Source organism: Engystomops pustulosus, chromosome 9, assembly GCF_040894005.1.
Source record: "Engystomops pustulosus chromosome 9, aEngPut4.maternal, whole genome shotgun sequence".
Classification (NCBI taxonomy): Eukaryota; Metazoa; Chordata; class Amphibia; order Anura; family Leptodactylidae; genus Engystomops; species Engystomops pustulosus.
The window spans coordinates 79,775,162-79,919,340 of NC_092419.1; the positions used below are offsets into that span (position 1 = coordinate 79,775,162).

Here is a 144,179-nt window from a genome sequence, read left to right on the forward strand (position 1 = left end):
ATACTCGCTCATCTCTAATCCTAATCCTTGAGCAATGTGACATCAGACCTGAGGTCGTACAGACAGAAAGATTAAAAGATCTTTTATGATTATTGTGTATTTGTGAAAGTCTGGTTGCAACTGCAATCATGCAGGATGCACGTAACAGTCCAGTGGACCTTTGTATGGGTCCACTGTGTCATCTGTGGCTTTGAAAAAAGATATTATGGTATATTGCAGTCTCTCCACTGGATTTCACCTACCTGACTTCCCCCGGGACATTAGGGCAGCGATGGTCCTCCAGCTACATGGACCTTGGTTCATGACACAGGCTCTGTTTTTTTGCATAGTAATAATGCATGTAACTACCATCACTGCACATTACCTCACTGAGATGACATCTCACACAACACTGGCCATACTGGATGCACTGCAACCAACCTACTACAGCCAAACATAGTGGTGATCACATGATCTGTTTAGGACGAACTGCTAAAAAAACAAACCTAGTGACACTTCTCCGATTTGATCTGGTTTGGAAGGAATGAACTCTGATGACCTATGGAAAAAATGATCAATACATTAAAAACTATAGCAGCACAAACGAAAATTGTTGCTGCACAAACGTAGCACAAACGTTTGACACCAGTTTTGTTTGATTCGGTTAATGCAGGGTGTGGGAAGGGGGGGTCTGGCGGACCTTTTGACCTTTGCAATTTCATTAAGCATAGCATAGCAGAATTGATTGGCACCGGTTTTGTTTGCTTTGGGTAATGGGGGGGGGGGGCTGGTTGATCTCTGATGAGCTCTGTAAACTTTTATTAATATCTTAAAAAAACGATAGCGGCACAAATGAAAATTTCTGCTGCACAAACTAGCACAAACAAAGCATACATTTTTGACAATAATTTTCTTCAATCAGGTACATGTTAGGTAATGCCACACCCCAAAATGTCCAACCTATCAAAATATAATAACGGTTATTCCCGGTGTTTATCCCCGTAACGGAAAATACCACCCACAATCGAAAATACCACTTTTTTCCATTTTGAAAAATATAACAAATTCAATAACAAGTGATCAAAAGGACGTACAGTGCTAAAAATGGTAGCATTGAAAACATCATCAAATGTCGCAAAAAACGACATTAACAACAGCTCCATACACTGAAGTAAGAAAAAGTTATTAGCATCAGAAGGAGGAAAAATGAAGAATTTTTTTGGTTTTTTAAGAGTGCCACTACCTATAACGTTTTCACATATCTTGGATTTTGGAGTCAAGTATTTGGCAGTGTGCACTCTCATTCTAGTGACTGTCGGTTTTGGGGACTCTCATTCCAGTGACTGTAGGTCTCGGGCACTCTCATTCCAGTGACTGTCACTTTGTCTATGGAGAGATTTATCAGAAATGTCTGAGCGCAAAGCCGCTCTAGCTGGCCATGGCAACCAACCAGCACTCAAGTTTCATTTTTGCACAGCTGTTTTAAATAAAATTAAATAAAATAAAAGCTTTTAAAGTAAAATTACTGCTGATCTCTGATTGGTTTCCATGGGCAACTGGAACAGTTTTACCTGTTTACCAATTCTTATAAATATCCCCCTATTTCTGTCTCTATCCATCTTACCACTAAGATGTCTTATACTTAAAGGGGTTGTCCACTTTCGGCAAATATTTGATATGATTTGTGCAAGGAAAAGTTATCAATTGTCCAATATACTTTCTGTATCAATTCCTCACAGTTTTCTAGATCTCTGCTTGCTGTCCTGTTGTAAAAGCTTATTTTTTTTACTTCCAGTGTACATAATCTGTCAATGTGATGTGATGGACAGGCAGGTGCACGAGCCGTTATTATCACACAACTCCTATTACTCTCTGTGATAATAACGGCTTGTGCACGTGTACCTCCATCACATCACAGGGACAGATTTCTATCCACTGGAAGTAAACATAGAAGCTTTCTATAGCAGCGCAGCAAGCAGAGATCTAGAAAACTGGGAGGAATTGATACAGAAAGTATATTGGAAACTTGTACAACTTTTCCTTAAACAAACAATATCAAATATTTGCTGAAAGTGGACAACCCCTTTAATAACATGTGGTAGAGCAGCAACCAATCACGGCTCAGCTTCCAACTGCCACATCAGCAGCAGCAGCAGACAATGGCTTCTGTATACGGTGGGTAGTAAGTGGATTTTAGAAAGCGCGGGGTGAAAATTTTGGGTCAAAACTTGGTCTATGACGTTCCTTGAGTCACAGAGAGCGACTGTGTAAAATTGGGTTACTGAAAACTCTATGGCACAGATTCCTTTAGCAGACATGCATACATACATAGAGCTTTACGAGTATATTAGAGTTCCCAGTCCCCTTCTTAATAATATTGGTCAATTTGGTCTTAAATCTTATGACTGAAAAAAATATCCAGGACTCGAATATACACATGCAGTATCTCAGAAGAAAATCTTACTATATTCACCCGATTCTTTCTTCACATGTGAGGTAGCCATGTGGCCTCTTATTGTTCTCAGGAGGACATAGACCTTTTCACGTCTATGTCCTGGAGTTTGGAAACTTAAAAACTTCATGTGCCTGATAGAATTTCCAGATTGCATGAATGGCTGATGTTATGCGAGTCAACAACACCAAAAAGAGGCAACAAAGTGGCCAAGCAGCTATGAATTGGGGGGGGGGGTGTAGTTTTAGGGGAAGGGGTATACAGATATTGGGATTGTCAATTTACTAGCAGTATGGTGTCCCACAATATACATGACAGGAAATCTCCTAGCGGGTGTAGGTAGATAGTTACAAACTGTACAGCAGGTACATGTTGACCTTGACAGTCACAAAAATTGATCAGCGAAGTGAAGAGATGTAAAAATGGAAGAAATTGTTACCTGTGCCTCATATAAAGTGGGTAAGTTGTTTCATTTATGAACTTTTGTTGACATTTTTCAATTTATAAAGAGAAATAGCATGGAAGAATCTCCTAGTGGGAGTACTCATAGCTTAGGGTGTCACGGGTGCTCCTGCGACCCACTGGCTCTCAGGCGCACTCATGTGTCTTCTGGCCGTTAAAAAAAAATAAATCTTTACTTAGGTTTCAGGTCCAAAGAAAAGGCTTACATTTATTTGCACAAAAATAAAATGTACAGAACAAAAATGCAGATAATTCAGGGGATAGATTGCAGCTACCTTGGAACAAGCAGCTCCCCTGTGGTCAGATCAGACACTCTGACCTAGAGACAATCCATGTACACACAGGTGTCATTAAATACCCAACTCATTCCCTTGAGTTTTAAAGGGATACACTCCTGGGTTGTACCTTTAACAACAAACATCACACAAAGATAGATTTCACCACAATACAATATAATACACAATATAATAATAAAGGTGAGTTTACAATATACACAAAGTAACCAAAGTTAGAAATGCAAACATAAACCGCATGGCTTCAGCTCTGCATCACCTGGCAGTAATCAGGTGCAGCTATATAACCCCCGGCTCATCCTCTGCTCAGGTTTTGCGCACACACACAGGTAAGATCAGGTAATGCTGAGGGGTGACTGCTGAACTGGTTTGTCTGGTGAAACAATAGTGGACAGAGACAAAGGTTTGCTGGTCAGCAGGAGGAGAAAAAGAAGAAAAGGTACAAACACATTGAGAAGACAAACAGTTCACCATTCACCCCTCAACACCATGTGCCCCCGTATGGCAGCGCCCCAGTGCGCTAGCTGCAACAGTACTCACCTGTCCGTGCTCCAGCGACGGCTCCTGTAGAGCGTGCACATCTACACTCCCTAGGGCGCATGCATGTTGGCAATGTGAAATTTAAAGGGCCATGGCTCCCCTATGCTATTACTGCCCTGATATATAGCCTTTAAGCCCCGTTGCCTGAGGGAAAGTGCTACATTGAGACTATTGTGATCTATCCATTGTGACCTCTGCTTCGTTTCCTCGATTCTCTGCCGCCTGTCTTGACCTCCTGCTATGTCCCCGACTTCAATTCTGTGCTGCCTGTCCTGACCTCCTGCCTGACTATGACTCTGATTTTGCCTGCCGCTTCTGTACCTCACCTTGGCCACTACCGCAAGCAGGTCGCGCATGTGGTATCGCGCCACAGCAAGTCCAACCTGCTTTATGGTGGGCTCTGGTGAATACTGGGTGCCACTTAGACTCCGCTTCCAGGTGTCAGCTTACGTCCACCACCCCCGATTCTGACAGTCCACCAACAATCCTGACATGCAGTCTACTATTGGCATACAATGCTTTAGCTAAAACAACACGGTATATGAAGATTTTACAATATTTCAGAATATAAAATAGCAATATTTCACTGTATGAGTGTAGCTATAGTATAAAACAGCTGATCGGGGAAGGGGCCATTGGTCGCACCCCCATGATTAACTACTAATGAGTAATCGTGTATACATATCAGATCATAAGCAGTAAAGGTGAACAGGTGTGGAAAAATAAACTCTGTCAGCCTAAAAAAGTCTAAAAACTAGAACAGCTATAAGAAAACAAGGACAGCATGTAGTCTTAGGAATAATTTGAAGAATTCTTAGTAACTTTTCTGGGTGTCCTCTGCCCTTGGTCAGAGTTCATTGCAGGTATCCATGGGGTTCTCCTGTCCCAGCTGATGCACAGGGTCTACCCTCCATATCTAACATGCATTAATGCATCATTTATCAAATCTTTGGTTGCAATGTAATTCCCCTCAATTAGGCACCCAGAGCGGACATGGTGTCACACACCTGACCTTTAACCAGTGCAGCCTGAATAATCCGATAGTGTTTTATTTTAATAAAAGCTGCACGCTGCGTCCTGCCCTGTGCGGAATTCTGCAGTTTAATTCCAGAGTTTAATCACTTCCAGCTGCCGGCAGATGCAATGTGAAATCAGATTGGGGCCAGGACTGCACTGAATCCCACTGCCTGTCAGTGACTGGAATAAAACCAGGCGGCTTAACCCCTGGAGCGCTGGACTGTCGGGTGCCAATAATTGCGTTATTCCTCGCAGAGCTTGGATCACGGTGCGGTGAGGATGTATGGATATTACAGTGTCTCACAATGAACAAAGCTGTGAGCACATGTGTGTTTACTGATGGGGTAACCCCTTCAAGCCCGAACCGTGGACTGACAGATGTTTTGGTAAATCTAAAAGCTGCTGAACAGTGAGAGCCTATTTATGCAGCACAATTATTGTTCCATGTGAACAATATTGTGTGGTCGAAGGATAATTTCCCTGTGTAAATGAGTAAAACGATTGCAGATGACAAATGACAATGCCTTTAATCAGTGAAAACATAGACCATGCGTAAAACTTAGAACTGTTCCTAATGCTTGAATACATCGCTTGCCTATTCTTAGTATTAATAGGAATATACCAAAGGCATCACTGCTACTTGGTGGGCTCTTACAGGTACAAGGAATTTTTTAAAATTTTGGGCAGATTTGTCAGGCCTTGTTACCACTACCCTTAGGGATCTTTTTAGCTTTTTTTTATATATTTATGCTATCCATGCTCTTTGTTCATAACATACTGATCCATTGTTTTTTATGTGGCTGTTCACATGCTTGTTTAATCACCGCATATACAGTCGGTGATTAAATATTCCTAGCATGCAAGGCTAAAAAAATCCCACCTCAAGCGGCAAATGACATAGCCCTGAGTGGGGTGGCATTATTGTAAATTGCAATGTGGTCAATTCAGGCAAGCATCCGAATCTCTCACAGAAGTACAATGCAACGCATATCCATGGCATTGGTGTCTTAAGATTGGCAAAGCACAGACCTGTTTCTGTGTGCCACCCTCTTGTTCTAAAAGACCCGGGCAGTTCTGGGTGGGTGGCTTTTCAGTTTTCACCCCAGAATAGGAACTGCTACCATGCACTATTTTTCTGCACTTGTGAATTAACCCCTTCCCGCCGCAGCCCTTTTTCGATTTTGCGTTTTCATTTTTCACTCCCCACATTCAAAAATCTGTAACTTTTTTATTTTTCCATGTACAGGGCTGTGTGATGGCTTATTTTCTGCGTAACAAATTACACTTCAAAATGGTGGTATTTAATATTTCATGCCGTGTACCGGGAAGCGGGAAAAAAATTCCAAATGCAGTAAAATTGGTAAAAAAAAGCATTTGTGCCATATTCTTGTGGGCTTGGATTTTACGGATTTCACTGTGCACCCCAAATGACATGTTTACTTTATTCTTTGGCTCGGAACAATTATGGGGATACCAAATTTGTATAGGTTTTATAATTTAAAACCTCCTGTACAAAATTTTTTGGGGGGATTTTGCCATCTTCTGGGGCTAATAACTTTTTCATACTTTGGTGTATGGAGCTGTGGGTGGTGTCATTTTTTGTGGATTTTGATGACGTTTACAATGTTATCATTTTTAGGACTGTACGACCTTTTGATCACTTTTTATAGAATTAAAAAAAAATTTCTAAATGGCAAAAAAGTGCTATTTTCGACTTTGGGCGCGATTTAACGTTACGGGGTTATACGCAGTGAAAAAAACATTATCATATTTTGATAGATCGGTCATTTTCGGACGCGGCAATACCTAATGTGTTTATGATTTTTACTGTTTATTTATATTTATATCAATTCTAGGGAAAGGGGGGTGATTTTAATCTTTAGGTTTTTTTATTATAATTTTTTTATTTTAACTTTTTTTTAATTTGTATTTCTACTATTTTTCAGACTCCCTAGGGTACTTTAACCCTAGGGTGTCTGTACGATCCTATCATATACTGCCATACTACAGTATAGCAGTATATGGGGATTTTACTACTCATACATTACCATGTGCTGACAGCACATGGTAATGAATGGGTTAACCCGAAGTAGCTTCGGAGAGCCGAAGCTACCATGGCGATGATCCACGGAAAGATGGCGGTGCCTGTCTTTTTGAAGCCGCCGACACCTTTGCCGGCGGCGATCAGCGGTAAAACACCCGCGATCGGTGCCGGCACCGATCGCGGGTGTTACCGGTAAGCAGGGGTGTTGCTAGGGTCGCAGAAGATCCGGGGCACAGGCCCCAATGCATATGTACCAAATTTTCAGTAGTACATAGCTCCCGATTTTGACGGGACTTTCCCGTTTTTCTTACCTCTGCCCCGCGTCACGGGCAGCTATGAGATTGTCACGGATTCTCCCCCCAGGTCCCGCTGTGTCCGCATAGTAAATACTTTGAAAGTCTGAACTCACAGTGCAGAATGGCTTCTACAGACATCGGGAGGGAATCCTTTTCAGAGAAGTGTCGGCTTAGCGGAGAGCAGGGACCACGTCATCAGCTTCAGATCAGCATCTGTCCATATATGGTGTCTGCATCTCCTAGGGTTCCCCAGAGCAGACATCGGGCAGGGAATCCTTTTCAGAGAAGTGTCGGGCTTAGTGGAGAGAGCAGGGACCACAGGGACCGCGTGCCGCCATTTTGTCCCTCTTTCCTTTTCACAAATGTTGGGAGGTATGGTAGTATTCACTCATGTACATAACCTACTTCACATGTGGTTGTGCCAATAACAACTGTACCTAACATATACAGCTACAGAAAACACTGAAGAAATCCCTACCTATTTCATCTACCAAAAGGTGACGTGTCCTGTGGCATGAAGTTTCTCTCTATCTTCTCCATTAGGCCAGGCATCACCAGGTCTCCTCTTCAGCCACATGTCCTCCCTGTGAAGTTCACCACACAGACATCTTATGTTCTTTATTGTCCTGACATCTTTGCCCCCTAACAGTGTTATTCTGCTGCTACCCCTAACACTCTCTCTCCTTCACTATAAGGCCCCTTTCGCACACACATGTATGCTTTGCCTGGGCCAGGACTGCTGGAGCTGGACGAGTGCTCCTCACTCCTTCCCTGTCCATAAGAAGCCGTGCAGACAGGACTTTGTTACTGGAAAAATTTGTTTTCCAGCAGCGGCATGGTGACACAAAAGTGTCCTCACCATGCCGGACACTGCTATTGCCACCAGTAATGTCCCCCTCAGCCCCCTGTAAGGTCCCCCACAGACCACCCCCCCCCCAGTGTCCTCCACAGCCCCAACTAAACAGTTCCCCTCAGCCACAAGTAAAGCCCCCGGCCACAAATGAGGTCCCCCACAGCTTCCATGCCCTAATAGCCCCCTGTAATATCCCCTGAAAAGTCCCTAAAGCCCCCTATAATAACCCCCACAGCCCCCTGTAAGGTTGCCCGCAGCCACCTGAAAGGTTCTCTGCAGACTACTGTAAGGTCACCTGCAGCCCCCTGGAATGTCCCCCGCAGCCCCCTCTAAAAATTTCCCCCCAGCCATAAGTAATGTCCTCCTAAGTCCCCCATGTCCTCATAGCCCTCCTTTAATGTCCCCAGCCACAAGTAATGTCCTCCACAGCTTCCTCCCTATGTCCTCAGAGCCCCCTGTAATGCCCCCAGCTTCAAGTAATGTACCCCACAGCCCCCCCCCCCAAAAAAAAAAAATCCCTGTAATCTGCAGCCCCCATGTACTCATAGGCTCCAGTAATTCCTGTGGCTGCAAGTAATGTCCCCCACAGCCCCCCTTCCCAGGTCCTCTTAGCCCCCTGTAATGGTCGCCACAGACTCCTCAATGTGCCCTCTCCCCCTCCACTGTATCATTAAAAAAAAAACAAACATACTCACCCAAGTCTTCTCTCTCTCTTCCTGTCTTCATCTGTCTTCTCACAGGACTGAGGCGCGGTGACGTCATCACCCGGCGTCTCCTGCTCCCGGCAGCTGTAGTGAGCTGCTTGAAGCAGAAGACACTGTGAGATTGCGTCTCCTGCTCCCTGTAGTGGAGAACGGAGCCGGCGGCTCTGTTCTCCACTACAGTGCTGAGGAAATGCGCCTGGACACCGGGACATTCGGGGCATGGGCCAAAAGATCCGGGGCACGGGCCCCAGATCTTTTGACCTAGTGACGCCCCTGCCGGTAAGCCTTTGCTGCAATATGCAGCAAAGACTTACCGGCTATGAAGAGGGCTCGGCCCGCGAGCCCTCTCCATGTACCGGGACCCGACATGTGACGTACTGTTACGTCACATGTCGGTAAGGGGTTAAGGACTTCCATAGAAGTAAATGTGGCAAATGTATTATTTGTATCACAAGGTCTGGTTTTCTTTGGCGCATGCGTTGTGTGGTCTATTAGATTGAGATTTTAGATTGTGCCGCAATCGCTTAATAATTTGGAGAATGTCAGAAAGTGTCTTAATGACTCTAAACATTCAAGAAAGTGTTAAACAACCTGGTTGACTTGCTTTTTGTGGTTCTAAGTGTTCGACTCAAAGTGCGCCAAAAAAAGGTGTCAGTAAACTAGAAGTGTAGGAAAAGGGTTGGGTAGAAATAGCTGCACCCAAATTAAGAGATTAATACATTTAAAAGTTGTGAGCATCTGAAAAAATTTCTAACACATTAGATATGTCGCAGGGGGCGCACCGAAAAAAAAAATTAGCCCACAACAGGGAACAGGAACAAACACCATTGTACCCCAATGGGTAAGAAAACTAAAACAGAAAGCACACAGATTTTCCTCAAAGCTGGGAAACTAGTTTGTTTTGTCATTCAATTTTAGACAACCATCCGATCTGAAAATAAAAAAATTGATACAACACGGACAAGGTTGTCCGAAAGTGCTCTAATAATGTTTAAAATAGATTTATAGCAAATTCTGGAATTAAACCATTGGTTTCAGCCACCCAGCATATTAAAAACAAGCCTTTAGGGTACATCTACACCAGATCTGGCTGCTGCTGAATTGCTGTCATGGAGGTTCAGCTACTCTGTAGGTACAAAATAACCTTTTTACACTCTTTCACATCCATTGACCCTTCTCCTATCAATTCTGCCTCTTGTAAATGATGGGTCAGCCCTCACAAAATAATTCTACTGGTGGATCCTGAAACTAGGAGATCAGATTTTTTTATTCTCTTTTGTTGCCTCTTCTTGCTGATCACAGAATTACTTAGAAGCATTTTGCTCCGATAATGAGAAAACAAGAATTTGTCAGCATTCCTGATGAGCTACATTACCTTCCACCATTCCCTGGTTAGCACTTGTGTGCGTGACTGGCAGACATCCTTTGTTCGCTCACCAGGAGAACATTTCCTCACGCATACGCTCAGCAAGAACCCCAAAATTCCATGTGATTTTAGCCCTGGGGAGACATGAGAGTGAAGAGAACAAGGGAAGTCAGCTCTTGGCTGCTGTTAAGAAGATGAAATCTATCAGAGAGCATTAATGTTTGAGGAGAGAATTGGATGCAGGATTCCCCTGGCTGCCGCTCCTCCATTCTGTCACTGTTGGCTCATTGTCTAACATTTCTCACCTCCTCTCATTGCTTTGGAATAGATTGGTAAGGATAAACAGACAGACAGGTGTGCGGCTCCGCACCAATAAGCTGCCGCCGTTCTTCGGAGTTTGCTCTGGTTTTTTTCACAGTATATAGAGGCAGGCGAAATTTGGACCGAGCTGCCCAGTGCAATTCAGGAAGCTCATATGAAACCGATTCTGCTTCTCCAGAAATAAAGCTATAAAAATACAATAAAGAAAATTCATCAACTTTCCCATAGGGATCTGAGTCAGAGCTAGTTTATTGCACATGAGTGTGTCAGACCATATGTATGCCTCCTTACCATAATAGCAATAGAACCTGATATTAGTGGTATGAGGCCGAGGCCTGCTTCATGTAATAAAGCCTGACCTGAATTATGTAAGGAAACTGTATGAAGATCCACAAAAGACTGAGAATTCATTTTCAAAACCATTCATGATCTAAAAGGACACCGTTACCAGCTTTTGCCCCACCAAACTATCAGTACCCTCAAGTAAAATAAGAAACATCCTATCTAGAATTTCCTATTTTATGTGAAATGTCATCTGTTTACCCATAAAAAATCCCCTCTAAAGTCGCATAGGTTGAAAAGAGTCATTTATTGGATGACATGGTTGGAGATGAGTCTCTTTAAGAGGCACAAAGAGAGCATCACTGCAGAAACCCCTATCTTAGGCTCTATAGAACCATGTTTTTTCTGTAGCTCCAGTTATGTAGCTCACAGAACCACAAGACTGAAACTTTGAAAGCTGAGGTTCTTATGAATAATATGGTACCAAAAGCATTCTTCAAAGTACTATAAAAGTACTGATATTTTTTTTTCTCCAGCCTCCAAAATGACTCTTCTCATGCACAAAATTATTCTTTTACTTACTCATATGCAAATTACTCATTTGTATATGACTTTCAACGTGATGTTTTTGTAGGTGAATGCGCAACATTTCACATAAAAAAGACATTGCCAGAAAGGACTTTCGTACCTACTTGAGGATTCTAGTAGTTTGATTTGCGGCACTATTTGTTGCAAATAATGATGTTGCTGGAGGGTTTAGCATTTTCGGGTCTCTTTCAACAAAAAGGACATAAGTTAGTGGGAAAGGGGGTGCAATGCAGCCATATTTGATCAGAGTTAACCACTAAGGTGTATAATGTTAGACAAAAGTCTAGGCTCTAGGACAGTGTACAAACGTATCATACAGCGTGAACAGCTGAGATAAAACTTCTTGGGATACTCCGGCACCTTACTCCCCCAACAACAAAAGTATCCAGCAGGTGCAGTCGAAATGCCCAATCTTTATGTCTGGAGGACCATGTAAATGTTACATGGGTGGCTGATTCCACGGAAATTGAAAGGTTAAGGAGACAATGGTCTAATTTATTTGGCAAACACGAATAAATAGAACGAAAATATTTAGGAGTTGTACAGGATACTGAACATAAGTAATCTGCATTTTACCTCTTTACTTGAGATGAGCGAACACACTTGTCCGAGCTTGCTGCTCATTCGAGCATTAGCGTACTCGCAACAGCTCGGTGCTCGCACGAGTATTTCGCCCGCTCGAGAAAATGTCATTTCGTGGCGTTTATATTTTTGGTGGCCAGAAACAGAGCCAATCACAAGCCAGGAGCCTCTGCACTCCACCCAGCATGACGTGGTACCCTTACACGTCGATAGCAGTGGTTGGCTGGCCAGATCAGGTGACCCTGGAAAAGACTAGCCCCTGCCTGCGCTGCTCGGATCATTCTCTGTCTGGATGCCGTAAGGGAGAGAGCTGCTGCTGGTCAGGGAAAGCGTTAGGGTGTTATATCAGCTTACTGTTAGACAGGAGTGATTCTACAAGAACCCAACAGGCCTTGTTAGGGCTACAATAGCGTTATATATATATTTTGTTGATTTGCTTGTGGCTGGGCTTGCTGGCACTAGTAGTGCAGCTAGTACCATATTGTGACGAATTTGCAGGGAGACTTGCAAATTTAGCTCTTAGTGACACACATATCCATCTCAAACACCTAATTGGGACAATTTATTAGGGGTTTGATTGAATTAGGCACAGTCTGACGATTTTTTTTTTTTTCAAAACTGAAAGTCACAGGCACAGCACAAAATCCTGTTGTTTGCTGTCAGTGTTTGGGGTATGTCGCCATGCCACTCTCTTGCCTGCCGCTGCTGCCGCTGCCTCTGCTTGCCGTCCCCTATAGTGTCAGGGTCAATTATTGCATGTTTTAGATGCTATCTAGCCTCATTCGGTCACTCTGTCATCGCCATGTTGCCCATAATTTTGGCATAATGGTGCGATTAAGCAGCCTCAGAGGCATCCATGCATGCTACCTCTGCTGTTTCCTGTCCATTTCCGTGGTGTTTCCATCCTTTTCTGAGGTTCCCAGGTGCTTGGCCAAGCTTCCCTGTGCAGAGCCTTGGTCCCCTTGAAAAATGCTCAAGTCTCCCATTGACTTCAATGGGGCTCGTTATTCGAGACGAGCACTCGAGCATCGGGAAAAGTTCGACTCGAGTAACGAGAACCCGGGGCATTTTAGTGCTCGCTCATCTCTAGTCTTTACTTCATCTCTGCACCCAGAGAAAATGCCCCATATGCCCATCCTCTAGCTATGCCCCATGTGCCCTTACATATAATTGCACCATCGTACCCAGAATCTGTAGCGCTACGGAATTTGATGGTGCGATATAAATAACAATTATTATTATTAATGTCTATTCCCCATCCTGCAATCATTTATATTACATTGGTTAAATAATCTTCCTTGTATTTGTTTGCCTAGTTTCATTTTCGTGGTTTATCAATGATACAAACAGAAACGTCTTAAAGAATTTTGGCACAAAGTATAAGTTATTCTGTGACTTTTCCACTGATTTCACGCTATTTAAAATTCTATTCACCTGTCATATTTGTTTTCTTTTTGTAAAGGCTGAATGACAATGTGTTTACCATTACAGCCCACTCAGGGCCTGCCATCAGGTTTCCCTGAACTCATGAGAACAAATGTGTCTAAATGAGAAGCAATGGGGGATCATGGGATATATATCCACATACAACATATACATACTTATAGTGGTTTCCCATGACTGTTTTCATTAGTCTCATAGAAAATCTCCACCTCTGCTTTATTCATCGCCATGGGTAGACAGGAGGAGTGGACTACAGATCTAGCACCAGTGGGGTATCCAAAGGACAAGAATAGATGTTACATTTTTTGTAGTTGGGAAACTCACAAGAGAAAAGGACAAAAGAAAGATTTATATGGCTGTTTTTTTAGGGGAATTACAAAGACCACTATTAGAGATGAGCAAATCCTCCAAAATGTAATTTATAGAAGTCGGGCCTTAAACTAAGAAATTAAAAAAGTTTTCTGGTAGCTGGACACAGGGAACATGCTAGAATTGAAGGAATCCCAGTGATCAATGAGTGAAGCGGCCTGCCAGTCCTATTTAATGGGGACAGTTGTCCAATGGATGGGGACCAAAGCCGGATTATCATTGAAGCTATTAGAACTCTAGCACCGGGCCCTGCAATTTAGATTATTTCCGAGGTGGCCCAGCCTGGAGCCCCAATAATGTCAATGATCAGGGTCAGACTGGGCTTGGTGGGCATTTGTCCGGACAGGAAGCTCCTGCCCGTGATTGTAATAGTGCTCAATGCTGCCAGAAACTGTGGCTTGAATACAATTACTGCAGTTGGAGTGCAACGCCGCCGGAAGCCTGGATGCGCCCCGCGGTGATGTGCGGTGACGACGTGTTTTTTTATTTAACTAGCATCAGAAAAAGATGGTGAGGGCACAAAATATTAAATACTTCAGAGTGGGGGTGGCCAGCATATTCAATAATTCATTGGGGGGTAGTATATTTCATGGGGGGCAGTATATTAAATAATTTATTGAGGGAGACAGTATATTAAATAATTAATTGGGGGCCTAATACAGGCGGTCCCCTACTTAAGGACACCCGACTTACAGACAACCCATAGTTACAGACAGACCCCTCTGACCTCTGGTGAAGCTTTCTGAATGCTTTACTATGGTCCCAGATTGCAATAATCAGCTGTAAGGTGTCTGTAATGAAGCTTTATTGATAATCCTTGGTCCCATTACAGCAAAAAATGTTTAAACTCCAAATGTCACTGGGGCCAAAAATGTTTTTGTCTGGATCTGCAATTATAAAATATACAGTTTTGACTTACATACAAATTCAACTTAAGAACAAATCTCCAGACCCTATCTTGTACGTAACCCGGGGACTGCCTGTATATATATATATCATAAAGTGGTACAGTAAGTTAGATAATTAATTAGGGGGACCGAGTATATTAAGTAATTTTCGGAGGGGGGGCAGTATATTAAATAATTAATTGGGTGCATTATATTAAATAATTAATTGGGAGCCAATGTATAAAACTAGGGAGGAGGGGCAGTATAGTAAATAATGAATTGGGCGCCAGTATATACAACTTATTGGGGGCATTATATAAAATAGTTTACTGGGGTCAGTAAATAAGGGAAGTACAGAAAGTTTTAATTTTTTTAAATGTTTGAAAACATTATAAAACTTCTATAAATTTGGTATCCCCGTGATCATACCGTCCCAAAGAATAAAGTAGAGATGTCATTCTGCGGCGCACAGGGAAAGCTGTAAAAAACCAAGCCCTCAAGCAAATAACGCAAATGCATTTTTCACCAATTTCACTGCATTTGGAATTTTCTCCCCAATTCCCAGTACACGACATGGAATAATAAATAGGAGTTAGGAGTTACAAATGTATTAGGCATCACTATATATTAAAAGAATAAGGAGAGGGTTACATAACACATTCTTTAGTATAAAATTAATTAGAATGGGCATTAAATAGGTAACTTAATTCATTAAAGAGGGCCATATATGAAATAATTCATGAGGGAACCATATACTGTGTAATTAATTGGGAAGCATCATATATAATTAGGGGTACAGATTATTTATTCAGGGGCTGTACTATAGTAATATATTGGTGGTCACAATGTATTCTTTGATATATGTGGGGGAACATTGTGGTCAATTATGTTATTTACATTATTTAGGAGCGCAGTGTGGGACATTTCTGTTACACAGGTGACATTATAGTATGAGTAACTGCGGGATTTTTAGTGTGGGGCATGTGCTGCCAGGACCTAAAAACATCTGGTGGAAATTTCTTCAGTCAAAATTTATTGCAATATGACCCTGAAGGAGAGGACACGTCCCCTTTGAGGTACAAGATGCCACTTCTGCCAGTGTCAAATCAGTATTGCATTCACTGACTAACCTTCTAGTATGATACAACTCTCAGCTTATGTACTGTTATATTCATAGTGTCCATAGTGAGCCAGCGTGACTTGTCTCTGTGGTGTGGGGTTAATGTCATAAGTTATTGTTTTGGGTTTTTTATCATTTTCTTATTGATAACGTTGGTGCTGTGACTTCACTGTGTGTGTGTATTAACCGTCTGTTCATGGACATCACTGTGTGTATTAACCCTCTGTTCAGTGACATCACTGTGTGTGTGTATTAACCCTCTGTTTAGTGACATCACTGTGTGTGTATTAACCCTCTGTTCAGTGACATCACTGTGTGTATTAACTCCTGTGCTGTGACATCACTGTGTGTATTAACTCCTGTGCTGTGACATCACTGTGTGTATTAACTCCTGTGCTGTGACATCACTGTGTGTGTAAATTAACCCCATGTGCTGTAACATCACTGTGTGTATTAACCTGCTGTGCTATGACATTACGCTGTGTGTATTACACCTTTGTGCTGTAACATCACTGTCTGTATATTACAGTAACTCCCTGTGCTGTCCCTAATAAATTGCTAAGGGAAATACTGCGGATACATTCACTTGTTCTGATTTTCAGATGCAGCTTATGAAGCCAAAAGCAGGTGATCATAATAGTTAAGAACATATCAGTGAGAGAAGCTGCTCCTCCTCTGTTTTAACTTCATTCCTGGTTTGAAAAACTGAAAATTGTAAACGCACCCCAAACACACCCTTAGGCTACATTCACACTAACGTATGGAGGACGTATATACGGCCGACGTATATACGGCCGATATACGTCCCCCATACACTCCTATGGGCTCACGGCCCTGTACGGGAGCGGTATGGTGCAGCACACGTGCGGCACCGTACCGCTCCGTAGCACGGGAAAAGATAGGACATGTCCTATCTTTTCCCGTGATACGGCACCGTGCGCTGTATCTCCCTATGGAGAGGGGCGGGGGTGAGCAGCACTCATCCCCTGCTCCTCTCCGCGGCGCCGATGTATGCCTGCCGTACTACAGTACGGCGGGCATACATCGTGTGAATGTAGCCTTAGATATATGTGGTGGTCAGGTGTGAGGAGTAAATAGTATGATGCCGACCGTGTCTGCTTTAAAAACCTGCAGAGAAGTCGCCCGGAAGATCAGACAGAAGGGAAGAGAAAACACTAGGGACATCACCTGTAAGTCACTGGATTACACTGAAGCCTCTGTGAAAGGCCTGGTATCTACTACTATATAGTTACTATATGGTGGTATATACTGGTCTGTGTGCATAGGTTTTCATTTAGTTTTTCCCTATTATTCGGTTATTATGTAATGGTAATGGCCATAGTATAGTGGTTTTATTTGGGCTTTGTACAGAGGTAGCATTGCTGATATTGTATGATGGTGTTTATATAATAACAATATGGTGGTAAAGATCATCAATAAATGGAGTTTATATTTGGTAAATTATTAGTAATACTGGTCTGTGTATAGTGTTACGTTCATGATGTTGGTATTTTCTTCATGTTGTGGTAATGCTGTGGGTCTTAGTTTGGAAGTATAATTTATAAATTGTGTCACTATTGTTTGGTAAATTGTTCTTATGGTAGTTTGGTAACAGTATTGTGGTATTAATATTTGGTAACCGTATGGTGGTATCATTATTTGGTTTGTCATGGGCCAAAATTGGTTTAATAAAGGTAGGATTTTATGAACCAATCTATAATTAAAGATACTATTGTTTCTAATATAATTAGCACTTTTTTATGAAACAGTATAAGCATGTTATATATTGTTATGGTAGGGGGCCCCACATGAGCTGCTGAGCTTGAGGGGCCACATGCTAAATGAGATCCTCATAACGCTGAGTTCCTTAATCTGGCTTTGATGGGGGCTAACTTATAACTAATTTGATATCAATTTAAACACAAGCACTTTAAAAGTGTGTGTAAGAGTGTGTAAATGTGGGAATATACAAATATGTATAATATATTCTGAGGAGGTAGGAGGCCCCATTCACAAGTCTGCCATGGTGCCCTGTCTCTCCTAGTTACGCCTCTGCTTGTGGACGAGAGGCCTTAATGGGGGAGAAATGCTCCAGGGGCATGTAAGAGCCAGAGCTTTGATTATTAGAGGGGCTCTGGTGAAGACCCCCCAGAGCACTCATACTTGATTTATTTAAAGAAGAAATGTCACCAGATTTTGACCACCCTGAGTAACAATGCCTGCTGATTAGGGTTACAAGTCTTCCCCATTTCACCTAAAATTTGCGATTACAGATGTTTTTCTAATATGCAAATTAGCTTTTTGTCTGGTGTTTGTGACTTTTCTCTCTCTCAGGCTGGCAGTGAACCACACCCCATTATTCTGACTGACAGCTCTGTGTCTGTTCAAATCCTGCTAATATTCAACTGCAGACATATAAAGCTCTATGTAAAGATGGGAAATACAGCAGCCTCCAGATGGAGAGTAGAAGTCCATGGAGGCTTCTGTGACTTCATGTGATCAGATACATGCATGGTGTACAGTTTGCTTTTATTTAGAGGCTAAAGGACCTAAGATGATGTCACTCTGGTCACATGACATGAACTGTGACCAGTAATGTCACATAAGACATGGGGAGGAGTAGTTGGGAGAGTTTGGCCAAGCAGGACATGCCCCCCTCTGATGGCAGGTAATATAAGATAAAAGGTTATTTCTGTCTATGTAAGTGATACAATGTTTAGCTAAAAGAAGGGTATCAGTCAGTTAATAGAGCTCTATAGGAGCCTGTCACGGGCTGTATATGTGCAAATGTGGTGGCAGGTTCCCTTTAAAGATTAAAATTTTTAACTACAGGAGCTGTTCAGCTAATAACCTAGTTGTAGTCACTATGCTGGGAACTACCCAACAACATTAAGAGTGGATGCAGCTATTAACCAGCTGTAGATTTCTTTCAACAGTTATCCCATAGAGCACTTACAGGACTGCAGGAAGCTAAGATATGAGCTGATGTTTGGAAAGAACACATTGATCTCCTTACGTCAAAGGCAAATATGTTTCTCCCACAACAATTACTGCTAGTAGAACTTTAAATCTGGAAAAATGGTGGAGTCAATAGTCTTTTGGGCACTGGTGGTGTCCATAATGGCATCCTTTGAAGAATTCTCTACCCACTAGTAGTGGCAAATTTACCGTTCACAGCCAATATGGATGCAATTCCCGTTATTACAGATGAAATGGCTTCCATGAATTTTTTTTTTCTGTTATAAGAAAAAAAATCTTGTTCTTCTAGATTTATATTTGAATTCCATGTGAAGTTTACGTTATTGGGTGGAGTATGGGTAGAAGTTTACAGTCTATAGTGGCCAATAGACTAAACTGTGCTGATTCTAAGAAAATGTTTAAGGACTTAGTCAGTTGAAAGTAAAAGATTAGAGATGAGCGAACATGCTCGTCCGAGCTTGATGCTCGGTCGAGCATTAGGGTACTCGAAACTGCTCGTTGCTCGGACGAATACTTTGCCCGCTCGAGAAAATGGCAGCTCCCGCCGTTTTGCTTTTTGGCGGCCAGAAACAGAGCCAATCACAAGCCAGGAGACTCTGCACTCCACCCAGCATGACGTGGTACCCTTACACGTCGATAGCAGTGGTTGGCTGGCCAGATCAGGTGACCCTGGGATAGACTAGCCGCTGGCCGCGCTGCTCGGATCATTCTGTCTCTGGATGCCGCTAGGGAGAGAGCTGCTGCTGGTCAGGGAAAGCGTTAGGGTGTTCTATTAGCTTACTGTTAGGCAGGAGTGATTCTCAAAGAACCCAACAGCCCTTCTTAGGGCTACAATAACGTTCTACTTTTTTTATTTTAATTTGCATCTTTTACCATTTTGTGAGGAATTAGCAGGGGGACTTGCTACCGTTGTGTTTAGCTCTTAGTGGCACACATATCCATAGCAAAGGCTGAAGTGGCAAAATTCAGTAGGGGTTGGATTTCTATTAGGCAATAACTCAGTGTCATCTCATCTGGCATAGTAGTGTGCTTCCTTTGATACTTGGCTAGAAAATAGCCATAGGAGAATACAAATAGCTTCTTGAAGCCTACAGTAGCGTTCTATATATTTGATTTCTGGTTGATCTGCTGGTGGCTGTAGTTTCTGCAGTGCATGTACTTGCCAATTCTGAGCAATTTGTAGTGAGACTTGCGACCGCTGTGTTCTGCGCTTAGTGGCGCACATATCCATAGCAAAGGCTGAAGTGGCAAAATTCAGTAGGGGTTGGATTTCTATTAGGCAATAACTCAGTGTCATCTCATCTGGCATAGTAGTGTGCTTCCTTTGATACTTGGCTAGAAAATAGCCATAGGAGAATACAAATAGCTTCTTGAAGCCTACAGTAGCGTTCTATATATTTGATTTCTGGTTGATCTGCTGGTGGCTGTAGTTTCTGCAGTGCATGTACTTGCCAATTCTGAGCAATTTGTAGTGAGACTTGCGACCGCTGTGTTCTGCGCTTAGTGGCGCACATATCCATAGCAAAGGCTGAAGTGGCAAAATTCAGTAGGGGTTGGATTTCTATTAGGCAATAACTCAGTGTCATCTCATCTGGCATAGTAGTGTGCTTCCTTTGATACTTGGCTAGAAAATAGCCATAGGAGAATACAAATAGCTTCTTGAAGCCTACAGTAGCGTTCTATATATTTGATTTCTGGTTGATCTGCTGGTGGCTGTAGTTTCTGCAGTGCATGTACTTGCCAATTCTGAGCAATTTGTAGTGAGACTTGCGACCGCTGTGTTCTGCGCTTAGTGGCGCACATATCCATAGCAAAGGCTGAAGTGGCAAAATTCAGTAGGGGTTGGATTTCTATTAGGCAATAACTCAGTGTCATCTCATCTGGCATAGTAGTGTGCTTCCTTTGATACTTGGCTAGAAAATAGCCATAGGAGAATACAAATAGCTTCTTGAAGCCTACAGTAGCGTTCTATATATTTGATTTCTGGTTGATCTGCTGGTGGCTGTAGTTTCTGCAGTGCATGTACTTGCCAATTCTGAGCAATTTGTAGTGAGACTTGCGACCGCTGTGTTCTGCGCTTAGTGGCGCACATATCCATAGCAAAGGCTGAAGTGGCTAAATTCAGTAGGGGTTGGATTTCTATTAGGCAATAACTCAGTGTCATCTCATCTGGCATAGTAGTGTGCTTCCTTTGATACTTGGCTAGAAAATAGCCATAGGAGAATACAAATAGCTTCTTGAAGCCTACAGTAGCGTTCTATATATTTGATTTCTGGTTGATCTGCTGGTGGCTGTAGTTTCTGCAGTGCATGTACTTGCCAATTCTGAGCAATTTGTAGTGAGACTTGCGACCGCTGTGTTCTGCGCTTAGTGGCGCACATATCCATAGCAAAGGCTGAAGTGGGAAAATTCAGTAGGGGTTGGATTTCTATTAGGCAATAACTCAGTGTCATCTCATCTGGCATAGTAGTGTGCTTCCTTTGATACTTGGCTAGAAAATAGCCATAGGAGAATACAAATAGCTTCTTGAAGCCTACAGTAGCGTTCTATATATTTGATTTCTGGTTGATCTGCTGGTGGCTGTAGTTTCTGCAGTGCATGTACTTGCCAATTCTGAGCAATTTGTAGTGAGACTTGCGACCGCTGTGTTCTGCGCTTAGTGGCGCACATATCCATAGCAAAGGCTGAAGTGGCAAAATTCAGTAGGGGTTGGATTTCTATTAGGCAATAACTCAGTGTCATCTCATCTGGCATAGTAGTGTGCTTCCTTTGATACTTGGCTAGAAAATAGCCATAGCAATAGGATAGGATTGTTTGGTTCTAAAAACTCAAAAAAAAACAAAAAACACAAAAAAAAACAAAAAACACAAAAAAACACACAAAAAAAAAAAAAAAAAGTAAAAAAAAAAAAAAAGTTATAACTCTCATTTTAAAAATGTTTAACCCCAGGGCTAGGGGTAGAGGACGAGGGCGGGGACGTGGGCGTCCAACTACTGCAGGGGTCAGAGGCCGTGGTCCTGGGCGGGGTGAGACACCACCTGCTGATGAGGGAGCAGGGGAACGCCGCAGAGCTACACTCCCTAGGTTCATGTCTGAAGTTACTGGGACTCGTGGTAGAGCACTGTTGAGGCCAGAACAGTGCGAACAGGTGATGTCGTGGATTGCTGACAATGCTTCGAGCAATTTGTCCACCACCAGTCAGTCTTCCACGCAGTCCACCCATGTCACCGAAATCCCCACTCCTCCAGCTCCTGCACCTCAGCCTCCTCCCCCCCAGTCTGCCCCCTCCCAGGAAAATTTGCCATTTGAACCGGCATACTCTGAGGAACTGTTTTCTGGACCCTTCCCACAGTCACAAACCACTTGTCCGGTTGCTGCTGAGCAATTTTCCGATGCCCAGGTTTTCCACCAGTCACAGTCTGTGGGTGATGATGACCTTCTTGACGTAGTGGAAGTGTGTAAAGAGGTGTCCGACGATGAGGAGACACGGTTGTCAGACAGTGGGGAAGTTGTTGTCAGGGCAGGAAGTCCGAGGGGGGAGCAGACTGAGGGATCGGAGGATGATGAGGTGACAGACCCAAGCTGGGTTGAGAGGCCGGGTGAACACAGTGCTTCTGAGACGGAGGAGAGTCCTCGACCTGAACAGGTTGGAAGAGGCAGTGGTGGGGCCAGACGGAGAGGCAGGGCCAGAGCTGGTGCATCAGCGCCACTGTCAACTAGTGAAGCTCCCGTGGTGAGGGCTCTTGCGGCGAGGGCTAGATCTTCAGAAGTGTGGAGGTTCTTTAAGGAAACACCGGATGACCGACGGACTGTGGTGTGCAACATTTGCCAAACCAGGCTCAGCAGGGGTTCCACCACTACTAGCTTAACTACCACCAGTATGCGCAGGCATATGAATGCTAAGCACCCCACTCAGTGGCAACAAGCCCGTTCACCTCCGGCCGTGCACACCACTGCTCCTTCCCCTGTGTCAGCTGCTAGTCAGCCCCCTGCCCAGGACCCTGGCCCAAAAACCCCATCGTCGCCTCCACGATCCTCCACAGCATCCACCAGCGTTCAGCTCTCCATACCCCAGACGCTGGAGCGGAAACGCAAATATAGTGCAACCCACCCGCACGCCCAAGCCCTTAATGTGCACATCTCCAGATTGCTTAGCCTGGAGATGCTGCCCTATAGGCTAGTAGAGACCGAGGCCTTTCGCAACCTCATGGCGGCGGCCGCCCCTCGGTATTCGGTCCCCAGCCGCCACTACTTTTCCCGATGTGCCGTCCCAGCCCTGCACCAGCACGTGTCAGACAACATCATCCGTGCCCTGACCAACGCCGTTTCTGACAAGGTCCACCTGACCACGGACACGTGGACGAGTGCTGCCGGGCAGGGCCACTATATATCGCTGACGGCACATTGGGTTAACTTGGTGGAGGCTGGGACCGAGACTGACCCTGGGGCTGCTCATATACTGCCGACGCCGAGGATTGCGGGGCCTACCTCGGTCCAGGTGTTTCAGGCCTACTATGCCTCCTCCTCCTCCCACCCCTCCTCCACCTCCTCCTCCGAACTACCATCCGTGGGCACGGCGCCATCAGTCGGTAGCTCTAGGCACAGCAGCAGTGCCGTCGCTAAGCGACAGCAGGCGGTGCTCAAACTGCTGAGCCTAGGCGACAAAAGGCACACCGCCCAAGAGCTATTACAGGGCATCACGGCGCAGACTGATCTGTGGCTGGCACCGCTGAACCTCAAGCCGGGAATGGTTGTGTGTGACAACGGCCGTAACCTGGTGGCGGCTCTGCAACTCGGCAGACTGACACATGTGCCATGCCTGGCCCATGTGTTAAATCTGATAGTGCAGCGTTTCCTCAAGACATACCCCAATCTGTCTGATTTGCTCACGAAGGTGCGCCGCATCTGTGCGCATTTCAGGAAGTCCAGCCCAGATGCTGCCACTCTCAGGGCAGCGCAGCGCCGCCTCCAACTGCCCGCTCACCGACTGTTGTGCGACGTGCCCACGAGGTGGAATTCAACACTGACCATGTTATCCAGAGTTTACCAGCAGCGCAGAGCGATTGTAGACTGCCAGATGTCAACTTCCACCAGAACTGGTAGTCAGGTCAGTCAGCTTCCTCAAGTCTACAATGAGGAGTGGACGTGGATGTCTGATATCTGTCAGGTGCTGAGTAACTTTGAGGAGTCAACACAGATGGTCAGTGGCGATGCCGCCATCATCAGCCTCACCATCCCGCTGCTTGGCCTGTTGAAAAACTCTCTGGTCAGCATGAAGTCGGAAGCTTTGCGCTCGTCACAAGAGACGGGGGAAGAATATTCCCTTGTTGATAGCCAAAGCACCCTGAGGTCTGTTTCTCAGCGCATATCGGAGGAGGTGGAGGTGGAGGAGGATGAGGAGGAAGAGGAGGAGAATGTTGGCGAGACACAAGAGGGGACCATTGTTGAGTCCTTCACTGTTCAGCGTGTATGGGCAGAAGAAGAGGAGTTGGAGGAGTTGGAGGAGGAGGAAATGGACAGTCAGGCCAGTGAGGGGAGTGAATTCTTACGCGTTGGTACTCTGGCGCATATGGCAGATTTCATGCTAGGCTGCCTATCCCGTGACCCTCGCGTTCAAAGAATTTATTCCAGCACCGATTACTGGGTGTTCACTCTCCTGGACCCACGGTACAAGCAAAATCTTGCCACTCTCATCCCTGCAGAGGAAAGGAGTGTGAGAATGCATGAATACCAGCAGGCCCTGGTGCACAAGCTGAAACAGTATTTCCCTTCTGACAGCGCTAGCGGCAGAGTGCGTAGTTCTGCGGGACAAGTAGCGAGGGAGAGTAGGCGAGCAGGCAGCTTGTCCAGCACTGGCAAGGGTACGCTTTACAAGGCTTTTGCCAGCTTTATGTCACCCCAGCAAGACACTGTCACCTGTCCCCAGTCTCGGCAGAGTAGGGCTGATCTTTACAGAAAGATGGTGAGGGAGTACGTAGCTGACCATACCATCGTCCTAAATGATCACACAGCTCCCTACAACTACTGGGTTTCAAAGCTGGACATGTGGCACGAACTGGCGCTGTACGCCTTGGAGGTTCTTGCCTGCCCTGCCGCTAGCGTCTTGTCCGAGCGGGTTTTCAGTGCAGCTGGTGGCATCATCACCGATAAGCGTACACGCCTGTCGACTGACAGCGCTGACAGGCTGACGCTTATTAAAATGAATAAAGGCTGGATTTCTCAGAATTTCCAATCTCCACCAGGTGAAGGAAGCTCAACCTGAATAATTGATCCACTCCTCCTCCTCCTCCTCATTTTCCTCCTTCTCCTCCTCTTTGTACAGTAAAGCAAAGGAAAATGGCTATTTTTTGACAGGGCCCACTGGCTCTTGCTATACTTCATGCATTTAATTTTTCTGGAGGGCCACCTACCCGGTCCTCTGTTTGAAACAATTTTTGTGAGTGCCACATACAGGCACTCAATCTATTCCATTTTTCTGGAGGGCCACCTACCCGGTCCTCTGGTTTGAACAATTTTTGGGACTGCCACATACAGGCACTCAATCTATTCCATTTTACTGGAGGGCCACCTACCTGCTCCTCTGGTTTGAAGAATTTTTGGGACTGCCACATACAGGCACTCAATCTATTCCATTTTACTGGAGGGCCACCTACCTGCTCCTCTGGTTTGAAACATTTTTGGGACTGCCACATACAGGCACTCAATCTATTCCATTTTACTGCAGGGCCACCTACCTGCTCCTCTGGTTTGAAGAATTTTTGGGACTGCCACATACAGGCACTCAATCTATTCCATTTTACTGGAGGGCCACCTACCTGCTCCTCTGGTTTGAAGAATTTTTGGGACTGCCACATACAGGCACTCAATCTATTCCATTTTACTGCAGGGCCACCTACCTGCTCCTCTGGTTTGAAGAATTTTTGGGACTGCCACATACAGGCACTCAATCTATTCCATTTTACTGGAGGGCCACCTACCTGCTCCTCTGGTTTGAAGAATTTTTGGGACTGCCACATACAGGCACTCAATCTATTCCATTTTACTGCAGGGCCACCTACCTGCTCCTCTGGTTTGAACAATTTTTGGGACTGCCACATACAGGCACTCAATCTATTCCATTTTACTGGAGGGCCACCTACCTGCTCCTCTGGTTTGAAACATTTTTGGGACTGCCACATACAGGCACTCAATCTATCCCATTTTACTGCAGGGCCACCTACCTGCTCCTCTGGTTTGAACAATTTTTGGGACTGCCACATACAGGCACTCAATCTATTCCATTTTACTGGAGGGCCACCTACCTGCTCCTCTGGTTTGAACAATTTTTGGGACTGCCACATACAGGCACTCAATCTATCCCATTTTACTGGAGGGCCACCTACCTGCTCCTCTGGTTTGAAAAATGTTTGGGACTGCCACATACAGGCACTATCCAAATTAAATTGTCTCCATAGCAGCCTCCACACGTTGTCTCCATTGCTACCTCCAAAAGTCGTCCATATAGCTGCCTCCATACATCGTCCCTTTATCAAACGAGGTGTGTCAGGCAGAAATTTGGGTTGTTTTCATGGATTCCACATCAAAGTTGTTAACTTTGTCGCCACCCTGCTGTGTAATCCACAAAATATACTTGCAAACTTTTACCATTTAGGGATATTATTTCAGCGCTTCTTGCGCATCTGTTTACATTCCCCTCACCCGCCATATCCTAAACTTATAAGAACGCTACTACACTTGATCTTATACAAAAGTGCTGTTTGGGGAGTAGCCTAGAGACAGGGGCTTGGATTTGCGAAAGCTCGCCTGGCAGCGGAGCGCCAGCTCCATGCGCATCATGCGCTTCTTGCGCATCTGTTTACATTCCCCTCACCCGGCATATCCTAAACTTATAAGAACGCTACTACACTTGATCTTATACAAAAGTGCTGTTTGGGGAGTAGCCTAGAGACAGGGGCTTGGATTGGCGAAAGCTCGCCTGGCAGCGGAGCGCCAGCTCCATGCGCATCATGCGCTTCTTGCGTATCTGTTTACATTCCCCTCACCCGGCATATCCTAAACTTATAAGAACGCTACTACACTTGATCTTATACAAAAGTGCTGTTTGGGGAGTAGCCTAGAGACAGGGGCTTGGATTGGCGAAAGCTCGCCTGGCAGCGGAGCGCCAGCTCCATGCCAAGATCCAACTAACATAGTTTTAACTGCAGCACCTTTAATCTACTACTAGTTCACTGCCTCCATACATGGTCCCCTTATCAAACGAGCTGTGTCAGGCAGAATTTTGGGTTGTTTTCATGGCTTCCATGTTAACTTTGTCGCCACCCTGCTGTGTAATCCACAAAATATACTGGCAAACTTTTATCATGTACCGATATTATTTGAGCACTTCTTGCTCACCTCCTTTGGTTCCTCTCTGCCACCCATTGGTTTGAAGCCTGAGTCCATTTAGGGTATGTCGCCATGACACTCTCTAGCCTGCTGCCGCTGCCTCTGCATGCCGTCCCCTATAGTGTCAGGGTCAATTATTGCATGTTTTAGATGCTATCTAGCTTCATTCTGTCACTCTGTCATGGCCATGCTGTTGCCCATAATTTTGGCATAATGGTGCGTTTAAGCAGCCTCAGAGGCATCCATGCATGCTGCCCCTGCTGTTTCCTGTCCATTTCCGTGGTGTTTCCATCCTTTTCTGAGGTTCCCAGGTGTTTGGCCAAGCTTCCCTGTGCAGAGCCTTGGTCCCCTTGAAAAATGCTCGAGTCTCCCATTGACTTCAATGGGGTTCGTTATTCGAGACGAGCACTCGAGCATCGGGAAAAGTTCGTCTCGAATAACGAGTACCCGAGCATTTTAGTGTTCGCTCATCTCTATAAAAGATCACAAAGGATCTTATTATTTGGCTGGTAATTTTCTAAGGAAATCTGTGTTCTAAGGAAAAGGTGGGTTACGAGCCGCTACTTTGTATTATACAATCATCTACACTTTAATAGCCTTCATTTCCCAGCATGTTTTACACCTTGGAAAGTCAAAACAAGTCGTGGAAGCCATGACAAACAATGCTGTATTTACAAGCCGAGGCTGACACAGCGACAGTGAAGTGGTTAAATCTGTCTGGGAGCTCCCGGATTAAATTGCATACGATCAGCTCATGTTCTCACAAAGCTTCTTAGAGGTCTACAGTAGAACACACAAACATGGACACGACGGATAGAGATTCAATGCGCTCCATACAACACAGTGCTCACTGATGAGCGTCTGAATGTACCGTAGGGGCAAAATGTCATATTGTATGTGTTCCACAATTTACCCCTGTAAAATAGGTAGAAAAGAAGCATAAACAGAGTAGGTTGTTGTTGTATATTGTCGTCGGTTGCATATTTTTTCTAGCCGACATCAACAAAGAAAACTGCGGCTTCTGCTAAAATACAACCTGTACAAACTAAAAATAAACTGCGGAAGCAGCACAAGTCTCACATCTGCTTAGATGTCCTTAGAAGAAGACCCTGATACAGGAAAATATCCAAGTCATTACTCACAATGTGTCACATCATGCAGTGTTCACATGTGACTGTGCAGCCCATGTACCGGTGACAGTACAGGTTAGACTACATCCACAACTCGTTTTTGATACTTTCACATATATTCGCAGCGGGTAACACGGGACAGCAAGCTGTGTTTTTTCTTCCTGCTGTGGAGTGACATATACATTCAGCGGAGGTCATAGCCATAGTCATATAAGGACAGCTTTCAGGAAGAGGCGTGGATCAGGAACATCTACACTACTGTATAAGTATACAATGGGCTATGTCCTCTATGCCTGATGTATCACTACAAAGGAGGGCTACAATGAGATGTGAATTAGAGATGAGCGAACATGCTCGTCCGAGCTTGATGCTCGGTCGAGCATTAGCGTACTCGAAACTGCTTGTTGCTCGGACGAATACTTCGCCCGCTCGAGAAAATGGCAGCTCCCGCTGTTTTGCTTTTTGGCGGCCAGAAACAGAGCCAATCACAAGCCAAGAGACTCTGCACTCCACCCAGCATGACGTGGTACCCTTACACGTCGATAGCAGTGGTTGGCTGGCCAGATCAGGTGACCCTGGGATAGACTAGCCGCTGCCCGCGCTGCTCGGATCATTCTGTGTCTGGATGCCGCTAGGGAGAGAGCTGCTGCTGGTCAGGGAAAGCGTTAGGCTGTTCTATTAGAATAGTGTTAGGCAGGAGTGATTCTCCAAGAACCCAACAGCCCTTCTTAGGGCTACAATAACGTTATACTTTTTTTTTTTTATTTGCAGCTAGTACCATATTGTGAGGAATTTGCAGGGGGACTTGCTACCGTTGTGTTTAGCTCTTAGTGACACACATATCCACCTCAAACACCAAAGTGGGAAAATTTATTAGGGGTTTGATTTCAATTAGGCACAGTCTGCCATTTACTTTTTATTTTACGTTTATTTTTTTAATAACTCAGCGTCATCTCATCTGGCATAGCAGTGTGCTTTCATACTTGGCTAGAAAATAGCCATAGGAGAATCCAAACGGCTTACTTACGCCTACAGTAGTGTTATATATATTTGATTTCTGGTTGATCTGCTGGTGGCTGTACTTGCTGCAGTGCATCTACTAGCAAATTGTGAGCAATTTGTAGTGAGACTTGCGACCGCTGTGTTTTGCGCTTAGTGACGCACATATCCATTGCAAAGACCGAAGTGGGAAAATTTATTAGGGGTTGGATTTCAATTAGGCACAGTCTGCCATTTCCTTTTTTATTTTACGTTTATTTTGTTTAATAACTCAGCGTCATCTCATCTGGCATAGTAGTGTGCTTTCATACTTGGCTAGAAAATAGCCATAGGAGAATCCAAACGGCTTACTTACGCCTACAGTAGCGTTATATATATTTGATTTCTGGTTGATCTGCTGGTGGCTGTACTTGCTGCAGTGCATCTACTAGCAAATTGTGAGCAATTTGTAGTGAGACTTGCGACCGCTGTGTTTTGCGCTTAGTGACGCACATATCCATTGCAAAGACCGAAGTGGGAAAATTTATTAGGGGTTGGATTTCAATTAGGCACAGTCTGCCATTTCCTTTTTTATTTTACGTTTATTTTGTTTAATAACTCAGCGTCATCTCATCTGGCATAGTAGTGTGCTTTCATACTTGGCTAGAAAATAGCCATAGGAGAATCCAAACGGCTTACTTACGCCTACAGTAGCGTTATATATATTTGATTTCTGGTTGATCTGCTGGTGGCTGTACTTGCTGCAGTTCATCTACTAGCAAATTGTGAGCAATTTGTAGTGAGACTTGCGACCGCTGTGTTTTGCGCTTAGTGACGCACATATCCATTGCAAAGACCGACGTGGGAAAATTTATTAGGGGTTGGATTTCAATTAGGCACAGTCTGCCATTTCCTTTTTTATTTTACGTTTATTTTGTTTAATAACTCAGCGTCATCTCATCTGGCATAGTAGTGTGCTTTCATACTTGGCTAGAAAATAGCCATAGGAGAATCCAAACGGCTTACTTACGCCTACAGTAGCGTTATATATATTTGATTTCTGGTTGATCTGCTGGTGGCTGTACTTGCTGCAGTGCATCTACTAGCAAATTGTGAGCAATTTGTAGTGAGACTTGCGACCGCTGTGTTTTGCGCTTAGTGACGCACATATCCATTGCAAAGACCGAAGTGGGAAAATTTATTAGGGGTTGGATTTCAATTAGGCACAGTCTGCCATTTCCTTTTTTATTTTACGTTTATTTTGTTTAATAACTCAGCGTCATCTCATCTGGCATAGTAGTGTGCTTTCATACTTGGCTAGAAAATAGCCATAGGAGAATCCAAACGGCTTACTTACGCCTACAGTAGCGTTATATATATTTGATTTCTGGTTGATCTGCTGGTGGCTGTACTTGCTGCAGTGCATCTACTAGCAAATTGTGAGCAATTCGTAGTGAGACTTGCGACCGCTGTGTTTTGCGCTTAGTGACGCACATATCCATTGCAAAGACCGAAGTGGGAAAATTTATTAGGGGTTGGATTTCAATTAGGCACAGTCTGCCATTTCCTTTTTTATTTTACGTTTATTTTGTTTAATAACTCAGCGTCATCTCATCTGGCATAGTAGTGTGCTTTCATACTTGGCTAGAAAATAGCCATAGGAGAATCCAAACGGCTTACTTACGCCTACAGTAGCGTTATATATATTTGATTTCTGGTTGATCTGCTGGTGGCTGTACTTGCTGCAGTTCATCTACTAGCAAATTGTGAGCAATTTGTAGTGAGACTTGCGACCGCTGTGTTTTGCGCTTAGTGACGCACATATCCATTGCAAAGACCGACGTGGGAAAATTTATTAGGGGTTGGATTTCAATTAGGCACAGTCTGCCATTTCCTTTTTTATTTTACGTTTATTTTGTTTAATAACTCAGCGTCATCTCATCTGGCATAGTAGTGTGCTTTCATACTTGGCTAGAAAATAGCCATAGGAGAATCCAAACGGCTTACTTACGCCTACAGTAGCGTTATATATATTTGATTTCTGGTTGATCTGCTGGTGGCTGTACTTGCTGCAGTGCATCTACTAGCAAATTGTGAGCAATTTGTAGTGAGACTTGCGACCGCTGTGTTTTGCGCTTAGTGACGCACATATCCATTGCAAAGACCGAAGTGGGAAAATTTATTAGGGGTTGGATTTCAATTAGGCACAGTCTGCCATTTCCTTTTTTATTTTACGTTTATTTTGTTTAATAACTCAGCGTCATCTCATCTGGCATAGTAGTGTGCTTTCATACTTGGCTAGAAAATAGCCATAGCAATAGGATAGCATCGTTTGGTTTTAAAAACTAAAAAACACAAAAAAAACCAAAAAAACACAAAAAAAAGTTAAAAAAAAATAAAGTTATAACTCTCATTTTAAAAATGTTTAACCCGAGGGCTAGGGGTAGAGGACGAGGGCGGGGACGTGGGCGTCCAACTACTGCAGGGGTCAGAGGCCGTGGTCCTGGCCGGGGTGAGACACCACCTGCTTATGAGGGAGCAGGGGAACGCCGCAGAGCTACACTCCCTAGGTTCATGTCTGAAGTTACTGGGACTCGTGGTAGAGCACTGTTGAGGCCAGAACAGTGCGAACAGGTGATGTCGTGGATTGCCGACAATGCTTCGAGCAATTTGTCCACCAGTCAGTCTTCCACGCAGTCCACCCATGTCACCGAAATAGGCACTCCTCCAGCTCCTGCACCTCAGCCTCCTCCCACCCAGTCTGCCCCCTCCCAGGAAAATTTGCCATTTGAACCGGCATACTCTGAGGAACTGTTTTCTGGACCCTTCCCACACTCACAAACCACTTGTCCGGTTGCTGCTGAGCAATTTTCCGATGCCCAGGTTTTCCACCAGTCGCAGTCTGTGGGTGATGATGACCTTCTTGACGTAGTGGAAGAAGTGTCTAAAGAGGTGTCCGACGATGAGGAGACACGGTTGTCAGACAGTGGGGAAGTTGTTGTCAGGGCAGGAAGTCCGAGGGGGGAGCAGACTGAGGTATCGGAGGATGATGAGGTGACAGACCCAAGCTGGGTTGATAGGCCGGGTGAACACAGTGCTTCTGAGACAGAGGAGAGTCCTCGACCAGAACAGGTTGGAAGAGGCAGTGGTGGGGCCAGACGGAGAGGCAGGGCCAGAGCTGGTGCATCAGCGCCAAATGTGTCAACTAGTGAAGCTCCCGTGGCGAGGGCTCCTGCGGCGAGGGCTAGATTTTCCGAAGTCTGGAGGTTCTTTAAGGAAACACCGGATGACCGACGGACTGTGGTGTGCAACATTTGCCAAACCAGGATCAGCAGGGGTTCCACCACTACTAGCTTAACTACCACCAGTATGCGCAGGCATATGAATGCTAAACACCCCACTCAGTGGCAACAAGCCCGTTCACCTCCGGCCGTGCACACCACTGCTCCTTCCCCTGTGTCAGCTGATAGTCAGCCCCCTGCCCAGGACCCTGCCACAAAAACCCCATCGTCGCCTCCACGATCCTCCACAGCATCCACCAGCGTTCAGCTCTCCATACCCCAGACGCTGGAGCGGAAACGCAAATATAGTGCAACCCACCAGCACGCCCAAGCCCTTAATGTCCACATCTCCAGATTGCTTAGCCTGGAGATGCTGCCCTATAGGCTAGTAGAGACCGAGGCCTTTCGCAACCTCATGGCGGCGGCCGCCCCTCGGTATTCGGTCCCCAGCCGCCACTACTTTTCCCGATGTGCCGTCCCAGCCCTGCACCAGCACGTGTCAGACAACATCATCCGTGCCCTGACCAACGCCGTTTCTGACAAGGTCCACCTGACCACGGACACGTGGACGAGTGCTGTGGTCACTATATATCGCTGACGGCACACTGGGTTAACTTGGTGGAGGCTGGGACCGAGTCTGACCCTGCGGCTGGTCATATACTGCCGACGCCGAGGATTGCGGGGCCTACCTCGGTCCAGGTGTTTCAGGCCTACTATGCCTCCTCCTCCTCCCACCCCTCCTCCACCTCCTCCTCCGAACTACCATCCGTGGGCATGGCGCCATCAGTCGGTAGCTCTAGGCACAGCAGCAGTGCCGTCGCTAAGCGACAGCAGGCGGTGCTCAAACTGCTGAGCCTAGGCGATAAAAGGCACACCGCCCAAGAACTATTACAGGGCATCACGGCGCAGACTGATCTGTGGCTGGCACCGCTGAACCTGAGGCCAGGCATGGTTGTGTGTGACAACGGCCGTAACCTGGTGGCGGCTCTGCAACTCGGCAGACTGACACATGAGCCATGCCTGGCCCATGTGTTAAATCTGATAGTTCAGCGTTTCCTCAAGACATACCCCAATCTGTCTGATTTGCTCACGAAGGTGCGCTGCATCTGTGCGCATTTCAGGAAGTCCAGCACAGATGCTGCCACTCTCAGGGCAGCGCAGCGCCGCCTCCAACTGCCCGCTCACCGACTGTTGTGCGATGTGCCCACGAGGTGGAATTCAACACTGACCATGTTATCCAGAGTTTACCAGCAGCGCCGAGCGATTGTAGACTGCCAGATGTCAACTTCCACCAGAACTGGTAGTCAGGTCAGTCAGCTTCCTCAAGTCTACAATGAGGAGTGGACGTGGATGTCTGATATCTGTCAGGTGCTGAGTAACTTTGAGGAGTCAACACAGATGGTCAGTGGCGATGCCGCCATCATCAGCCTCACCATCCCGCTGCTTGGCCTGTTGAAAAACTCTCTGATCAGCATGAAGTCGGAAGCTTTGCGCTCGTCACAAGAGACGGGGGAAGAAGATTCCTTTGTTGATAGCCAAAGTACCCTTAGGTCTGTTTCTCAGCGCATATCGGAGGAGGTGGAGGTGGAGGAGGATGAGGAGGAAGAGGAGGAGAATGTTGGCGAGACACAAGAGGGGACCATTGTTGAGTCCTTCACTGTTGAGCGTGTATGGGCAGAAGAAGAGGAGTTGGAGGAGTTGGAGGAGGAGGAAATGGACAGTCAGGCCAGTGAGGGGAGTGAATTCTTACGCGTTGGTACTCTGGCGCATATGGCAGATTTCATGCTAGGCTGCCTATCCCGTGACCCTCGCGTTCAAAGAATTTATTCCAGCACCGATTACTGGGTGTTCACTCTCCTGGACCCACGGTACAAGCAAAATCTTTCCACTCTCATCCCTGCAGAGGAAAGGAGTGTGAGAATGCATGAATACCAGCAGGCCCTGGTTCACAAGCTGAAACAGTATTTCCCTTCTGACAGCGCTAGCGGCAGAGTGCGTAGTTCTGCGGGACAAATAGGGAGAGTAGGCGAGCAGGCAGCTTGTGCAGCACTGGCAAGGGTACGCTTTACAAGGCTTTTGCCAGCTTTATGTCACCCCAGCAAGACACTGTCACCTGTCCCCAGTCTCGGCAGAGTAGGGCTGATCTTTACAGAAAGATGGTGAGGGAATACGTAGCTGACCATACCATCGTCCTAAATGATCACACAGCTCCCTACAACTACTGGGTTTCAGCTGGACATGTGGCACGAACTGGCGCTGTACGCCTTGGAGGTTCTTGCCTGCCCTGCCGCTAGCGTCTTGTCCGAGCGGGTTTTCAGTGCAGCTGGTGGCATCATCACCGATAAGCGTACACGCCTGTCGACTGACAGCGCTGACAGGCTGACGCTTATTAAGATGAATAAAGCCTGGATTTCTCATAATTTCCAATCTCCACCAGGTGAAGGAAGCTCAACATGAATAATTTATCCACTCCTCCTCCTCCTCATTTTCCTCCTTCTCCTCCTCTTTGTACAGTAAAGCAGAGGAAACTGGCTATTTTTTGACAGGGCCCACTGGCTCTAGCTATAGTACTTTATGCATTTAATTTTTCTGGAGGGCCGGTCCTCTGTTTTAAACAATTTTTGGGAGTGCCACATACAGGCACTCAATCTATTCAATTTTTCTGGAGGGCCACCTACCTGCTCCTCTGGTTTGAAAACTTTTTTGGACTGCCAATTTTTCTGGAGGGCCACCTACCTGCTCCTCTGGTTTGAAAACTTTTTTGGACTGCCACATACAGGCACTCAATCTATTCCATTTTACTGGAGGGCCACCTACCTGCTCCTCTGGTTTGAAAAGTTTTTTGGACTGCCACATACAGGCACTCAATCTATTCAATTTTTCTGGAGGGCCACCTACCCGCTCCTCTGGTTTGAAAACTTTTTTGGACTGCCGTCTGCCACATACAGGCACTCAATCTATTCCATTTTACTGGAGGGCCACCTACCTGCTCCTCTGGTTTGAAAACTTTTTTGGACTGCCACATACAAGCACTCAATCTATTTCATTTTTCTGGAGGGCCACCTACCCGCTCCTCTGGTTTGAAAACTTTTTTGGACTGCCACATACAGGCACTCAATCTATTTCATTTTACTGGAGGGCCACCTACCTGCTCCTCTGGTTTGAAAACTTTTTTGGACTGCCACATACAGGCACTATCCAAATTAAATTGTCTCCATAGCAGCCTCCACACGTTGTCTCCATTGCTACCTCCAAAAGTCGTCCATATAGCTGCCTCCATACATCGTCCCCTTATCAAACGAGGTGTGTCAGGCAGAAATTTGGGTTGTTTTCATGGATTCCACATCAAAGTTGTTAACTTTGTCGCCACCCTGCTGTGTTATCCACAAAATATACTGGCAAACTTTTATCATTTACCAATATTATTTCAGCGCTTCTTGCGCATCTGTTTACATTCCCCTCACCCGCCATATCCTAAACTTATAAGAACGCTACTACACTTGATCTTATACAAAAGGTTCTTAGAAGTGCTGTTTGGGGAGTAGCCTAGAGACAGGGGCTTGGATTGGCGAAAGCTCGCCTGGCAGCGGAGCGCCAGCTCCATGCGCATCATGCGCTTCTTGCGCATCTGTTTACATTCCCCTCACCCGCCATATCCCAAACTTATAAGAACGCTACTACACTTAACTTGGTGCAGGCAGGGACCGAGTCTGACCCTGGGGCTGGTCATATACTGCCGACGCAGAGAATTGCGGGGCCTACCTCGGTCCAGGTCTCAAAGGTCTAGTATACCTCCTCCTCCTCCCACCTCTCCTCCACCTCCTCCTCCTCCGAATTACCATCCGTGGCCATGGCGCCATCAGTCGGTAGCTCTAGGCACAGCAGCAGTGCCGTCGCTAAGCGACAGCAGGCGGTGCTCAAACTGCTGAGCCTAGGCGATAAAAGGCACACCGCCCAAGAGCTATTACAGGGCATTCCACATCAAACTTGTTAACTTTGTCGCCACCCTGCTGTGTAATCCACAAAATATACTTGCAAACTTTTATCATTTACCGATATTATTTTAGCGCTTCTTGCGCATCTGTTTACATTCCCCTCACCCGCCATATCCTAAACTTATAAGAACGCTACTACACTTGATCTTATACAAAAGGTTCTTAGAAGTGCTGTTTGGGGAGTAGCCTAGAGACAGGGGCTTGGATTGGCGAAAGCTCACCTGGCAGCGGAGCGCCAGCTCCATGCGCATCATGCGCTTCTTGCGCATCTGTTTACATTCCCCTCACCCGCCATATCCCAAACTTATAAGAACGCTACTACACTTGATCTTATACAAAAGGTTCTTAGAAATGCTGTTTGGGGAGTAGCCTAGAGACAGGGGCTTGGATTGGCGAAAGCTCGCCTGGCAGCGGAGCGCCAGCTCCATGCCAAGATCCAACTAACATAGTTTTAACTGCAGCACCTTTAATCTACTACTAGTTCACTGCCTCCATACATGGTCCCCTTATCAAACGAGCTGTGTCAGGCAGAATTTTGGGTTGTTTTCATGGCTTCCATGTTAACTTTGTCGCCACCCTGCTGTGTAATCCACAAAATATACTGGCAAACTTTTATCATGTACCGATATTATTTGAGCGCTTCTTGCTCACCTCCTTTGGTTCCTCTCTGCCACCCATTGGTTTGAAGCCTGAGTCCATTTAGAGTATGTCGCCATGCCACTCTCTAGCCTGCCGCTGCTGCCTCTGCATGCCGTCCCCTATAGTGTCAGGGTCAATTATTGGATGTTTTACATGCTATCTAGCTTCATTCTGTCACTCTGTCATGGCCATGCTGTTGCCCATAATTTTGGCATAATGGTGCGATTAAGCAGCCTCAGAGGCATCCATGCATGCTGCCCCTGCTGTTTCCTGTCCATTTCCGTGGTGTTTCCATCCTTTTCTGAGGTTCCCAGGTGTTTGGCCAAGCTTCCCTGTGCAGAGCCTTGGTCCCCTTGAAAAATGCTCGAGTCTCCCATTGACTTCAATGGGGCTCGTTATTCGAGACGAGCACTCGAGCATCGGGAAAAGTTCGTCTCGAATAACGAGTACCCGAGCATTTTAGTGCTCGCTCATCTCTAATGTGAATGTAGCCAGCGGTATCATTTACATTTAATAAAGTCTCATTTTTTGCTTTGTGAGAGATACATGGTGTCAGATGCATCTCGTGGCTGATCCCTCCAATCTTTCCCTAAACTAGTAAACCTACGATCAAAACAAAAAAACATACCTTGAGTATCTACACTGTTGCAGAAACATATCTTGTTTAGTTCCTGAACTGAGTGGTTTTGCTCAAAAAACAATTATAAAATTCAGGACCTTGGGAAAGCTTGGTACCCTGGCAGTGGTACATGAACACATTACTTCCACATACACAGGAGCTGCCTGAATTGTCTAGACAGGACTAAGCAACCTGAGCTGGATGATTCATAAACACCATTTGGGGGATGATGCAGCAATTGATTACTTCTGCCTGTCAGGGACAACACAGTGATGAGTATTTTCAGATTCTGCTTGGCATCAGCAGTGCATAATTAGGGTAAAAGGAGAGCCTCAGGGCAGCCACAGGAGCGAAAGTGCCTCATTATCATAATTTTATAGTTGTTTTTTTAATCAAAAACCACTTTGTTCAGAGATTAAACAAGCATTCTCATGGTATGTTTGTTTCAAAATGCATAAAAGCAAATAGAAGATTTCCTTTAAAAAAAACTTCTAAGCATAAACAGATATGTGTGACATATATATGACAGAATCCAGAACCTGAGGCTGCATTCATATGTTGAACTACGTTTATTATGTCATTCAGTTGAAATGAGGAGGGGCTTGTCCCAATTGGATATGCTTTTTAACTGAAACACATCCAATCAACCACTGGCACCACATGTTTTGCATGTAATCAATGCAATACAAATGGTGCTCATTACCTATCACAAGTGTACATATGCGATCTGGATAAACCCCTCCCCATTCCAAGGATTGGAAAGTCTGAATGCAGTCAGAACCTTTTTCATCTTCAAAATTCTATTCTAGATCAGCCTTACAGATCAGCACTGTCTGAGCTACAAGTGGTATTGTTTCCAAAACCAACCAGATATTATAGGGTTCATTTACTAAGGGTCCGAATTGTGCACTTTTGTCAGGTTTCCTGCTGACTTCCGAATTGCGACAAATTGCCCTGGGATTTTGGCACGCGCGATTGGATTTTGCCGCATTGGCGCCGGCTTTTACGCAACAGAAATTGGGGGCGTGGCCGTTGGACAACCCGACGGATTCGGAAAAACCGCAGAATTTAAAAAAGAATTTTTGTCGCAAGATCAGCACTTACATGCAGCGGGAAGAAGCAGGTGAACTCCGGCGGACCTCGGCGCAACAGCGACACCTGGTTGATATCGGGCGCACTACCTTAGTTAATCCCGGCAGACCTGAATCCTCGTCAGAGAACGCGACGCGGAATCGCGACTGGACTGGGTAAGTAAATGTACCCCTATGTCTCCCTTTAAGCATTATATATGGTCCTGACTGATAAATAGAAGATGGTGGCCGGGACACAGTTCTGAATTGTGATGGGTCAGTAAGTTTTAAAACTTAAAGTTTTCAAGTTGTAAAGTAGGGGAGGGATGGAGGGGGATAGGGACAATGATCAACTTCCTCAGTTTTTTATTAACTTTTTGTTACAATGGTGGGCTAAAAAGTCATGGTGACTGGGTTTACAATGGGAACCAGAACATTAGCGTGTATATTAGAATAGCCGTGACCTAGTGACCAGCAGATGCTTATCGGCTGAAGTCGTCTAGAATGCTATACTTTCAATTAGTTTTATGAGCGTGTATTAACGCTATGCTTGGTACTTTCCAATTAGTAGAAGAAAGCCCATTGATTTACTAAGCTGGTAATGAATGGTAACTCATTTACTAAATGTATGCTACGCTTAGTGCACCTCGGTTACATGCTCAGGAAAGTGCAGTCCCCAAAGACTTGTCAAGAATGGCTTTTCTGTCCTAAAAAAAAACTTGTTCTTAAATGAGACGTATAGGCAAGAGGTGTTATAAGTAGAAAGAGTTTGCAGGTAATTAGAAAAGATTGATATTAGATAAAGTATTGCAGTTTGTGAAACACGCATAGAGGTGGTTCTCCTTTCACTGACCATCAGGTCTATGCTATCATGTCCTCTCGTATACATACTGGATAAATCTCTGCAGTATTCCATTATTCTTCATATTATATAATGTAATAGTGCTTTGCTTACCTGTACTTTTGCCCCTGAATAGTGTGGATTACTGACCTCTGAGCCCCCAGACATTACTCCTATCATGCACACATGAAAGTGGTTTCTGCAAGTTTTCCACAGCAAAATCATCAAAAAATATACTATAGTTACATTCAGATTTAGTTGCTGTTATCAGTACAGATTAATCTTAATTTTTTTTAAGCAGGGAAAAAAAATTATTGTGTTCAAGTAACTTAGAAAACCTTATTGGCTAATATATTTCACGGTATGTAATAAGCATTGTGTCCATGTTGCCTAACTTGAATAAAAGATATTTGAATAAACTTGGATTCTATATATTTAGCGATACGGGAAGCACTGCATATATCCTAATTAATTTAGTGGGTAAAAAAACTATTTTATTTTAATATATATAAAACCAAGAAGCTCTATATAATTTATCCAAGAGGTATACCCGGGCCTAGCATTATCAATTGTGAGACTATATTATTTAGGAGCACAGTGCGGGACAGTTTTTATTCAGGTGGCAATATACTAGAGTGACTAGTGACTGTAGTATTTTTAGGAACTCAGTATGGAGATATGCTGTAAAAGCACAGGAGTACATTTTTTTATTAAGAGGTAACATGAATGGTGGATCTTCACCTTTTAGGCATTCTCCAGGATGGAGACCAGTGTAAAGACCAAACAAATGTAAAGACAGATAGCAGCAGCTATGATTAAAACAGTAAGTCATGTTTATGTCTGCCCCAAGGCAGCCCTGATGTACAAGAAAATTATTGCACCAACAAAGTTATGTGCAATATATTCACTGCTGGTACATACTTATATTTATGGCAAATTTTAAAGGAAAAAAATAAATATTCATATTTAAGGGCAAATATTAGAATTTCTAATTCTTTCTAATTTCTAATAATTTAATATATGAAATATATAAATGATATGTATCAGCCTTTTAATAAAATAAATGCTTTTAGTGTAAAAAAACTCTGACAATTTAAGAGCTTAAATGTTCAGGAACAATATAATAAGGAGTGGTGTCCTTTAACCCCTTAAGGACGCAGCCATTTTGTAGCTTAAGGCTCAGCCCGATTTTTTGGATTCTGACTTGCGTCTCTTTATACGGTTATAATTTTTGAACACTGTTACCTATCAAAGCGATTCTGAGATTGTTTTTTCCCCACATGTTGTACTTCATTTTAGTGGTAAATTTTGGCAGATAAGTTTTGCGTTTATTTACAAAAAAAAAGAAAATATGATAAATTTTTGGAAAAATTTGCCATTTTCGAAATTCAAAATCATTGCGTTTTCAGGCAGATCGATTTACCACCTAAATAACTTGCTGAATAACATTTCCCATTTGTCTACTTTACATTTTCATAATTTCTGAAATGTTTGGATAATTTATTTTGATGTCACGCGGCTTGCAAATAGAATATCGCTTTTCCGGATTTTCAGAATTGACTATTTTGGGGATAAATACAGTTTTGAATGAAATTTTACATATTTAGCATCAAAACCCCCTATATAACCAACCCATTTTCAAATCTGCACCCCTCAAGCTATCAGAAACAGCATTTACAAAGATTGTTAACCCCTTGAGATCTTCATAGTAATTCAATCAAAATGGAGGTGAAATTTAGAATGGTCATATTGTTCCCTTATACGTTCATTTAGCCCTAAAATTTACACATTTCCAAAATATAAAAAGAGAAAACCCACCATACAATTTGTTCTGCAATTTCTCCTGAGTAGAGATGAGCGAGCACTAAAATGCTCGGGTACTCGTTATTCGAGATGAACTTTTCCCGATGCTCGAGTGCTCGTCTCGAATAACGAACCCCATTGAAGTCAATGGGAGACTCGAGCATTTTTCAAGGGGACCAAGGCTCTGCACAGGGAAGCTTGGCCAAACACCTGGGAACCTCAGAAAAGGATGGAAACACCACGGAAATGGACAGGAAACAGCAGGGGCAGCATGCATGGATGCCTCTGAGGCTGCTTAATCGCACCATTATGCCAAAATTATGGGCAACAGCATGGCCATGACAGAGTGACAGAATGAAGCTAGATAGCATCTAAAACATCCAATAATTGACCCTGACACTATAGGGGACGGCATGCAGAGGCAGCAGCGGCAGGCTAGAGAGTGTCATGGCGACATACCCTAAATGGACTCAGGCTTCAAACCAATGGGTGGCAGAGAGGAACCAAAGGAGGTGAGCAAGAAGCGCTCAAATAATATCGGTACATGATAAAAGTTTGCCAGTATATTTTGTGGATTACACAGCAGGGTGGCGACAAAGTTAACATGGAAGCCATGAAAACAACCCAAAATTCTGCCTGACACAGCTCGTTTGATAAGGGGACCATGTATGGAGGCAGTGAACTAGTAGTAGATTAAAGGTGCTGCAGTTAAAACTATGTTAGTTGGATCTTGGCATGGAGCTGGCGCTCCGCTGCCAGGCGAGCTTTCGCCAATCCAAGCCCCTGTCTCTAGGCTACTCCCCAAACAGCACTTCTAAGAACCTTTTGTATAAGATCAAGTGTAGTAGCGTTCTTATAAGTTTAGGATATGGCGGGTGAGGGGAATGTAAACAGATGCGCAAGAAGCGCTGAAATAATATCGGTAAATGATAAAAGTTTGCCAGTATTTTTTGTGGATTACACAGCAGGGTGGCGACAAAGTTAACAAGTTTGTTGTGGAAGCCATGAAAACAACCCAAAATTCTGCCTGACACAGCTCGTTTGATAAGGGGACCATGTATGCTTACAGTTCATGCCAGTAGCTGCACTGGCTGACAGTCTCCTTTCGAATAGTTTAAAATAATAACCCTCATCCATAAAGCTCTGTATAATGCTGCACCCCCCTACCTCTCCTCTCTTATCTCAGTCTATCGCCCAACCCGTGCTCTTAGATCCGCCAGTGATCTTAGATTAACCTCTACCCTAGTGCGGACCTCCCACTCGCATCTCCAAGACTTCTCTAGAGCTGCACCAATTCTATGGAATGCTCTGCCCTGGACTATCAGACTAATACCTAACCTCCAAAGTTTCAAACGTGCTCTTAAAACCCATTTCTTTAGGCAAGCCTATAACACTCATTAACTGCATGAAGTTTTAACTCTTCTACTAACCCGTCCTGTGTCGTCCTCCCATCTGTTATCCAGCAACCAACAGGCACCAGACTTCTCTACAGTCCCATTCACCCTGGACCTGGTATATAAGATGACGGCTGAGTGGTTCAAGCGACAGCAATTCCATTTATTATATTTTGTTCTATTCCCTAAGAAGAATGGCTTGACCATTAAATATTCTTTTACCTCGTGTTACCCCATCATCTTCATAAACCGTAAGCTCTGGCGAGCAGGGACCTCACTCCTGTTGTTCCATACAAATGTTGTGCTCTGTTACATTACATTTGTATTTGTTTCCTATGATTTGTAAAGCGCTACGGAATATGATGGCGCTATATAAATAAAGATTATTATTATTATTATGGAGGCAGTGAACTAGTAGTAGATTAAAGGTGCTGCAGTTAAAACTATGTTAGTTGGATCTTGGGATGGAGCTGGCGCTCCGCAGCCAGGCGAGCTTTCGCCAATCCAAGCCCCTGTCTCTAGGCTACTCCCCAAACAGCACTTCTAAGAACCTTTTGTATAAGATCAAGTGTAGTAGCGTTCTTATAAGTTTGGGATATGGCGGGTGAGGGGAATGTAAACAGATGCGCAAGAAGCGCTGAAATAATATTGGTAAATGATAAAAGTTTATTAGTATATTTTGTGGATTACACAGCTGGGTGGCGACAAAGTTAACAACTTTGATGTGGAATCCATGAAAACAACCCAAATTTCTGCCTGACACATCTCGTTTGATAAAGGGACGATGTATGGAGGCAGCTATATGGACGACTTTTGGAGGTAGCAATGGAGACAACGTGTGGAGGCTGCTATGGAGACAATTTAATTTGGATAGTGCCTGTATGAGGCAGTCCCAAAAATTTTTCAAACCAGAGGAGCAGGTAGGTGGCCCTCCAGAAAAATAGAATAGATTGAGTGCCTGTATGTGGCAGTCCCAAAAAGTTTTCAAACCAGAGGAGCAGGTAGGTGGCCCTCCAGAAAAATAGAATAGATTGAGTGCCTGTATGTGGCAGTCCCAAAAAGTTTTCAAACCAGAGGAGCAGGTAGGTGGCCCTCCAGAAAAATTGAATCGATTGAGTGCCTGTATGTGGCAGTCCCAAAAAGTTTTCAAACCAGAGGAGCAGGTAGGTGGCCCTCCAGAAAAATTGAATAGATTGAGTGTCTGTATGTGGCACTCCCAAAAATTGTTTAAAACAGAGGACCGGGTCGGTGGCCCTCCAGAAAAATTAAATGCATAAAGTACTATAGCTAGAGCCAGTGGGCCCTGTCAAAAAATAGCCAGTTTCCTCTGCTTTACTGTACAAAGAGGAGGAGAAGGAGGAAAATGAGGAGGAGGAGGAGTGGATCAATTATTCAGGTTGAGCTTCCTTCACCTGGTGGAGATTGGAAATTATGAGAAATCCAGGCTTTATTCATCTTAATAAGCGTCAGCCTGTCAGCACTGTCAGTCGACAGGCGTGTACGCTTATCGGTGATGATGCCACCAGCTGCACTGAAAACCCGCTCGGACAAGACGCTAGCGGCAGGGCAGGCAAGAACCTCCAAGGCGTACAGCGCCAGTTCGTGCCACATGTCCAGCTTTGAAACCCAGTAGTTGTAGGGAGCTGTGTGATCATTTAGGACGATGGTATGGTCAGCTACGTACTCCCTCACCATCTTTCTGTAAAGATCAGCCCTACTCTGCCGAGACTGGGGACAGGTGACAGTGTCTTGCTGGGGTGACATAAAGCTGGCAAAAGCCTTGTAAAGCGTACCCTTGCCAGTGCTGGACAAGCTGCCTGCTCGCCTACTCTCCCTCGCTACTTGTCCCGCAGAACTACGCACTCTGCCGCTAGCGCTGTCAGAAGGGAAATACTGTTTCAGCTTGTGAACCAGGGCCTGCTGGTATTCATGCATTCTCACACTCCTTTCCTCTGCAGGGATGAGAGTGGAAAGATTTTGCTTGTACCGTGGGTCCAGGAGAGTGAACACCCAGTAATCGGTGCTGGAATAAATTCTTTGAACGCGAGGGTCACGGGATAGGCAGCCTAGCATGAAATCTGCCATATGCGCCAGAGTACCAACGCGTAAGAATTCACTCCCCTCACTGGCCTGACTGTCCATTTCCTCCTCCTCCAACTCCTCCAACTCCTCTTCTTCTGCCCATACACGCTGAACAGTGAAGGACTCAACAATGGTCCCCTCTTGTGTCTCGCCAACATTCTCCTCCTCTTCCTCCTCATCCTCCTCCACCTCCACCTCCTCCGATATGCGCTGAGAAACAGACCTAAGGGTGCTTTGGCTATCAACAAGGGAATCTTCTTCCCCCGTCTCTTGTGACGAGCGCAAAGCTTCCGACTTCATGCTGATCAGAGAGTTTTTCAACAGGCCAAGCAGCGGGATGGTGAGGCTGATGATGGCGGCATTGCCACTGACCATCTGTGTTGACTCCTCAAAGTTACTCAGCACCTGACAGATATCAGACATCCACGTCCACTCCTCATTGTAGACTTGAGGAAGCTGACTGACCTGACTACCAGTTCTGGTGGAAGTTGACATCTGGCAGTCTACAATCGCTCGGCGCTGCTGGTAAACTCTGGATAACATGGTCAGTGTTGAATTCCACCTCGTGGGCACGTCGCACAACAGTCGGTGAGCGGGCAGTTGGAGGCGGCGCTGCGCTGCCCTGAGAGTGGCAGCATCTGTGCTGGACTTCCTGAAATGCGCACAGATGCGGCGCACCTTCGTGAGCAAATCTGACAGATTGGGGTATGTCTTGAGGAAACGCTGAACTATCAGATTTAACACATGGGCCAGGCATGGCACATGTGTCAGTCTGCCGAGTTGCAGAGCCGCCACCAGGTTACGGCCGTTGTCACACACAACCATGCCTGGCTTCAGGTTCAGCGGTGCCAGCCACAGATCAGTCTGCGCCGTGATGCCCTGTAATAGCTCTTGGGCGGTGTGCCTTTTATCGCCTAGGCTCAGCAGTTTGAGCACCGCCTGCTGTCGCTTAGCAACGGCACTGCTGCTGTGCCTAGAGCTACCGACTGATGGCGCCGTGCCCACGGATGGTAGTTCGGAGGAGGAGGTGGAGGAGGGGTGGGAGGAGGAGGAGGCATAGTAGGCCTGAAACACCTGGTTCGAGGTAGGCCCCGCAATCCTCGGCGTCGGCAGTATATGACCAGCCCCAGGGTCAGACTCGGTCCCAGCCTCCACCAAGTTAACCCAATGTGCCGTCAGCGATATATAGTGGCCCTGCCCGGCAGCACTCGTCCACGTGTCCGTGGTCAGGTGGACCTTGTCAGAAACGGCGTTGGTCAGGGCACGGGTGATGTTGTCTGACACGTGCTGGTGCAGGGCTGGGACGGCACATCGGGAAAAGTAGTGGCGGCTGGGGACCGAATACCGAGGGGCGGCCGCCGCCATGAGGTTGCGAAAGGCCTCGGTCTCTACTAGCCTATAGGGCAGCATCTCCAGGCTAAGCAATCTGGAGATGTGCACATTAAGGGCTTGGGCGTGCGGGTGTGTTGCACTATATTTGCGTTTCCGCTCCAGCGTCTGGGGTATGGAGAGCTGAACGCTGGTGGATGCTGTGGAGGATCGTGGAGGCGACGATGGGGTTTTTGTGGCAGGGTCCTGGGCAGGGGGCTGACTAGCAGCTGACACAGGGGAAGGAGCAGTGGTGTGCACGGCCGGAGGTGAACGGGCTTGTTGCCACTGAGTGGGGTGTTTAGCATTCATATGCCTGCGCATACTGGTGGTAGTTAAGCTAGTAGTGGTGGAACCCCTGCTGAGCCTGGTTTGGCAAATGTTGCACACCACAGTCCGTCGGTCATCCGGTGTTTCCTTAAAGAACCTCCAGACTTCTGAAGATCTAGCCCTCGCCGCAAGAGCCCTCGCCACGGGAGCTTCACTAGTTGACACATTTGGCGCTGATGCACCAGCTCTGGCCCTGCCTCTCCGTCTGGCCCCACCACTGCCTCTTCCAACCTGTTCTGGTCGAGGACTCTCCTCCGTCTCAGAAGCACTGTGTTCACCCGGCCTCTCAACCCAGCTTGGGTCTGTCACCTCATCATCCTCCGATCCCTCAGTCTGCTCCCCCCTCGGACTTCCTGCCCTGACAACAACTTCCCCACTGTCTGACAACCGTGTCTCCTCATCGTCGGACACCTCTTTACACACTTCCACTACGTCAAGAAGGTCATCATCACCCACAGACTGTGACTGGTGGAAAACCTGGGCATCGGAAAATTGCTCAGCAGCAACCGGACAAGTGGTTTGTGACTGTGGGAAGGGTCCAGAAAACAGTTCCTCAGAGTATGCCGGTTCAAATGCCAAATTTTCCTGGGAGGGGGCAGACTGGGGGGGAGGAGGCTGAGGTGCAGGAGCTGGAGGAGTGGCGATTTCGGTGACATGGGTGGACTGCGTGGAAGACTGACTGGTGGACAAATTGCTCGAAGCATTGTCAGCAATCCACGACATCACCTGTTCGCACTGTTCTGGCCTCAACAGTGCTCTACCACGAGTCCCAGTAACTTCAGACATGAACCTAGGGAGTGTAGCTCTGCGGCGTTCCCCTGCTCCCTCATAAGCAGGTGGTGTCTCACCCCGGCCAGGACCACGGCCTCTGACCCCTGCAGTAGTTGGACGCCCACGTCCCCGCCCTCGTCCTCTACCCCTAGCCCTCGGGTTAAACATTTTTAAAATGAGAGTTATAGCTTTAATTTTTTTTAAACTTTTTTTTGTGTTTTTTTTTTTTTTTTGTGTTTTTGAGTTTTTAAAACCAAACAATGCTATCCTATAGCTATGGCTATTTTCTAGCCAAGTATGAAAGCACACTACTATGCCAGATGAGATGACACTGAGTTATTAAACAAAATAAACGTAAAATAAAAAAGGACAAATGGCAGACTGTGCCTAATTGAAATCCAACCCCTACTAAATTTTCCCACTTCGGTCTTTGCAATGGATATGTGCGTCACTAAGCGCAAAACACAGCGGTCGCAAGTCTCACTACAAATTGCTCACAATTGGCTAGTAGATGCACTGCAGCAAGTACAGCCACCAGCAGATCAACCAGAAATCAAATATATAACGCTACTGTAGGCGCAAGTAAGCCGTTTGGATTCTCCTATGGCTATTTTCTAGCCAAGTATGAAAGCACACTAATATGCCAGATGAGATGACACTGAGTTATTAAACAAAATAAACGTAAAATAAAAAAGGACAAATGGCAGACTGTGCCTAATTGAAATCCAACCCCTACTAAATTTTCCCACTTCGGTCTTTGCAATGGATATGTGCGTCACTAAGCGCAAAACACAGCGGTCGCAAGTCTCACTACAAATTGCTCACAATTGGCTAGTAGATGCACTACAGCAAGTACAGCCACCAGCAGATCAACCAGAAATCAAATATATAACGCTACTGTAGGCGTAAGCCGTTTGGATTCTCCTTTGGCTATTTTCTAGCCAAGTATGAAAGCACACTACTATGCCAGATGAGATGACGCTGAGTTATTAAACAAAATAAACGTAAAATAAAAAAGGACAAATGGCAGACTGTGCCTAATTGAAATCCAACCCCTACTAAATTTTCCCACTTCGGTCTTTGCAATGGATATGTGCGTCACTAAGCGCAAAACACAGCGGTCGCAAGTCTCACTACAAATTGCTCACAATTGGCTAGTAGATGCACTGCAGCAAGTACAGCCACCAGCAGATCAACCAGAAATCAAATATATAACGCTACTGTAGGCGCAAGTAAGCCGTTTGGATTCTCCTATGGCTATTTTCTAGCCAAGTATGAAAGCACACTAATATGCCAGATGAGATGACACTGAGTTATTAAACAAAATAAACGTAAAATAAAAAAGGACAAATGGCAGACTGTGCCTAATTGAAATCCAACCCCTACTAAATTTTCCCACTTCGGTCTTTGCAATGGATATGTGCGTCACTAAGCGCAAAACACAGCGGTCGCAAGTCTCACTACAAATTGCTCACAATTGGCTAGTAGATGCACTGCAGCAAGTACAGCCACCAGCAGATCAACCAGAAATCAAATATATAACGCTACTGTAGGCGTAAGCCGTTTGGATTCTCCTTTGGCTATTTTCTAGCCAAGTATGAAAGCACACTACTATGCCAGATGAGATGACGCTGAGTTATTAAACAAAATAAACGTAAAATAAAAAAGGACAAATGGCAGACTGTGCCTAATTGAAATCCAACCCCTACTAAAGTTTCCCACTTCGGTCTTTGCAATGGATATGTGCGTCACTAAGCGCAAAACACAGCGGTCGCAAGTCTCACTACAAATTGCTCACAATTGGCTAGTAGATGCACTGCAGCAAGTACAGCCACCAGCAGATCAACCAGAAATCAAATATATAACGCTACTGTAGGCGTAAGCCGTTTGGATTCTCCTATGGCTATTTTCTAGCCAAGTATGAAAGCACACTACTATGCCAGATGAGATGACGCTGAGTTATTAAACAAAATAAACGTAAAATAAAAAAGGACAAATGGCAGACTGTGCCTAATTGAAATCCAACCCCTACTAAATTTTCCCACTTCGGTCTTTGCAATGGATATGTGCGTCACTAAGCGCAAAACACAGCGGTCGCAAGTCTCACTACAAATTGCTCACAATTGGCTAGTAGATGCACTGCAGCAAGTACAGCCACCAGCAGATCAACCAGAAATCAAATATATAACGCTACTGTAGGCGTAAGCCGTTTGGATTCTCCTATGGCTATTTTCTAGCCAAGTATGAAAGCACACTACTATGCCAGATGAGATGACACTGAGTTATTAAACAAAATAAACGTAAAATAAAAAAGGAAAAATGGCATACTGTGCCTAATTGAAATCCAACCCCTACTAAATTTTCCCACTTTGGTGTTTGAGGTGGATATGTGTGCCACTAAGAGCTAAACACAACGGTAGCAAGTCCCCCTGCTAATTCCTCACAAAATGGTACTAGATGCAAATAAAAAAAAAAAAAGTAGAACGTTATTGTAGCCCTAAGAAGGGCTGTTGGGTTCTTGGAGAATCACTCCTGCCTAACAGTAAGCTAATAGAACACCCTAACGCTTTCCCTGACCAGCAGCAGCTCTCTCCCTAGCGGCATCCAGACACAGAATGATCCGAGCAGCGCGGGCAGCGGCTAGTCTATCCCAGGGTCACCTGATCTGGCCAGCCAACCACTGCTATCGACGTGTAAGGGTACCACGTCATGCTGGGTGGAGTGCAGAGTCTCCTGGCTTGTGATTGGCTCTGTTTCTGGCCGCCAAAAAGCAAAACGGCGGGAGCTGCCATTTTCTCGAGCGGGCGAAGTATTCGTCCGAGCAACGAGCAGTTTCGAGTACGCTAATGCTCGAACGAGCATCAAGCTCGGACGAGCATGTTCGCTCATCTCTACTCCTGAGTACAAAGACCCCCCACATGTGGCCGTGACTTGTGTTATGGGGGAACAGCGAGGCGCAGAAGGGAAGGAGGGCCCTGCAGCTGCCAGGATTTTAGTTTCCTCATTGGCCCCTTTTGAAGGCTATAAAATTTTCGCTTTTTCGTTATTGGGGCCATGTGATGCCATTTTTTTTGCGGGATGAGATGCTTTTTCCAATGTTACCATTTTTGGGTTTGTATCACCTATTGTTTAAAATTTAGGAACTTTTTTTGAGGACATGAGTAGAAAAGCATCAATTCTGTACTGGATTTTTTACTTCTTTTTTTTTTGGTGTTCACCGTATAGCCTAATAATCCTGTTATCTTTATTCTATGGAATGATACGATTACGGGGATACCAGACATGAATATATTTTCTTACGTTTTACTAAATTTGTCAAACAAAACCCTAATTTGGGGAAAAATCTATCATTTATGTATTGCCGTCTTCCAAGTGGCATAACATTGTTACATACGGAGCTGGTTGATGGCTTGTTTTTTGCGGGACATGTTGTACTTTGCACCAGTATCATGTCGGAGTACATATGGTTTTTTGATCACATTTTATAGCATTTTTTGTGGGATTGAAAAGGTAAAAATCATAATTTTTGGAGGGTTTATAACAGTTTTTTTTTTATGGCGTTTATCGTGGGGGTTCAATAATGATTTACTTTTATTCTACGGGTTGTTACGGACGCGGTGATACTATTAATGTGGGGTTTGTCTTATGATTTAGACTTTTTTTTGAGTTATATGTCTCTTTATATGTTTTGGGGCTTTTGGGCATTTTTAGTGATTTATTACTTTATTTTTTTATTGAATAACTTTTTTTTTTTTACTTTTTCACTTTTATACCATGGGACATGAAGAAGCAATCATCTGATTGCTTCTTCATGATAATATTCTGCAATACTGATGTATTGCAGAGTATTATCAGTGTCAGCCTATACACTTGCATAGGCTGGCACTGTGCCAGTAAGATGACGTCACAGACGCCATCTTACTGGCAGTTCTTGCAGGTAACTCTGGGGTCCAGATCGGACCCCAGAGTTACTATAGCAACGATCGGCGCCCCCCGAAAACGGTTCGGGGGGGGGCGATCATGGGGGAAAGAACCCCCAGCTGCATGTTAGATGCCGCGGTCGCGCTGACCGCGGCATTTAACGGGTTAAGCACCCACGATCGGAGACAACTCCGATCGCGGGTGTTACACTGGGGTGCCGGCTATCAGTCACAGCCGGCACCCCGTGTTTCCCGATGCCGGTTCAGCTCAGATCTTGAGCCGAAAGGGCATCAGCTCAGCGTCCGATATATCGGACGCTGAGCGCTAAGTCACTGCGCTCAGCGTCCGATATATCGGACGCTGAGCGTTAAGAGGTTAATGTAATGAGGAAATCAAATATTAAATATAAAACAAAAGGAAAAGTTAAATTATAAAGAGATAAATAATATATTTATGGCGTCTTATAACACATTTCGTTGTGTTTGCTTATTATTTATTATGCTTTTGAGAAGCTAATGGTGAACTGTATAAAAGATGGCACAGTTATACCCCAGAAGAAGCCTGAAGAGGCAAATCCAGGGTCGGGTAAAGATAAAATATTCAATTAAAAATGAAATAAGGGACAGGAATTATTATTTTTTTGCTTCCTTCCCGTGGTAACATTTCGATTAAACACATAAAATGAGAAATTGTCGTAATTCTGTGACCTGTGCTAGTTTTGTTGTGTATATGAGCTGGTGAGAAGCCGGGGTGGCAGCAGGTGAGCCTGCTCAGAAGTGAGAGGTGATGTCTGTGTTCTTCTGTCTTGGTAACATTAATATATCTTGATATTTCCTGAAGGTACCAGTTTTATTGGAAGACATTGTTCACAATTAGATTTGTATTTCTCTCTGTATAACCTAACACTTTCTTTTTTCTCTCCTTCCCGCTTCCCTTGAGGGTGTCTGTCACTGTAACTCTTGCCACCTGCTTCACTCAGGTGTAAGGGGTTTCCATGGCAACAATCCCCGGGCAGTACAGGACGGAGCACGCCTAATGTTCCGGCACCTTCCATTATTAACCACTTCTGTCCTGGGGCATGTTCATAGCTTCGTATCTTAGGAATTTTGGAGGCCTCAGGCTCAAGCGCCTTGTGATCCATAGTAAACCTCTCCTTTTACCAACAATCCTTGAAAGGCCCCAACAAGAACTTGTTTAGGTTTTGATACGCATGACTGTCATGTTTTTCAGTGGGCGATGAAGGCTACAACACTTTTCACATAGTATCATTTTGAAATTTAGTTATTTTTCTGCTTTTGGCTTGTTCTGCCAAAGGCGAGGATTGTCAAGTGCACTCATCTTGGAGTTCACACGTTGTCAGGAGGTGTACGTGCCCATCACAATAACAGTTGTAAGTGAAATGTAAAACAAAATACATGCAAAACAATCCTTGTAAGAGGAACATGTCTTATGTGTTTAGTGTCTCAGATCTAAACTCTTCTGCTGATTTTAGGTTAACATTATGATCCAACTGAGGAGGTTACTATTCGGAGTTAGCACTTTATGCTATGTGTTAATAATTAAAAATGATTGGCTGTATAGCTGATCCTTAAATAAGTATTTCTGATATATCTTAATTCCCAATCTGGATTTCGCTGAAAGTAGAAGAAATGTATAAGTGGACACACAGGGGCATATTTTCGAATCTCGTTTTTCCGCCGTTTTTTTTCCAAAGTTTACCGTTTTGCGCCGAATTGCCCCGAGTTTTTGGCGCATACGATCGGATTGTGTGCGACAAAAAAAGGGGGACGTGGCCGTCGGAAAACCCGATGGATTTGGAAAAATCGCGCTATTTAAAAAAAAAAAAGTGTTGCTTGACACACACTTACCTGCACCAGGAATAGGATGGTGAACTCCGGCGGACCTCGGCGCAGCAGCGACACCTAGTGGACACCAGGCGCACGACCTTAGTGAATCGCCGGAAAACCTGAATCCTTGTCGGAGAACACGCCGCTGGATCGCGACAGGTCCGGGTAAGTAAATGAGCCCCACAGTATACTCAGCAGCGGATTAAGTCTGCCTTGGATATTATAGCCCCTACAAGTTTGGAATCACATCCTACATATGGACTAGAATCAGCTTCTTGGGGAATGGATAATGTGCCCCTTCTGCTGCTTTCAGTCTGCGGTTTCAGGACCTTTTAGAGGAATTTCAAAAGGTCTGTGTACGGTGAAAAGACTCTTGTGTACATGTGTATTGAGAGCAGGAACAGATGTGCAATAATTTCATGGATGAAGGTCCTTCTCAGTATAAAATTTGGTGGCTGATTCTAGTGGCCAGAAGGCTTGGACCCCAGACTATAGCCCAAACAACCTATTTTATAATCCACTACTAAGTATGCTAATGGTGATCTACGCTTGGTCAATAAAAGCCATGGCTTTCTTGATGGACAGGCCCCAAACTGCTCTTGGCTGCTTCCGTCAACCTAATAGTTAGCCTTTTTATCTCACTAACCCCCCCTGCTCCCTCAGCACTGAGAATACAGCATTAAGGGCTCACTGCACAAGTGCTGAGAAAGCAGGGGGACGGGCGAGACAGTGTAAAAGCCTGTAAAACCCGATCACAGAGGGGCTAGGATAATCCCTCAGGTTTATTGGTATACTTATAAAGTTGATTTTAGAAGGAAGGAAGCCATGGATAAGCAATGTATGAAGATTATCACAGTCATGGTTACTGGATCTATGAGTAAGTATCCTTGGTTTATCATGCTCGATTTTGATGGTAGATTTAATGTAATCTAAATCCTTTAATGTAGATAATTTATAATAAAATAAATAGTAACTTAAAAAGTTTGTGACATTAAACTTCTGAGATTTTTAAATAAAAGTAAAATACCATTACACATGTGGGTAGTTGTGCTGCATGAGGGTGGGGTGTTCTGGTTTACTTCTTTCTTTGTGTATGAACAGCAGATGCAGGCTGATTCCCCTGTATATACTATGATCATGGGGATTTTCTTGCATATGAAAATCCCTTAAACTATTCAACTGAATAATTTTAACAGCAAAATATTCACACGGTTTTCCGGTATAACAAATGAGATGATAATCAATCCTGTACCAAATTAATTGCTGTGTCTGCATAACCTCTATTTTGCTCCCTGGAGAGGCTGATGGATAAAAAACTGTTTTTTACTACAGAATAATGCAAAGTGAATTATCCCTGGTCTGTGTTAATCAATAGGCCTTAGCGGACCCTGTAATGTTTAATGAAGATCACTTGGATACACAATTAAGTGAACAAATTGAGGAGGAGCCCTCACAGCTTTGATTGGTGTTCTGGATCAATGGCTTTTTATCAGCGCTGATGAGCTGCAAGGAGGAGGGAATGATAGTGGAGGAACTGGGACGCTCCTTGTCACTTGTCTAATTTAAAAACAGCGTGATTCCAGCTGTGAAAGACTGTAGACGAGGCAGAAGTCTGGAGAAGAGCAGAAGGCAAGAACAAAAGTGCAAGTGAAGGAGGGAGGAGATGGCCGACGTGGCTTCCCAAAATGTTAGACGTCGGCATATAACGAAGAGCATATCATTACAAATAACGCTGACCTTGTAATCTACTGTATTTACCAAACGTGTAAAACAATTTTTTAACTCTTTATTTATGTTATTGAAAAATAATATTACAAATTTGCATTATAATATTGGTGGATGTACTTGTTACAGCACTTATATAAGATTTATCCCTTACTACCACTCTCCAGGATAGTAGAAAAGAAAAAAAAAACAAAAATAAATAGAAAGATGATTTTTCTAAAATTTGCTTTCTAGTTTTTATTTAAGTAGATTAAACCCATGTGACCCTTTTACTCCTATAGGGAAGATTGGCAGATTTTTAGATAGTGTTGGACTCATTGTGGATTATTTACTAAGGGTCCTGCAGCCGCATTTTCGTCGGGTTTCCAGACTTTTCAGGGATTGTAGCGGGGATTGTGTCGCACGCAATCGCACCGGCTTTCACGCGACACATATCTGGGGCGTGCCATCAGAAGATCCGATTGATTCAGACTACGCGCGGGATTTAACAATTCAAATTGTGTCGGAAGACATGCACTTACATACACCAGGAAGAAGAAGGTGAACTCCAGTGGACCTGAGCGGGGAAGCGACACATGCAGGATATTGGGCGCATGATCTTGTTGAATCGCAGCAGAGTTCATCCTCGTCAGACAACGCACCTCGGGGATCGTGCAGGGAACGGGTAAGTAAATGTGCCCCAATTTATTCCTATTTTATATCGGTTTTTTGTCTTGAGTCTCCAATCCTGAATTATAGGTAGATTAGTAAACTTTCACCTTTATTTATTTGTATAAACAAAAGGAAATCTTAACAATAACAGTTATTAATTGGTAAATGATAGACAGGCGGAGCAAGATAAAAAACAATTAAAATAGTATAGCAGTAAAAAAATCCACCCCAAACACTAAGCCCCTACTAATGTCCCCAATAATGTAAAAGACAAACACAGATATCTGTGTAGCTGGACATAAATAATACATTTTAAGCAGAAAATACTAATTTGGGACTTGCTGGTGTCAATGCTAGTTAGCAGCACCTCTTCTTCTTTTAACAATGGCTTTGTTATTGCAGGACACGGACCAAGGCAGTGAGCCCTAATACTTAGCCCCCCAAACTGTCACCTGCAAGGTGATTGGTCCCATCCTAACTAGTGGCCAATTACAGGATGCATTTCCTTCCTATGGCACAGTGCACACACAAAACAGGACAAACAAACTGAAAACACAATTTGGGGTTGTAAATGGTTTGAGTCATAAAAGAGAGAGTGTCTGCGCCTTCCTGGATCTGCACTAGGAGACATTGGGGCTCATTTACTAAGGACAGTGCTGCAGTTTGCCTGTGTAGTGTGCCAAGGGGGCTAGGATCAGGGTTTCTGGTGCACGTTTTTCATGAATCTGGTGCCCTCTGCACAGCCCCAACAGAGTGCACCAACTTTTTTTGGTGTACATTTAACATACTTGTCCTGGTGTACCTTTAACACACTTGCCCACCAGTCTGAGCTGGGCTCTAGTGGCTGGCTGGCCTCATTCTTGTCTGGCTTCTTTCACACTTGCTCTGTACGTTTTTCTGAATCTCTTTACTACCCTTTGGACTTGGTTTGTCCACTCTGCCTTGTTGTGTTTTTTGTTTGTTTGTCTTGTTCCATGTGTGCACAAAGACCTAAGGAGGGATTGTCCTCCAGTTGTCCAGTGCCATTAAGACTGTCTGAGGCAATAGGGAGGTCTCGGCTTTGGGGGGTTTAGCTTAGGGCTCACTGTCCTGTTTGTCTTCCTGAGTCTCAGTTCCCCTTATAGAGAGCAAGCAAAAGACTAATCACCAAGTAAAGAATTGTCAAAAAAACAGGGACAAACCAGGAGTAGCAAGAATAGCAGAATTGAGTGACAAAGAGCTAGGCAGACTGTTACTGTCATGGTGTGCAAGCCTTAAAAGGGTATTCCAATAAAGTCAAGTTTCTTAAATGTACTGAGGATAACAAATAACATTTTCTCTAATTCACTGTTATGCAGCATTTCACAGATATATGTCCAAACTGTCTCATTTACTAAGGGTCCGAATCACATTTTTCTGCCGGGTTTCCCGAAATTTTCCGATTTGCGCCGAATTCCCCCGGGATTTTGGCGCACACAATTGGATTGTGGCGCATCGGCGCCAGCTTTCACGTGACAGAAATCGGGGGGCGTGGCTGTTAGAAAACCCGATTGATTCTGAAAAAACGCGGAATTAAAAAAATAATTTTGTCTCAAAAATAGCTCTCACATACACCGGGGCGGATGAGGTGAGTTCCGGCGGACTTCAGCGCAGCAGCGATACCTGGTGGACACGACCTTAGTGAATCCCGGCAGAACCCGAATCAGCGTCGGAGAACGTGCCGCTGGATCGCGACTGGACCGGGTAAATAAATCTGCCCCATTTACTTACCCAGTGCTGTCGCGATCCCACCTGTGCATTGTCCGATGATAATGCAGTCAAAGATTGTGCGCCCGATATCCTGCATGTGTCACTTCCCCGCTCAGGTCGCCGGAGTTCACCTTCTTCTTCCCGGTGTATGTAAGTGCATGTCTTGCGACACAATTTTAAAATTAAATCCTGCGCTCAGTCCAAAGCCGTCAGATCTTCCGGCGGCCTTCCCCCCCCCCAATTTCTGTTGCATGAAAGTCGGCGCCAAAATCCGATTGTGTGTAACACAATCCCCTTCTAAATAGCTGTCACAGGGGTGCAAATCCCGAAAATGTCTAAAAGCCAACGAAAGTGCGATCCGCGGGACCTTGGACTAGTAAATAAGTCCAAATGTGTCTGGTTAGAAAGTCCCCGCCCCCATTCTGGAATCTTACACTGAGCAGCCTTGGGAGTGATCGGAGCTAAAACTGCAATAAAACTGAGTAAAATTGTAAAGAAAAGGCTTAAAAATGAACTTTATTGTGTTAATGTCACTAGGGGATTGAAATTTGAGAATTTTCTTTCATGGGAAAACCCCTTTAACTCTTACTGGTCCAGGTTGCAGATGTCCAGTAACAGAGCACAGTTCAGACTGGGCACTGAAAAGCAGCAAATACAATTCAGCGCCTTCTCAGATAAACAGCAGAAGACCACGACACAGATGTAATCTTCCGGGAAGAAGACCAATTGCTTGAGTTTTGTGAGATAAATATTGTCCAATGTATACTTTCCAACATGCCTCGGAAAAAGCCACTTCAGGTAAAACTGAGTCGGGCAATGTTGTCTGCTTTATGATATATGCTCATGATTTTTTCCAATTTTGTGAGTCCACAGGAATAATTATTCATTTAAATTATTATTTGTAATAAAGTCTTGATGACCTGCATATCTTGGGATCTATGTTCCTACAGGAGGCCATTACATCATATGAAGGGGGGGTCCTATGAAGTGGTAGTATTGGCAGTAACCCCTATGTGCTACAACATCACCATTATTTCCAATCACAAATAAGGTGGATAACCAACTAACTGCCCCATTCTTGTTCAGGGCTGGAGATGGCAACTTTTTGGGGTTGCACATGAGAGACTATAAGGATTACTAGGTGTAAAGGGGAAGCCGTATACAGAATATAGAGATGATGGGAGTGCAGAGAATTGACTCATAATCTACCCAACTGAAATATTCAATTTCCTGCTATGTTTTCTATTACGCCTGATACAGATTCTACACATTGCATATGATCTTAATATTTATATAAAAGAAATGTTCATCACCAGTCAGTGATGAAATGAAGTAATGAATAATCTATGAATTATAAACCAGTATAAGAGCTTGGCCTCCTTGCACAGACATGTAGCCGGTGACCAGTACAGCCGCCATTTGTTGTGGTGAACATGTACATGTGCAGTTTGTGCATTGTCGGCATTTTCGGATAATTATTTCTTACTTATATTGCCATGTATTTGTGAGATGACATTCTGAGACATCTGTTGTTGTATAGCAGATGCAAGTGTAGCTAGAATGTCTGAGATGTTCTGCTTTCTTGACTTTGATGAATTTACTTTGTTGTTTCTATAATAAGTTGTCTATGAATCCATTTGTAAGTACATAGCACAATTCTTTTCATGTCCAAATTTATTCGAATTCATATCTGTGATACAATGAGATCGGAATGGAGAGTCATTTGAAGTGGTGATCCAAATTTAGAAGATTTTTATTTCGAATAAAAGAGTTCCTTTGTATGTGATCTGTATATGGAATTGTGGTTTAGTCCCATCTAGTACATTCATGGCACATGGTATCTACAGGATATGATAGGACCAGGTTGAGCTCAAGAATCCAGACTCCTAAATCCTTTTACCATAGAAGAATATCGAGTAGCCATGCATCTCAATGCCACAATTTCACTCACTGGGGCAGATTTACTTACCCAGTCCCGTTGAGATCCCGCGGTGCATTGTCCGACGAGGATTCGGGTCCGGCGCGATTCACTAAGATCGTGCGTCCGAGATCCTGCATGTGTTGCTTCTGCGACTAGGTCCGCCGGAGTTCACCTGCTTCTTCCCGGTGCATGTGAGTGCTCATCTTGCAACACATTTCCTTTTTTAAATTCTGCGGTTTGTCCGAATCCGTCTCGTTGTCCGGCGGCCACGCCCCCCATTTCTGGTGCATGCAAGCCGGCGCTGATGTGCCACAATCCGATCCCTTGCGCCAAAAACCCGGGGCAATTCAGGGCTAAAGAGAAATATTCGGGAAACCCGAACAAAGTGGGGCGTTCGGACCCTTAGTAGCCCCCTTAGCCCCACTGTTCCACATTTATTAAAGAAGTTGCGCCAGTTTCCTGTCTGACTTTGCACTGAAAAGTATGTGCAAACTGCTTGCACATGTATTTATAAAGTGTCTGCACCAGTTTCGTCTCACGGCTGCACCTACTGCATAGTCGAACCATGCAGACGTCGGACATTGGATTCTGCAGCATGAACAAAGTGCACCAAAAAAACGCGCGCCAATCATGAAGAACGTGATTATGAATCAGGCGCACCCTTACACTTCACAGGCAAACTGCACAGATTTTCTAATGGTGGATACAGATGTAACAACAGATAAAAACCAAATGGTTCTTTTTTCTCATTTTTTTTACCTTTTTTTTAATACCAGATTTATAAAATCGAATATCGCAAGGATATTGGGTAAATTGAGTTATTTAAAAGGAAAGGAAAATCATGCACCCTAATAATTTTTTGCTAGTATTGCAATGGTGTGAAATAAAATTTGCAAGGAAAAAAAAAATCAAAAAAGGGTACAGGGCTTCTAGGGCTACTATAATATACAATATGATTATATGAATATAAGCAGCGAGTGAAAGCTGGAGGAAATATTCATAGTGTCTTGGAATTCTTGCCAAACTGAACAGCTTTCCATTAAAAAAAATAAAATAATCCTATATAATGTCCTCTTGCATAGACCCGGTTCACACTTTACACTAAGCCTCTACCAACATTCACACGGCTCCGTAATATTCCGTAACCTATATTGGTGAGATCACACACAAGTCCATAACATCATATAACCTGGAAATGAAAAATGGAAATGTGTCTGTACTCACCTCACTGCCAACTTTTCCCATATGAATGTCTCCCTTGTTTAACCATCATATAGCCAGCGTAGAACTTAAGATATTCACATTTTAGCACAGCTGTTTCTCGTGAAGTCCCTTATTGAAAGGTTGGTTAAGCATCGGAATCTTCCATATTTTCTTTATTGAAGACAGAACCTCCAGTTTGGAATCTTTTGGACTGAGTCTGTGAAAGTGGCTTGATGACTTATTCATATATGTGTGTTGCGGGTCCAACAGAAGACATTGCCCTAATGAATTATTTGACAAGATTTCAGAGTTCAGTCTATTCAACACTGAATAAAAATGTGATCACACTATCCAGGGAAGCTGCAGAGACCACCTCTTCGAAAGGTAGCAAATATTGGATTAACCAAACTAATCTCAATGACCTATCCTGAATATCGGATATCAGTACTTAGAGGGGCATTTCCATCTAGGCATTCACATTTAATGTGTTTTCATTTGCCATATACATTTCTTTTATTAAATATTATTAAAATTAATTTTCCTATGTAATGATAATTTCCCAGAAATTTAGCCATGTTGTCCCTTATAATAAGCTGTTATTGGATACAACCACCCATGCACCCTGGCAGCAGTGACCACACATGCGGTGTTGAGCCCTGCCTGACTACCTGGATTCAGTGACCATTTAAACAGTAAAATTTCAAAGACAAAAACTATTTGTTTCTTTGTGCAATCCCTCCACCAGCAGTGGTCATATCCAAGGTCAACTATCTCATGTATAAGAGACAAAATGGCTACATTGATGGGAAATTATCCTCACAGAGGTACACTTTTTAAATGACATACAATTGAAGAAATGTATATAAATGGCAGATTATTAAATGCCAGATTAGAACAACACTTTAACTTCTGGAAAATTCCTTTAAGAAGTTGTCCTGAGGTACAGGAGTGTAAGCCCTCCACCTTCCTTATAATCACACAATAGATGAGCAGTATATATAAGCAATCAGCAGTGGGAGGAAAACTGGTCCTCTCTGATTGTGCAGGTTCTCCTCACATGATGAGCGGAGCAGTCCTGCTCACAAAATTATAGACCTATTGCGGGTACAAGTGTGGTTGGTAAGAATTACAAGGCAATGCGTATCGTGACTGTACTACGTCAGGTACAATGTGTACTGGTTTTAAACTATGATTTATCTGCAATAAACACATATTTATTGGTAGCGGTTCAGGCTCCTCTACTCATTGGAGAAGGTAAAGAGACCTTTTTTTTCTACCTAGTGCATGGAGTAAAGGAAAACTAAAAGATGAAGGGTTTAAGTGCTGCTAAATAAATTAGAGGTGAATTAGTAAACAGAGAAGAGTTTAGAACAAATAAAGAAGATATCGATTCTGGAAAGTCAAAAACCTTTTTAAAATGGTACAATTTTAGGGCACACTGTTGGGTTGTATCGCCTGATTGTTGTGGGTTCTCGAATTTCCTATTTTATGTGAAATCTTGCTTATTTACCTATAAAAAAAATCTCCAAAGTCATTTGAAAAGAGCATGAGTCATATTTGTCCTGTCATGAGTCTCTTTTTAGAGGCTGCTGGGGAGGTGTCGTATCTTCCCTGCCCTTATCTTTAGTTCTATAATAGTTACAGTAGATGCTTTTGGTGTAATATTAATAATACATATCTTTATTTATTTAGCACCATCAAATTCTGTAGCGCTTTACAGATACTGGGGAACATATACAAATGAAATGAGTCATTATGGAGTAACAACAAGAGCTTACAGTCCATGAGGATGAGGGGGTAACACAAGAAGGTATAAAAGCTTGTATCATGGTCCAGACATTTTTATAAAGGGATGGAATAAAATAATTTAATAAAGAAAACTACTGCTTCTTGAACCAGCCATAAGCTCCCAAAGTGCATAGTCAGTGGGACTGCAGAGAAGGATTTTCTGGATAACAGACCGGGGTATTACCCAGAATTGGTTAGCAAAGAGTTAAAGTTGCATGCAGTTAGCGAGTGTGAAATGAGTTTTATTAGGACGTTTGAAGCATTGGGGGTTGGGTATTAGTGTGATAGCCTGGGGTAGGGCATTCCAGAGAATTGGTGCAGCTCCGGAGAAGTCCTGGTGAGTGCATGAGAAGTTGGAATTAAGGAAGAGAATAATCTAAGATCACTGGCAGATCGCAGAGCACGGATTGGACGACAGACTGAGAAGAGAGAGGAGTGATAGGGAGGTGCAGCATTATGCAGAGCTTTGTGGATGAGGGTTATTGATTTAAACTGTATTCAGAAGGAGACTGGCAACTAGTGCAATGACTGGCACAGACTGGAGGCATCCATGTGGCATATGGTCATTAGTATCTCTTCTTTCGTATCACATTTATGGTTCTGTGATCCAGAAAACCAGAGATACAGGCAGACATAGGTGCAAACTGGATCTTTATATAAATCTTGCATTTTCAACTCAGTTTTTAACCGCCTGTATCTCTGGTTCTGTAGCTAACAGAACCACAAGGATAAGAATGGGTTAGAGCGATCCTGAGCATGGAATATCACTAGGTGCTCTATTAATGTACTGTAAGGAATGATTTAGAGCTCAATATTTCATCTGAAAGGTTACGTTATAGTTGTATGCTGGAGCAGTACATATAAAATCAGAATGATGTTGTATTTTTTTCCTTTTCAGAATGAAGCAGGAGGCACCTTGAGAACAAATGGCACGGCACAAAGTCACCTTCATGGTGAGATGGAGGAAGGACCCAGGTACACATAACACAGCGGTACTGATAACACCATAAATCAACCATAAGATGTGTCAGAGGTTTCTGTGGTGCACATCATGACAACTAGTTTATTATTTACTGTATGTCCTGTGTACAGTAATGAGCTATCAGAGAACCTCCTATTTTCACAGTATATTGCAATAGCCCAGAGGAAGGAAGAAATGAGACAGAGCATGTTTTCTGATGATCCATTAATATGTTATAGGAAATCTTACAGAGACCCAAGATGTTCATCAGCCATGAGCTACCTACCTTTCTATCTACTTGTGGAAAGTTCTTACACCTTGGAGTGCTGCTTCTTTTCTATCTATCTATCTATCTATCTATCTATCTATCTATCTATCTATCTATCTCTACACATATAAAGAAGTGGTCCCTTCATATTTTACTATCTGCCATACAGAATCAGTCATTTGCTTCAGAGGCTTAACTACAGCGGCATCAACCATAGCAGCTGCTATGGGGCCCACATTGTCAGCAACATCTGATCTGAGACTAAAGAATGGAGGATGTGCACCATTTTATGCTGCACATTGTACAGTATATTATATATATAACATATATGTGATGTATATATATTGTACATGTGTGTATCTGTGACGTGTATGACTTTTTACTGTATTTGTGTTTATATGCTGTTTGTCTGTATATGGCACTGTATGGGGCTCATTTATTAAGAGTCACGCTGCTCATTTTTGTCAGATTGTGCCCCTTCTTGCACAGGTATTTAAGAAGTGTCTGCGCTGAGATTGTGGCGCACAAGACCCTTTTTGTAGCGCAGTGGCTCTGGCCTCCATGTGTCACAAATTAGGGGCGTGTCGGTGGACGGTCCGATTGATTCGGACTGAGCGCCGTATTTAACTTATAAATTGTGTTGCATGTCCTAGAACTTAGATGCACCACTAAAAAGATGGTGTCAGGATCATGATTTCAGGCGCATGATCACCGTATGCAGCATTATAGATGGACTGTGCCCTTTTAGTGAACTCCAGTGACCTGGTCAGTGCCCCTAAATGTCTGTATATGTGATGTGTACATGCTCTACACTCACCGGCCACTTTATTAGGTACACCATGCTAGTAACGGGTTGGACCCCCTTTTGCCTTCAGAACTGCCTCATTTCTTCGTGGCATAGATTCAACAAGGTGCTGGAAGCATTCCTCAGAGATTTTGGTCCATGTTGACATGATGGCATCACACAGTTGCCGCAGATTTGTCGGCTGCGCATCCATGATGCGAATCTCCCGTTCCACCACATCCCAAAGATGCTCTATTGGATTGAGATCTGGTGACTGTGGAGGCCATTTGAGTACAGTGACCTCATTGTCATGTTCAAGAAACCAGTCTGAGATGATTCCAGCTTTATGACATGGCGCATTATCCTGCTGAAAGTAGCCATCAGATGTTGGGTACATTGTGGTCATAAAGGGATGGACATGGTCAGCAACAATACTCAGGTAGGCTGTGGCGTTGCAACGATGCTCAATTGGTACCAAGGGGCCCAAAGAGTGCCAAGAAAATATTGCCCACACCATGACACCACCACCACCAGTCTGAACCGTTGATACAAGGCAGGAAGGATCCATGCTTTCATGTTGTTGACGCCAAATTCTGACCCTACTATCCGAATGTCGCAGCAGAAATCGAGACTCATCAGACCAGGCAACATTTTTCCAATCTTCTACTGTCCAATTTCGATGAGCTTGTGCAAATTGTAGCCTCAGTTTCCTGTTCTTAGCTGAAAGGAGTGGCAACTGGTGTGGTCTTCTGCTGCTGTAGCCCATCTGCCTCAAAGTTCGACGTACTGTGCGTTCAGAGATGCTCTTCTGCCTACCTTGGTTGTAACGGGTGGCGATTTGAGTCATTGTTGCCTTTCTATCAGCTTGAACCAGTCTGCCCATTCTCCTCTGACCTCTGGCATCAACAAGGCATTTCCGCCCACAGAACTGCTGCTCACTGGATGTTTTTTCTTTTTCAGACCATTCTCTGTAAACCCTAGAGATGGTTGTGCATGAAAATCCCAGTAGATCAGCAGTTTCTGAAATACTCAGACCAGCCCTTCTGGCACCAACAACCATGCCACGTTTAAAGGCACTCAAATCACCTTTCTTATCCATACTGATGCTCGGTTTGAACTGCAGGAGATTGTCTTGACCATGTCTTGCCGCCATGTGATTGGCTGATTAGAAATTAAGTGTTAACCAGCAGTTGCACAGGTGTACCTAATAAAGTGGCCGGTGAGTGTATGTGTGCATGTGTGTATGAGTGAATAACTATATGTTTATGTATATAGGTACTATAAATAATGGGGGTCATTTACTAAGGGCTTGATTCACATTTTCCCGACGTGTTACCCGAATATTTCTGTTTTGCGACGATTTTGGCGCACGCGATCGGATTGTGGCGCATCGGCGCCGGCATGCACGCGACGGAAATCGGGGGGCGTGGCCGAGCGAAAACCCGACGGATTCGGAAAAACCGCTGCATTTAAAAAAAGAAATGTGTCGCTTGGGACGCGCTTACCTTCACTTGGTCCAGCCCGGTGAATTCCAGCGCGTTCAGATGCTTTTCAGCGCAGCAGCGCCACCTGGTGGACGACGGAGGAACTACCTTGATGAATCCCGTCCGGACCCGAATCCACCGCAGAGAACGCGCCGCTGGATCGCGAACGGACCAGGTAAGTAAATCTGCCCCATTGTGTGTGTTTATATGAGTGTAATATATGTCTTTTTAAGCAGGAAGGGGGCCCCAATCAGAAGTTTGCTATGGGGTTTACAATTGGTGTAAAGGGGGAAATGGTTGCCATTCCTTCCCTTGCTTCGGGAATTTTCCTTTTATCAAGGTCAGTATAAGCTTTGATAAATCCGCCATGTGTTTTGCCTCTAACTCTTAATGATATTTAATCTCTAAAATATTATGGCTTATAAACGGAATGCTTGATTACCATAATTTTTGGTATTTTTCATACATTTTTGTATATATCCATTAACAATCTAAGCTGGATTATCCTAAACCGTGAAAGAGTCATTTTTTGTTTGTTTGTTTTCTTAGGTGAAGTCTACAAGAAATAAATTGCAGGTGAGAAGATGGAAGGGCTGACTGCTGTCCCTGTAGTGCTACTATCTGGATTCCTCTGCTTTTAACACTGGACATAAAAATGTATTCCCAGCAGCACCGCGCCATATCTCATGGAAGTGTTATGTTCAGGTCTTTTATTTTAGTATCTACCGTTATTTTCTTACATTTACAAATACAGGGAAAGTATTTAAGGTACTTTGGGGGCATATATACCAGTCCGTTTACAGCAGAAATCTGCCAAATTTACATTAAATAATATTCTATACACCACATTTATCTGGGGCTATAGAAATGCTTAAAGACAGTGGAGTAACTGGGAGATGATGGGCCCCATAGCGGACATCTGTATGGGCCCCCTTCCCTTAAAAAATAGACATAATTGTACACACATTTATATACTCATATACACACACAATGGGGCACATTTACTAAATACAGTGCAGTCTGTACTATTTGCAGTTTGCCTGTGTAGTGTGCAGGGGACGCCAGATTCAGGATTTTTGGCGCCCGTTCTTCATGAATCTGGCGTCCCTTGCACTGCCCTGACAGCGTGCATCCAATTTTCTTTTGGTACACCTTTACCTTGCGACACATTTCTGTCAGACTTTGCATAATAAATGTGGCGTATGGTTTGGCTGTGCACCAGACTTCAGTGCAGAAGTTTGAGTCGCATGAAGAACAGTGCAGCACTTCTTGCACTTGAAAGAACGTGCAAAATCGGACAGAAAATTGATGAACGGGCCTTAGTGAATGTGCCCCATAAAGCTGTACACCCACACACGCATTTATGCACTGATATACATTTATACACCTATACATACAGTATATACCCACATTGAGCCATATTTGTTCAGTTTTTTGTTGGAAAAGAACATGCAAACTGAAGACAAAAAACTGGCGCAGGGATTTTTATAAATGTTGGCCATACTATATAGGTCATCATATGTTTGGACATACAGTATAATCACACCATATACACACATAGGGGCACATTGATCATAGGCTGGTGCTAAGTGCACCAGCGTATGATGCTACTTCCCTCCACCCAGGCTAATCGGCTGCGCTGCAAGGGCTCTTCTGTGCCAGGTCTGACCTGGTGTATAATTGCACCTGAACAGGCACAGGCTACAGGCAATGTGCAGACCGCCATTGTGGCAGGAATTGTGACTAAATCAAAGTATGTACACCATACAAAATTTTAGGTATCGCCACGTCCTAAGATGTCAGATCTTTTAAAATATAATATAGGTTATTTCCGGCATTTTACCCCGTAACAGAAAACAGCGTCCAAAGTCGAAAGTGCCACTTTTTCCATTTTGAAAAATATAAAAAAGTGCATATAGTCCTTAAAATGCTAGCATTGTAAACGTCATCAAAAGTCGTCAAAAATGATGCCACATACAAATCCGTACACTGAAGTATGCAAAAGTTATTAGTGCCAGAAGATGGCAAAATGGAGAATTTTTTTTGTACAGGAGGTTTTAATTTTTGTAAATATATGAAAACATTATAAAACCGGAATAAATTTGGTATCCCTGTGATCGTACCAAACCAAAGAATACAGTGAGAGCACAGTGAAAGCCGTATATACAAGCCCACAAGAAAACTGCGCAAATGCATTTTCACTGATTTCACTGCATTTGGAATTTTCTTTTCCTGCTTCCTGGTACACTGCATGGAATATTAAATACGCAGGACCTGGTCATTAAGGGGTTAAGTTTGTTCTGTGTGCAGCTGTGATTTGAGTGATGGATGGCTAAACAATCCAGCTGCTGGGGGTGGTGTCCATTACTTCCTTTAAATTCTTTCCAGTTCAATCAGTGGGTCTTTGTGTCTTTGCTAACTTTTTTTTTTTTACTACTACTTTGTTTGCACACTGCATTTCTGTCTGGTTTCCCGACTATTTCCGATTTGTGCCGCTTTTAACAGGGGTTTTTGGCACACACGATCGGATTTTGACGCAATAGTGCCGACTTTCATGCAAGACAAATTGGGGGGGGATGTCCGTCGTACAACCCGGCTGATTCGGACCAGCTTACATGCTGGTGTGTGGCCCTCTGGTAACATCTGTTCTTCTTTTAGCTTCTTAGGACCTTTTTTCAGAATAAAAACCTGAGGGGCTTCGGGCTCCATAGATGTCAATGGAGTCTGGAGCTCCTTAGGCTCCTTTGCATAACTTTATTTCTTTAAAACAAGGTCCTTAGAAGCTACAAGAAGAGGGGATCCTGCCAAAGAGGGCACAAACCAGCATGTACTATCAATGTGCTTGGTTTACAATCCTTCATCCTGGTGGTAGATGTTCATGAATAACCACTTCCTTGGTCTTATTTACGTTCAATTTTAAAACTGACTAAAAAGTGGACTAATAAGGTCCCATGTAGAGCCCCTACACACTTTCCTATGTGTTCTCTCTGCAGTGGGGTAGTTCAAGATCCATTACTACTACTTTGTTTGCACACTGCATTTCTGTCTGGTTTCCCGACTATTTCCGATTTGTGCCGCTTTTAACAGGGGTTTTTGGCGCACACGATCGGATTTTTTTTTTTTTTATTTAACTGTATTTTTATTGATTTTTCCTTTTTATAGACATTCCATGTTTCATAGCAAAAAATAGCATTGTACATAGTAATGACTGGAGTATCCCTGGTCGCAGCCAGGATAGTATATTATTATAAAACATAAAAACCGTATAACAAGATAACAGTGTAACAGTAAGGCAGTGTTGGCTGAACACTATATAGACACGAGACAAGGGTAAAACACAAAGGGGAAGTTGGGTGTCGGTTCAGGTATCCCTAATACGGCGCATCAAAAGGTCTATTGGCCATTGATAGAGCATTGTTACTCAGAGAATGTCTCTGCTTCTCCAGAAGTCATCCCATGGAGCCCACACTAGATTAAAACTCTCCAGTTTGTTGTTCAACAAGGCTGTCAAATGCTCCATTGTACGAACATCCTGTATCCTAACACAATAATCTTTTCGGGAAGGGGGAGACACTTGTTTCCACTTCGAGGAGATTAGGCATTTTGCCGCTGTGAGGAGGTGTAAAAGTAGTTTAGCTGATTGCTTGCCCAAGGTTTCAGGGAGGATATTCAGAAGATATACACTGGGGTCTAAGGGTACTGCTTTACCCAGGGTAGATTCTATCACCGACCCTACCATTACACGATCGGATTTTGACGTAATAGTGCCGACTTTCATGCAAGACAAATTGGGGGGGATGTCCGTCGTACAACCCGGCTGATTCGGACTAAGCGTGAGATTTAAAATTCAAATTGTGTCGCAAGACATCCACTCACATACAACGGGAAGAAGAAGGTGAACTCTGGCGGACCTGAGCGGGGAAGCGACACATGCAGGATATCGGGCGCACTATCTTAGTGATTCGTGCCGGACATCATCCTGGTCGGACAACGCACCTCAGGGATCGTGACAAGATCGAGTAAGTAAATGTGCCCCTATGTGTCAAGCTCTGAGCTCTGTGTAGAGGGGATACAACAAGCTGTAGGTGAGATTGCTGTTAACTGTGGGATGGGCGGGTCTTGTGGTGCACCACAGCCTTGTTTACTGGCTTGTCACAATCTCAGGTGGACACAAGCACTTCCACATGAACGGACTACATTAGGGGCCAATGTAGAGGTTTTACGGGGGCTCCAACAATGATTCTTAAGCTTCCCTGTAGCTTTTATTTTTCTTGTACAAGTTGTCCGGAATGGGTGGTCGATGGACCACAAGCTCAAAATGGTTTAATCTAATTTGCACTCTGTAGATATACATATCAATAACAATGCTATACCAGTGACAGAATTAGAGGCAGCAGGTAACAACATTTTTTGTAATAAGTTATTGTAGGTGTCACTTTAAGAAGAAACTGAATGATGTTTTTTGTAGATCCTCAGGATTGCCTGCGCCATGTGTAGCCCCCAAATTGAGGGGGGGAAGCATTGAAAACCTTGAGAGAAGAATGTCAACTTCAGCATCAATTAGATGGGAGAAATCAAATACTGAATTATTAAGTGTAATTACAGGCAGGATTACTTCAATAGGCAGAGTAATTTTACAGATGATTGCTGGAAAACATGAGACAAAGGAGTTCCTTTAATCTTTCCGGCAAATCTATTTATACCACAAGAATGCTTGCAGTGTATACTGCCAGTGTATAGAGATGGAGTGATAGATATACATAGATTGTCCCAGATAAAGGATTCTTTTACATGATCCAGTAGTATGCTGAAGGAGCAGGTAAAGGGGATTAACTGAACTGTGGCATGCTTTAGAGGGCAAGAACGGGTCTTCTCATGGCTTCATATATTCATATTCACTTTCAAAAGCAAGTTTATATTACTGCCTGAAAGGGAAGCCAATAATCATTGTCTTAAAAAGTAACCATTTTCTTTTTTTAAGGACTTAATTGACTTTATCTTTTGTGGTTCTTCATCAAATTCAAAAACAAGTTTAAAGGGGCATTTCCAGTTTATAGGAAGGCCAAATGCGCACAAAGTTCCTTAAAGTGCTTCCCTGTCTCTACTTTCAAGATTTAAAGGGGTATTCCCATTTCTGCACATAATTATTATTGTTTTTATGATAAAAAGTTATACAGTTTTTCAATATACTTTCTGTATCAATTCCTCACTGATTTCTAGATCTCTGCTTGCTGTCATTCTATGGCAAGCTTCTATGTTTGTTACTAGTGGACAGGTGCACAACTTGTTATATCACAGACAGTAATCAGAGCTGTGTGATATAACGAGCCGTGCACCGGCGTGACCATAGTCAGGTTTCTCTCCACTAGTAGTAAACTTTAAAGCTTTCTATAGTATGACAGCAAGCAGAGATCTAAAAAACTGTAAGGAATTGATACGGAAAGTATAAAGGAAAATTTTTAACTTTTTATCATAAAAATAATGCCATTAATTTGCTGTAATGAGAATACCCCTTTAAGTCTTTCACATTTCTAATTTCCCAGTATGTCTTTTCTTGCTCTATTAAACAACATGGAACTGCCAAAGATAGCCGACAACATTACTAAGTGTTCTCTGACAATCTCATAGGGGCACATTTACTTACCCGGTCCAGCGGCGGGTTCTCCGGCGCTGATTAGGGTTCTGCCGGGATTCACTAAGGTCCGTGCGCCGATATTCACCAGGTGTCGCTGCTGCGCCGAGGTCCGCTGGAGTTCACCTGCTTTTTTCTGGTGTATGTGAGTGCTTGATCTTGCGACACAAATGGCTTTTTAAATTCTGCGGTTTTTCCGAATCCTTTGGGTTGTCTGGTGGCCACGCCCCCTGATTTCTGTCGCACGAAAGTCGGCGCGATTGCACCAAAAATCGATCGCGTGCGCCACAATTCCGTGAAATACAGCGCAAAGAGGAAATATTCGGGAAAAACCCGACGGATTCGCGGCTGCGGACCCTTAGTAAATGTGCCCCATAGAGTCAACTAGATTTTCAGTAGATATGTTTGACCACCATGTATACCCCCACTATCCGATTCAGCAGTGTCATCTAATGATAAGACATCTTGGACTACCAAAGACTCCTTGGAAGCATGGACCTTACATGTTCTGCCAAAATAAAGTTTCACTTAAAACACTTCTATAAACTGCAGAATGATTTATGTCTAACATTTTGTCATGATGATTTTTCCTATTAAAACCTGTAAAATAAGCAATTAATTCCTAGTACGGACTCTGTGTTACTTCATCCCTTCTCACTGTCTGTGCCTGTGGTAATTGATGTGAAAAAGGAGATATTCTTTTCTTGCAGAGCACGGCATAAAATGGTAACACTGTGTAAACAAAGGATTATACTAATGGATTAAACACAGATTATTGCTATTACAGCTTTGTTATCACAGAAATTTGTGATCAGAGCCGAGCAAAACAAACACATGCCCACACTGGACGTGTTCTTCATTCATGCAGTCTTCAATGTCTTCCGCTGCCCTTTATCTCATAAAGCACACCTAATGCTGGCCAAACAAATAAGCCTCTGTTCACACAATAACATTGCCTTCCTATATGAAATGAGCATGTGAACGCCTCCGTACAGATTCTGTTTCTTCCATATATCGATTCATCTATTAGCAGTAAATGGAAGCCATCTTTGTAAACCATCATTGAAAGCTGTATATCCAAGCCCACAAGAAAATGTTGCAAATATATTTTTTTAACAATTTCACAGCATTTGGAGTTTTCTTCCTCTTCCCAGTATATGGCAGGGAATATTAAATATCTTCACTATGTAGTACAATTTATTATGCAGAAAACAAGCCATCACACAGCTCTTCACAATAAATTAAAATAAATATGGATTTTTGAAGGTGGGGAGTAAAAAGAATCAAAACTCAAAAACGGAAAAGGACCTGGTCTTTAAGGGGTTAAATGTCACTGGCGGCTCTGCTAACAGCATTTAAAGAATAGCACCCTTGATCGTGCCAGCACTTTGGGTGTTACTGGTGGGGTTACTGGTGGGGGCTTGTTACCTGAATCCAACAGAACTTTAGGTTCAAGCTCAGCTGAATTCTAAATAAGAAAGACATTTTGGTCTTTGGATGGGTCATGTTGGAGTATATTAGGCACACCAATGACAGGCAAGTAACCTGTGTTTTGTGACTTACATGATATGGGTCAGCATTGTCATGCCCCCATGGGTGTCAATGAGAGCATTGATGCTCCAGTGGTGCTTTGGCATCATTTGAGGAACGATCATGCAAAAGACAGACAGGAGAGAGGAGATGCTACAGAAGACAGAAAATACATTGGGGCACATTTACTAAGGGTCCGAACGACGCACTTTAGTCTTTTTGGTGCATGTGATCGGATTGTGGCGCACTGGTGCCGGCTTGCAGGCGACAGAAATGGGGGGGGGGTGGCCATCGGACAACCCAACGGATTTGGACAAACCGCAGAATTTAAAAAAGAATTTGTGCTGCAATATCAAGCACTCACATACACCGGGAAGAAGAAGGTGAACTCCGGTGGACCTCGGTGCAGGAGCGTCTGATGCAGGAACTCAGCGCACGATCTTAATGAATCGTGGCAGACCCGAATCCTTGTCGGACAACGCACCGCAGGATCGGGACAGGACGTAGTAAGCAAATGTGCCCCATTGTGCCAGTAGTAATCCATATTGTTGGCGGGAGTAGCACTACATCCTAAGGTGAACCACACCAGAGTGCACTGCTTCTTAAAGTGTCAGGATGGTGTTGGAAATGTAACAAATTGTTGCCGGTGTATTGGTGGTCTAATCAACTGTGCAACCATGAACTTTTTCCACGTTGTGAATAAAGTCCCTCCAATCTATCAGTTGCGTCATTGTTCATTTTCGCTTCCCATGAGTCAGGAACCATGTAAGACAAGGTGGCCTTCAAATTAATATTTTAGGTTTATACCAATCTACCATATGGTGACCCCCATAACTGTATACTTTAAATGACCATCTCAAGTACACGACAATTATTTATCATCAGGCGCTACGATGTGTTCAATGACTTGTGAATCTACACTGGTGTATCAGGACAGGGATCTCTTTAATCTGTGCCATGTTTAAGTCCTTGGTTGCAATCAGAGCTCATTTAACTCGATCAATAACCAATTCATATTTAATCTCTCAGCTCTGAAATCATTGCTGATGTTATCTGCTCTTAAACAATGAGATTAATTTATATTTCATGCTGCCCCTAGAAGTAGGAGCATTACTCGGCCAATAAGTGCTCAGTATTAAAAATTTCTCTTTCGTCTTCTCAGAACCTCAGACGATTGTGTGACTTCCTGAAAACCTTTAACAGCGTCATTGTTTGGAAATTTCTGCTCTTATAATAAAGGTCCGACCTCATGGTACCAGCCCATGTTCTCATAGCGTTTACTGTTATAGACACTTAAGGGAAGGAACGCTTTTTAATACAATTTTTAGTTAGGTATAGCACATAGCGCGGACACATTGCAGTGAGCCACAAAGTGCTCACCGTATGGTGTCCATGCATAATGCACGGCAGCCATGAACTAGCTGCCATCTTGGGAGGGTCCAAGCAGATCCAGATCTATTGTGAAGTGTATTTTTGTATGCTGAGCCCTGAAACCTGAAGGCTGCCTCATAAAAAGATAGCAATCATACAAATAGCACTTGATACAACTTTAAAGTGGATAATGCCGGATGATAACCACTGTCGATTTCCAACTCAAGGGAAGTGTTTTTTAATTTTTTTTTTAAAGATTCCTGCACAGGGTTAATGATTGAGTGTTTTTTAATTTTTTTTTTTTTAAAGATTCCTGCACAGGGTTAATGATTGAGTAAGGCTACTGGCCATTGTCTGTCTTTCTTCCTTCTAATGTAGTCTTAAATCCGGCTGCATTGGACATTTATGTAGGCCAGTCAGCATGTACAGATAGGGAGAATAGCAGTGAAATCCACATACCATGGTAATGAAATTAATGAGAGCTCTTTAGATATAACTGCACATTAATACTGACCTTGAAAAGTGATCACCATGAGGTTTACCTGAAATGTGCATGTGAATTAACTCTGTGACTTAACATATGGCTCCCACAATACCATGCAGCTTCATAAACAGGAAGTCAGCAAATGTATAAATGCAGCTTCTGTTTGAAGGAAAACAATAAAAACACAATTTGATAATAACAAAAATGATATGCAAATATCAACAATATTTACCAGTGAAACTTTTCCAAAAGATCATCCCTAAAAGACCCTTTTCAATGACATTTTGATATCCTAATAAGGGGAGTGACAAAATGTGTAATGAAAAAAATATAAAAAAAAAAAAAAATCTAACAGCATCAATATTGTAGACTGCATCTTTAAGCTCCACTTTATAAAACTGTACAAAAGGGGGAATAAAAGTATTTTAGAGACTACACACAATTTTTAAAAACAAGACACATTTTCCCCTTTTTTCTTCCATTTTCAAGGTTTAAAAAAAGCAAGAAATAAAATACTAAAATTAAAATAACAGCCCTGATGTAGTACCACAAAAAAAGACATGAAAATTAAAAGCAAAAACAAAATTAATAAAATCACACGCTTTATTTTCACTTTTAGAACTAAAAATACTGAAATCATGTCTAGGCAAATGTCAAATGTGAAAAAAAGGAGAAATTGTTAAAAAAAAATTTTTGCATCCTTTATGTTTTTGTTATTATAGTCAATCTGCATCAGATAGTGACGTCACTTTTGTGACCTTGGAAATGTCACCAGCAGACTTTCCCTTCATTTATATCACCAGACACAAATCACCTTCCTTAATCTCTGTGGAATAGCATGGCCTCTACTATTGTGAGGATTTAAAGTGGTCTTCCTCCATTAGCTTCATGCAAGTAAATCCATTATGTAGCCTCCTGTCCTTTCAAATCTATGTCAAAAACCACATCTTCTAGGCTGAAAGTGACCTGAAAGCCTGGATGATATTGTGGCCACAGAAAAGTAAACCTCTATAGCTTAAATTGACGATACAAACATGAGTAACTAAATACAGTGGGTGTGGAAAGTATTTAGACCCCTTAAAATGTTTAACTCTGTTTCATTGCAGTAAATCGGTAAGATCAAAAAAGTCTTGACATAAAAAACAGAAATGTAGATATTTTTGCAAATTTTTTTTTAGTTTTTCAAGAAAAACTAAAATATTACAAGGTCATAAGTATTCAGAGCCTTTGCTCAATATTGAGTAGAAGCAGCTTTTGAGATAGTATAGCCACGAGTCTTCTTGGGAATGATGCAACAAGTGAAAGAGTTTTTAATCCCAGACATATCTGTACTTGGCCTCATTCATCTTTCCTTCAAGTGCAACCAGTCGTCCTGTCCCTGCAGCTGAAAAACACCCCCATAGCATGATGGTGCCACCACCATATTTCACTGTTGGGATTGTATTTTGGGATTGTACTTATTTCTCATAGTCTGAGAGTCCTTTATGTGTTTTTTAAAAAACTTTATGCAGGCTTTCATATGTCTTGAGGAGAGGCTTCTGTTGGAACACTCAGCCATAAAGCACTGACTGATGGAAGGCTGCAGTGATAGTTGACTTTGTGAAACTTTCTCCCATCTCCCTACTGCATCTCTGGAGCTCAACCACAGTGATCTTGGGGTTCTTCTTTACCTCTTTCACCAAGGCTCTTCTTCCACGATTGCTTAGTTTGGCTGGACGGCCAGGTTGATGAAGAGTTGTGGTTGTCCCAAACTACTTCTATTTAAGAATTACGGAGGCAACTGTGCTCTTAGGGACCTTAAGTGCTGCAGAAATTATTTTGTAACCTTGGCCAGATCTATGCCTTTTCTTGTTATTGTTATTTATCCATGGTGCTATACAATCAGTATGGGGTTTGCATACATTTCATTAAGACAAGATCACATGCAAGAATAAATACAAAACTACTAGTGGAAGGAGAACCCTACCATTGAGGGTTCACAATCTATATGGAAGGGTAGAGGTGAGGGAGCAGAGGTTTGTAAGGTGGGGGGCAAAATGACACATTTTGGTAGAGAGTTGCAGATTATGGGAGATACACGGGAAAAGTCCTCAATGCGGTTGTGAAAAGATCAGATGGTAATAGAGTGAGGCAGAAGGTTCTGTGAGGAAAGGAGAATACGTGTGGGGCAGTATTGGCTGATGAACTCATAGATAAACAGTACGCATAGGGAAGGTTGTGGACAACTTTGTAAGTCATGGTTACTATTTTAAATTGAATTGGTTGGTTGCGGGAGATGGAATTTGAAGTAAGGATCTGTTAGTGAGGCTTAAAGGATTAAGCAGAGTATAACATGACTCCAAGGCAGAGGAGGTAGGTCTAGTGGGAGGGATGTTTAAGGTGGAGGAAAGATTATGAGTTCTGTTGTGTCCATGTAAAGTTTTAGAAAACGGGAAGAGGAGAAGGAGTAAATGGCTGATAGACACTCTGGAATTCTTGCTGGAAGAGAGGAGATATCTGGACCAGAGATATAGATCTGTGTGTCATCTGCATAGGAGTGATATTGAAAGCCAGGGATGGGATAGGTCAGTGCACATTTACTAAGGGCCGTGCACCAGTTTTCTGTCAGACTTTGCACATTCTTCTAGGTGCAAACTCCTGCCAGATTCATGAGGAACATGCGCCAGAAATCCTCAATCTGGCACACTCTTCACTATACACAGGCAAACTGAATATGGGGCAGTTTGCACTGTTCTTAGTAAATGTGCCCCATAGCATCTGTAGCAGGAGAGAATGGTCAACAGTGTCAAAGGCAGAGGAAAGATCAAGAAGGAGGATTACAGAGTAGTGGTGTTTTGCGTTGGCTGACAATAGGTCATTAGAGACTTTGGTCAGGCCAGTCTCAGTGGAGTGATTGGGCCCTAAAACCAGATTGTAGTTTGTAAAGAAGCAAGTTGGGCAAAAGACAGGAAGATAGTTCTAGATGTTATTCCAGGAGTTTTGAAGCAAATGGAAGTAGTGAGATAGGGTGATAGTTTTTACTTGTCTTCTGGAAATAAATGGATCCCGCTTTGTACGAAAAGAATGTGCCAGCTCCATTCATATACGTCCATTTTTTCCTATTGGCGGTGCGCCACACGACGCACCCCTATAATGATAGGTAGATGTTTTTTAAGGTAGGTGTACCAGGGATGCCGGTTGGGTTGTCTAGTTGTAATGAGAGAGAGGGGGGCTACAGAGTCCAGTCCTAGTGTTGTAGAAGGTGGCAGCAATTTGTACCTTCTTGCATGAGGATATGGAAGAGATAGATAAGAGTTTCAGAGAGTTTTCTCTGACGTCCTTATGTTTGAGATTTCTATGTGGGTGTTTAGGCCTGTCGACTGCAGGTGTGGTTGAAGCCAGAATGGTAGATAAAGTGACTAAGTTGTGATCAGATAGGAGGAGAGTAGTGTTAGACAGGTTGGATAGGGAACAGAGGTGGGTGAATATTAAGTCCAGTCAACTAAGTCATAATTAAGTCAAATGCCTTGTGACAATTCTGTCTCTGAGCTCCTTTGGCAGATCCTCAGACCTCATGATTCTCATGAGCTCTGACATGCACTGTGAACTGTGAGGTCTAATATAGACAGGAGTGTGCCCTTCCTAATCAAGTCCAATCAGTTTAATTAAACACAACTGTACTCCAATGAAGTAGTAGAACCAGTGCAAGGAGGATCCAAAGGAAATGGACAGCATGTGAGTTCAATACATTTGCCACAGCAAAGGGCCTTAATACTTATGACCATGTGATATTTCAGTTTTTCTTGTTTAATAAATTAGCAAAGAAATATCTACATGTCAGTTTTTCTCTGTCAAGATGGGGTGCAGAGTTTACATTAATGAGCAAAAAACGAACTTTTTTTTACCTTACCAATTGGCTGCAATGAAAAAAAGAGTGAAACATTTTCCACACCCAATGCACATGACTCAGTAGCTGGAAAGGTTGGTTGTTTGAAAGTAAAGTAATACATCTCTTATGGAAACGCAAATTAAATCTTAATTGTAGACACTGAGTGCCCGTAAGACCTCACATTCTATATCCTGTTTCTTCTCCCCTGTGTTTCCAAAGTTGCCATGAAGTGGGCTCTTCTTATGTTGATTGGTTGACTCTTTATTATGGTTCAGGGGTTTATAATCTCTTTCTACATACTATGGATCTCACTACATTGATTTTAGGGAAAAATCTGCAAGGTTGTACAAATCAGTACCATAAACTGGCTAAATGTGTATGTATGGCGGTAAAATTACATATAACTGCCAGCTGGAAATCGTGGGGCCTTTCCTTTGGCATTGTAAAGTCAAAATGTTAGTTTATGAATAATTTTCAGCTCCTGGATCAGACACCATGGAAGGGTATTTAATAATCTGGCAGCCCTTCACTGACAACAACAATTTCCTGGAATTTTATACTAGTCTTCTCGTAGGGCACGTCTCACACCTAGGGCATATTATTAAAGGAAAACTACTACCTATTAAGGGAGATCTGATTGTAGGTTCCTCCTAAAGTCTCCCAGTAGCCTCTGCTGTTCCATCTTCGTGTGCATCCTCCGCAGGCTCCTGATACAGCTCTAAATGTGCAGAGCTCCTAAGAAGCCAAAAGCATAAATACAGCTAGTACCCAAGCTCAAGCTGTATCAGGAGATCCCCGAGAAGGTGCAAGTAGGTAAGACTGCAGAGGCTACTGGGCCATGAAGTAGCTCAAACAGCCTACAGAGACTACTCCACACCCCTGTAGCCTTTGCTAAAAATTTGCATATTAGTAAGATAAAGTTTAGATCAGGTTATGATACATTAAAGTATAAGAGAAAGAAAGTATAGGACTTAGGGCATTAGGAGGAACCTATCATTGGATCTACAAAATAGGTATATTCCTAATGGTAGGTTTCCTTTAATATTTCATTACTGAAAATGTACCTAAATATTTCCTCATGGATGTAATAATTTGTGAAGCTATTGGTCTTGGGTCTCTTTTAACATTCTGACAATATACCTAGCTTGTTATACGGTATATCCTTTTTTCTGCAGAAATGTACAAAGGATACCAAATCTCTCAATGTTGTCAATTTTTCTTGTTTCTGTTGTAACCTGTACCCTCTCCACAAAATATTAATTTACTGCCTCTCTCTACTCTCTCTGCGTATCTCTACTCCTATGAAATATGAATGTAAGATCGGCAGGATTTCCTCATTGCACTTTATCCGTGTTGTTTTAGGAATGCCTTCGGAAACATGACGAAGAAAGAAGAAGTCAAGTGAGAAGTTTAGGAAGACCTGTATTATGTGTGAGACACCAGAACATGGAGAATGCTTAGAACAGAACACACAACAAAGCAAAAAAATATTACCAGTATTAAAATAGCACTGAAAAAGTAGATCATGTAGATCCTATTCTATTATTGAGCTTTTTTCTCTTTCTTGGAATATGTAATTAGTTATACAATTTACACTATTACCTCTGCATTCCTTTCCCATTCACAAGTCAGACTGTAGAGTGCAAAAGAGACGGTGATGAGGGAGTGAAGCACAATTCCCACTAGGTCAGCATCCTCCACTGTATATTTTCTTTCATCAGGTTTTTCATATAGTTATTAATGTATCTTATAATTGTGATGGATCCACATGCAGGAATGGAGGAGAGGAAATAAGGAAGTTTAATCTTTATTAGAACTCCCCATCAATTATTTACTAAAAAAAGACAATCCCATTATAGGGGTTTTCCTAGAAATATGAAAGACCCCCAGGCACCCATACCTGAGGTTGAAAACAACCCCACATTTATACACACACAGGTTCCCGGTTCCTGCATTATTCTGGTATTTCCAGTTTCTAGGCCTGTGCACAGCCAGGACCTTTTTCATCCAATGAGTTGCTTCCTGAGACCGGGAGACAACACAAAAAGTCGAATCCCCTGGGAAAGGAAGTAATGTCCCGTGATCTGGGTAGGCAATTACCACTTCGATGAAGTGGTTCCCGAGACCCCCTGTAACTTACAACCCAGCACAAAACCATAAATACTGAAGCAACACAGGAACCAGGAGTCTGAGCAAGTTAAAGGGAACCTGTCACCAGGGACCTCATTTTCACTAAACACAGGTTGCAGAAGCCCATTACAGCTGCATTGGAAATATGTAATTGTGCCTTATCTAAGCATTTGCATTTTACTTACCTTGCACCCTCACAGAAGTCACTCCTCAGCTCTCAGTCCACACCTTTGCACTCCTTCACAGGAACACAGCTCACCGTGTGGGCTAAGGAGAACTGTATATTTTATCATTGTAGTCCCAGCCAGAACTTTTTTGGTCTCTGTGACAACTGGATTTTAAAAATGTTGGGTTGTCATAAGAATCAGGATTAACACTAAAGCTTCATTACAGACACCTGTGATAACTGTTACAGCTGATCATTGTAGCCTAGGACTAAAGTACAATAAATTACCAATATCCAGAGGTCCGTTTGTAACTAGGGGTTGTATATAAGTCGAGTGTTCTTAAGTAGGGGACCGCCTGTATAGTTTTTTTACTTACTTTTTGGTATCAGGGATTCTTTCCCACATAGAAGGTTTGCATCTTGAAATTGTTAAAGGTAAAAATCTACAGTCATCCGAAGAAGTAAAATAACTGATCTGTACATCACTTGCAAAATAAAAAACATACATTTGAGAAGTGTTATTCTGGCAATTATGTTTCTCACTGAGCAACAGATGGGACAATTTTACTTGGATTTTGAGAAACTGAAAAAGACTTGGCTCATCTATAGTTCTCTTTGGAACGTGGAAAAAATATGGTTCTGTAACCCTGTTCCCAATTAGTTTTTCCTACTTTTTTTTTATTTGATTTTATGTGAATTCATTACAGAAATACAATTTTGGGAGGTAACTAAAATATATATAAAATGAGTCAGTGAATGGTTTCTTTGACTGCATTGGGCAAAGTGCGGGCATACTCTTTTTGAGACAGTCTCTTTCGATATTGACAGTAGGTTAAGCATAGGCAACACAAGCCTTGCAGAGCCAACAGCCTTGCTGGCTCAAGTCTTCGGGGGATTTTTGAAAATTCCAGGATTGCTTGTATTTTTAAAATACACATACAAACATGATTTATAACTCTGTTGAATGTCAAAACAGACCTTCAATTAAATCTAACTTAACAATTAATTTCTGTCTAAAATGGGTGTTCATAACTTCAAAAAAGTCACTAAACAAAAAAAGTAATGAAAACACTGAATAACTAGCAATGCAGGGGTTTAAAAGATGCAGTTTAGAACAATATGTACAGTATCAACACAGTGTACAGTGGGGGAGATTTATCAGAAGTGTCGGAGAGCAAAACTTTTCTAGAAGCTCAAAGGCAACAAATCCACAGCTTTCATTTACCCACAACAGTGTATAAAATGAAAGCTGACTTATGATTGGTTGCCATGAGGAACTAGAACAGTTTCTCTCAGACACTTCTGATACATCTTCCTCAATATCTAATATTAAAGTACCATCAGAACCACACACATAAATATACAGTGAACTCACCACACACATTAATATATTCTGTGTATATATATATATATATATATATATATATATATATATATATATATATGCCCTGAATATAACACATAGATGAATTTATATTCTACCGCTCAAAAGTTTTGTAATAATTTCCTTTGAAAGAAGTTAAAAAACTTCTTTCAATGAGGCTAACATTAAATAAATCATAAATACACTCTATACATTGTTAATGTGGTAAATGACTATTCTAGCTGCAAACATCAGTTTTTTAATACAATATATAAAGGCCCATTTCCAACAACCACCAGTCCAGTGGTTTAATGGTACATTGTAACTGTGTAAGAAGGCTAATGGATGTTGGGAAAACCCTTGTTCAAGTATGGATAACACTGACCTTCCTTTGAGCTGGTGAGCTGGTTGAGAATCTGGAGCTTCACATTTGTTTGTTCTCTCTCTCACAGTGGCCAGAAAAAAGAACTTTCATGTGAAACTTGACAGTATTTTCTTGTTTTTAGAAATGAAGGCCATTCCATGCAACAAATTATCATGAAACTGAGGATTTCCTACAATGGTGTGTACTACTCCCTTCAGAAAAGAGGACAAACATGCTCTAACCAGACTTAAAAGAGAAGTGGGAGGCCCGCCTGCACAACTAAGCAACAAGATAAGTACATTAGAGTGTTTAGTTTGAGATACTGACAGCTCACAGGTCCTCAACTGGCAGCTTCATTAAATAGTTTCTGCCAAACGCCAGTGTCAACCTCAAAAGTGAAGATGACTCCAAGATGCAGGCCTTCAGGGTAAAGTGACAAAGAAAAAGCCATATCTAAGACTGGATAATAAAAAGAAAAGATTAATGGGGGGAAAGAACACAAACATTGGGCAGAGTAAGATTGGAAAGTGTTATGGACAGACAAATTTTGGATCACACAGAAAAACATTTGTGAGATGCGAAACAACTGAAAAGATGCTGGATGATGCCTGACGCTATTTGTCAAGCATGGTGGAGGTCATGTGATGGTCTGGGGTTTCTTTGGTGCTGGTAAAGAGCGAGATTTGAATAAGGTCAAAGGGATTTTGCAGCAGATGGTATCTATCTGTGATGGAGTGGTCAGCCCAGTCACCAGATCTCAACTCCAGTGAGCTGCTGTGGGAGCAGCTTGACCGTACGGTACACATAAAGTGCCCATCAAGCCAATCCATTTTGTGTGTGGGGCTTCTGAAAACATGCAGTGAAATTTCTCCAGATTACCACAGCAAGAATGCCAAAGGTCGGCAATGCTGGGATTGCAGCAAAGGCAGCATTCTTTGATGAAAGCAAAGTTTGAAAGAGAAAATTATTATTTCACATAAATAAAAATATTTCAAACCTTGTCAATATCTGGACTATATTTTCATTCATTTTGCAACTTAATTTAAAAATTACCATATGAAAACACAAAATTGTCTGGGTGATCCCACACTTTTGAGCAGTAATATACCAGTAATGAGTATATCACAAGAATAAATATAAAGCAACATTGGGGGAATTTATGATTGCTTTTCTTTTGTCAATGTTTGACGTTGTTTTGCGACTTTCCACTGCGCCAAATGAACATAGGACAGTGCAAAGTCACTTTAAAATGTGCCAATTCATTATTTGCATAGACTAGTTTTCACAATACTGAACTGAATACATGATTTATGATTTGGCGTAAATTTTTGTTAATGCGCATGTTTTAGAGCAAAATTACTCTAGTCCCCCTCTGGTGTAAAAATAGGGGAAAAAATACTCCTACCAAATTTATCAAGACATACATCAAGGGACATGTACACAAAAAAAGAACATTTTGCGACAAAAGCAGACCAAATACAACATAGATAGACTCTGATTAATTCAGATAAAAAAAGAAATGGATTGAACATAGACAACCACATTTTAAAGGGGTTATCCGGGTTTAAAAAAATTTTTATGGCCGGGCTGGGGAGGGCTAGTTAAACATAATAAACATGTACTTACCTCCTCCGGTGCTGCCGATGTCCCGCGCCGCGGCCGGTCTTCTCTGTGCGCCGGTTTCATTACAGGGGTGCACAGGGAGCTTCCGGCCGGCCGGATGCTCCCATGCGCACCATCTCCCAGCGCTTACAACGCTGAGAGATAGGGATGGATGGGAGGAGCCGTCCACATCGCGGACCGGAAGCTCCCTGTGCGCGGCTTCCGTGCCCCTGTAAACAAACAGGGGCACGGATCGAAGGGACCGCGGCGCGGGGCATCAGCGGCGCCGGAGGAGGTAAGTCCATGTTTATTATGTTTAACTAGCCCTCCCCAGCCCGGCCATAAAAAATTTTTTAAACCCGGATAACCCCTTTAATGATAAATTACCCCCAATAAATATTCTACAAATATAATATATGCCAACAATAAATGTACCATGCACATACATCACTGGGCTCAACAGTGACAGTAACTTGGATAATCGTGAAGAAAAATTGCTGGGAAGAATCCCCAAAAGCCAGAGACAAGTGTTGGACTCTTGGCTTTTCGGCAAAGTGATAAATAAGAAAAAAAGAAGTGGGATATTGTCTATAGGAATCTATAGTAGGCAGGCAGATGTTAGGGTACTCACCTGTCAGTGAGGATAATACGCTTTGATAGTCATGGTAGTCGGTCTGTGTAAGACTCTTCACGCTCCATGATGTGGGAGAGGCAGTGTCCAATAGATGGTAGGCCCAATGTAGAGAGATCTAGCTATCTAGTGCTTTGGCGATTACAATTGGGATGACAATGTCAAGGGTTGACTGTATTTTTATCATTGCTGTTACTACTTGTGCCGCTAGGAATCATCAATCCTTCATCAGGGATTGAAATCGTCATCCCAACTGTACTCTCATCGCCAGAACGCCGGATACCTTTATCTCATTACATTGGGCCTATGGTCTAGTAACTTGGATAGGAAACAATGGCTGGAAGCTCTTGAGTTGTCTTGTTATTTTATAGCTTTCTCTGTTTTGTGTCCTTTCAGAAGACCCAAATAGTACCTTTAACTTTCAAGTTATATGCTACATATTTATAAAGAGACTCCACGTATTGTCCACACATCACTATTTATATGTTCCCTTTTTACTTGATAATGACCTCATTTAAGGTACATCAAGGTGCAGGATCACACAACATTGCCATAAATTTAGCACCTGCTGCTTTGCTGTTGGACACACCCCAATGACTCATTTTACCAATGCTCATGCCACTTTCCCAATATTTTTAACATTTGTAGAGTAGCATATCCTCTATTCCCTTTCGCTCCGTTCTTTCATATTTTGGCACACGAGAGTCTCGAATCATTTTCAGATTAAGATGCCAGTGGTTTACTAACAGAGAACATAAATACACAAATGCCATCCTAATGACACTGTTATAATAAAGGGCTTGTGACCTTGGCAATTAAAGTTTCAACAGCAAGTATTTTTTTCCCAGACATGGGAGATGTGGACTGTGCCAAGAATTTCCTTGAACACATTGTGTCATTAAATAATTACAATTAAATACATAGCCTTGTCAACAATTATATCATTAATTACTGAAGGGAATCTACATAGATGCCTGTTACTTTCTATTGATACACCAGCGGTGGAGAGTTGTGTCAGCCCTGGGACTCTATCTTAAATCAGGTAAATAGATACAGGTATACAGGAAATGATTACATCAAACACTATGTGCTATTTAAAAAATAAGTGCAGCAGTCAGAGCTCCATTTTTGAGGTTAAGGACACTTAAAGACATAGGGGCTTATTTACTAAGGGTCCCGCAGCCGCATTTCCGTCGGGTTTTCCGACATTGACGGGGATCGTGCCACTGGGACGGGTTTAAAAGGGGATTGTGTCGCACGCAATCAGATTTCGGCACATCGGCGCCGGCTTTCATGCGACAGAAATCGGCGGCAGGCTGTCGAGCGATCCGACTGATTCGGACAGAGCGCGGGGTTTAACTTTAAAATTATGTCACAAGCCTAAGCACTTACATGCACCTGGAAGAAGACTGTGAACTCATGCAGGATATTGGATATGCAGGATATTGGGAGCACGATGTAAGTGAATTGCGGCAGAGTTCATTCTCATTGGACACTCCGGATCGGAGAAAGTAAATGTGCCACATAAAGTCAAATACTTAACTTATTGCAGCTTCAATTAGGACTTTTATTATTGAGTTTTGTATATTACATACTCCTTGGCTCCATCTAGTGGTGGCTGCAAGTAGGTAATATTTTTGGATTTTTGTGTCTATGCAGTGGATTATCTCTCAGAAAAACTCAACCTTGATTAAAATATATTAAGGTATTGGTCAGCATACACTTTGAAAAAAACAAAATGGTGTTATCTGTCTACACTGCCATCCTAAATGCTTCATATACTGCACATCCCATTGCCAATACCAATGCTACACTTTCTCTGTGAAGCATAACTGTACCAGATCGACAATAACTGATGTCTATGTTATAGGAGTAGTAGAATAACAATGGGAGGAGTGAGGTCTAGGAGACATCTGTCTGTCTGTAAGTCTAACTCTATAAATGTTCTTTAAGGTTATTACAGATGGTTACTGGCTGTGCAGTGACTGGGGTGTGATACGTTCTGTCGTCTGATGTGTTCTTATGGTATGGGGGAGACCCACGGGGGCCTAATTACCATCCATGCTCTGCGTTCAGTCTCACGCACTGAGTAACTTCAGCTTCATTTACATTCCTGTCTGTCTATGCTGCTGCCTCCTGCATATGAAATATTGATTCCGGTAAGGAAAAGACATCTCCTGTTCACACACTATATAACATGTGTATACCACAGGCTGGCTAACTAAGAATCCACATTTTAATGCAAAGTTGTTTTAACCTATTTTAAAAATATAAATAGCCAAAAAATTATAAAGCTGAAGGTATGGAAGGAATGATTGAGTTGTGGTCCACAGTTTGCCACTTTGCAATGTTTTATGTATTAATAAAAATTGATTTTGATTATTCAAACTTTGGAGATTTGTATTTTCTCTTTTGGTTTAAACCATTTTGGAAGAATGTACCAATAATTCTTCTGGATTATTTCTGTTAATTATGTCTTCACATTAGGGTCAGATAGAAGCCATACAGCTGTGTGACAGAATCTAAATAAAATTAATCAAATAAGAAAAAGCCTACATCAAGGAATGGAAGAATATAAGCGATATTTTATTGATCCACCCTATGAAGGCTGATAGGGGACATTCCCGGACATTACATAGAATCCAGAATAAATGACTGTCCTAATGTCTGGTTTGTTATGTAACGGAACAGGTACTGTATATACTTGAGTATAAGCCGAACTAAGTATAAAGCCAAGTTTGTGTTTTCAGCACATTTTTTGTGCTGAAAAACTAGGCTTATACTTGAGTGTATATGGTAATTATGCCCCCCAAGTACAATGATACTCTAAATTTGGCTGTATGATTCAAATAGTCATTCACAGATCTAAGCATAAATATGTTCTTTATGGTTTGACACCAACTTATCTCCCCAAAAACAGCAAATTGAATGTGAACATTAGTCAGCTAGCCTACCCCAAATCAGCAGGGTAGGGCACATTTACTTACTAGCCCGAGGGCCCACCCCCCCGATTTCTGTGGCATGAAAGCTGGCGCCACTGCGCCAAAATCTGATCGCGTGTGACACAATCCCCTGCTAAATACCTGCCCCAGTCACGCAAATCCCGAAAATGTCAGGAAGTCCGACGGAAATGCAATCCGTGGACCCTTAGTAAATAAGCCCCAATGTGTATCAAGCTCATGTTTTGCTCTGTATTAGTGATATGGCATTCATTGTTACTTCCAAATCAGTTACACCCTCCTTAGACCTCTGCAACAGACTTAATTGGGACATATTTAATATAATCTCAGAATTTCTGATTTAATCGGATCTCCCCTTTTCTGATCTGTATTTATGTAAAGTCAATGCAGTTATCTAATGTCTATGGACAAATGGGTTCTTACTGTCAGATACTGCACATGAGGTCAGGCCACCCCCATACATATTATGGCCTGCCAAAGTTAATAAGGTGTTCATGGGAACCAGTATTTAGTATTTTCGAATTTGGATGTGATAGACCATCAAAAGTTGATTGGTAGGAAGAAAGACAAACAATTCCCTCACCAATAAGCTGTTTGCAGCTCTGTAAGTACAGGGATGCATTGTTTGTAGGAGCTGCTGGTACTGTCAATTTCAATATGATTTTCAATACTTTCAATGGGAGTCACTGCAACAGGGATAAAAAGCCAACTGCTTCCAACTCCGTATTCTTGCATTTTTTTCTGTTCCAAACAACTGATTGTTGTGTGTGCTGGTTGTCCTGAGGATAAGCTCTATCCTACTAAATCCTGGCCATTCCCCCGACATTATCAGCGTCAATGTAGATGAATGAAGCACGATACGTGAAACACTGATTAAAATGCCAGTCTACAATTGCAGGATGATCATTATAGAGGAGAGAAATAATCTGCTCATTTTTAATCTGTAGTCATTAGTAGACTGGAATAAATCAATTATCTGTTTCCGTCATTCAGTTCGAGAAAAGCAAATTTCATCGCCCCATTGATTTGCCAATGTCTACTGGTGACTAAGTGTTTACAGATTGCGGATCGCACATAAGGCGGATTAATTCACTCATCTCCAATTATGAGAAAATGTAATAATCCAGCAGAGGCATAATAATCTGAATGTGCCTAGTCCCCAGGCTCGCTATGATTCCTATGCTTTCAGCAGCAGTAGATTTGTTTCCATTCCTTACCTCCTGTTTCCTTTGCCGTTCCCACATCATTCTAGTTACACCCCGGAGCAGAAGGTGACTATTTTGGGGACTGAGGTTAGATAAATACCCTGTCATTGTTCATTTTGTGTTTAGTAGAGGAAGGTGTGGGCAAGAAAAGCCTAGCGGAGAACCCCATAAATCTGAAAGTAATTTGAGGAAAATGGGGGTTGCCTGATTTTTTATGTTTGCTTTCAGGAGGGTAATTAGTGCTGCTGTCAGGGGAAAAACAAGCGTATTAGTCTGTAAGGTTAATAGGGGAGGTGGGGGTCCGACAGGCTCCTTCTCAGCTGTTTGTCAGTCACAGTCCTGCCAACACACAGCAAACTTAGCCAGACCACTGATTACTAATTGGGTGATAATTTGAGGTTTAATAACTGCAATCTACAGGAAAATAAGGGGGCTTGACACGTGCGGGTGGGGGAGGCGATTGGGTGTCATATTGAGGTGTCCTCGCTGGTAGATGAGGAAACACCCACCTTCCTTCCTATCCAAGCTGTGACAGTAGTAGTAGTAGCAGTGGTAAAATCCTTACAGCAGGCACAACCTGGTATTGTACAATTTTTCCTTTATTTTTGCCAGCCATTTATTCATCATTCACCACATTCAACAGTAAGAACAATTCTCAATAGAGTAATAATAACATGATTTGTAATAATAATCTTCACAGTTAGCAACAAAGTAGATCATTTGGTACACGCTAAGTAATTCTATTGGCAGGGTTAATTTCGCTAGCCTCTGGCCTCGGACAGACGGGTGGATGTGTATATATAGCTAATCGGCATCCCACTCCGGTAAGGGCTTTCCCTATAACTGCAGGTGTCAGGCTGCCAATATAGTAACAAGTTTTATAGTGCGTAATAAAGTCTGTGTTTGTACAGGCACCATGTGCTCCCATTAACATATCCCAGGGAAATCCGCCAGGTTACAACAGGCCAAGGCCCTGGGCTAGGACGCCATTGTATAGCTTTAGCGAATATCAGCAGGCACCTCATCCAAATAAACTTTAGAATGATCTTGAGTATAACTATGACATTTGTGTGCAACACGTCTGAACACAAAGCATAGCTGAAGTAACCAGAGCGCCAGTTTAGGTTTAATCTGGGACATATATAAAACTGGAATTCAGGCTAATTTGGTCCTGGAACCCGGTCTCGTGTGTGTGTTCACCAGCTGGGCCTTGTGGTGATGGAAGAAGGAGGCAATGACTGCACATGAGGACAGATCATTACCAGCGAAGGGCAGAATGCCTGCAACCTTATATATAACAGGCATAAAACTCATTATATTGTTCTGTGTCACATGGAGGAAAATCAGATTTTTGTTGTTATTCTTTTATGTTTGTGCATTGCATGTCAGGCTACTATTAACTCTTACATCAAAATATGTTGACAAAAGACAGATTTCCAATGTACAGGAAAATGGCATATCTCCACATCCCACAATGCCAGTCTTCATACTGCCATAGGGCTTTTGTATATTTAGTGCTGATCTCTGGCCGTAAGTATTGGACAGGCATGAGCAGACCAAAAAAAGTGTCTTCATATAATTGGTTGTGTCCACGATTGTAGCACATGTATTTCTATGGACTCATGCACACAGCTAGAGCCAAGTGTATGAGCCGACTGCCTTAGATTGAAACTCAAAGCAGGTCCTATTCATGGCCATGTTTGTAGCTTGGGCTGTATTTACACCAGTCATTGGGATGTGAGTAGACCTGGCATGCCAGTGACATACGGGTCGCAAACAATGGACCACCAGCCATTGTTTGCTGCCTGGGAACACACCAGGGCTGTGTAAATTCATACATAAAGGACATGCTACACATTTTCTTTGGAAATGAAAATGTAAAATTAGACTATACTTTATGCTATCATATCAACATACAGTGAAAATGTATGACGATTTAGGGTCTTCATAGATCTTTTATGGATTTTCCTTGTTGACTATAAAATAAAAAGGGAAGTCAATATTATCCCTTGTACAGCTGTATTTTGGCCGACAAGGCATGAAAAAGTATGGTGTACATCAAGTATGGTGTACACCATGGAAGCTACATATTTAAAATAAAGAAAAAAGGTGTGGTGTGGAACAATGTGGTTCAGGGAGGGCGGGGAAACCTTGTACAGCCAAATGTACTATACCAAAAACTAGCACAAGTTATATCTGAAATCAATGCCTTATGGAGGATTCATGTTGGTGTGTATGTTGCACAGCCGTTGTGTGTTGTCTCCAATTGGCTTCCATTTTCATCCGCAAAAAAAACTAAAGGTTTAACATTGGTTAGAAGGCAAAACACCTAGTTTCCTAGCCTCCTAGGTGTTATAAAATGGACCTGTCACAATTTTTCTTTTGCACCCATAGGGGCACATGTATCATAGTTTCAGCTAGACAAATTATCTAATTTTAGCGACTTTTGCCGTTTTTGTTCCATTTTTGCGACTTTTAACTCTGTTCTTTTTCAAGTACGCCTTGGTCTGCTCCTTTGTGCAGTGTGTCTTATGTATCATTGTTTTCCAGATGTTCCGTGCGACATTTTGCCATTTTTGTGCCATTTTGCGCCAATTTTGGCGCAAATCTGCACCTAGTCCAGGGCATGTGCAAAGGAATTTTTTTTTCATGGACCTGATTTTAACATGCAATTTGTAATTATTTCACATGCTTTAAAGGAAACCTACCACTTGTAGTGGCAGGTTTCCGATGGCAATACCGGGCACCAGCTCAGGGTGAGCTGGTGCCGGAGCTTATTTTAGTTAGTGTTTTAAACCGCGGTATCGCGGTTTCAAACACTTTTTAAACTTTATAGCCGGCGCAGGCAGGTACGCGCTCGGCGCTTACCGTGCGCGCGGCTACATAGGAAGTGAATGAGAGCCGCGCGCATGGTAAGCGCCGAGCGCGTACCTGCCTGCGCCGGCTATAACGTTTAAAAAGTGTTTTAAACCGCGATACCGCGGTTTAAAACACAAACTAAAATAAGCTCCGGCACCAGCTCACCCTGAGCTGGTGCCCGGTATTTCCATCGGAAACCTGCCACTTTAAGTGGTAGGTTTCCTTTAACTGTTTAACATTTTGCACAGTAACCTCTTTTGTCAAAATTTTTAAATTTTTGCATTTTTTTTATTGGTTACTTTTAAGGGTGACGTCACACGTATCGGTTTAATTGCATTTATAATGCATTTGAAACTAATTACAACAGCTGAGGAGAGGTGATTTGCCTTATGTCATTACAGTGTTAACATTTGCATTTACAAAACACAATATAAATGTCACATTAACGTATGCGCTAACATTGCGTTTACTATGCGTTTTGTAAATTCAAATGTTAACAGTAATGTAATTAGGAAAATCCACTCTCCTCAGCTGTTGTAATAGGTTTCAAAATGCATTTAAATGCAACATGTTAAATCCCAAATTAACAGTAGTGTCCACTCCTGTATATAACCCCCTCACGTGGCTTATGTTCAATCCTGTATATAACCCCCTGACGTGGCTTGTGTCCACTCCTGTATATAACCCCCTCACATGGCTTGTGTCCACTCCTGTATACTGTATAACCCCCTCACGTGACTTGTGTCCACTCCTGTATATAACCCCCTCACGTGGCTTGTTTCCACTCCTGTATATAACCCCTCACGTGGCTTGTGTCCTCTCCTGTATATAACCCCCTCACGTGGCTTGTTTCCACTCCTGTATATTCCCCCTCACGTGGCTTGTGTCCATGTGGATTTGAGACATTTGCAACAAAAAGTCTCAAAAAGAAGCCAAAATTTGCACCTGCCAGGACAGGAAAAACTGTACATGTATCACAAGTAAAAAGACAGGATCATACATAACGTGCAAAAAAGAGCCGCCAAATGTCTCTAAAATTCACCTCAGAGAGACAAAACTATGATACATAAGGCCCATAGACTTCTATTTCCATCCGTGATGCACATCTGTAAAAAATTAGAACATGTTTCAAAATTTCAAGGATCAGTGAAAGAAAAAAAAACTCATGTGAAAACACCCACAGAAGACAATGGCTCAGGAAGGCATCCAATAAAATCACTGCACCACAAATGTGACAATCAAAACTAATGTGAAAGAGCTCTGAGTCTTAGTATATCAACCATAACTCACAATTTGCAACCAATAAAATACCTGCAGCTCATTGGGACATATTTCCCAACAGCGCCAAAAGTCAGTTAAGGATTCAAATATTTAGTAATTTGCACCAAAAGGAATCATCTAAGGCCACACCCGCTTTTCCATAAATCCACTGTGGTCCACATTCGTTAAAAACTGTGCAATCTACACTAGGTGCCGGGGGCACGGTCTTCGTGAATCTGGCGTCCCCGGCACTGCTTTGGAAGTTTACATCTTTTTTTTTTGGTGCCATGCTGCGGAATTGTGCTGCAGACAGAATAGCGCCGCACATCAGTAATAAATGTGGCAAACGGTCTGACTACGCACTACCACGACCCTTTAGCTGCACATTTTTTTATGTCTTGTCGGGTACTGTGCAGCCGTGACACAAAACTGGCACAGACAATTTATAAATACATGTGCAAGCAGTTTGCACGTTTTTTCTAGTGCTAAGTCAGACAGAAAAGTGGTGCAAACACTTTACTAAATGTGGTCCAATTTCTGATGCTGGATGATTAATCTGGTGCAGTAGAAGACTGGTGAGTCATACTTTACACCTCCTATTAGTTGGTTTAGTTTGCTGCACCAAAGTATTGAATTTTCTAGCGCAAAGACTGAATCTTTGGTTGCGCAAGTTATTTGCGGGAACAGTCATGCCCCCATTTACAAAGGATGCCTCACTTTTCTTAGAGGAGCTGTAAAACAGCCTAGAAATGGTGTAAAGCCTTCCGTTAATGTGGCGCATTTGAGGTGCAAATTACTCTGGTTTTTCGGCAAAGGCATCTTCCACAGTCTGCACTCAGGAGCAATATATTGATTCATCAGGTCCACTGCTTGTAGGATTCAGCATAAAGTGATATTTTTCTGACTATTTTGCGGTATGTTAAACACGTCCAGATTGTGTCAATGTAAAAAGAATGGATAAATGATTAAATAAAGAAACAGTAAATCTGTATTATAGTCCCATACCACCCCTTACAAATGCTGCTAAACCCTTCACTTCTTTCTTCAATAAACATCAGCAAATTTACAGCAAATGTATGTAATAATGTGTTGTTTTCATGCCACTATCCTTTTATGTGCATCTGAAATCTTCTGGTATCCATTAGCATAATGACCGAAATAAGGCCGTGCTAGACAGCCTTTAGGCTAAACTGCAGACCTATATGGAGGACACTCAGAGGATGTGTAAACACGGAATACTGGATCCAGCTGAGACCAATCTCTAAAAACCATGCAAGACGTGCCATCATAGGATGAAAATATCAAGAACATTTATAAAACGGAGAATAAAGTATAGCAGAACAATCCATCCTCAAAGACTGCTGATCTAATGAGAAAAGTATGTGAGCAAAGGGGGAGCCTTGCTATACTTTTCCAAATACTTTTATGACTAAAGTTTACAATTAACCAATTTACAAAACCCATATAATAAAACCAACTATTTGTTACACTTTTATGACACCTGAATCTTAATTTAGCATATTCTTATATACATGAAACGTTCTTTAGGTTTGTTGAATGTGTCAGAGTTGCTATATTTTGTAAGTGTAACTCCAGCCAAATAATTTTTTTTTCGTAACCGTGGCAATAGGATTAATTTTCACAATTTAGGTCTGTCTCGGGAACAAGAATTAACAATAAAGCTTCATTACAGAGACCTTGTGTCAGTAGGTGGGGGGAAAGACAACCAGACAGTGAGCCCTGAGGCTGAACCCCCTCCCACTGTCCCTACCTGCTTGCCTCAAGACAGCTCTAGCAACTGCGGACAACCTCGGTGGCGGTCCCTATACTATGTAAGTGACACACGTAACTGGACAAGACAGACAACACAATAAGGGGTAGTCGACAAGCCAGAATCAAAAACCAGAAGAATCGCAGTACAAATTCAGTAGGCAAAAAACGGTAGTCAAAGTCAGGCAAAGGTTCGGCAACGATAACAGAAGGTACAAAGAGGTCACAGGGAAATATGGGGAGCTGGGATATCCAGGTAAGAACTAGACAATAGCCAGCACGCAATTGAGCCACTGGCAGCCTTATAAGTAAAGCTGGAGAGACAGACAAGAAGCTGATAGGACTAGTGCTGATTGGAGCTGAAATCAGCTGCATCAGTCCAGCAAAGACCAGGTAACTCATTAACTGCTGGACCATAGTCATCGGGTGTGTCCAGACTCCAGAGGCACAATTCACACTGAACGGTTCTGACAGTACCCCCCCTCTTATGAGGGGCCTCAGGACCCTTAATCATTGGACCAGGCTTAGAAGGATTATGTAAATGGTATCGCCGGACCAGACGGGGCGCATGCATGTCTTTAGCAGAGATCCACGTGCGCTCCTCCGGTCCGAAACCCTTCCAGTGGACCAGATACTGTAAGGAGTCCTGTACCCAGCGGGAATTCAAAATTTTCTCCACCTCATACTCCAATTCCCCCTGGACGATGAGTGGAGCCGGAGGAGGTGAAGGCAACACCGATGGCACATATCTTTTAAGAAGAGACTTATGAAACACAGGATGGATACGAAGAGCATTGGGTAGTTTCAACCTAAAGGTTACCGGATTAATGATTTCCACAATGGTATAAGGTCCAATATATTTGGGTGCCAGTTTCCCTGACTGCACCCTAAGTTTCAGATTTTTAGCTGAAAGCCAGACCTTCTCACCTAGTACATATTGCTGACCAGATATACGTCTTTTATTAGCATGTCTTTGATAAGCCTCTTGGGCTTTTACCAAGTTCTGATGAGCTTGGGCCCAAACTGTGCACAGTTTAGAGAAAATGACCTCGGCTGAGGGATTAATAGATTCTGCAGAATGAACAGACGAGTACCTGGGGTTAAAACCATAATTACAGAAGAAAGGTGACATCTTAATAGAACGTTGTTCATGATTGTTTATAGCAAACTCTGCTAGAGAAATGAAGTCTTTCCACTTATTCTGAGTATCAGCCACAAAACATCTTAGAAATTGCTCTAACGATTGATTGGTCCTCTCTGTCTGTCCATTGGTCTGAGGATGGAATGCAGACGAGAAGGACAGAGAGATACCTAATTTGCCACAGAACTCCCTCCAAAACCTAGCCACAAACTGGACACCCCTGTCGGAAACAACATTCTCAGGCACCCCATGAAGACGTAGAATATGATTAATAAAAAGTGTGGCGAGTGTGCGAGCGTTAGGCAGTTTGCGTAGTGGGATGAGATGACACATCTTAGAAAATCTATCCACCACTACCCAAATGACTGTCTTACCCTTAGATAGTGGCAAGTCGGTAATAAAATCCATAGAAAGATGCGTCCAAGGTCTCGTAGGAACCGGTAGAGGATGTAACAGACCCTCGGGTGGTCTACGAGGGACCTTGGACCTAGCACAAACCTCACAAGCTTCGACAAAAGCCTTGACATCTCGAGCCCAAGATGGCCACCAGTAATGGCGTGAGAGCAGATACTTAGTACCTGCCACACCTGGATGACCAGACAAAACTGAACTATGAATCTCTTCAAGAACTCGGAGTCGAAGGTTAGGCGGTACATACAACAAAGAGTCTGGAGTGTTATGAGGTGCTTGACCCTGAGATTCTGCAATCAGGGTCACCAAGTCAGGTTGCAAAATAGACACTACTACCCCGGGTCTTAAAACAGTATCAGATTGAGTCCTGGGGGAACTTTCTATATCAAAGCTACGAGACAAGGCGTCAGCCTTGATATTACGGGGACCAGGTCGGTAAGTGACTTCAAAATCGAATCTGGTAAAAAACAAAGCCCATCGGGCTTGACGTGGCGAGAGACGTTTAGCATTGTCTAGGTAAACCAGATTCTTATGATCAGTGAGTACCACCACCTTATGTTTGGCACCTTCAAGGAAATGCCTCCATTCATCAAATGCCAACTTGATGGCCAATAGTTCTCTATTACCGATATCATAGTTACATTCAGCTTGAGAGAACTTCTTTGAGAAGAACGCAATAGGTCGCAGGTTAGTAAGAGTGTCCGATCCTTGGGACAACACCGCTCCTACCCCTACCTCTGATGCGTCCACCTCCACAATAAATGGACGTTCAAAATTAGGTTGAGTCAATACTGGGGCCTCTGAAAAACACTTACGGAGCTTGTCAAAAGCTCGGATAGCCTCATGAGACCAGTTGACAAGATCTGCCCCCTTCCTGGTGAGATCAGTAAGTGGTTTGGCTATAACAGAAAACCCCTTAATAAATTTCCTATAATAATTAGCGAACCCCAGAAATCTTTGTAAGGCCTTCAAATTATTGGGACGTTCCCACTTTTCGATGGCCACCACCTTAAGGGGATCCATACGGAAGGAATTAGGGGTGATGTAGTAACCTAAAAAAGAGACCTCCTGGATACCAAACTGACATTTAGACAACTTAGCAAACAGACTGTTTTGTCTAAGCAGTTCCATCACTATACGAACATGTTTTATGTGTGAAGCCCAGTCGGGAGAAAAAATCAAAATGTCATCTAAGTAGACCACAAGAAAACGACCTAGATGCTGACGAAATATATCATTCACAAAATGTTGAAAGACCGCCGGGGCATTACATAGACCGAAAGGCATCACTAGATATTCAAAATGACCCTCTGGTGTATTGAAAGCGGTCTTCCATTCATCACCCTCTCTGATTCTAATCAAATTGTAAGCCCCTCGCAAGTCTATCTTGGAAAACCATTTGGCCCCCACAATTTGGTTAAATAAGTCAGGAATCAGGGGTAGACGGTGTTGATTCTTAACAGTGATTCTGTTAAGTTGTCGATAATCTATACAGGGTCGTAATCCCCCATCCTTCTTTCCCACAAAAAAGAACCCTGCTCCCAATGGGGATGAAGATGGGCGAATGTGACCCTTCTGGAGACTTTCCTTAATATACTCCCGCATAGCCTCCCTTTCCGGACAAGACAAGTTAAAAATACGACCTCGAGGAAACTTGGCGCCGGGAATTAATTCAATGGCACAGTCGTATGATCTGTGTGGCGGCAATCCGTCCACAGTTTTTTCATCAAATACATCCGCATAATCGGACAAAAAACTCGGAATATCCTCTTCCATGGAAGAGCACTCAGCAAAAGAAACCACCTCACAATGGGAGTCACATTCAGTACCCCATTTCACCAGTTCCCGGTTTGCCCAATTAAAAACAGGATTGTGCTTCTCCAACCAAGGCAAACCTAAGATCACATCAGACGACAGGTTATGCAGACACAAAAACTTCATACGTTCCACATGAACTGCCCCCACCTTAACCTCAAGGCAGGGAGTGATGTAACGTATATCCCCCTGAGCGAAGGGGGCTGAGTCTGCTCCTGTGACATTAACAGGAGATTGGAGCAGAAGGGGACACACCTCTAGACCGGAAAAGAACATAGGGTTAACAAAATTAGCAGAAGACCCCGAGTCAATCTGAGCATAACCAGAGATGTTTCTCCCTCCCAAAGACAATGAAATAGGCAATAATAACTTATTCTTATTGGTGAAGGTTACCTGTTCGCCTGAGTGACCCCCTCGATAGTCACTCAGGCGTAGAAGTTTTCCGGCGGTGGTCCAGGAAGGGATGGACATTGCCGGACTCGATGTCCTGCTTTCCCACAGTAGAAACATAAGTTGTTCAACACACGATATGCACGTCTGGTCTTGGCATCAGTAGAATCCACTTGCATAGGTTCCTCTGATGGGGGTATAGCAGGAGGGGAAGGACTAGGGTTGGTAACACGAATAGGTGAAGGTCTAAAAGCGTCTGATGTACCTCTCTCCTTTAGCCTGTCTCTCAAGCGTCTGTCAACTCGGATAGCTAATGTCATGCTATCCTCAAGTGAACTAGGAGTGGGATAAGCTACCAACAGATCCTTCAACCGATCATTCAGTCCGACACGAAACTGAAATCGGAGTGCCGAGTCATTCCAAGTGGAGGGACCACTCCACTGCCTAAACTCCGAGCAATATTCCTCCACAGGACGCCTACCCTGCCTCAGACCTGTCAAGTGACGTTCAGCATTAGCTGCACTATCCGGGTCTTCATACAGTAGCCCTAGGGCCTGAAAAAACCCATCCACCGTCTGCAACTCAGGAGAACTAGGAGGTAACGAGAAAGCCCATTCCTGTGGTGACCCCTGGAGTAGAGACATAACTATGCCCACCTTCTGGACCTCATCCCCAGAAGAGCGGGGGCGCAATCTAAAAAACAATTTACACCCCTCCCAAAAGGCACAGAATCTCTTTCTATCCCCACTGAACTTATCTGGGAGTTGTACAGGTGGCTCAGGTGGTGCTGGGGAAGCCATGGTAAACTGACGTGGGGCCGTCTCCTGCTCATGAAGCCGAACAGCTAGTTCCTGCACCATGTTGTTGATTTGCTGCATCTGTTCCACAATATTTGTCAACGTATTTCTGCTGTCCATGACAGCGACAGTATATTTTTGGGCTGGCTATTCTGTCAGTAGGTGGGGGGAAAGACAACCAGACAGTGAGCCCTGAGGCTGAACCCCCTCCCACTGTCCCTACCTGCTTGCCTCAAGACAGCTCTAGCAACTGCGGACAACCTCGGTGGCGGTCCCTATACTATGTAAGTGACACACGTAACTGGACAAGACAGACAACACAATAAGGGGTAGTCGACAAGCCAGAATCAAAAACCAGAAGAATCGCAGTACAAATTCAGTAGGCAAAAAACGGTAGTCAAAGTCAGGCAAAGGTTCGGCAACGATAACAGAAGGTACAAAGAGGTCACAGGGAAATATGGGGAGCTGGGATATCCAGGTAAGAACTAGACAATAGCCAGCACGCAATTGAGCCACTGGCAGCCTTATAAGTAAAGCTGGAGAGACAGACAAGAAGCTGATAGGACTAGTGCTGATTGGAGCTGAAATCAGCTGCATCAGTCCAGCAAAGACCAGGTAACTCATTAACTGCTGGACCATAGTCATCGGGTGTGTCCAGACTCCAGAGGCACAATTCACACTGAACGGTTCTGACACCTTGGATAGCTCTTAAACTTGACTATGCCATGCTGGGGCTAAAACTCAGTAAGTTACCAGCATCTAGAGATCTTCACCAGACGTCACAGTGGCCATAGAGGTCCATTTGTAATTAGGGGTGTTCTTAAGTTAGGACTGTCTGAACTATATGCTATACAGTCCTAGGGTTTATTGAAACAAACGTAATTGGAGCATATGGTGTGTCCGCATATCAGTCCCCTTTGACGTCTATGGAGCCCGGTTACTATGCGGTGAGCATACGCTCTCTCACCGCACCATGACCATGTATGGCGAAATATAGGATATGTTATGGCGTTGGCCACTTGCTTCTCTATGGAGTGGAAGGGGGTGAGTAATGCTCACCCCTCCTCCTCTCCTGTATTTTCACCCGGGCCGTACATCGTGTTAATGTACCCTTACAAAAAAAAAAATACTACACCCAGAGGTGCAAAGTATGAGTAGAAAGTCTTTGTCTACACCAGATTTATCATCCAGCATCAGATACTTTGGCTGCCTACTCTACACTGATTAACCTAAGACATTTTTTTTATAAATCTGCCCCAATTTGCCCAAGTGACTGACTTTAGGAGAATGATAGATCATTGGGCTTACAGAAGCAGGATGCCCATCATCTAGATGGTGTTGGGAGTAGTAGTTAATTCAGGGCTTTCAAAACTACAGAATATGTCATCAGTATGTGTTTGGTCCAGGACCAAGCATCCATTGGTTGTTTTGGCTGTTTCCAGGCCTCAGGTGTATGTATGGCCTCACGTATAGTAAGCTCTTGCAAGCAGGGGCCTCATTCCTATTGTTCCATATGATGTTTGTAATGTAATATATTTGTCTATGTCCCCTATGATTTGAAAAGCGCTGCAGAATTTGATGGCGCTATATAAATAAAAATAATTATTATTATTTCACTGTGTAGAAATGACATCTCATTCGGCATACATTTGGAGCATCCACAACACACCTAGGAAAAGTCCCCTTTTGTAAAGCTTTGGAGGTGGGATAAAAACACTATTTGCAGAAATATTTCTAAATGGTGTTTTTAAATTTGTAAACTTGGTGATAGGGGATGATAGACCCCCATTTGTCTGTACTTCTGCAGTCTCAGAGCTCATTATCACATTGGAAATACTATCTTTTTGACAGACAGGCCAGCAGTGTGATTTTTGCAGAACTGCATTGTGGGAAAGCCGTATTTCCTAAAATATCTCTCAGCATACACATCATCACATCTCATGCTGTGCAGACTTTAACCTGCAGGGCAGTGGACTCCAGTGGGTGTCTCTCCAGCTGTTACCAGACCACAGCCATCTGAATGCCCGGCTGCCCGCGCATGCTGAGAGTTGTAGATTGGAGTCAGCGGATGGAGACTACTACTTTACAGATAAAAGTCTTCATTCTTATCCATTCTAAAAGTACATAAATATCCGACTTCTGTCAACACGAGTTAGAAAGATAAGAAGGAAGGAAGAATTGCCATTGTTCATCAGGTTTTAGGCACGAGTCTGAGCTTTAGGCACACTAGATATCATTTGATGTCCAGTAGGCATCAGGACTGTCAATGGGATTCCTGGGGTCACTGACTAGCTCTGATTACTTAATGCTTGTATGTGGGCTCCGTCTATATGCCCGGTATGCTGCGAGTCGAGCAGATTGTTTATTTATGTGAGCTCATTGTGTGGGGATAATGTATCTACAGACAGTATATAAATAGACAGAGTAACAATGGCTGTCTGTATAGACATATGCTATTCACACCCTTGTGGCACATACACTCCAATATTTTTGCTGTAGCGTGTTTGTTTGATGGAGGGAGGAGTCTGTGTGATGAGTACACAAAACCCCTGTGTCGGCTGTTTATTTGCAGAAGTATCTCTGTATGTAAGATCACACTGAGACAGTGTTTGCACAGAGCCGCCGCTAACAATGTATCTTTATATACATGGGATTTACTGGCTTCTGTAAGCCCCAGGGGTATTATGGCACAGGGAGACAGAACCGTCCACATAAGACGGACTGGGGTAACCAGGATCTCTTATGCTAAATTCCCACTTAATTTTTTTAAAATTTTTGGTTAAAAGACTCGGAGCAATTGGCATTGTGAAAGTTATAATCTGGGCCATCAATACTTAACTTACTAAGGATTACACCTAATGTCCCAGAGCTGCAAATATATATATTTATTGTTGTCCATATATGTATTATAGTTAGATATTTTTATCATCATTCTATTATTTTACCTATAATAACACATATAAAAATTACCAAACAAATATTTAATACTAACAACAGGGTTCAGAGTTCCAGAGGATCCATCTATGGTCCGAAGTCAAATCGATTTCAGCCTAATTTGAAGCCAATTGTAGATTTATTAAAAGTGTCTTGGAGCAAAACTGTAGTTGTTGCTCATGGTCGATCTCAGCATTCATTTTCCCAGTTTTCAGTTTATAAAATGAAATTTGACACTGGTTTGACTGGTCACCCTGAGCAACTAGAATAATTTTAACTTTTGACAGTCTTGATATCTAAGGCACAAATAACTCTAGAGGAAGTCTTATCTCATTAGAGAGCCGAATCATCAAGTGACATTTTCTCTGAATCAAGTACAGTGAATATATTAGTCTGCTTTCCTTATCGCTCTGTTGTGGATGTGACTTCACACACACTACTCATTACACGAGAAAGAAGGAGAAAAAAGTCAACAGGAAAGCTGCTAACTACGACCTAGATAGAGAACCTATGACTGCCGGGCCACAGCCGGGCGGGCATACGTTCAGTGCCATGGAGAGGAGGAGGGTTGACTCCTCCCCTCTCCAATCTTTCCCCATGTTACGGCTGCATAATATGGGGAAAGATAGGACGTGTCCTATCTTTTCCTCGTGTACGGAGCATTACAGTGCCGCATGTGTGCTGCACCGTATCGCTCTGTGCGCCCATTGCCGGCCAATGGGGGTCGTATATACGACTGCAAACTTGCGGCCATATACGGCCTACTACAGTTGTGTGAATTCACCCTAAGGCTGTTTCCTGCAATCACATCATTGTACCACCAAAAGTCATATCTATTTGTAGAATCAGATAAACCTCTGCCACTTTTAGGTTTTTAGGCCCTGTCATGGTAATACAAAGTGGTTTCTGCTTATCTTCAGCAAAATACATCTGTCAAAGACACATCTCTATGATTTTGGTGAAAGCCATTTCTTCTGGTCTTTTGACATCACAACTATAAATATCCTATGGTCAAAGTAATGCTGATGCCTAAGATGGCCTACAGCTGCTTTCAAAGGCACCTGCAGGGAAATCACCATAGATACATGTCTTGTGAAGGAACCCTTAAAGGTAACCTGGCATGTTACAGCTAGCGTCTGCTTTGTAAGCAAAAGGTTAGGAGCAGAATGACCCAGGGATGTTCATACATAGTTTTTGTAGAAAAAGGTTACAAACTTGAATATCTTCTCATTCTGAGCTCCAGATTGTGATGGACCACCCAATGCACTTCATTGCATGCACTAAATTAGAAACAAGTTATATAGAATCCTCTCCCACAGATCTATACATTAATAAAAGTAATAATAATAATAATCTTTATTTATATAGCGCCATCATATCTGTAGTGCTTAATCTGCTCAGCTCCTCCTGTTCTATATCAAACTGCTATTGGGTCACATACTACAAGTTCAACATGACACATTCCCTTCAAAAATAAGAACAAATGTGTAACTATATCCATAGGCTGAATGTTAGAAAACAGCTTGTACAGCTACTCTGCTGGTCTGGCCAGTTCTATTGCTAACTAACCTTGGGCCAAATGTTGTCAAGACACAGAATCAGGTCAATTTCAGTCTATGATTTAGATACATGTACACATTCTGAGAATTGGCTCAATGTAACAAGCTAAGAGTGAATCAGCTCAGTGTTACTCCCCGACAGAGAATTAGATCTGTGTTTCATTGGAAGTGTGTAAAAATTAGCTCAGTGTAACTGGAAGTGAAGCATGAAGAAAGAAATAAAACCATATGTGCAAAGAAGACTGGCTGCCATTGCTTCTCATTCCACAGGCATGGAAGAGGTTAACCACTCCCGTGTCAGATGTCAATCACGATGAAGCATGTCCCGTCGCTGCCAAGTCATGGTTGCCCTGAGTGCCTTCCAGCCTCCACACTTCACGATAAATCTCTCGTCTCTTTTGGCCGGCTTTCCCGCTGATTGCTTTTCCTTTTTGTATTCTGGTCACCATGTGAAATCATCCAGTTCTTTTTGATTTGTGAGCAATTCTTGTGTTTGTGCTTAGGATTCTTAAATGGCTTCCTATGTGATCCGATAATACCTCGGAAATGTGCTAATGTTAAAAGTTTTCAACCACTTGACTGGTAACTGTAAGAAGGGCCGGTGTTCTTTCTAAATCCCAGCCGTTAGTGGAGTGAGGTCCAAAAGGAAGAAAAATATTGAGAACAAACACAATCTGGGCTATTGTCCTGAAGTCTGTGTCCCACTGGGCACGGTGTAGATCATTACAGAGTACAAATCATATTGTAAGCTAAGTGGAATGTTACTCATATTCAAAGGGATTTTATTTCCTTTTAAAGGGAAATTCCATCCTAATGTATCTTAAGATATAACAATGGGACATGCCAAGAGGCTGGTTTAGATCCTCTATCCCAAAGACATTGCACCTGCTCAAACACTTTCTACACTCATAATATCTCCATACAACATGGGTTGTTCACAGGTTGTCAATTTGTTGCAAAATCCCACATATGTGAGTTAGTTGTTTTTGTAGCATATGTGTTTTTATGTGGGTACTTTCAAATGATACAACGCTTGGAATTGCTTTGACCTCCTAAGATTATAGGGACCCTAGTCTGGTGGGAGGCAACTAATTCTGGTTGGAAAAACCAGGGAGGAGTAGGATGTTGACCTACATCCTCCTGGATGCTTTAGTTTGTATTGACTTCCTTACAATACCAATACAATTTAAAAACAAAGGGCTAACGTTGGGTGCGTTGATGAGGAGATGCACGGGTATGCACCAAAATTACCAGTAGGAGACAGGAGATAAAAGTGCGAGAGATTCAAGTGCAATCTACTGGGAGGGATATATATATGAAAGAGTGACTCTCACCTTGTCCAGTAGGAAATAGAGCATGTCATAAATAAATTGAAGGAGAGGAGCTGCTGCTGACGGGACTCTGGTCTGAACATCTAGCAGTGACGGACTTGGCGGTGAAGATCCACGAGGTACTGTCCCGTTCTGGTGGAACACTGAGTGCAGCAGCGCCCACCAGAACGGGACAGTATCTTGTGGTTCTGCAATACAGTTTAAAGTCATTTGGAGAAAAGTTATACATTAGTGTTCCCCGAATATAACTTTTCATGGGTCCCAGAAATTCCAAATTCACCCAGAAATTGCCAAATGCCTTTAGATTGTGAATGCCATATCCCAAGAGGAATCTAGCACAGGCACATTAACAACCTAACCGCTACTCCAATCCTATGTCAAGGAAAAATTATAGCAAGCATTGCTAAAGTCACCCTAAATTGTACACAAGTCATAAGCTTTTCTGTGTTAAATAAGTACAGTTAACTTTTGAAGTAGAATACCCCTTTTCTGGCAACATTTATAACTTTATTGCTATCTTATATCTTAATTTTCATATTTTTATATTAAAGACAGCTGGTTGATGATCTTCCATATCCCACCAAGATGCCTCAACTTTGTCTTGCTTTTCTTGTTTCTTCTTACTATTTGGCGGGTTATCTGTGTATCTTTGTTCACGTATAGATATTATTTTGACAACCTTTGTTCTATTTGGCATTGCGATTGACTGGTTAGGGTCTACGTCAGTACTAAGTCTAGGTCCCTGGTTCATATGCTTTTGTACTTTGCTATGCTTTTTAATTGTTTTTATGGCATTTTTGTTCTTCTTTGTAGGATTTAATAAAGATGCCACAGCATATTGTATACTCTTCACTTAAAATCTCTTTGTGAAAATATTCTCAGCATCATTGCAGTGTTTAATGGATGTTTTGTGTATAGTGTGTATAGAAAAGTGGAAATGTGTCATCCTGTAGATGAGTACCTGGATTTATAAGAACCAGTATAACCTTTAAATGGCTTATTGTAGGGAGACTTTATGTATTCACCCTCCAAAAGTCAAAGATAGCGTGCTGTGTAAGTCTGCCTTTTCCGTTGTTATACATCAGTGGAATGTTCCAAATTCAAGCCAGTATACACTGCAGGTCATATAGTCATGGTTATGCTACTGATATACACATACCAAGGACATCTTGTCATTTTCCACGGATCCATGTGATAATAAATAACATTTATTTTCCACGTTGCACTGAGTTGTTGCTGTACTACTGTAAAACGCAAAGGCCAGGTCTGTGCAGGGTGACTGTATGGCATTTGTCTGTAAATGTAATACACCTCACTGGTGAGACAAAGTGCAATTGCAATACGGATGTATCTGCTACTCCATAGGAGGTTTATGAAGTTTTATACTATAAAACATAGTTAGATAATGAGATATTAGAGTTCACTGTCATCGTAGTTGATAAAAAAAGAATTTGTGACAAAATCTCAAATTTGCTGTTTTTATAAAAAAGGTGTTATTCCAAATCTGTTTCCTATCAACATGATGAATAGTAGGAGTTCCCATTATCACAAGAATGGGCTCCAGCTCCTCATAGGAGCATGTGACCTGCCTCTGTCGGTGATAGAGATGGCTTAGAGCTAAACTCGGTTACCTCTAATCATAGACAACGACTCAAGAGCCTGGGTGGCATACTCAACCTGTTGCTTTATTTAGTATGGAGGAACTGTGACCATTGGGTTGGACACCTGTTAATCAGCATGCCATCCACTATCCTGTGACTTTATGGAACTTAGCTGAGCAGAAATGTTCTAAAGCCCCGGTCACAGACTCATGGAGGACACAGCTGGTCGACACGTATGAATAGTACTCACTGAAAGTCTGGCTAGTTAAATGATAGATACTCATGCTGACTTGCCCTTTGGCACCAATAAGGTCCCAGTTATAGTACTTTGATGCTGTTTTTAGCTCTTTTCTGTGTGTCCCAGAAGGTTGACCTACTGACACTAAACCTGACCTGGATTGTTTTGACTCCTCTTGTGTTTCATCCTCTAGTGCTTCATATGACCATTTATTGCTGACCTTAAGCCTGGATTTAGTTTCACTTGCCTTTCCCTGAATGTGATCGTGTTCCTTTATTCTGTATAATGTGTTAACACCTGTGGATGGCCCTGCTTATACAACCACATGTACTATCCCAATGTAACAGGCCAGAGTATAACCCCAGCCCAGACTATACCCAGGGTGAAAGTGGCCTAGGCCGGATTATACCCCAGGTATACTTTGGCCTAGGCCAGATTTTACCCCAGGGTATAAAGTGGCCTAGGCCAGAGTATTCCATCATCAGTATTATTGTGATATACACAATAATTACTTAATTTTTCTACATTTTATTGAGGATTCAGCTCTGATAAATCAAGTGAGAAACCAAAGTGTTTCCAAACACATAACCATCACTGTCAGGCTTTGTTCCCACATAGAGGTTTTCTGATGCAGTTCTGTAGCAGAGGTGGATACTAATGGGTGAGAACATATAATTGAGAAGCTGCTCCTCCTCTTATTTTTTCTTGGCTTCTGGTTTGGACATCAAGTGCACAAATCGGGGGCGGGCCGTCAGACGATCCGTCGGACTACGCACAGTATTTAACAAAGCAATTTGTGTCACAAGCCATGCACTTGCATGCACCGGAAGGAAGAGGCTGAACTCTGGTGGACCTGCAGGAACTCGGGCACACAATCTTCATGAATCGCGGCATATGTGGATTCCGGCGGACAACGCACCTCGGGGATCGCGCAGGGACCAGGTAAGTAAATGTGCCCCATTGTGTTAAATATTGTGTAAACTCTGGGCTGTATATTCTGGCCTGCTTATATCATTACGGTCCATTGGCAACCACTTATATTTCTATAAGAATCCATCCAAACAGGAATGAACCTCAAGTACAGCTACTATACATTTTTTCACTCACAATGTATATATGAAAAGAAATCCAGCAGAATGTACCAGTACCATAAGTAAAACGTAACTTTTAATAATTACTGAAAAATTGGTTCACAGTGAACCACAATAGTATACGCATCAACTATCTAGTCAGCAAAAACAGATCAGAAAGGGAGCTTGTTCAGACCTCCAATATGTCTCGTCTGACACGGTCCCCAGTAATACATCACCATGCCTTAGTGCTTTCCTGTATAGCATATGACACGATGCACCATCTCAAAACCACGGACCAACATTAATCCGGACAGAAAGGAATAATACGGTGGAACTCACAGTCTTCGATGCTCCGTTTCCTGGTCGAGCGGTACTGGTCCGGAGGTACAGGACCTATTAAGCCCTAAAATCGCTTTGTATCCTGACCCCGCAATATTGCTCCCGCCCTGACAAGGACGGTCCCAGTACTGTCCCTTTCAGACCCTGCTAGTCCCTAATATGTAATCTCTACGCGTTTCGTACGTCGTGTGACGCACTCATCAGGGGAATAAAGTAATGTAGTGGGCTATGCAATCTTGATGCTAAGTATGGCTGCAAAAGTTCCACATCAAAGGGTTAAAATGAATCAAAAACGAGGCCCATGCCACTACATCTAGCCACCATACTAGTATAACTTCTATTATAAGGGCCACTGCTCATTTTTGATTCATTTTAACCCTTTGATGTGGAGCTTTTGCAGCCATGTTTAGCATCAAGATTGCAGAGCCCACTACATTACTTTATTCCCCTGATGAGTGCGTCACACGACGTACGAAACGCGTTGGGATTACATATTAGGGACTAACAGGGTCTGGAAGGGACAGTACTGGGACCGTCCTTGTCAGGGCGGGAGCAATATTGCGGGGTCAGGATACAAAGTGATTGTAGGGCTTAATAGGTCCTGTACCTCCGGACCAGTACCGCTCGACCAGGAAACGGAGCATTGAAGACTGGTGAGATCCACCCTATTATTCCTTTCTGTACGGATTAATGTTGGTCTGTGGTTTTGAGATGATGCACCGTGTCATATGCTATACAAGAAAGCACTAAGGCATGGTGATGTATTACTGGGGACCGTGTCAGACGAGACATATTGGAGGTCTGAACGAACTCCCTTTCTGATCTGTTTTTGCTGACTAGATATTTGATGCGTATACTATTGTGGTTCACTGTGAACTTATTTTATCAGTAATTATTAAAAGTTACGTTTTACTTATGGTACTGGTACATTCTGCTGGATTTTGTTATCGATTTATGGATGTATTTTTCTTGACTTGAAAAGTGAGTTAGCCAACTAGGCAACCTTTTTCTGTCTTGTTCGGATTTAGAATTTTCACAATGTATATATGAATGCAGCATTAAGTTGGATCATTTAGCAAAATTAGATAATTCTACAAAGAATAGACCCACAATATCTTATTCTTGTGTGAAGTACCATCATTTATATATATATCGTTACAAAAAATTTTGTTCTAGTACAACCAGGAAACTTAAAAAAGTATAATTAGCCAGGTAAGTAAATACAGAGCCAACGGAAGGGTCCTCAGAAGTGCAAATCATCAAAGTAATGTTTATTTCTACCACATAAAGGGGTATTCCAGATTTTTAATATTGATAAACCATCCAACAACCAGCTAATCCTAGAGCAGAGAGTGTAGCTGCAGCTCCTGGGGCTGGCCACTACCCAGCGAATGAAGTTGTAGTCCCGTCTCTGATTTTGTTTGCTATTGCGGTACAAGGAGCTGCCAGAATAAGCTGATCAATGAAGGCCCAGGTTATTGTATTCTACTCATCTAATCGAATACTTATTCTATAACTAGTTTGTCGAAGTCAAACATAAACATCCCTTTCCAAGTGCTATCGTGTTATCACTAAAGATTTACTGTAGATTCACTGTAAAAGCTTTATTTTAGAACACATCCTGATAGTTATATACAATGTTTTATAAATGACTGTGTTCAGATACTGTATATTTTATCAATATAGTCTTTGTCCTACGATGTCAACAAACTCAGTGATTCCAGCCCCATGTCACCAGCTCAGAAACAAACTGCTGTTAATGTCACTTCTACTTAATGTCAGAAGAGACGACTGGTGTCTTAGGAGGTCATGTCATCATTGGAAGTTTAGATGAGCACTGAATGAGCATTTCTTTTCTAAGGGATAGGAAAACATGTCTCTAGACTAAGCAATCTCATACATATGGAGGGAATACTTTAACCAATGAATAGTAGGATACTTTATATAGATATACAAGAAAATCACAAATGTAGAACTGTACTCTATGTACACCATGGATTAGAGCATGACTGCATATAATAGATGAGCTCTACACACAAAAAATCAATTTCTTTTCAAGCATCTGAATAATGAAAAAACTACTGTTACAAAGTAAGTTGTGAATTGGAAGTTGTGAATTGAGACTAGTATAATTCTCTCCATAGTCTGGTATCGGCAGTGATGCCATCTGCATATACACCTATTTAAAGACTTTAATAATTCAATTAACTTTAATTGTTAACATTAGTTACTGCAGGAATTCTCAGGGTGAAAGAAAGCATTTAAAGGTGAACTTGAGATCCAGCAAGACCAACATGTGTTAGTGTTTATATACCGAGCGTGTAACAGTATAGCATCCTCCTTCCTCAGCACCGTGACATACCATAATGCACTCATCCAAACCGCTGAAGTCACTCACTGCACATCCCTTAGTCATTATTGTATGGCTCTGTTCACATGGGATGCTAATGCCATATTGCTGCAAAAATACACATGCCCACAATGGGGGATATTTATCAGGGGCTCTGTGCCACATCAGTGACGTAGAAGCCCTGAAATAATCACAAATGCTGGCTTATTGCTAGCACTTAAAATTATTTTCCCCAATCCTCCACCTTCACGCTAGTGGGGCGTGAAGGAGGGGCAAGCGGTGAATGTGGCCGGGAGTGGGCCGGCGCGGGACATTACTGTCCCCACGTCTGTGCACCTGCTGCAGCCAGCGAATTTGCACATGTGTAAAGTCCCCGGCTGCATTTATTTCATAGAGATAAGTTATCCAAAGTACCCCCTCAGATACATCAAGAGGCCGAAGAATGTTTCAGAATGCGCCAGAACAGTGGCAAAGCTATAATACACCAATGCAGAAGTGCCGGCGTATGATAAATGACCCCCAATGGATCATTTACTAGTGCTGGCTTTTAATGTTGCATTGCTGTTTGATCCTGGATTTCATAGTTTCATAGTTTCTACGGTTGAAAAAAGACACTTGTCCATCAAGTTCAACCAAGGAAGGGAAGGGATTGGATGAGGAAGGGATTTAGGGGAAACAATTCTATATAACATAACCATCAATGTTATTTCGGTGTAAAAAGGCATCTAGACCCTTCTTAAAGCTCTCTGCTGTCCCTGCTGTGACCAGCGCCTGAGGCAGGCTATTCCACAGAGTGACAGTTCTCACAGTAAAAAAGCCCTGTCGCCTCTGGTGATTAAACCTTGATTTCTCCAAACGGAGACAGTGCCCCCTCGTCTTTTGATTTGATCTAATCTGAAACAACTTACCAAAGCTTTGCTTTGCTTAGTATTTTGTATCCAAAGTATCTTCTCTTCTGGTTTCTATCCACAATAAGATTACAGAACCCGGACCAAGGAGGACCATCTAAATAATACATAAAGTTTCCCAACTGATGTTGAACAAATTAGATATGGGGGATTTCAAAATCCCTGAAACCCACTAAATGGAGTGTAATGTCTTGACCTTGTCTATGTGATGATCAACCCATAGATGATTTTAACCTCAATAATGCAGAGCATGTTCCGATAAAGTAAACTGTTTTTGGTTTCATTGGGCTTAATGCACACATGCCAATGCCTTAAACCAGTGATGGCTAACCTATGGCACTGGTGCCAGAGGTGGCACTCAGAGCCCTTTCTGTGGGCACTCAGGGCATCACCAGAGATGACTCCAGGTTCTTCCTACAGTCCCAGACTGCCCAGGACTTGCTGTGCACAGAGCTATTTTAGAGTGACAGCTCTACCTGGGACTATTTTCTGCTTTATTGGTGTCCGCAGGGTGCTGATATCAATGAAAACTGTGACAGAGCAGGGAGTATAAATCACAAATTAAATTTCTGTGTTGCCACTTTGCGATAAATAAGCGGGTCTTTGTTGTAGTTTGGGCACTCGGCCTCTAAAAGGTTTGCCATCACTGCCTTAAACCATACTTCTAGGATCATCTTCACCCGAGAGGGGTATTTTTTATCTCAAATATTTATGATATATTCACAAAATAAGTTGAAAACACCAGATATATGGGGTTCCCACCTTTAGGACCACCTGACCTAGATCTTCCATGCATTTATAGCTCCTTTTCCTCTCATATGGCTATGGGAAAACCAAATATAGCTAAATGAAGTTTGAGATTGTTTTTTGTTTTCATAGAGTTGGAGAAAGGGACTCACCATCATCATCACATATTAATTGGGTTTGTCAGAGGGTCAGGGGGCAGTTTTTATCTTTTTTTTACCCCTGAATATAAAGGTTCTTTATCTGTTTTCTGAACTTAGATAAGTTCAAATTGTTGAACCAATTTATTGATTGGTCTATGCCATTAAATGTCTGCATGACATTACTAAGTCTGGTAAAATATATAAAATCGGGAACACATTTTGATCCTTAATGAGAAGGCTATATATTGCATTTATCTTTTTCCTTCTAAATTGTGTAGTTGGCTGTGGGTATTGATCACATTCATGTATACTGGGTGAAATATAATGTAAAATAGGCACATATCTGATACAAATAATGCCTAGTTCATGATGCCCTATACACATGAACTGATAATAGAGCTCACTAGAAATGTAGCAGGTGGCCATGAGCATCACAGCAATATAAAGGGGAATTAGAGAGACCGGACCACCTATTTCTCACACACTGTTATTCTTCACAGCCTGTCCGCCAGGTTATTATAACACACAAAGCACTCACTCTTTTAGGCCAGAAACATGTCTGCTGTCACTGGGAATCTTATTAGAAGGGTTTTCCAGGGTGCTTTATCAACAAAGGCTCTGACACACTTATAGCTTTAAATTGCTTCAAAAACATCATTATTAAAATTGGCCTATTAGTATTAAACCTGGGAACATAGGGGTCAGCAGGGAGATTTCAGTCGGGGTATTTCAGGGGAACAGACTAGTTATTGTAAGGGGTGGGGGCACATTTGTTTATTCATCTGTCACATGAGAAAGCAGCTATAGGTTGTTGTATGACGCTATGGTGATGTTCATAGAGCTTTCTATGACCAGTCCAAGGGTTTTTGCATGCGAACGTTGTGGGGAGGTATATCTGGCCGCACATCTTGCGGTCGGATATCTGTCCCCATAGACACTTATAGCATCCGGTGACAGTATGGTGAGCACACGTGTGCCACCGTACCATCGCTGTGAAAAAGATAGAGCATGCTCTATATTTTCCTACAACCGGGTGCCAGGTGTCCATATGGAGAGGTGAGCATTTCTCATCCCATACGTTCGTGTGTATGTAGCCTTGTGCAGTGATTTTACTTGTTACAACCTAAAGCTACAGTTACCCATTGACATATAGATTCATTCCCATTGATCTTTGATAAGTCCATAATCCCCATTCCAGTGTACACATAAGCAGCATCCTGGTCTGCCAATGGGGCATGTATGCCCACACAGACCTTGTTGCTATGGAAGTGTTCTTCTATGGATATTGTTCTATGGAAGTGTTCTTCTTTAGTTTATTTGTTATACAAGATCTGAATCAAATCGTCCTGAACCGGTGTTACTGTTATAGTCCTGATAATTGTTACTTAACCCCATCTAGTCCTTTTTCATAAAAATCAGTTTCTTTAATCCTGCAATAATTTTTAATTGGAATTTTTGCATTTTCCCTTGCCGGACCCCCCTTCCTAAGTTTTGGGATGAATGACAGTATTCAAATTTTAAAATATTCTTCCAAAACAAATCTTTAACCAATAACTAATAGACTTGATGTCCTATAGCAGTGAAAGATGATGAAAATATCTTAGGTATCAATGATCCATATCCAAAATGTTGCCTGCATGTATTACAGGCGAATGCAAGGATTTTGATCAGGTTATAGATGCATATTTCTATCTTGGCATATACATTTTGGGCCACAACAGATATGGCTAGTAGTGGATTATTTTATAGGGGACCCAAGCCTTCTAGAGGGCCACCAAAACCCCCCACCAAATCTTATTCTGAGAAGAACCATCCTCCATGAAAACCTCAAACATCTGTTCCTTCTGTCAATACACATGTACACAAGAGCCATCATAAGACCTTTTAAGGTCTTCCAAAGGTCCTGAAAGTGAAGACTGAAAGGAGACAGAAGGGACACATCATTAAGTCCACAAGAAGCTTGATTCTAGTTCCATATGTAGCAAGTGAATCCAGACTTGTTGATGCTACAATATTCATACAGTCCAGGGACCATGGCAGTCTAAAAACCCAAAGTGAGTTTAGAATCTGTTAAAGATCTTAAATATGTCTGATGTACCGTTCTGTAATGAAGCATTATGGTATGGATTCTGAAAATAAACTTACCCTAAATTCAAGTTATACTATAGTGATGATGAAAGAAATGTTTTTATTTACTATATAATCATTTTGAGTATAAGTTATTTCAGTTTTTTCTTCTTTTCATATTACAGCTGACCAATTATGAGACATAAAAGTCACACGTGTTTTCAGAATCTGGTTCCAAGTGCTTGAAATCTAGTAAAAGCACGTTCAACGAGGTGGCAGAATATTCTCGCTAAAGGGGTCATTTTTCAAAACTCACAGACACAGATGCTAAAATGACACCGGGTCTAATGAGTGCCATAATTAGCAGCCAAATGAGCTTCATAAACAGAAACAGCTTCTAATGACCACAAATTGTGTCCACACAGGGCCCGAGCCTGCCCTCAGCTGGGGTAATTTATCAACAGTCTGTAAATGACACCAGAAATATACGGGGGGAGGGGGGGTTTATTTAACCAAAAAATCACATGCAGAAAAAAATATTTCATTTCATATTGCTAAATCTTTCCCTTTACATATTATCACATTACCCAGTATAAGAGATTGCTGCAACCTATGTGGATCAGCTTGGGTTAAGATATATTGCCACATTTTGCAGAACCTTTGATTCTGAAGAAACAATTTAAATTCTCATGTTGATCCAAATTTAAATCAGTAAAATCATTTATTCTAGGTTTATGCCCCTGACGTGGCTGTAACCTGTCGCCAAGTTATCATGAACTAAACTACTAGCAAACTCCGTGAAATATGACTCTTTTCAACCTGTTTTCTCATGGAGTGAGTCAAGTTTAGTGGTTGCAGGAGTTGTGTCACATCAAAAGCCCCAATCTTCTGTTCTATAATACCTAGAAACATGATTTTTATGTCTCCTAGAGCAGGTGCCCAAAGGGTATACAAAGCCCACTTAAATATTGCAACACAGCAATTTAAACAGTAACCTATTGTTCCCTATTCTGTCACAGCTTCCAATGGTACCAGTATCCCAAAAGCACCAGTACCATTGAAAGAAAGATGGGTAATTTGGACCAGTTTTGTAGCTTCCCTCCAGAGCCCCCTAACCGGAAGAATCAGGAGGCTTGGAGAAGGAGCTCCAATGATGATTCAACCATATTAGCACCGGCACATACTGTCTGAGACTGCCGATTAACTGGAGCAAGTGTTTGTGTGCCCACAGAGCGGCTTTTGAGTTCCTCCTCTGGCACCCGTGCCATAGATTTGCCACCACTGCCCTGGAGGCTTGGGGTGAATTGCATGTTTGAGGACCTGAGCTGCCTTTGTGCACTACTTGTGCATTTATTTTGTGAGTGTGAGCTGGGGTGCAAAGGTATCTAGGCAGCAAACTCATATGTCATCAGGAGAAGTCATCATGGCATATGGGTCGAATGGAGAAATTAGAAAGATTTACTTCTTTAGAGGTGACATAACTTATATATCAGCGTTGTATTTTCTGTGTGTGCAGTGTCTTCAGCGGCATGCTTGTCTGTATGATCCTGGTATCAGACCACTATATGGTCAATCTGGGGCGGTATTACTGGAATATTGTTCTTTTTATGTGGTAGTGCATGCTTGTTACTTGCTAATTAAAACCTGGGCTTTGTGGATTAGAGCTTCTGTGTTTCATTTTAATTCTCCTTCATTTGTCACTCATGATTCTTACATATCGTAAGAAGGAGCAAAGTATGTTATCATAGCAACTCAATTTTCCATAGTGTTTATATTTCTGGTGATGTATATGTAGGCTTCTATGAGATGAATAAATAAGTGCCAAAGTGTGTCGTTTCTGTGTTGGCTAGGAATGATCTATACAACTTTTATGAAATAATTTTTCTAGATCACAATGAGCTTCCATTTTTTGCAAAGCAATGGTGGAACAAAGAAAAAGAATCACATTAACAGTATTATTAAATGGTAGGTGGCAGATGGAGAGGTTATTCTGTGTTTGACTGTTATAATTAGAGATGAGCGAACACTAAAATGCTCGGGTACTCGTTATTCGAGACGAACTTTTCCCGATGCTCGAGTGCTCGTCTCGAATAACGAACCCCATTGAAGTCAATAGGAGACTCGAGCATTTTTCAAGGGGACCAAGGCTCTGCACAGGGAAGCTTGGCCAAACACCTGGGAACCTCAGAAAAGGATGGAAACACCACGGAAATGGACAGGAAACAGCAGGGGCAGCATGCATGGATGCCTCTGAGGCTGCTTAATCGCACCATTATGCCGAAATTATGGGCAACAGCATGGCCATGACAGAGTGACAGAATGAAGCTAGATAGCATGTAAAACATCCAATAATTGACCCTGACACTATAGGGGACGGCATGCAGAGGCAGAGGCAGCGGCAGCAGGCTAGAGAGTGGCATGGCGACATACCCTAATTGGACTCAGGCTTCAAACCAATGGGTGTCAGAGAGGAACCAAAGGAGGTGAGCAAGAAGCGCTCAAATAATATCGGTACATGATAAAAGTTTGCCAGTATATTTTGTGGATTACACAGCAGGGTGGCGACAAAGTTAACATGGAAGCCATGAAAACAACCCAAAATTCTGCCTGACACAGCTCGTTTGATAAGGGGACCATGTATGCTTACAGTTCATGCCAGTCGCTGCACTGGCTGCCAGTCTCCTTTCGAATACAGTTTAAAATAATAATAACCCTCATCCATAAAGCTCTGTATAATGCTGCACCCCCCTACCTCTCCTCTCTTATCTCAGTCTATCGCCCAACCCGTGCTCTTAGATCCGCCAGTGATCTTAGATTAACCTCTACCCTAGTGCGGACCTCCCACTCGCGTCTCCAAGACTTCTCTAGAGCTGCACCAATTCTATGGAATGCTCTGCCCTGGACTATCAGACTAATACCTAACCTCCAAAGTTTCAAACGTGCTCTTAAAACCCATTTCTTTAGGCAAGCCTATAACACTCATTAACTGCATGAAGTTTTAACTCTTCTACTAACCCGTCCTGTGTCGTCCTCCCATCTGTTATCCAGCAACCAACAGGCACCAGACTTCTCTGCAGTCCCATTCACCCTGGACCTGGTATATAAGATGACGGCTGAGTGGTTCAAGCGACAGCAATTCCATTTATTATATTTTGTTCTATTCCCTAAGAAGAATGGCTTGACCGTTAAATATTCTTTTACCTCGTGTTACCCCATCATCTTCATAAACCGTAAGCTCTGGCGAGCAGGGACCTCACTCCTGTTGTTCCATACAAATGTTGTGCTCTGTTACAATACATTTGTATTTGTTTCCTATGATTTGTAAAGCGCTACGGAATATGATGGCGCTATATAAATAAAGATTATTATTATTATTATTATGGAGGCAGTGAACTAGTAGTAGATTAAAGGTGCTGCAACTATGTTAGTTGGATCTTGGGATGGAGCTGGCGCTCTGCAGCCAGGCGAGCTTTTGCCAATCCAAGCCCCTGTCTCTAGGCTACTCCCCAAACAGCACTTCTAAGAACCTTTTGTATAAGATCAAGTGTAGTAGCGTTCTTATAAGTTTAGGATATGGCGGGTGAGGGGAATGTAAACAGATGCGCAAGAAGCGCTGAAATAATATCCCTAAATGGTAAAAGTTTGCAAGTATATTTTGTGGATTACACAGCAGGGTGGCGACAAAGTTAACAACTTTGATGTGGAATGCCCTGTAATAGCTCTTGGGCGGTGTGCCTTTTATCGCCTAGGCTCAGCAGTTTCAGCACCGCCTGCTGTCGCTTAGCGACGGCACTGCTGCTGTGCCTAGAGCTACCGACTGATGGCGCCATGCCCACGGATGGTAATTCGGAGGAGGAGGAGGTGGAGGAGGGGTGGGAGGAGGTATAGTAGGCCTTTGAGACCTGGACCGAGGTAGGCCCCGCAATTCTCTGCGTCGGCAGTATATGACCAGCCCCAGGGTCAGACTCGGTCCCAGCCTGCACCAAGTTAAGTGTAGTAGCGTTCTTATAAGTTTGGGATATGGCGGGTGAGGGGAATGTAAACAGATGCGCAAGAAGCGCATGATGCGCATGGAGCTGGCGCTCCGCTGCCAGGCGAGCTTTCGCCAATTCAAGCCCCTGTCTCTAGGCTACTCCCCAAACAGCACTTCTAAGAACCTTTTGTATAAGATCAAGTGTAGTAGCGTTCTTATAAGTTTAGGATATGCCGGGTGAGGGGAATGTAAACAGATGCGCAAGAAGCGCTGAAATAATATCCCTAAATGGTAAAAGTTTGCCAGTATATTTTGTGGATAACACAGCAGGGTGGCGACAAAGTTAACAACTTTGATGTGGAATCCATGAAAACAACCCAAATTTCTGCCTGACACACCTCGTTTGATAAAGGGACGATGTATGGAGGCAGCTATATGGACGACTTTTGGAGGTAGCAATGGAGACAACGTGTGGAGGCTGCTATGGAGACAATTTAATTTGGATAGTGCCTGTATGTGGCAGTCCCAAACATTTTTCAAACCAGAGGAGCAGGTAGGTGGCCCTCCAGTAAAATGGAATAGATTGAGTGCCTGTATGTGGCAGTCCCAAAAATGTTTCAAACCAGAGGAGCAGGTAGGTGGCCCTGCAGTAAAATGGAATAGATTGAGTGCCTGTATGTGGCAGTCCCAAAAATTTTTCAAACCAGAGGAGCAGGTAGGTGGCCCTCCAGTAAAATGGAATAGATTGAGTGCCTGTATGTGGCAGTCCCAAAAATGTTTCAAACCAGAGGAGCAGGTAGGTGGCCCTGCAGTAAAATGGAATAGATTGAGTGCCTGTATGTGGCAGTCCCAAAAATTTTTCAAACCAGAGGAGCAGGTAGGTGGCCCTCCAGTAAAATGGAATAGATTGAGTGCCTGTATGTGGCAGTCCCAAAAATGTTTCAAACCAGAGGAGCAGGTAGGTGGCCCTGCAGTAAAATGGAATAGATTGAGTGCCTGTATGTGGCACTCACAAAAATTGTTTCAAACAGAGGACCGGGTAGGTGGCCCTCCAGAAAAATTAAATGCATGAAGTACTATAGCAAGAGCCAGTGGGCCCTGTCAAAAAATAGCCATTTTCCTCTGCTTTACTGTACAAAGAGGAGGAGAAGGAGGAAAATGAGGAGGAGGAGGAGTGGATCAATTATTCAGGTTGAGCTTCCTTCACCTGGTGGAGATTGGAAATTCTGAGAAATTCAGCCTTTATTCATTTTAATAAGCGTCAGCCTGTCAGCGCTGTCAGTCGACAGGCGTGTACGCTTATCGGTGATGATGCCACCAGCTGCACTGAAAACCCGCTCGGACAAGACGCTAGCGGCAGGGCAGGCAAGAACCTCCAAGGCGTACAGCGCCAGTTCGTGCCACATGTCCAGCTTTGAAACCCAGTAGTTGTAGGGAGCTGTGTGATCATTTAGGACGATGGTATGGTCAGCTACGTACTCCCTCACCATCTTTCTGTAAAGATCAGCCCTACTCTGCCGAGACTGGGGACAGGTGACAGTGTCTTGCTGGGGTGACATAAAGCTGGCAAAAGCCTTGTAAAGCGTACCCTTGCCAGTGCTGGACAAGCTGCCTGCTCGCCTACTCTCCCTCGCTACTTGTCCCGCAGAACTACGCACTCTGCCGCTAGCGCTGTCAGAAGGGAAATACTGTTTCAGCTTGTGCACCAGGGCCTGCTGGTATTCATGCATTCTCACACTCCTTTCCTCTGCAGGGATGAGAGTGGAAAGATTTTGCTTGTACCGTGGGTCCAGGAGAGTGAACACCCAGTAATCGGTGCTGGAATAAATTCTTTGAACGCGAGGGTCACGGGATAGGCAGCCTAGCATGAAATCTGCCATATGCGCCAGAGTACCAACGCGTAAGAATTCACTCCCCTCACTGGCCTGACTGTCCATTTCCTCCTCCTCCAACTCCTCCAACTCCTCTTCTTCTGCCCATACACGCTGAACAGTAAAGGACTCAACAATGGTCCCCTCTTGTGTCTCACCAACATTCTCCTCCTCTTCCTCCTCATCCTCCTCCACCTCCACCTCCTCCGATATGCGCTGAGAAACAGACCTGAGGGTGCTTTGGCTATCAACAAGGGAATATTCTTCCCCTGTCTCTTGTGACGAGCGCAAAGCTTCCGACTTCATGCTGACCAGAGAGTTTTTCAACAGGCCAAGCAGCGGGATGGTGAGGCTGATGATGGCGGCATCGCCACTGACCATCTGTGTTGACTCCTCAAAGTTACTCAGCACCTGACAGATATCAGACATCCACGTCCACTCCTCATTGTAGACTTGAGGAAGCTGACTGACCTGACTACCAGTTCTGGTGGAAGTTGACATCTGGCAGTCTACAATCGCTCGGCGCTGCTGGTAAACTCTGGATAACATGGTCAGTGTTGAATTCCACCTCGTGGGCACGTCGCACAACAGTCGGTGAGCGGGCAGTTGGAGGAAGCGCTGCGCTGCCCTGAGAGTGGCAGCATCTGGGCTGGACTTCCTGAAATGCGCACAGATGCGGCGCACCTTCGTGAGCAAATCAGACAGATTGGGGTATGTCTTGAGGAAACGCTGAACTATCAGATTTAACACATGGGCCAGGCATGGCACATGTGTCAGTCTGCCGAGTTGCAGAGCCGCCACCAGGTTACGGCCGTTGTCACACACAACCATTCCCGGCTTGAGGTTCAGCGGTGCCAGCCACAGATCAGTCTGCGCCGTGATGCCCTGTAATAGCTCTTGGGCGGTGTGCCTTTTGTCGCCTAGGCTCAGCAGTTTGAGCACCGCCTGCTGTCGCTTAGCGACGGCACTGCTGCTGTGCCTAGAGCTACCGACTGATGGCGCCGTGCCCACGGATGGTAGTTCGGAGGAGGAGGTGGAGGAGGGGTGGGAGGAGGAGGAGGCATAGTAGGCCTGAAACACCTGGACCGAGGTAGGCCCCGCAATCCTCGGCGTCGGCAGTATATGAGCAGCCCCAGTGTCAGACTCGGTCCCAGCCTCCACCAAGTTAACCCAATGTGCCGTCAGCGATATATAGTGGCCCTGCCCGGCAGCACTCGTCCACGTGTCCGTGGTCAGGTGGACCTTGTCAGAAACGGCGTTGGTCAGGGCACGGATGATGTTGTCTGACACGTGCTGGTGCAGGGCTGGGACGGCACATCGGGAAAAGTAGTGGCGGCTGGGGACCGAATACCGAGGGGCGGCCGCCGCCATGAGGTTGCGAAAGGCCTCGGTCTCTACTAGCCTATAGGGCAGCATCTCCAGGCTAAGCAATCTGGAGATGTGCACATTAAGGGCTTGGGCGTGCGGGTGGGTTGCACTATATTTGCGTTTCCGCTCCAGCGTCTGGGGTATGGAGAGCTGAACGCTGGTGGATGCTGTGGAGGATCGTGGAGGCGACGATGGGGTTTTTGTGGCAGGGTCCTGGGCAGGGGGCTGACTAGCAGCTGACACAGGGGAAGGAGCAGTGGTGTGCACGGCCGGAGGTGAACGGGCTTGTTGCCACTGAGTGGGGTGTTTAGCATTCATATGCCTGCGCATACTGGTGGTAGTTAAGCTAGTAGTGGTGGAACCCCTGCTGAGCCTGGTTTGGCAAATGTTGCACACCACAGTCCGTCGGTCATCCGGTGTTTCCTTAAAGAACCTCCAGACTTCTGAAGATCTAGCCCTCGCCGCAGGAGCCCTCGCCACGGGAGCTTCACTAGTTGACACATTTGGCGCTGATGCACCAGCTCTGGCCCTGCCTCTCCGTCTGGCCCCACCACTGCCTCTTCCAACCTGTTCTGGTCGAGGACTCTCCTCCGTCTCAGAAGCACTGTGTTCACCCGGCCTCTCAACCCAGCTTGGGTCTGTCACCTCATCATCCTCCGATCCCTCAGTCTGCTCCCCCCTCGGACTTCCTGCCCTGACAACAACTTCCCCACTGTCTGACAACCGTGTCTCCTCATCGTCGGACACCTCTTTACACACTTCCACTACGTCAAGAAGGTCATCATCACCCACAGACTGTGACTGTTGGAAAACCTGGGCATCGGAAAATTGCTCAGCAGCAACCGGACAAGTGGTTTGTGACTGTGGGAAGGGTCCAGAAAACAGTTCCTCAGAGTATGCTGGTTCAAATGCCAAATTTTCCTGGGAGGGGGCAGACTGGGGGGGAGTAGGCTGAGGTGCAGGAGCTGGAGGAGTGGCGATTTCGGTGACATGGGTGGACTGCGTGGAAGACTGACTGGTGGTGGACAAATTGCTCGAAGCATTGTCAGCAATCCACGACATCACCTGTTCGCACTGTTCTGGCCTCAACAGTGCTCTACCACGAGTCCCAGTAACTTCAGACATGAACCTAGGGAGTGTAGCTCTGCGGCGTTCCCCTGCTCCCTCATCAGCAGGTGGTGTCTCACCCCGCCCAGGACCACGGCCTCTGACCCCTGCAGTAGTTGGACGCCCACGTCCCCGCCCTCGTCCTCTACCCCTAGCCCTCGGGTTAAACATTTTTAAAATGAGAGTTATAACTTTATTTTTTTTTTTACTTTTTTTTGTTTTTTTTGTGTTTTTTTTTTTTTTTGTGTTTTTTGTTTTTTTTTGAGTTTTTAAAACCAAACAATGCTATCCTATTGCTATGGCTATTTTCTAGCCAAGTATCAAAGCACACTACTATGCCAGATGAGATGACACTGAGTTAGTGCCTAATTGAAATCCAACCCCTACTAAATTTTCCCACTTCGGTCTTTGCTATGGATATGTGCGTCACTAAGCGCAGAACACAGCGGTCGCAAGTCTCACTACAAATTGCTCAGAATTGGCTAGTACATGCACTGCAGAAAGTACAGCCACCAGCAGATCAACCAGAAATCAAATATATAGAACGCTACTGTATGCGTAAGTAAGCTCTTTGTATTCTCCTATGGCTATTTTCTAGCCAAGTATCAAAGCACACTACTATGCCAGATGAGATGACACTGAGTTAGTGCCTAATTGAAATCCAACCCCTACTAAATTTTCCCACTTCGGTCTTTGCTATGGATATGTGCGTCACTAAGCGCAGAACACAGCGGTCGCAAGTCTCACTACAAATTGCTCAGAATTGGCTAGTACATGCACTGCAGAAAGTACAGCCACCAGCAGATCAACCAGAAATCAAATATATAGAACGCTACTGTATGCGTAAGTAAGCTCTTTGTATTCTCCTATGGCTATTTTCTAGCCAAGTATCAAAGCACACTACTATGCCAGATGAGATGACACTGAGTTAGTGCCTAATTGAAATCCAACCCCTACTAAATTTTCCCACTTCGGTCTTTGCTATGGATATGTGCGTCACTAAGCGCAGAACACAGCGGTCGCAAGTCTCACTACAAATTGCTCAGAATTGGCTAGTACATGCACTGCAGAAAGTACAGCCACCAGCAGATCAACCAGAAATCAAATATATAGAACGCTACTGTATGCGTAAGTAAGCTCTTTGTATTCTCCTATGGCTATTTTCTAGCCAAGTATCAAAGCACACTACTATGCCAGATGAGATGACACTGAGTTAGTGCCTAATTGAAATCCAACCCCTACTAAATTTTCCCACTTCGGTCTTTGCTATGGATATGTGCGTCACTAAGCGCAGAACACAGCGGTCGCAAGTCTCACTACAAATTGCTCAGAATTGGCTAGTACATGCACTGCAGAAAGTACAGCCACCAGCAGATCAACCAGAAATCAAATATATAGAACGCTACTGTATGCGTAAGTAAGCTCTTTGTATTCTCCTATGGCTATTTTCTAGCCAAGTATCAAAGCACACTACTATGCCAGATGAGATGACACTGAGTTAGTGCCTAATTGAAATCCAACCCCTACTAAATTTTCCCACTTCGGTCTTTGCTATGGATATGTGTGCCACTAAGAGCTAAACACAACGGTAGCAAGTCCCCCTGCTAATTCCTCACAAAATGGTACTAGATGCAAATTAAAATAAAAAAAGTAGAACGTTATTGTAGCCCTAAGAAGGGCTGTTGGGTTCTTTGAGAATCACTCCTGCCTAACAGTAAGCTAATAGAACACCCTAACGCTTTCCCTGACCAGCAGCAGCTCTCTCCCTAGCGGCATCCAGACACAGAATGATCCGAGCAGCGCGGGCAGCGGCTAGTCTATCCCAGGGTCACCTGATCTGGCCAGCCAACCACTGCTATCGACGTGTAAGGGTACCACGTCATGCTGGGTGGAGTGCAGAGTCTCCTGGCTTGTGATTGGCTCTGTTTCTGGCCGCCAAAAAGCAAAACGGCGGGAGCTGCCATTTTCTCGAGCGGGCGAAGTATTCGTCCGAGCAACAAGCAGTTTCGAGTACCCTAATGCTCGACCGAGCATCAAGCTCGGACGAGCATGTTCGCTCATCTCTAGTTATAATATAATCATTGAAAGTTTTAGTAATTATTTGAACTATTTGGGATGATGCAGCCTTATTTCCATGAAGATATCCGACAATGCTAATTTATGATTAACATTACATGTCATACTATATTGTCACGGATGGTCCCACGACCCATATCATGGGCTCACCCATGTCCCTCTGCCGCCACCGGGCAGTCGCCCTGCGCATCTCACTTGTCCCAGCTCCCGTCTCAGCTCCATCCATTTTGCGAGCGTGTTCCCGACTCCTAGGGCGCGCTCTGGATTTTCTAGATTTAAAGGGCCAGGGCGCCATTAATCGGCGCTAGCCATTTTCAGAATTCCACATAAGCCTACCTCTTCCTGCACACCCTGCCAGATCTTCGTGCCTCGTGTCCTAGAGAAAGCTGTGTCTGATGCCTTGTGCTGTTTTTGAGATTTCCCGTTGTGACCCCAGTTCTGTTCCTGACTACGCTCCTCTGCCGCCTGCCCTGACCTGTTGCTACCTCCACGACACTGACCCTGTGCCACCCGTCTTGACCTCCTGGCTTTTCCCGACTATGAGATTGCCTGCCGTTCCTGTACCTCGACCTTGGCTGTCACCGCGGAAAAGTTGCGCCTGTGAAACGACCTGGTGGTACCATGCCGCAGCAAGTCCAACTTACACTCCGGTCCCAGGTGTCCGCTTGTGTCATCGTTTGCGGTAGTTCAGAGGATCCACTTCCTCTGAGCCTGACATATATTTTGTGGGGATGGTCTGTTGTCACCTCATTACGTTCAGGTACTCTATATTAAATTATCATTGCATTAACAAAATCTTAATTATTGATCACCTGTATGAGGATGACGCTTAACATCGTTCCATCTCTCTGTATTGGGATTTGATTCAAGACTAATGGAAATGTAAATCAAAATATATGTCACAAAGTAATATGTGGCTTTAACTATGTGTTATGTGAGATGTATAATTCAGAAAAGATGTAATTACTTTCTATGAAGCCCCAACTATAGGTCACTTGGTGAGAATCAGACATAAATTAATGTTTTATAGTAATAGCCCTAAATAATTGAACAGAAATAATAGCAAATTTATGTCACTGACAGATTTAATTTGGTGATATATTAGTTTCTATCCTGCATGTAAATGGTCGTGCTGTGACAAATTATTCTTACTTCCATTATATCTAATCTGATATGAAGGCTTGAATAGGTTTAAACAGCCGTATAAAATAATGGCAAAAACCTTTAAACCTTTAACTTTATAAAAAGAGATTTTCTCTGCATATTTAGCATTAGGATGAATGATGGGCAGGCATGCATGGTATACTTTATATCAAAAGGTTATTATGACCACCTCTACCTTCTGACGTTCTTCCCCTCTGGTATGTTTTGACCAATGCAGCCCGTGATTGGCTGAGCAGCATTTCCTGTGTGTGATAGGAAGGGGAGGGCAGCCAGACAGCTCAGTAGTGAGACAGCATAGGTTGTCTACAAATCGCTGATGATGGCCTAATCTCAGGATATTATGAAGAGAATAGAAAAATATAGAACTGGATTGGCACCAAAGCAAAAAGAGTAGATTCATCAATTTGTATGGTATACCAACGTCTTAATCAGATCCTATTATTTACTGTAGGTTTGATGACTTTGATATTTTTATGAAAGGATTGGATACATTTGTACATATTCATGTGGATATGTGCCTGCACTTTACCATTTGGATGATGATATGTAGACATTTTTGCAGGTATGTATTATGTATTATCAAATACTAGGATCTGATAAGAAGAGTGGTGCATCCACTGAATGTATTTTTGATGAATATACTCTCCTTTGTCTAAATTTCTGCCATGGTGCCAATCCAGTCCTAAATTTCCCATCTCTTCACATTCTATACCTTCTTGTTTGACTGGGATCACCATAGGATAGGACTCTATACATTATAATTCAACTAATATAACTATCAAATTAGCCTCCACCTACATTGGAAAGAGGGAGGAGTCTGATTGTTTTAAGATTTTTTTCTTTTAATGAATATACTACTCTATGGAAACACTATCTCTTCTTTTTTTGTACAGTTTGAAAGTATTTTCTGGATAGGCCATCAATATTTGATTGGTAAAATCAAATGCACTGTTTAGCTGCACCGTTTAGCTATTCCAGCCTGGCAAAACACAGCACCAGTAGCAGATGGCTCCAGTGAGTAAACACCAAATAACTGCAGATGTAGGGATCGTTGTAGCACATGACCAATACACCGAAAATGGTTCACACGAAGTACTCTCACCATTCAGATATTGATGGCTTATCCTTAGACTGGGCCATCTATAAGATGGACAACCCCATTATATGTAATCTACATTTGCTGGAAAATCCTTAAAACTCCATAATGTGGTCTGTAAAAATCAATTTGGTGCATATAAATTGCACCATTTGTCTTGAAATTTCTTTCATGTGTTGGCTCAATGGAAAATTCATCCTTGGTGTCTTCTGGTGTCTGCCGGTTCTTGAATTTGTGGTGTCATCACGTCTGGATTACATGATAGTATTACTCCTCACCCTCATCATCTAGTTGCATGTTACAGGAATATAGAATATATATTAGTGGCTTCTAGTCAGTTTGACATTCAGTATTGTAGATCTTGGATCTGGAGGTTTGTCAATTACAGCTAAGGATAAGACCAATGATCTGCCTATTAGAAGATTTGTGAAAGCCTAGTTAACACATAACTGGTCCTTTAGACCTTCATATGTGCAAAACAAAAGGAAGTATTGATTTTTTTTCCCCATAAAGAGCCTCATTATAACATATTTAGGTTGATGTATATATACATAATCAGCAAAAAATGAAATTACTTACAGGACATACTGGGGCACATTTAATAAGGGTCCTGCAGCTGCACTTTTGCTGGATATTCCACCGATTACCATTTTGCTCTGCATTGAGTAGAGGATTTTGGCGCACATGATCAGATTTTGGTGCATCAGTGCGGGCTTTCGTGCAACAGAAATGGGGGGACGGGCCGTCGGATAATCCGACTGATTCAGACTAAGCGTGGGATTTAACTTGTCGCAAGCCAAGCACTTACATGCACCAGGAAGAAGATGGTGAACTCTGGTGGACCTGAGCGAGGAGCAACACATGCAGGATATCGGGCGCACAATCTACATGAATCGCTGGAGAGTTCATCCTTGTCAGATATTCTGGATCAGGGATCACGGGACTGGGTAAGTAAATGTTCCCTACTGTCTATTATTGAGCCAATAGATTGCTAGGGATGACCTCTTTAGACTTACCAACAAAGAACATTTTAAAAAACGTGCAAACTACAGACTTGCTTGACTGTGTTTGTTCCATGGGCAGAAAGTCAGGTCTACATCTATACTGCGGATATTATTACATCATGGCTGATACGAGTTACTTTGTGCCTCATGTGTAGCCAATATTAACATGCATTGGCAGAACTCACATTACTGAAACTTACTAGAATATATGAAATTAGATTCCTTTACACTATATAAAGCCCTCGTCTGTAAATATTGGAAGCTGTATATCTCGGTGACAGGCTATACATCAGTCCTCCCATATGTCTGTGCTGGAATCTCAGGTTGTCTCACAGCTGTGGAATGTGATGCAGGTGAAAGACTGACAGAAAGAAATGGCTCTAAGGGAAGATTAGAAAGATATTAATAAATATTGTTGAACACATAGACATAGCTGGAAGGTAAGACATGTTATTTGCATACTGAAATGTCAAAGCCTTGAAATATAGCACAGAAAGACAGTACAGACATATGTTTATAAGGACTCAGGGCGAGGCTATACTTAATTTATGGCATATCGTTTTCTGATTCTTTTATATTTTTATTAATAAAAATATATCCAAGCAATAATGTATCAGTGGTTTTAATAGAATGAGGGTGGAATGTATCAAGAGCGGGCATATCATTCCTCCAACCCACATGTCATTAAAAGCAACCATCTATTCTACAATAATGTACACTGTGCAGTCTTTTAATGAAAATAATGTGCTGGAATCATACCAACATACAGAGGGAATTTATTAAGACGGCCATTTTGAACGCCAGTCTTAGAGTTCGCGGTCCAGCACCCATATATAATAAGAGGCTCTGGCCTCTTGGTAGATACAAAAGCATAGTCTGTCAGTTTAAACCAGGTCTGAACTGGCAAACTCGCCCTCCCTACTCTTGCCTTAACATGCCCAAATTAGCGTGCAGGTCAGGAAAACAGGAAAACTGGTTGGTAGGGGGAGATTTATGTGCCTTAATAATGAATCTCCCCCTTAATGACCAAATCTAAACAAGCTATCTGTACATAATATGAGATGATAACAGTTCATGACAATGTTTATTTAAGACTTGTAGTAATTGGAAGTCCTTAGTGTGGGGTAATTTGTGGCACCCCTTTCAGTGGGAGAGGCTAATACCCCAGGGACGGATTAAGACTGCCATTATTCCAGGGCTGTATGAATATTATAGTCCCTTCAAGACTGGAAGTCACTTTCTACATATGGTACTAGAATCACGCTTCTTGTAGGATGGAGGAATGCACCTTTGGAGGACCTTTAAAGGTCATGAAATGGCTGTTGTGTACATCTGTATTGAGAGCAGGAACAGATGTATGAGGATTTCACGGATAAAGGTCCTTCTATAAAATTTGGAGGTGGTTTGAATGTCCATGTGCCCCCTGGAAGGCTTGGGCTCCGGGCTACTGCCTAAACTGCCTGGCTGTACATTGTGGATCACCTTTATATGTGATAACTTGTGGATTATGTATGTGGATATTGTCATCACATACCGTCCATGCATGTGGTCTATTTCTGGTATTTTAGCAACCAAGACTGCTATTGCAAGTTATTACAAAGATAGGACAATCGCCAGAAGTAATCTGTCAATCTTATTTACCTACTGATGTCTATCTGAAAGTTCCCTTGGAAAATGGATATGAGAATATGTCTATGATATTGCAGTTTGTGTAAGCCACATATAAATCTGGAATACGGCAAAAATGTATCCGTTTTTTAAGAGAAAAGCTTAAGCTAAATTATTGGCATAATTGTATAAGTTGTGTACAGGAGCAGAGGCTTTCATTTAGACTTCAATAGCTTTAATGGAGATAGATTGATGAATCTACGGTTATGTCAGAAAGCTGAACACCACGCCTTAAACACTTACACTTGTCCTTTATGAAACTTCTATGAACATGAACATCTGCACCCTGAACTCACAGAATATCATAGATCTGTGCAGTCATGAAGTTTAAGGAATAAATATGAATATGAGTATTTATTTAAGAAGGAAGGAAAAAGAGAAGCCTTACATCACCACAGTGAAGCTAAATGATGTCTTCAATAATCCACCAATGAAAAAATCCAGCCAGGAACTATGAGTTCATAGATTGAAAAGGCGGTTTACCAAACTACCCCACATACAGTAGTTGCATCTTTGATGAGGGAACATAGTAGCACTTGTCACTGGTGGTCTCGCGACCCATATTGCGCGTCGCGGGCTCACCTGTGCTCCTCGGAGCTTGCAAGTGCGGCGCCTGCACAGCTTATATTCCCCCATTCCGGATTCCCAGCCGAGCTCCTAGGGTGCGCGCGCGGCACCTTCTGGTAATTTAAATGGTCAGCGCACCGCTGATTGCTGGCTGATCACTTCCCCTTTAAAAGTCCAGCACCTTCCTAAATACCTTGCCGAATCTTTGTGTCTCACAGCCTGAGAGAAAGCTCTACTGTGATTTACCTGCATTCCGGTGTCTCCTGCGTTTCTGTGTCTCCTGTGTTGCTGTGTCTCCTGCATTCCAGTGTCTCCTGCGTTCCTGTGTCTCCTGCGTTGCTGCGTCTCCTGCGTTCCAGTGTCTCCTGCGTTCCTGAGTGTTCCTGTGTCTACTCGAGCCCTTCCGTGTTCCTCTGTACCAGTGTTCCTCCGTGCTGCTGTTCCTGTGTACCAGTGTTCCTCCGTGCTGCTGTCCTGTATGCTGTGTTCCCATACCCATCTGCTTGGACCTCCTATTGCTGATCATGGATTGGACTTTGACATTGCATTTCTGCCACCTGCCCTGACCCTGGACTTTGACCACGAGATTGTCTGCTGTCTCTGTACCACGACCTTGGGTGCCACTGCAGACAAGTCACGCCTGTGGAACGACCTGGTGGTACCACATCGCAGCTAGTCCAACCCGCTTTGCTGCAGGCTTTGGTGAAAACTCTGGGCTTGTGTCATCGTCTGTAGTGGTCGAGAGGATCCACAACCCTCAAGCCTGAAAGCACTAAATGTAGGACCAACAGATTTAAATCCTCTTTTATCCCGTCTGTGATTGGCCTATTCAACAAGTTACTGGCAGATAGATTTAAATGGTGACAAATGTTTAGTAAAATGTTCTAGTAAAAAGTCATTTTTATTTCAATAACTGCCATGGTATTACAGGGTTACGCCTGCATTTGGACTTCCGCTATTAAATTCTGTTACAAAAATTTAAGACATACAGATTGGTTAAAAACTAAAATATAAGAGTCATCAAAGTTGGAACAAATGACTGAATAACTATAACAAATGACTGTATAACAATCCTATGTATTATAGGAAAATTTAACAATAAATAAGAATATGTTTATGCACCAGATTCAGTTTTCTAATGTAGTGTATTTCCCACTTAACTAGGACAGAGAACCGTTAAAATGTTCATTGATGTTAGTTGACTTTTAATGGGTTCCATTAGTGTCGGTTTACACCATATCCGTTATTTGAACGTTAAGTTTAGTTTCAATAAAATTGCATTGAAGGAAAACAGAATGATGCCTCACGGCAAAACACCAACCCCTTGCAGGGGGAATACACTGAGAATTTGGGCAGCGGGGCAGATGTCCTGCTGACCCGGGGAGATCTGGGGTCGGAGTGGGCCCCTCCAGTACCCCGGGGCCCCGGCACTTGCCCGGGTTAGCCGGGTGCTGGCGCCGGGTCTGGGTCAGCCACTTACCCAGGGCTCTACATGGTCTGTAACCATGGGCTGATCATGAATAGTAGAAATGCACCCTTAAATGGATATGACTTAACTAAAATGGATGAATTTTAGTTTTCTTTTTAACATGTATTAAAGAATTTTTCATGCAGATCTCTAGAGACATGGGGGAAATTAATATCGCCTTTCAAATGGAAAACTGGCGGAATATTTTTTCCCTTCCTATGCCTCTTGCACCCTATTTATGAATTTTGGTGGTTTTCTGTCACTCATAACTTGTTCTTTTTTGTGGCACCACTTGTAAATCTGTCACTTTTCTGGCATTTCAATTTTTCCGACTCTCTTTGTGGCGCAGTTTTATCTGCATCATTAGACCAGGAGTTCTATTCCAACTTCGTCAATGTGGTGTCAATTCTTAACCTTTTGGTTTGTGCTCCAAATCATTAATCCCTTGCGGAACAAATTTACAAACCACTGAAAAATAAAGCAAGTGATAAATACCCCCGATAGACTCACAAAAGTGATAACGTACTCTGTACATGGATGCAGAATTTGTTAGCACTGTACGTTTTTACCCCTGGTAATAAGTATTGTGTAAACCTAAATGAAATGTGAGGCCAGAAAAGTGAAGCATCATGTTTCTTACACTCTCCTATCTTTCCCAGTTACTCCTTCTCTCTGAAGGCTTCAAATCTTTCAATGTCACCTTGTTCCATTCTTTAACTTTTCTCACTCTTGCTTTATCTGTACTTGCCACTCTGTCTCCCTTATCACTGCCTCACTCCCTTAATCTCAGCCTCTCATTCTATCTCACCTGCTTCACGTTCTCCTTCACTTCTCATTCTGCTTCCTTGCTGCAAGACTTCTTGGTGCATTGCAATTTTGTATACAAATTCTAAGTCTGAGGGGCAAAAGGAGTAACCAATACTAGATGAGCATAAAAAGTTCAAGCTTTAGTAAGGGTTGTAGAAAAATTTAGTGGCAATGAGTGGTTCATTGGTTAGCCTGCCACGGAAGAGTGACTGAATGGTAGTGATTGCTCCTTGATAGCGAGAGCCTCCAAAACATAATAAATCTTATGGCAGATCTCAAATCTTGAATTATTTATGAATGGAAATAAATTTTTCAAACTCCAAAAATGTTTACCTTTAGATGCAAATCCCCTATAAACCCAATTTTGTTTATTGTAATCCATCTTTATGAATTGTATACTTTTATATTAAACCTCTTCATGACCGGAACCAGGTCAGTGGTGCCTTAAAGTTTTCGTCAAGTTTTGAAGTCCTGTTCTACTCATGATTTCTTTGGAACCGTTGTACATATCAGAACACGTTATACTGTGTTTTATTCAAGATTTTAACCTGTAAGAGTCATTTTATTAATAACATTAATTGAATTTTTTTTATAAAATTAGAAGGCAAAAAACATAAAATGTGAAAAATCCTTTCTCTTTTTTTTAATGAGCAATAAAATCATATAAAGATTTGTACAGCATATATCAAGGGTGGGTAATTTATTTTCCAATGGGGCACATGAAGAATTGAAATGATTTTAGAGGGCTGGATTAATGTACTTAAAAGGGTATTCCCACGAAGACAAGTTTCTCATATGTCATCAGGATAACAAAATAACACATTCTCTAATTCACTGTTATTTTTTTTAAAAATGCACCATTTCACATATATAAGTCCATCCTGTCTCTATCAGTCCTGGTGACCACAGTTTCAGTTTCCTCTAGACATGACCCAGTAACTTCTGACTTTGGATCGGGCGCTATCTTAGATTTCTGTGTGAGATCATGGAGCTGAGATTTCTGTCCCTCTCTGCTGTGTATACCATAGACCCGCCCCCTGAGGTCCTAGCATGGAGCTCGGAGACACTCACTGATCACTTCCTGCCTGGAGATCGTGAGCAGAGAGACAAGCTGCAAACTACAAGCTACAAGTTGATAAGTGATCCAGGGGAAGAGGAATGCAGGCACATATCTGTGAGATGTAGCAGAGCTCCCAGTGTAACACCGTAAAAGTCTGCAGCCTTTGTGTAATGGGCATCATGCATCTCATGTTTTGGTGTGTTACAATGTCAGAAGCCAGATGAAAGTGCATATGCACCATGTACCCTGATAATGTAACCACGTTGTCAACCCACAGAACTAGATGGATAATACAGTAATGTGTCTGCTTAGAGAGGCCCCGCCCACACCCTGGGATTTTGCATTGAGCAGCCAAGGGAATGATTGGAACTAAAACAGCAATAAAACTGAGTAAAATTTTAAAGTAGAGGGTTAAAATGATCTTTATTGTGTTCATTGTTATTGTGAGAATTTTCTTTCATGGGAAAACCCCTTTAACTCAGTTCTAGCCAATACCCAAATTCCCACTCTCTTTATTTTACCATTCATAATTCCCCCTCTCATTACACCCCCATTCATAATACCCCTTCTCATTATGCCTCAATTTATAATGCTACCTCCATTATGCCCCCATTTATAGTGCCCTCTCTCCTTATGCCCCCTTTTATAATGGTACCTTCAACATGCCCCCATTTATAGTGCCCCTTCACCCCCTTTTATAATTCTTCCTCTATAGGGAGTGTATTACTTCCTGCTCTTCAATGGTGACAGCCGTGGGCACCAGTCTCTCTGCGGGACCAGTCACAATTGTGTACCCACAATGCCTCAGGATTCGAATGCAAGGGTGGGCAGTCAGGAAAATGAGCTCTTGCAGGCCACTCAGATAGTTAGAGGGGCAGATGTGGGCTGCTGGCCATACAATGATCAGATCTGGCTTAAATCCATCACCAATTTCCAGGTTTAGAGACACTGCAGCTCATTATGCATTTTGCCTTTAGCAGCATGGCTCATTTCAATATTCAATACCTTTTAATATCATATCATAATATCAACTAAAAATGTCAAATGTATATGAATAGAGAGAAAAAGGATCAGGAGAGAAAAAGGATCAGAGTTGTAGATGCACTGCCAGGTTATTAAAAATACAGGGATGGTATTTTTTGCAACAAGTGTTTTTATTTTCTAAAGGCCTTGCACCAGTTTTCTGTTGGACTTTCCATGATGTTTCTAGTGCAAACTGCTTGCACATGTATTTAAAAAGTGCCTGCACCACATATGTGGTGCACGAGACGCATTTGTGTTGCGGCTGCACTATTATTCACGCAACACAAATTTCTTCACTAAAAGGGGCGTTCTGGTGCACAGTTGCACCGTACAACACATCTATCATGCAGATTCTGACAGAAAAGTGTTGCACGCCCCTATGTCGAATCAGTGCAGTGGGCACCGGTGGCAATTAAGGAGTTAATAGTCGCAATCCATATTAGCAGTGGGTGTTTGCTGCAATACGCAGCAAACCCCACCTCCCTTTCTCTTTAAAATGTAGAATTATCATCAAAATCACCTAGAATACGTAATAAGTCACTTATATCAGTGAGAGGTAAATGTTATGTAGAACTATATCTTCTACTTGTTATCATTACATAGGGTGTGCAACACAATTTGCAATTTGCAACACAGCGCTTGTCCGAATCATTCGGACCAACCGACAGCACGACCCATAATTTGTGCTGCCTGGAGCCCAGCGCAGCTGCGCCACAAAAGGGTTGCCTGTGGCACAATAGCGGCGCAGACATTTCCTGTGCAAGCCAATGTAGCCATGAAGAACGTGCACAGTCTGACAATAGTGCGTGCAAAGCCCTTAGTAAATGTGTCCCCATAGTGTCCTGCTAGGAGAGAATAAGTTGTAACTATTTATTATTCCTTAACATCAATTCATCTCCATTAGTTAAGTGTTTCCATATAATAAATTATTAGTGATTATTTTATTTCATCTTAAAATTCATAGCATAAATTCATAATGTCAAGTCACTTTATCTTCTCTAGTCATCAATTACAAGAAAGAAGAGTAAAAGGGAAAGAAGAAAAATCATTTCAACCCAACCCAGTAGCCAAAATTTCAATTTGACGACATGTGGGATATGCCACAGAGAGGTGGATGTACTGGGTGGAGACATTGACATCATGCTATTTTGGTTAATGTGAATAGCCTCAATGAATCCTTTTATTTTAATGCTCTATAGCTATGTCAAATCCATGGTCCCACAAAATGAGAGACTTGGGTTTTTTCCATTAAATACTGTATGTGATGAAATAATCAAAAGTCAATAACAAATCTGTTACAAGTAAATCTGACACAATGGGGCAGATTTACTTACCGGGGCCATTCGCGATCCAGCGGCGTGTTCTCTGCGGTGGATTCGGGTCCGGCCGGGATTTATTAAGGTAGTTCCTCCGACGTCCTCCAGGTGGCGCTGCTGCAGAAAATCCGTCAGGTTTTCGTTTGGCCACGCCCCCCGATTTCTGTCGCGTGCATGCCGGCGCCGATGCGCCACAATCCGACCGCGTGCGCCAAAATCCTGGGGCAATTCAGGGGAAATCGGCGCAAATCGGAAATATTCTGGTAACACGTCGGGAAAACGCGAATCGGGCCCTTAGTAAATGACCCCCAATGATGACAAGACATCACAGAGTATAACTCATGGATAACAGCCCACATAATATTCTCCAGATACATTGATACTCATTTTTTACAGATTTTTGCCAATTGGTGGAATAAAGCGTCAAACTATTAATTGATATTGCTTTTGCAATGTTGCACAATTTTCCAAAATCGAGTTCTCACTGTTTCCTAGATCTCTTCTTGCTATCAGTTTATAGGAAGCTTCATTGTTTACTTCTAGTGGATAGATATCTGTCCCCAATCATGTGATGTCGATCAGGTGCACGACTTGTTAGTATCTCAGAGAGTAATCAGAGATGTGGGAAATAAATAAAAAACCTGTAGATTCAACAAATCTACTTTTCCATACGGTTTGTAAATAGGGGACTCGAATTATGTCTACACTTCAAAGTCAACAGATATTTCATGTACAATAAAGACAGAGCAACCTGTAAATCAAAGGATTTAAGTCCGCAATTTATTATATGAAGTTGACATTAGCAGAATTTCAAGGTATTCAGTCTTTTAGACACAACTGTAGACATTTACCAAATGTGAAATGATTTTACTTGGCCAAGAATGTTAAAAGTAAAACAAACTTGTCAATATGTTAGACCCAACAGTAGTATGTTTTCAGAAAAATAAAATTAATATTTCCGGGCCTCCTACAAATATTGTATTTAAGGTAGAAAAGTTTGTCTTAGATAAATTACCACTGTCTGTAGAGCTGTTAATTTTTCTTTAATACACTAATAATTGGCAAAAATGCTGTAAAACGCAAAGTCTTATCAGTCACAGATTTTTCAGGGTCTACTCATGAGCATGCACTCGTTGGATTAGCACAGACTTTTGATAATTAAGTATTTTGTCAACACATTGGAAATGTATTTGTGCAGCATAATATTAGGTGGGTGTTAATTTTTATACATTTACTCGTAGATTTCTAATAGGTGTGACTTTTCTCGTCTTCTTCATCTCAGCTTAGGTCAACAGATCATTCTAAATGTACGTCTTCTGTAACAAAGCCTTCTGTTGTTATTTTATACTCCCTTGTTCTCTTTCCCAAGATTTGCCTCTCCTTTACTCTAAGTTTACGAGCTGCATTCCTTCGCTTTCTTGCAGCTAGTTCGGAAGATCTACAGAGGGAACTATTTTCTCTAATTGTTCCGATTCCTGTAATTTGTGCTTGCCGTTTAAGGCAAATTTAGGTCAATTGTTTGTGTTTCCTGCTGAGGTTTCTTTTTAAATCTAATGAAGCCATTTTGTGTGTAACCTCGTCATTCCAAAAATCCACCACAATTAGTGAGATTGGACGGCTAGATGTGATTGCAGTGATCTGACAGATGATGAGACAACTCCACTGCCTCATGCACAGTCTGAGGACTATATATCACACAATCATTTAACCTTATGTTGCCACAGAGCAATGAAACTGCTTCCAGACAATATCTGAGAACAATTCGGCCCAGTGCACACACCCTTCCACATGGACACAAAGCAAATGACTGAGATGAGGTTCATACAGATGACACTTTAGGAAGACATTACTCTGGGAGTATTTCAGTTTCTACCTGACATGCCGGTATACCGTGATTATAAACATTGCAAACACTTTAATGGACTTAATTGATTTATAAAGTGCAACTTATTCAGCAGAGCTGTACTGAGTAAATAATACATAGTGTTCAGACATTTTATAGCTCAATAGTCAGACTGATAAATATACTTAGAACTTTTCAGGTCTAGCACTTTTTCCTACAACCTCATCAAGCCATAACTCGACCACAGTAAATGGAGAGAATGAAAATCTAAATATAGCAATAGTCAAACCTGAAAAAGTGCTTGCAACAATACAACATAGTGGAGCATGCCTACCGCACAGCATTTAAAAAACTAAGGCCTACATAGTTGGAAGATGAGCCTTTGGATCCTTGAGGCAGTGTTCAATTTTTACAATTCTGATTGAATCAAGGTATTTTTCTCATACGAATCACAGTTGTAGAAGAGTAGTAGGCACACAGAAGTGTCCGCATGATGTGATACTAAGAACTGATGGGAAATATCAGCTTAGATACAGTTGCGTTAGTAGACAGACTAGCACTTAAGAGTGACACTCACAGATTGACAAAGACACCTAGAATATGGCAAGCAGTCTATGCATGGCGTTCTAAGATGGACATTATTGGGAAATCTACTATTCGTGAGTACCACTCTTAATGCCCTGCTGTTATTTCAGCATATAGATATATAGTGGTTTGGCTTTAATCCCACATCAGGTCTTTAGGCTTCCCGAAAGTCATGCTTAGTGTTAAGAGGGCTGCCTTTCAAAGTAGCAAAAGAGGATTTTTTTTCCTTGTCCCATCCTGAAAAAAATTATTGGCATATTTCCCAGAATCCCCTAGTGGAGCATCAATGGCTACAAGTCTCCACACACCTACAAGGTGACTTTAATTGGCATATTCTTTGAAGTAAGAACTCCCTGACTCTTATCAAAAGTATTTGACATGCCACGCACAACTTGTACAAAGATGGTACTGTTTTTGGAAAACATCAGATCTTGAAGACTTGAAAAAAACCAAAACCAAGGTCAAAGACGGTTTAGGGTCATTAACAGCGGACCTGCCTGAGAAATCCAGATATACATATATAGAGAAAAATGATATAAACAATTCATTTAAACATAATTCCCCATCTAACTTTCAGCATACCTCCTACGTTTTTGGCAGAAGTTATCTATATTGAGGCTTTTCTCACTGATAAATTCTGAATAAAAGAAAAAGTGACCACTGGACGGAGGTACAAAGCCCTATGTGGTCCATTAATTAAACGCTCATGATAATATGATTACATAGAAGTAGTAATTATCACCATAATATCAATAATAGTAGAACCATTTTCTAAGACCCAGTTTACACCTTTGTTCGGAACTCCTCTATTAACTTCCATAAGGGCGGCACGGTGGCTGAGTGAGTAGCACTTCTGCCTTGCAGCACTGGGGTCCTGGATTTGAATCCCACCCAGGTCAACATCTGCAAAGCGTTTGTATGTTCTCTCCGTGTTTGCATGGGTTTCCTCCAGTTTCCTCCCACACTCCAAAACATACTGTTAGGTTGTTTAGATTGTGAGCCCCATTGGGGCACTTCCATTATTTGATACTGAAAAAATAGTAATGCAGCTTCCATCCAATTTTCCTTCTCAAATAATGGAAGCACTGATGGAAATGTAAACAGGCTATAACATATGGTATTAAAAGTCAATTGAAATCAATTGACATGTTAACAGATATTTTAGACTTGAGTTATTATCGTTTTAGTGACGGAAGTTTTAGGAAATCTACCACCAGGATGAAGGATTGTAAACCAAGCACATTGACATACTGGTGTGTTTCCCCTCTGGCAGGATCTGCTCTTCTTTTAGCTTCTTATACCTTTATTTTTCCAAACAAAATGCTTTAAAAATTATGCAAGTGAACATGAGCAGCTCCAGACTCCATAGCTGTTAAATGAGCCCACAACCCCCCAGGCTCATAAAAGAATAGCAGATCCTTCCAGAGGGGCACACACCAGCATATGTAAATGTGCTTAGTTTACAATCCTTCATCCTGGATTTATACGGTATTTTCTTTAATAGTGGAGGCCAAGGGGGCGTGGCTAAGCGGCCGACGAGAGCAGTCGCATGTAAGAGCAGCTCCGCACTTACCCAGCGTTACTTACTTAATCCTGCACATATCCTGCTGTCAAGATACCGGGCAGTAAGGCTAAACGTGGCTCCGGCCATTATCAGCGGAGAATGAGCAAAACCAGAGCCTCCGGAGCCGCTGCGAAACTCCGGGAGTATGCATTGGCATGGCTGACAAGATGGCGCCGGCTCCTCAGAACCAGCGACTCCCGCCATTCCTCCCACGCCTTGTGAGCAGGATCCAGACCTCGAGTCTGATCCAGAGGACGCCGACCTCACTCTTAAGGAGGTTTCCAGCCAACTACTGACGGCCATACAGACCTCCACCACGTTCCTTACCTCTAAGATAGACGAGGTAAGAGTGGATGTAGGCCTAATTCGGCAGGACCTGCAGAGACTCAGAGACCGGGTCAAGGAAACCGAGACCCGCATATCACAGGTGGAAAACCTGACAGCTCCCATGTCGGAACGCCTACAATCTCTGGAGGCGGCGGCGGCCCTTTGGGCCCTAAGTCGGATGGCCTGGAGAACCGCTCTCAGGCGCAACAATGTGCGCATATTGGGCCTCCCTGAAAGGGCAGAGGGGAATGACCCGGTCGCCTTTATTGAGAAGTGGTTTAAAGATGTCATACCTAGTGCAGCACTGTCTCCAGCCTATGCGGTCGAGCGAGCCCATCGTGTTCCCGCTAAACCACCGCCTCCGGGTGCAAGACCTCGGCCATTCTTGTTTCGCCTGATGTGTAGTAAAGATCGCAACGCCATCATGCAGGCCTCAAGATTCATGGGGTCCATCTCATATCAAAGTGCGGACATGTCCCTGTTTCCAGATTTCTCTGCAGCGCTGCAGAAAACCAGAGCATCTTTCCTAGGAGTCAAGAAAAGGCTGCGGGAACAGCAAGTGGCATACTCCATGCTATTTCCAGCACGGCTACGTGTGGTGCACGAAGACCGCACCATTTTCATTGAAACGCCACAAGAAGCGGAGGACTGGCTTAACACCAGGAGAAGGCCTCCTCGACGCTAAAGCCGCTGTCTGCATCTGGAACTCAGTTCTCTAAAGGGACTAGTGTGATAAGTACCCAACATTTGTGATTTTACATTTTGGGCCTACGCCCCTACTCTGTTTAGCAGAATGACTTCTGCCCATATGTTACTAGCAGGCCAAATGGCCATAGAGGCATACAGTTTAGTCCATGCCATCAATATTTTGCCCTGGATGACAGTCATAATCCGAGCGCTGGGTGTTCGGCGCATAGGTCTGTAGTTTTTTACCAAATCTACACAGACCTCCCCCGTTTCTATACTTATTTTCCTGGGTAGTCACCCCCTGGGGCACTTCCCGTTGCCCCCGAGGTTACGAGTGGCGCGGCGGGCGCGCCGAGGCGAACACGGCCCACGGATCTGGACAGTCCCCTGTGTGTACTGGATGGATCTAGTGTATATATAGCTAGTATTTCATCTGTTGTTTTTTTTTTTTTTTGGTTAGTTAGTTAGTTAGTTAATTGGTAACACTCAAATGTCTTTATCTGTTTTAACGTGGAATGTCAGAGGTATGAGAGATACTCGCAAACGCAATATAATATTTTCTTCCATAAGGGCTCAGAACCCTCATTTAATATGCCTGCTGGAAACTCATATAGCCACCGGCCAATCTGCCAGATTGGACCGCCCCTGGGTCCAGTGGTCGGCACACGCAACGCTCTCAACGCACTCTCGAGGGGTGTCTTTGCTGGTTCATAGAATGGTTAGGTGGGAGTTGGGCTCTGTATTAGTGGACCCGGAAGGGAGATATGTGTTTACCCAAGCCTGGATAAACTGTGTGTCATATGTCATTCTGTGTTTATATACCCCCCCCCCCCCTCTTCAGGCTTATCGCTTCTATATGAGGCTGCTCGATTTGCATCTAACTACCCTGGTTCTACGACCATTTGTATGGGAGACTGGAATACCACACTAGATCCATCTATAGACAGATTTCATGGTTCAAACCCTGCCCCACAGAGTCATCGCCCCTTGCTCCTGGCCAGGTTCCTTAATGAGATGGGATGGTCAGACCTTTGGCATACTAGTCACCCAGGGTCCAAAGAATTCACATGTTACACCCCGGGAAGGGAAGCTTTGTCTCTTATAGAATATATCTGTGGAAACGATAAGGCATGTCTGGCTCTAATATCAGTGAATCATCTCCCCCGGGGACCCTCAGATCACTCCCCAATACTTGCAACATTCCAAATTCCAGACCAACCAATAGGGGCCGCTAAACGCAAAATACATCAGTTTTGGTTAAGTTTGATAGGCGACCAGGATCGCACTCCTGCGTTACTAGATGATTATATTCTGTATAATAGTCCTAACAATGATTACAGTTATTATTGGGAAGCACTTAAGTCATATTTGAGAGGTTGCCTACAATCTGCCATCTCGCACATCAAACGCTCAGCGGCCAGGGAAGAGGAGGGGCTGGTGCAGAGCTGTAGCAAATTGGAGGCAGCTTTTGTAGCTTCCCCCACTGAAGAAAATAGGCGGGCATGGCTCCAACAGGAGAGGAACTACATAAACTGTCTTTATGAGAAAAGCAAGAGGCGCCTATTCTTCACCCAACAAAAATATTTTGAATTGGGTAAGCAATCTAGCAGCCTCCTAGCACACTTAATCCACCGCAACACTGCCTCCCCAGCTATTCTTAAAATAAAGACTGAATCAGGTACGGTGGTAAACATGACCAGTGACATTCTCTCATTGGAAGCTGAACAGAGAGATTTACTAGATGCCCCATTAAGTTTAGAGGAGCTACAGGAAGCCCTTTCCAGCATGTCGAAAGGGAAGGCCTCCAGGCCTGATGGCCTTCCTCTAGAGGCAGTAATAAAATACCAGGACTCTCTACTTCCTGCCCTACTTCAGGTACTTAATGACTCATTTAAGGAGGGCTGCCTACCACCATCTTTTTATGAAGCGGTCATAGTCATATTGCTCAAGCAGGATTAGGACCCCATGGACTGCGGATCGTATCGCCCCATCTCACTGCTTAACGCAGATTATAAAATCCTCACCAAGGTTCTAGCTAACCGGTTGAATCTGGTGGTGGCATCGGTAGTTCATGGGGATCAGACCGAATTTATTCCCGGACGCTGCACCACAGATAATCTCCAAAGAGTGCAGGCCATGCTACAGATAGGTGTAGAGGTAGGAGAGGGCCTTGGGCCTTGGCTTTGTGGGATGCGGCCAAGGCCTTTGATTCTATTGTATGGCCATTTCTGCAAGGGTTCCTCCGGGCAATGGGCTTCGGCCCAGTTTTTCAGAAATGGGTCCCCCAAAGCCTGCAAACGGGATCTGCTCCGAACAATTCCAACTAGCAAGGGGCATACTCCAGGGGTGCCCGCTGTCACCGCTGCTTTTTGCGTTGGCAGTGGAGCCACTGGCGGCGCTGATCCGGAGCAACCCGGTATATAAAGGCATCACATATAAGACCCGTGAGGAAAGGCTGGGGCTGTATGCAGACGACCTCCTCCTCTTCTTGTCTGATCCCGAACAGTCCCTCAATAGGGCAGTGGATCTCATCGACGAATTTGGGAGCTATTCTGGCTTGACCATAAATTGGACTAAATCATGTGTCATGTACCTACAAGACAGACCGACTATGGGCCTCTCAGCTGCTAGTCAGGCATTAGAGAAGGTATCCACCTTTAAATATTTGTGGATTCACATATCTAGGTCGCCAACAGAGATGCTAGCCAAGAACATCTGGTCTTTGGTCGCTCACTTCAAATCCAAATTTGAAATTTGGTCCAAACTCCCTCTCTTATATTTTCTGGCGGGGCAACTGAAACATTTAGGACCATGGGTGGGAGATGTGACTCTTAGCTCACCAGATTCACACTTAGCGGCATACCTGGAACTAGAACAGCTTTGGCACCTCCTATACGCCCCATGCTGGACAGGTAAAAAGCTCTTACAGATACATAGGTTCAGTATTTTGGTGCTCTGGTGGGGTAAATACGATATCTGATGTTCTGCAGGATAATGTTTTTATGTCATTTGAACAATTCTCCAC

The 144,179-nt window shown here is 43.2% G+C and overlaps 1 long non-coding RNA gene across 2 annotated transcripts; it reads left to right on the forward strand.

The window, feature by feature from the left end:
- Window positions 1–1,907: 1,907 nt before the first annotated feature.
- Window positions 1,908–79,940, forward strand: LOC140077653 (uncharacterized). Of its 2 annotated transcripts, XR_011849807.1 has the most exons (4): window positions 1,908–2,154; window positions 62,946–63,022; window positions 66,094–66,120; window positions 79,792–79,940. It is a non-coding gene; the product is annotated as an uncharacterized lncRNA (long non-coding RNA). The 2 variants fall into 2 exon arrangements; XR_011849806.1 differs by lacking the exon at window positions 79,792–79,940 and having other exon boundaries at window positions 66,094–66,324.
- The last annotated feature ends 64,239 nt before the right edge of the window (window positions 79,941–144,179 follow it).